Here is a 143,613-nt window from a genome sequence, read left to right as displayed (position 1 = left end):
TCCCACGAGGCGCGGAAGGAAAAACACATTTGCATTGACTGCACTGCTCCCATGTGATACCTTTTTTTTGAAAGCTTTAGTGCACAGCTGGGAGGCAGAAATGCCCGGTGTAGGCTTGAGATTATGACCTAGTTTACAACTGTAATATAAACAATTTTCCTGCAATGGTTGGGAAATAATTCCCACTTTGGACACCGAGAACGAGGTGTGATTAAACGTGTCAGTGCAACAAAATGGGAATTTTTGTTCTTCTACTAGTCGAAGATAATTCATGTATTACGCACAGAGCAATAAAGGATTGAAATGGGGTTTCCAGATTCAGCGGTCGATAAAAGTACCCATAGGGCTGGACGATATATCAATATTACTGCATAAACATATCGAGGAGAGACCAGACTTTGGATATTCTAATATGATGCCAATGTTGTCTTTTCCTGGTATTGAGTGTTGGATTAGATATGCAATTTTAGGGGTTTTCTGATTGTTCTAGCTGTTCTATTATTTGCATCAACCTACTTTGATATCATATCCCCATCACTGAAGATTATCAATCCAAAAAATTGGATAACGATTGGATATGAGCACCAGTTGTGAACCAAACAATATTGTTCCAATATCAATATCAAGATAATTAAATCTTTGATTCGCCTCATATCGCCCCGTCCTTCCAATACCAAGAAAATCTTCATGATACTTGATGCACAATATAATAACACAACATAACAAATAAATGTGGTCTTTTCTGAGGGACCACATTAAAAAATAACTTTTTAATGCTGTTTCTGTGTCACTAAATCCAGAATAGGTAAAGCAGCCATTTTGAAGAAACACACATTTGATCAATTTCAGTTTCAGATATGTGCTCTTGAAAAAATACACACTACTTTATGTCACGAATTCTCCATCTTATTAGTTTTTCTCCTGCCTGCTTTCTTGTCAATTAACTCTACTGTCATTCCAGATCCTGTCATCAACACGAAATCATCTCATTCTCTTCAGCTGGTCCTCGTGCCCTTCCCACCTGCAGCCCCTTCCCTCATTAGATCACTATTTAGGTCCCCGCACTTCCACGTGCTTTTGGGTTCCAATACCTGTAACCCCTACACTTTATAAATGATATAAGTTTATTATTCTGCCTAAGTTTATTTGTTATTTGTCAGGATATACAGAAAAAAGCAGAAGGTATACTACACGTTTATGAACTGTAGCCTTAATGACATGAAAACATCAGTAAATAAATATTAAAGCAAGTCGAACATGCTGATATGATGTATGCTGTATAAAGGTTCTACCAGCAAAAGCAGTATCACAAGTGATTCTGGAAATAATTACATGAGATTACACCATTTAACGTGCAAATGCAAAAACGTGTTTGCATGAACATTATCATGTGTACAGAGTAGTCTTGCACTACAAGAACTAATTGGTTTTAATAAATGATAAACAATATTCCTTAACAGGAAAACACAGTAAAGATTTGGATATTTACACTACAGTCTGGTTAAATCATCAAACAGGTAATGGCTACAGTCCATGTGTTCTTATCCCATATTAATGGGAGCTGGAAGGAAATGCTCACATGAAACGTCTCTTTGAGGAGCCGTGTGTCACAGTGGAGGATCACCACCAGAAAAAAAAGGATAGACAAACATCACCCCTCTTTTTTTTTTTAAGATGCGTAATTGGTCTCTGCATCCTGATTCCGATTCAAGTGATGCCCCCGGCGGTGGCTCCCGAGAGAGCGACTCCCGGGGAGTCGGCCTAATCAGATCGCTTCGTTCTAAATTAGACCTCCGGGGAATAGAAATGCCCAAACCAACGGAAACATGAAGTGTGTGTTTCTTCCAACACGGAGCGACGAGGAAGACCCCCCCCCCCCCCCCCCTGAAATGCTACATCGTCTCTCTCTCTCTTATCTTGTCCTGGTCATTTTTTGGGCTACTTTGTTGTCCTCCTGTAACACCGCTTCTATTTTCTACCTCCTTAGAATAGCGCCCCCCCCCACCCCACCCCCTCGCCGGGCTCAAACAGAGCAGCTCCAGGGGGCCCAGCGACAACAGACGACTCTCCAATCAGCCGGCTGTCATTCAGCCGGCAGGTACTTGAGGAGTCGGCTTTCAACAACGCCGCTGAGCTCTGGTATCCAGCCGCCCCCACTCATAAAAGGTGTAATCAACTGTTACAGATCCTGTTTCTAATTATAGATGAATATTTGTAAAAAAAAAAAAAGGGGGGAGGGTTATATATATTTATTTTATATATAAAGAGGTAATAATTAGAGAGGGGGGCCTCTTCACCGCAAAGTACATTCAAAGATGGAATGAAGTAACAAGGCAAGCTCATGAGCTGCATTCTCTGCTGGGGATGAATTCTATATAACCTAATATCTATAAATTATTATCATTATTACTATATCTGTATATAACGCTGTGTTAATCTTTATGTTTGCACAGAACTGCAGTCATTCCTTTGCTGGATGATCAAAGTGCAGCATCAGCATCGTGGTTCCTTCATGAACTTCTTCATCAGCGTTGTCATTTCATTTTATGGAAAACTCGGCCTTTATCAGCCGTGACTAACAGTCTAAGAATTTAGTCCCCACGAGGGACCAGGAGGTCACGTGGAAAATGAGATGTTCAGCGTTGGTAAACACGCTGGATGGTTACAGCCTTTCAGCAGCTCCTTGTGACTGTTTTCCTCTCTGACGATGTGGTATCAGTATAAAAACCTTTTGCATCATAAATCCTACGTGTCGCCTATTGACATACATGCCCCGATCTTTGTTGTGTTCTGGTGTGAAAACACGGATAAAAAGCAGTGGTCTGGATTGAGAGTTCTTTGAATGTGAAACACAGTAACTTTCCCTGAATAGGATAATTATTGAGTCTCTACAATTGCTTTTTTGCACAATTGTTTTTGTCATTTGGGAAGGTTTGTCTGCCTCTGCAGTGCAAAGATACAGGTATACTGCATTTCACACTTCACATATTGTTACATACTAAATCCCTTTCTGGCCTACTAAACAGTCCGGTAGTTTAAGAACTGGATCGAATTCTTTCTGCCTCAATTATGAGCGTAGAATGAAACTCTGCCGACCTTTGACAAGACAAGCTGCTTCAAAGATAAAAAGGGGGGGCGCCTCCTGTACTGGTCTCTCTAACCGACAGCCATCACTGGCATACTTCCTACAAATCTCCTCGGAGGTTACACGCTTAAATATTTGGGAAATTGGCGTTGCTGCTCCTTGCATAATGTCCATCATGACGGGGCGAGGACAGATAGGGAAGAAGATGAAAAGGGATAGAAGCCCCATAATCTGAAAGATAACAGTGATGGTCAGACATGGTTTGAGCACCTTGATCTTCATAATACTTTTTTTTTTTTCTCTCTCTCGTCAGAATCCGTGTCTACGCCTCTCGCTCCCCAGAGTGTTTGAGGGAAACCAGGTTTGATATGATAATTCTGTGGCTGAGCTCCCCACTCTGCCATATGCCTGACCTCTCTGTGGGGAGAGCAATGCAGCTGGCTCTTCTCACTATTAATCAGCCTGAGGGGTGGGGGGGGTGGCAGCGATGGGACGGGATGGGGAGGCGGATGCCGGCCAGCCTTGCATTACACAATACAACTACATGTGCAGGAAAAAAGAAAAAAAACAAGACAAAAACAGCTGGCTCAGCATCCCGGCGTTCCCCTTCCTCGCCCAACTCCTTCCTCGGTGCCTCTTTTGCCTCCTGCTCTCCCCTCCCCCCTTGTTGGTCCGTCGGCGCCTCCCTCCCTCTTCCGTGTTAAAAGCCTCGAACATCCATCACCCCCTCAGCCCAAATACACTCCGCAGGGAGAGCAGCGGCGAAGGCTCAGCAGGGGGAGTCCACAAAATGGACGAAATATGAGGATATCAGGTGCAGCTAGTGTCTCCATCAATCAGCCCGCCCAGGTGAATCCAGGTGAGAGCTCTGATGCCTGATTGATTTAGCTGCTGGATCCACTTCTGTCACGGCGGAGGACATGGAGATGAAGGCGCCCAGACGGCCCGAAGTCAGCGGAATGAGCCTTGAGGAAGCGGAGATATGGATTGCTCAGAGGTATGAGGTAATAGGAAAAGAATGAGTGAACATAGAAGAAAGCCACGAAGGAAGATGGATGCGCACAGAGTGGGAAATGTATCAAATAGAACAGAGTGACTGATTCATTGGATAAAAGACTGGTTCAAATCAAGGCTCATTTGAATATTAATCCATTTGTACAGGGTTGGTGTCCAATATGAAAAGTCACAAACTGACTATTTCAACACTTCTTAAGCAAGCTGCACTTTGCTGAGCTTCCGAATTGGAAACGCAGTGATGATCGTCGAAGAAAGACGCCGGAGGCAGAGTTCTGTTGACGTGCCGTATGAATCCTGAAGGCGCCGGTCCCACCTTGTGGTCGCCGACAGGCAACAGTAGATTGTAGAAAGAAATGCCAGATGACCAACTGCAAACGGCTACAATTTCGTATTACTCCAAAAAAGGTCATGTTTTAAATTGGCTGATTCAAATGAATTGGACTTCATATTGAGATGTTTAGTCATTGGTTTGTTTGATGAACATCAAGTTAATTATTTAGGACACAGAAAGGTGTTTAGTTCTGCTTTGTCCTTTCTATGAATTTAGTTTATTTGCTGTATATATTAATGGTTTATCTTTTGGTTATTCCCACTTCGGTTTCTCCTTTATCTCTAATTAGCGCTGTCATGGTTAAGCGGTGATAATGAGTGATTCAGCAGCGCAATGTGGCACTAATTAATCCTAATTTTAGTCATATGTAAATAGGCTTTATCATTAGGCTATAATAAGATATATTGTTGGCTCTTAAAACGAGAGACTTACAGTTTCAAAAAGCAAATGAAATACTTGTTTGTTATGCAGAACTCAGGGAGGCGGTGAGGCGCAGCGGGGTTTTCTCAGCTGACTCTTTGGTTGCTGTGATACAGAATATGAGCATGTACACATTTCTGCACCGGGTCCGCATGAAGGGAAGGCTGAAGCACTTGGGGAGCGAGGATGGACCCCCGGCCAGCATGCCTTCATCATTGATCATCACCTGTGTGCGGCTGGTCTATATCCTGTTTGTCCCTCCTTTCGTCCTTCGGGATTGGACGGCTGTGTGAAAAAGCGACAGTGACAAGCTTAGCGTTAGCGTTAGCGTTAATTTGTCAACAAACAAAAAAAGGCTCAGGGTAAAACAGACTTCAACGCGCCGCCACGCTGGTGTTTGTGGGAGTATGAATAGGTAAATAAACACAAACTGTCAGTCGCCCGGTGTCCCCTGCGGTTAGCTTGTCAATACTGAGCCATTGCAGTTATTGCCACATGCCATATAATCCTATAACATTAAAACACATTCAATACAACAATTTAGATGGTTATTCAGACTGGTTATTTAGTGAAGAAACAGAATCATAAAAGCGTCCCTGATAGTCATGAACTGCTTGTGAGACAATGGGGGACGTGTAGAAGACCTTTCAAAGTGGAATCTTCATAATGTGTCCCCTTTAATGGACAACCCGCTCGATCTTCTGAGCCCCTGTGGCCCTATGGTCCATAAACTACATGTACAATGGACTAGGACTATGGATTGACTAATTGCCTGTGAGACAATGGGGGGCCGAGGGGACACACAGTCACGTGATCTGCTGGTCGACCTCGTCCTGCATGGAGCCTTCGAAGGGGAAATTCCAACACACCACGATTAAGAAATTCTAAGAAATACTGTCGGTAATCCCCGATTTCTGTGACAGCGAGGAGGCCCGCCGCGGTCCGAGTATAATGTCTCATAATGCAGGAGAACTTAAATTGAGTTTTTCCCTCCATCGTGCCAACTTGGTGTGAACGCTCTCTTTCATGTGCCGCGGCCTCCACTGAACACGGCGCTCTACTGGTATGCTGGTGTGTTCGCAACCACCCGCCTCTCTTTTTCTGATGGCATTTCCAGTTCAGTCCATAAAAGCCGGTTTGACATCTCACCCACGCGGCCAAGCATCACGGACGCACCCGAGCTCCTCCAGCATCGTCAGTGTTGCCATTTGTCATCTTGTTAGGTCCAAATATCTGCACAAGGCACCAGAGGACGGCCCTGAATAGGCCGGGTGGCTGTGAAGCAGCTGCCGACGCCCCTCTAAGGACGGAAGGGAAGTGCGGAACAACCGGCTGAGCAGCCCGGTTTCAAAATGATGATTGAAATTTAACGGAAATTTACATTTAGAGTCCCTCGCTGCGTTTTTTTCTTTTTCCGTTTAATCAAGCTTGCAGCGGCGCCTCACGAGAGCCGCCGCTGCATCGGACGCCATCAAAATGCGACGGAGCTAACCCTTCAGGACGTATCGCTGAAACGCCACTGACAGACGCGCGGGGAAGAGGGGACGTGTCCCTCTGGGCTTTTTTTTAAAAGCTCCCCCGCGCTTCGGGTTTTGGAAATATTTGCTTTGGACTGGTCTCCTTTTTAAACGGGGAGGACAGAGCATCGGCCCGCGGGCGCAGCGCGCCGACAAACAGATGGTCCGCCGCCATTTGCGTCTCGCTGGTCGGTGCGTTGAGAGACACCACAGATTGGTTCCAGTTAGCAGCTGATGTCGGTCTGCTGCGGGGGGTTTCTGCGCTGTGGCGACGTTTTACACTCGGTTTACCACGTTTGATTTAAGCCCCGCAAACGTTTTTTCACGCTGGGATCGTATTTGTTTTGGTTATTTCACATCTCATCTGGCGTGTCTGAGCGCTTCAGCCCGGTTGTCCGTGTGCCGCTGCTTCGTCTGTCTGTTTGCCGCTTGCCTCACGCTCAATCAAAGCCAAATCACCCCCAGGAATGTCCTCCTCGCCTCCAAAGGGGGGCCCGTGGCCGCTGAGGCGCCGGAGGGACGGACACGCGGCGCGGATTCCTCTCCGGGAACGGGATATGAAATATTAACGGCGTTCTCCGTGCTAATTGGCTAAAGCTCCGGTAAAAGGTGAGAGGTGAGGTTGGGAAAGCACTTTGAACGCGGCGAGGAGGGAAATAGCCGGCGCCGTTCCTCATTAGCTCAGAGGGAGCGCTTGCGGCGGGACGCTCCGCCTGTGAATTCCAGAGGTCACATTTAATGACGTTTGGTCGCGGTTCCCGCTCTTTATGTATACGGACGCTTCCGATACGTCAGACGCGTGCGCAGTAACGCGGTAAAGACACTCGCTGATGGCTTTTCACTCTGTTGGTATTCATTGAGTGTCAGTGTTTTGAATCCTTTAACTTTCATGGATGAACGTTTATTCATAAGTGAAATAAAGAAAGCGGCCGTACCTGCGCCTTCTCTTTGTGAACACAAACCCACGCGCGCGCAGAGGTCGATGGTAAACACGCCGCCCACTCGCACGCGGCTCGCTAATTGAATTCCTCGCTCGGTATTCAGATGAACTTTTTTGTACTCTTCTCTTTTGGTGCGTCATCTTCAGTTTGATTCTGACAGTGTTTACCGGCTTTTCACGTTGTTGTTGTTGTTTTGTTTTTTATCTAACTGTGGAGTTAGACAAAAAAGCGTGGGTTTCTTGTCATTTTGAAAATCAAGAGAAGAAAAAGAATAGCTGTCTTCAAAATACAGTTTAAATATAAAATGGCACATTCAGTATGGCAGGATTTTGCCACCTGTCTTTAAGACACAGTGTAATTGACGTAGATTTAAGAACTGTAGGTAAACCGGCTCAAAGCCTGTAATTGGATCCCTCTTCTTTTCTTCCTCCCTTTGCCTCGGCAGCACATCTTTTTTTATTGCCCTTCACAGTTAATTATTACAACAGGGGGGGGGGGGGGGGGCATTAATTAGACAGGGATGTAAGATGTCTCAAAGCCAGCCTTTTGTCTTGCAGAGGAAAGCTTTTTCCCTCTGACATGTGGCTTTGGTTAAGCCACTGTGACCCCTGACCTGTCGATAACACCTCTGTTACAGTGACCATCATTGGGTCGGCATTGTGCATTGATTCAGGTGAAATATAAACCCTTTTGAGTAGCAATATCTGCTGAAGAGCCACTTGGAATCCTTCTTGAAAACCACTGACTTTTAAAATCAGAGACTATATTTCACGCAATTACAATATGGAAATGCAACATGTTATGATGAGAATTTTGATGTGCAATTGTCCTCTTCCAGAGCAGCATATTATCGTAAAATTACAATTATCGGGTAATAAATTAGCAGCTTTATGTGTTCATAGAAGAAGAAATGTCTTATATTGAATTAAGTAAATCCATCTGTTTATACGTTTCAGATGTTCAACAGGAATGACTGGATTTTAAAATAGGAACCGTCGGCCTTCAGAGCCAGAACTCCTGTGTGTAAAAACACCCTGAAGTCCTGGGAAGTCCTTGAAGTTACAACTTTCAACCGGAAATAATGTTTTATTTCCCATGTTCTTGTCCTTGTCTCCAATTTTATGTGTTCATGAATAAACCCTCTGCTGTCCTGGAATTGGCTTTTCAGCAATGATTAGCGCGCAGGCCGGGCCACGTAGCCGCGACGTTCTAAACATACTAATCCCCCTCAAACAGGCGCGACGTGTAGTCCACAATAAGGCCGACAAGCGATGCACAGTCAGCCGCCTCGTGTGCCGGATATTTAGGATTCCAGCACAGGCGAGTGGACTTGATTTTTCAACAGTACAATTTATTTTTACTCAGAAATCACAGATTCACTAATACATGTGTCTATATGTCTGTCTCTTGGGTGCTGTCTCCACCTGGTTTCTTTTTGCGTCTCTCTCTCCCCTCTCTCTCTCTGTCTGCATCTCCCCCTCCGACTGGTTGCTGTATTGCTATCAGCAACCGAGTTAGAGATGTTCCCGTTATTGATGCACACCAATGCACAGCCTCTGACAGGGGCAGACAGCATGAAAAGAGGAGCTGCTGAAATAAATACATATGTAATGAGGGGAAAAGGGGCTGCCAAATGGCTTGCCAATTTGTGTTTGTCAGAGGCTGAGCTGGGGTCGCATTGACTTACAGATCTATAATGGAGCCACTTCTTATGTCATTTAGAGGCGTCTATACAAGGCGCCTCACGCCCCCCACCGCCGAGGTCTCTTTGGAGAGGTACTACATTAGAGGGGTGCCCAGTTTTCTTCATTATAGAAAATTGTTTTGTCCAAAGGAGACTTGAAGTCACTCCGGCTGTCTTCGCGGGGGGAAATTGCATGCCACCGCCAACCGCCGGCGTGGCAAAGTAAACGACACGCTGCCATGTCGAGCATCTCAGCGGCAATTTCTACTCTGCGCAAAAGTAGAGTAACTGCATTACAACAAGCCAATAAAGTCCCCTGTGCCTTTCGAGTGCATTGCAGTACATTAAAGCCACAAATGTGCAGAAGTATCGGTTCTACCTCCAGCAAAGAGCCTGGAAAACAATCAAATCGCACAGTAAAATGTGCAAAAGGAATACGCTCAATTGTGCGTCATATACGCCGAGGGGACGTGACCGCAAAGTGCTGTTTCATTCATATTTAGAGCATTTTAAACCCTCAGATACTCTCACTCCCACCACTTACAGCTGACGTCAGTTAAGTGCCTGAGGGTTCAGGGTTCGGTTTTAGGAGGGACATCGGGATTGGGCCACAATATCTATTATACAATCTATAACATATATGCATTATACTAGTTAACATAAGCTGCTTCGCTCCTTTCTGTGGCAGTGTGCTGAGTCGCACCGCTGGTTGTCATCAGCCCCTTACAGTTGTGAGAAATAATGTGGCTTATTTATTTATTTTCTCACCCAGCGTTCTGTGTGTTTTTGTGTGTCTGTGCCGCTGTGTATGCCAACGTAAAACTGTCACGTGGCGGTTGGTGAACACGACCGGCAGGCGTTTTGTCGGCCGCTTTTGAGCGTTGCTACTGGGAATTTCTCACCACTTTTTGCATTTAGACAAAGGCCAGATGGCATGTCTAAAAAATAATAATGTATGGACCAAATGACTCAGAAATGTAAACGCAGGACTTTGAAAGATTTGGAAGTCAATTTGGCTTCGGGTCAGGCATGGAGACCAGACCGTCAGGTTCAATCCCGTTGAGGGTCTTTTCAATTGAATATTTGTGTTTGTGACACTGACTGCACTGGATGTTATTTTGGGTTTTGTTATAGAATAAACATTGAGTTGATTTTAATTAAGCCAGCTATTTGACCTCAGACCCGCAGAGAGGGGCCTGTCTCACCGGGCAGACCGGACACAAATTACCCACACATGAAAAACGTTTCATTAGTTAATTCATAGTCCCAGTCCATTGTACATGTATCTTATGGACCACAGGGGCTCAGAAGATAGAGCAGGTTGTCCCTTAAAGGGGACATATTATGAAGATTCCACTTTGAAAGGTTAATGTTTGGTTGTCTGGCAACGCCCAAACACTGGAGGAAAACAACACGCGTGTTTTTAATTCTAATTAAAACATGTTTGCAGACGTCCTCAGACCAAGCGGCCTTGCCCCCCCCCAACAGGCCGAAGCACTCAACCCCTTAAAAAATGCGCCGTAGTCGCCTGCGCAGCTTCGCAAAATTCTCTACATGGCGTCACAGGCTGAGAAGACACAAGGACCAGATGGATTCATTTCATATATAAAGATGTCCTGGCATGAAATGGGAAAATGCTGTGGATTTCTGCAAATCATTGTGAAATTGACTGTTTTCTCAACCTGGGCCGATATAACGCTGCACTTGTGCAAAGATTGGTCTGGTTTGGGAGGGAGAGGGGGGCTTAAAGAGACAAGCACTGAAATGGCACGATTCAGACAGAAGTTGAATACAGGGATATTCACACAGACAAGACGAGAAAAGTCATAAAATGAAGATGATACGTCTCCTTTAATCAGGAGTTTTGTCCATCTAAACCCAACTCGCTCCTGGTGTTTGTGCCCTTGGGGTGTGGACGGGTAGGAATGGTTAGATCGGCCCGGTGGGCAGGTGGCACCTCGGATCATGAAGGTATTCTCTGCTTCACATTCCACCAAGCTTACGTCTCACTGAAAATACAAGGAGCTGTACAGCTGGGGAAAATGCTGCAACCGCGTTTACCGCCAAGCTGAACTCAGCTGTGGAAATTGTTGCGTGACTATTTCCTTCACACAATCATTCTCACTGATTCCATTCATTCAGCGTTGTCACAGAGAGGTTGTCGTCCCCTTTCAAATCTTGTTATTCCAGGCAAGTCTTAATTCTTCAGGTATCTCAATGTGAGTATTTTTTGGATTTAGGTAAAACGTGGCCTTTGCAACAAAAAAATGTAAGTATGACAATTGCATCATCATCTCCTATTGACGCATGAATTTATTAGAAAGGACATCGATAGACACATTGAGCCTTGAAACTTGAGATTTCCCATTAACTTCCTCTACCAGAATGATCAACAGCATATTTCAGTCGTTTCTTATTCCCTGAATTCATTCATTATTGCTGAGCCAAGACGAGTAAGCAAATTACCAACACCGCCAGAGGAAAAGAACATAGAGCCGTAAATCTGTCTAATTTTCCTTTGAAACAAAAATAAGACCAACTGAAATGCAAAAATATATTGCTTTTATAATGATAAATTACCCAAAGAAAGATTTGTGCTATTGTTTTAGTCATATCACACCTGGAAATGGTCTCAAATTACCTGAACGGTCCTCTCAGCAACCGACAATACAAGACTGAAAGTGATTAAAATGTGAGTCTGCTATACGTTTGACGGCTAACATTAGCAATAGTGTTAGCAGCCCAGCTAACTAGCTTACAGTGAGTAAGTGAGTGTTTCTTAATCATTGAGTAGTATTAATATTGTGAAGAAGCTGCTCCTGGATATCAGCGTTTAAGCTGATCTGAGCAAATGAAAGCTACAATTCATATAATGTCACGTTCACCGGGCACTAGCTGGACTATTCACCTTAAAAGCCCTGTTTGTAATATCAATAGGAAAAAAGACTTAACAAACCATTTGAACAGCATAGCATACAGAGCGAGATGTAATCAAACCACTTTTAGGACAAAATAAAGGTTTGAATCTTGTAGTACGAGTGGTAACAACGTAGCCTCATATTGGGCAGATTGGTTTGGAGGTATTTCACCTTTTGCTACACCGACAAGTTGTGCGGCTAATTGCAAAGTTTATCTTTCGGGGGTGGCGGCGGCACTGCAAAACTCTGTAGCGAGCCGTAAATGAGAAGCTGCTTCTGCTTCCCTTTGTCTGACATCAGAGATCTACTTCCAAAGTTACTGAGGAAGTGGTGAACACGCCAGTAACCTGCATGTCGGTGGAGGAGGCAAAGCTCGACAGGCGTAGTGACGGTAACCACTTCACAAATGACGGAGGCCGACTGAGCTGCGTCACTTCGGGCGAAACCCATATTTGGGTTTTCCTCCTGTGTCGTCAGGCCCGTATTTGCGTGGAGAAGGTTTTCATTTTATTTAGAGCAACTGTGACCTACTCATTCCCTCTCCAGGCCTATTTTTATTCCCGCTGCCAATATTCACAGCTGATGGAAAGTGCCTTTCAGAAACGCCTCTCACAGACTCGGTACAAATGAGCCGACGACGGTGGAGTTGCCAGGGCAACAGGCACTATGATCCCCGATTGACGAACCACAGATTCGCAACCCAAACATCAGGAAGTGGCTGCTGCCGCATGCACGCGCACACGACAGCGAATCCACCGCCCCCACTTACCTGCCCGCGGCTGCTGCACATCCCCTGCGTCCACATTGCATGCTGTTCTTGGAGCAAATGGTAATTTCTCAAAGTAAATACAGTGAGCGACGGTGGGTATTTTTAGCTCGTAGATAATCAGCCAGTCAGACACATTACACAGTTTTACACTGCGGCACCGTCCGTCTGGAGATTTGAATGTGCGTGGTTTACAAACAGCCTACACTTTGCTTCACTGGAGAGCACATCGGATCCCTGTGGACCGAGCGAAAGAAAAATCGCGCACACATCCAAGTTCATATTTTAGGCTGTACGAGTGTACCTGACATGATGGGGTTTTTCCCCTTTCCGCTGGCTGTGAGGAAAGAAAAATAGAAAACCCCCGGCAGCATTTCCTGCTGATGGTATTACGACTCCCCACGGTTCTCTCTCTCTCTCTCTCTCCCCCTACAGTCTGATTATCTCTCACTCCCCCCCTCTTTTCTGCCTCCCTCCTTCTCCGTCTCCTCTGACATCAGAGAAGCGTTGCAGCTAGACTGGATCTCACGCCCGTGTCCCCTTTGTCCACACACACACACACACACACACTGCCTGACACGTGCACACCTGTTTCATGCTAACCATCTTGTACAGGAGCACGTGGATTGCAGTAGGGGATCCGGGTCCCCGCCTTCCTCTTTCAATGTTTGCCTCCTCGTCTATCTCTGTCTTCCACATCTATTTCTCCCTCCACGGCAAGCTGGTGCATCGCGTGATCATCCCCGTAACTCCCCGGAAAAACGGATGGCAGCAGAGGCCTTTTATCTGGCACGGAATGTCAACTACAGAGCTGCCACAGTAGCCTACGCGCGCACACACACACACACACACACACACATGCATTAAGCCTCACCAACACGGAGGAATAGAGAAATAGATTGTCAGAAAGAAAGTCCGAAGTAGCTTTGCAGAGAGACACGAAGGGGAGGGTTTGTTTGTTTGTGTCGCCCGCTGTCTTGTTATTCAGCACCTTGGATATCAAAATACGTAAGGAGACCTGGTTTGCAATACAGTGGTCATATAGAGCAAAACGACAAAATAAGTTAATTGATGATGTGCAGAGACACAGGCCAGCGTCGGCATGTACAACTCGCAGCAATGTGTCACGAGTTCCATTCAAATTTAGACATGCGGGGCTAAAATGATTGGCTCTTTAATTAATTGCATTATCATCAGCAAACACAGTGATTTTCTCCCAGCCGTGAAAGCTCCTGAGAGGAGGCAGATATAATGCAGCCGAGGCTGCTGCAGGAGGAATTCAACAGGCGCGGGGCTGCCACACAGTCACAGTGCCCCCTACTGGCCGACCCGGTATCGACACCCTGAAGGAGCATTTCCCTCGGCACACTATCCAGCAGCGAGGAGCAGAGGGCTGGGCGTTTGTGCATGCAGCCATGGGACACTCATAGCGTCCTTTCAGAAGGAGGATTTTCTGCCAAGTGTTCGGCCGCCCGTGCAGAGCTCATGCATACTCAATTTCAGGGTTGCATTTGATATAAAACAGCTTTGCGTGATAGTGGGATGGGAATGTGTAGCATTGAGATGGAAAATAGTCAGGCTGCCATGTAAAGCATTTGTGGGCTGCCTGGGGAGGGCTGAACCACGGAGGTTCAGAAGGCTGCAGTACACAAACCGGTATTGTTCAAGTGTTGTCCGAGACGGATTCTACAGATTTGAGCTTTTCCCCAATATCTCAATTTGAACAATATGATTTTTTTTGCTTGCCAAGAACCAAATCATTGCAATTTTTGGGACAAAATCCACCATTTAACATTAGAGCTTGTATGTTATTCTGAGACAGACTCCACTAGCAGCTCTTCTGGGGGAAACAGTGGAGCTGATCCATCGACATTGAATAATGCATATAACAAGCACAAGGACACTGTATCGGGACATTTTGAGACTCAGAGCTTAAAGCTACTGCCATACAAAACTAGGTAGGACTGGATGTTTTATATATTAGTTCACCAGCTTAATGACAAAAAACCAATGATTTGACAGATGTGGACAAAACAAGAGATGCCCTAAAGGTACGGGTAGATGACTGACTTGTGTCCTTCTGCCTCACCCTTGTGTCTTCACGCTATGATCTCCAGAACATAGAACGTCTACACCGATCATGACTGAGCGGGTTAGAACCATGACAATGAAACAACGTAAATTCAGATTCAAAGTGAATTTTCCTTTTGACCTCTGCCTCAAAAGGCTGCGCTTGAAATGGGGCGACTGTCCACATTAATGCTACTCGAAACAGGCATGCCAGACACACTTGTTCTACAAAAACGAAGCAGTTTGTTTCGGAAACGGCAGCGGCGCAACGGGCATATGGTCAAACTGGGCAGAGCATATGTGCGTAGTATCCCTGCTCGAGTCTAATGTCCGCAAACGTGACAGACCGGGGCCAACAGACCCAGGCCGACAGACCGGGGCCAACAGACCCGGGCGAGGAGTCTGCTCCTTGCTCCTTTCAAACCACTGTGTTCTCCGTGTGCATTGCAATAACAGGCGGTGCAGCGGGAATAATATATAGTAGACACGCTACAATCACAAAGCGGAAACGCAACATTAACAATCATGACCACATTGTGGAAAATGTGCACGCAACATTGCTCACCACAATAGCTTCAGGGCTGTTTTACTCTGCTGACAATGCCATCTGAATAATAACTCTCTCCGTATGGAATATATTTAGAATTTCCGTTATGGATACGTTAAGCTCTACGGGCGAAGAGTAATTTCTGGAAAGTGTCCACTTATGAAGGATTGGCTCATTTCACCATCTGTTCTCTGCTGACGACTAGAAGCATGTGCAACAATATGAAGATAAATTAGAAAGACGCAGTTGCACGATATATGCTATATAATACGTTTGTGATCATAGAAAGTTGTCTTGTGTTCATTTGTTATGTCCTCACTACACTAAGCTTGAAGAAAAGACAAGGCCCAATGATGGACCTCGTCTTTCTGCACTGACAACTTCTATTCACGCACAAGGTGTCTTATCATTTAGAATTGACCAAAAGAAAGAGCAGAATTTAATCAGCTTGATCATTTTTATTCAAAAAAATGGAATGAAAAGAAGGTTGATTTAATGAGCCACCATAGGTCATGAGTATGTTGTAGCTGCATGAGTGAAAAATAACTCAAGTAATGATGTAAAAATATTACATCCAACCGTGGATGTGCATATAAAAATGTATGACTGAGCCCAGCATGCAATACATCAAAATGGTAAAATATTATTAATAGAGAAAAATACATTCTAAAACACATAGTCATTGTGAGAATAGTCCAATTACTGTGATATCATGTGAGTAATCTGGCTTGACGCTGTTGTACAGAATAAAGTGTACGCTACTCTTGTTATTGTTTGTTTTTTAACACCTGGGTCCATGCAGCAGTGTGCGTTTGCTGCTGTGCTTAACTCTCCAGAGGGGACTGTGTCTTTGATGATGATTTATTGGTATTTCAAGGGTTCAGTAAACATTGTGGAACATTCATTGTTTCATCAATTTGCCCTATTTTGACAGGACGGATTGAAATACTGATCTGTGTTGTGGAAGGCTTGAATGTGGAGGGTACATCAAAAGCCGCAGCGGCTCGAGTTGTGAACCCTGAGGAACTCCAGAGGTCAAAGAGACCTTTGACAAACTGCAACACCAACAGAAAAGTGCTTGTTTGTTTATACTGTTTTATACAGTAGGTCATTTTAATCACTGAAAATGGAGAATCTGGGGATCTCTTGTTCGTTTGGTTGCTCAATCCGTACATTTGCAAAGCTCCTTTGTGGAGGTGTGATTGTTTAATTTTCCAGTTTGAAATTCATCAGTTACATTTTTTGAAGGGGGGGGGGGTCCGGTGTCAGACATCTCAAAACACTAAGTACTTTAGGACGCTGTAAACACAGATATCCTTCTAGTTGAGAGAAAATATGAATATATCTTTCACCGTGAAGACCTTACATTAAGAAAAAAGGGTTTAGGGTTTTATGCTGTGAAACGAAACCAAGCGTTAAGACCCAAGTCATTGTTGTTACTCATTATTATCATTGTCTATTCATCATAATTATCTTGAATCAGTGAGGTTTAGGATCTCTGTGTCCATTCATGTAACAATGAGTTCAACCAACATCCAGAAATCCAAAATGCGTCAGGCCTTTAAAGGAGCCGCTGAGGGGGTCGCTGTGCCACGTCCTCGCTCATTGTGCGGCACAATGGCTCTTTAAACAGGATTGTTTTTGTAAAAAGCAACAAAGCTCCTGGATCCAAAAGCTCCTCGTCCCCTGCTGAAAGAAGAGCACCGCTTCTCCTCTGCATGTTTGTTCCAGTCAGCAGGTTCACATGGACACCGTCCAACTTCCCTGCAGGGGGGGGAACAGTAGCTCCGTGCAGCAGTCTGTTACCATTTCCCCTACAATCCAGCAATTAACTTCACCCGGTGACACAACAAACGATTTTTCTCAATATAATCTAATTAGGAAGTGATTTTTATTTAGTTAAAAAAGACCCCTGAAGGGATTCAAATGATATGTAATTGAAGTTTAATGGGTCTCGGTGAAAATAAAGAGCAGCAGTGAATATTGATATTTTAATAAGACAATAGCCGTCTGTATTGGTTTAAAAGTGTTGCTGCAGTTTAACACACCAAAAGCTAAACAAAAAAAGGAAAAAGGCTTCCGCAAGCAGCGGTGTGAACTGCTGAGTGGGAGCAGAAGCACACGAGCTTATTCAAACTCAGTGTCACAGTTCAGACGAGCTCAATGCAAAAACAGATGGTGCACTCAGGAGAAGAGGCGACGCGGGGAGACACGGATAAGCCACTGCGGCAGCCTTGCACCCACATTCTTTTTTTAGAGCCGACTTTAATTACACTGAGAGAGTCAGCTGAGCTCCATTCTGTTTGTCGGCACCGCCTCGCTCCACCTTCATCCACCTGCAGACATTCACGCTGGTAGATGCCAAAGAACCACCGTGGACTTCTACCGCCAGCCACGGAGCCGCCTAACTGGAGCACGTTGTGATCAAGAGCCTTCAGAGGGAGGGGTTCCTTCCCAAGAGGTTAATATTGTGTTGTTGAATAAAATTGAATGGTATAACTATAAGTAATAAATAAATGGTGGAGATATTTAACTAAAAGTAACAGATAAAGGGTTTAAATGTCCAATTCCTGCCAGAACAGTGACACAATTGGTCTTCATTTTATATTAAATCAAGAAATCTATTCAAATGATGACATTTTGAAAATGTGGGGATGGTGATGTTCAGCTGATCTGATGTTGGGGACCTACTGCTCTAGAGTGCTTATTTCTGCCCAGCATGAACTACTAGTTAACCCAGGACCACCGTAACCTCAACTGTAGCCATTATGCTTCAAGTTTCAAAGGCCTTTTTTCACATTCCCACCACCTTCTGCCTGGCAGCAGCCCTCTTACATGCACTGAACTCAATTTACATCCCACTGACCCATTTCCCTGGCAATGAGCTCGGGGGAAAGTATCTGACAAATGCATGTCTGGGTGTGCCGGGAGGATTGTGGCTTCAAGGAACCCAAAAAGATCACAGCTCTGAGGGAAGCCAAATCCGATGCAGATGTCTAACTGCTGTCTGCGACGAGCTCAAAGAGACCGACAGAAGAGGAAGTGCAAGGTTCTTTGCCCGTTTGTTTTTCTATAATATACTAAAGTCAAAAGTATGGGCTAATCACTACTTAAGACTTAAGACTCAGCACGCATACTGATAACCGGGACAATAACTTGCAGAGGAAAAAGAACGCTTCAAAGAGAATCTATTAGCGGATGAAGCGGTAACGACTTTGGGACGCGAGTCCATTAAAAGACATTTTCTTTAAAGAGGCAAAGAGAGAATGCTCATGGGTCTACGAGTCCAGTTCAGCTCTTATCAGCGCCACCGTGGATAAACAAGAGCGCTGAGCCACTGGGACATTCCTGCGAGCATTACCAACCCTCCCTAACTATCCTAAACTGACACCATTTTCTGTGCCGGCTTGATCCCGGCGGACCTTGTTAGCTCTATTTAAGGGCAAAATGAGCCAAGTGCTACGTCCTGCTTGGGCTCCGGGAGCTGGCTGCGCGCTTTTATTCGGCCGTCAATGTAAAAAAGATATCACACTAATTACTGAAGAGACACAGGTTTGGGTTTGTACATTTGCTCGCACATGGAGCCGGTTTGTCTTGGCAGTCGTAGAAAGATATTTCCATAAATATGCTACGACTGCTGCATTTAAACATGAGCGGCATTTAAACATTTCTATGGTGTGTCCCTAAATATCACTTGTATAAGGTGGTCAAGGGGTTACTCTTGCATTTGGCAATATCTTATTCAAAGCTCCATGGAGATGATGCCTCCCTCGCAAAACAAAAAGCAAGCTATAAAAGTGGTAAAAATACGCGTTCTGTCCGTCATCATTGTGACAGTTGCTCAAGGTCAGTGGTGTCATGGAGTCAGCAAACTGCAGTCTGTAGCATAAGACCTGAAAGCTTGCTAGCATTAGCCGCCACACGCTACTGGTCCTACCAGACCAAGCAGGCGTTCAGTCGTTGTGTTTTTGTTACTCACATGCATCACATCTAAGAGAAATATGAAGTCATCAACTCTTTCGAAAGTTACATAATACAGCAGGGGGACCTATGAAAAAAAACAAGGAGTGCTTCTCATACAGGCAGCGACGCGAGTCGGCTACGGGTGCAAAACATTTTGATGAATCTTTGCAGAGGACCAATTTCCTGGATCCTATTGAGCTCAGCAGCGTCTGGCAAAATTGTTGTACTGCCTAAGCTATAAGCAGTCTTATTAATCACGTAATATTGGTACGAGTATTTATAATTAAAAAAAAACTGCGGTTAAAAAGGAATTATGCAAATCAATTTAATGAAAAAAATAATTTCCAACTGTGTGTAAAAGCCTATTTGGTCTGAAATTGTTCAGTAGACCTGGTCCACCTATAACTGTGATGCACAATGGACCTTAAGCTGAAGGATAAATCATACTGTCACTGCAATCACAATATCAACATTTGCGATAAGCTCATCGCATAAGAATATAATTAACCCTCCGCTACCAAACAACTTATCGACATCTCATTTTTCTTCATATAGCGTGCAGCGTGAGCCAGCGTGGGCAGTGACGGTGAGCACGCTTGTTCCTGAGCGTGCAGAACCAGGTTAACAAGTCCATATGCGAGAGTTCAAAGTGTGAGTTCTATACAGCTCTTAATATCCACTCCAGGAAGCGAAAAAAGCGGTTGAGAATCTAAAAAAGATTTAAGGAAGTGAACTCGTAGCTGCTCTTTGCTTTGAGCGGTGGAGATTTATTTATTTTGCCAATAAGATCAGCACAAATGTCCTCTGGTTGGAGGCTTCTGGGCTTTAGTCACCATTCGTTTGAAGGATGCAGAACCCAACCAGATGCTTCTTTCCTAAACGTGTTTGTTTGAACTGAGGGATCAGGGCCGAAACTCAGCCACTCTAATAAGTGGATGGTCACTTTTGATTGAGTGAGCCTGTGAACATTTTAGAACCACAGCGGCTGAATCACGGGAAGGTTTTTGTAAAACAGCAGATGAGGCCACAGAAAAACTATGATTATTGCCATGAACAGAAACCACAGGGAAAACTGCCTGCATATTAATTGAAAAAGTATCTCTTCGTACGTGTCTTGTGAGATCAAATCATGAAAGTTAACGAGTCTTTCCGCAGTCTTGATCTGCTGAGGCCCGATGCTACGGCCTCGTGTGCAGAAGCAGGTGGGGAGAGACTAAAGTACCGTTTGCAAGACTACTTCTACTCGGGTACTTAAAGGGATTTATGATGATGGCGTTTTTATTATTCCTTTTAGCCTCGTCTGTAAAGAAACAGCAGAAAGACGTTTGGGTGCATCAGAGCGCTGTGTCGGGGTTTCCTTTCACACAGTTTTGTCAGTGCAGTGTGACAACTGAAGAATTAGAAAAGGAAGTTGCTAATCCAGCATCCCTACTCAAGAGCATCCGCCAAGACAAACAACATACGGGAAGTTGCAATGTCACATGTAAAAATAAAACACCCGCTAATGACGGTCACATTTTTCCACTGCATATCAATGGCTACTACACCTATTATTACTATATTACTACTACTACTACTACAACTACTACTACTACTATAGAATCTATGCTAACAGCTAATGCTCAGCATGCTAACATGTGCACTACCCCCATGCTGCTATTTAGCTAGCATAATGTTCCCCATCTTAGCTGAGTGCGTTTGCATGCTAACGTTCGCTAATTAGCACTAAACCCAGCGGAGCCTGACACCAATGTCATGACTTCTGCAGGAGTTGATTTGGTGATAAAGCGAAGCACTGGAAGAATTGAGGTGATGACGGCACATTATGTAAAAGTGAGGAGATTTCACCTGCGGGGAACTTGGAGGACTTCACCAGATTCAATGGGAATCCGTCCAATAGCTGTTCTATAATAATTGTAGTATGAGAAGCGCATTTAAGACGAAATGATTGTATTTAGGTTTGTAACTTGCCAGATGGGCTTTGACTACAGTGTGGTCCTTAAGTAGGGTGGTGGCTTCCTGAACACTGCGTGAGCCTTCAAGGCACTGGGAAGAGTGTGTGTGTGTGTGTGTGTGTGCGCGTGCATTAAGGCAGGGTCATCGAAGAGTAATAGGATTGCTCAGCCCGGCTCCCTCTCTCGACACCCTGGCAAAGACAGGCCTCCTAAATCATCCTCACATCTCTGAGCAAGACAGAGGACCTTGCATGTCCTCTCCCCGCCCTCCATCCTGCACCGCAGCCATAAGCGACCCCCACCCCACCACCCCAATCTCCACCCAATCTCCACCCCACCCCAACCGATACCCGCTCACGGCCGTGATTTCCCTCAAAACTCCAGCAGCACTGGAATAATATCTACTCGGCATTGTGTGACTATCCACGGGGAGGATGTAGTGGAGATCATTGCGCCGGTGCCACGGTTACTGTGTGAGGCGAGGCGGAGTACTCGGCTGATATTATACATGATGGGTGATCTGAACGCTTTTGTTCCTATTCCTAAGGTCCGGGGTTTAACGCTTCTGCTGTCGGTACTTAAGCAGTTAAGGAGGGAGATCTGTGGGTGGAGAATAACAGGGCTGAAAACCTTGTGTCTGTTACTCTGACACACACACACACACACACACACACACACACACACGCCCTTCAGCTCAGTGCAGCGTGAGACACTCATCGTGGCCGAGAGAAGGGAAAGATCCAAAGCGCGGCTACATTTTACTCTCGCTGTCACAGATGCAATAAAAGCCCCACGAGGAGGGAAGGAAACAGCAGCAGCGCATCACAACATGTCAGGAGCTTTCCCTCCGTTTGGCAACAGACGTTGGCGAGTTTGCCATTAAGAGTGGACTCCTCAACGGAAGCTAAGCTAATTCTTTAGCTGTCTCTGCATGTTGATTCATTTTCAATGAATGGGGGGGGTCTTGCAAAATGCTGAAAACAAAGCGGTGAGAAGATCGATAAGGCACCAAACGGAAAAGCAGTATGTGTAATAGTAGCGATTAAAAACCCTTATGGCCATTCAACGGATGAAATACCTAGTGGACGTGTTTTGATGGAGTGCATATTTTGAACGCCTGGTTTCGGCCTCGTGGTTAACACTTGAGATTTATGGTCTTGTCACACGTCATCATGACCAGAATAGATCTCTCTCCACTGATTGAGCTTGACTGACTGCTGAGCACAGCAGGCAGAAACTGCACACCTGATTACATCAAACTGGGCACAGAAATCGCCACAGGAAGTATGTCCGCTGAAAGGACCTGTCAATTTATCAATATTGACGTCCTTCCGCCAGAAACCAGTGTGTTCACTAGACCGTAGTCCAGTGTCTTGGCACCGTTGCCACGCTACAGTTTCTGTAGATTACCTGATGCACACGCCGTTTATAAATGGTGGACTGGTCACCAACCAGCTGGTAGAAACGAAGGGGGCAGTTACTATGAAGGTGAAGCAGCAGAAATCAACAGGAAGCAGTAAAATCGTAACTTTTACTCCCAATCCCAATACACATTTCCTACATGCAAAGGACAGTCATATCTAACATCTTGCTGCAGAAGCATGCATCATAGTTAATCAACCTTAATCACCTGATATCATGGTATCAGATACCTATATAAAGTAAGATACAATAAGGCTGGCTTATGATAAGGGTTTGCAAACAGCCAGTTTGAGAATTCCTACCATGCCTCTAACAAGTCTACTCCAACCTTGCTGTGCTTCACTTTATTAGCATCAGTCCGTGCCGGAGTACTGCGGTGTTGTGATAATGTTTGCCAAAGGCTTTGGCCTGCAACTGCATCAAGACAAAGATATATTCACTCAGTGTTTCGGGAAAAGGAAATATTTCATGTGGGCTGTGTATCCTTAATTTACTGTCACTCAGTAACATATGCTAATGCCTGCAGGAATCTCAAAAGGTCAAAATTAATACAATATCAAATTATTATAGTATTGCATAGTAACAGTTATAGCATTATTTTATTTTTAGAATTAGTCACAAAACTGGTTGGCACCCAAAATAACAGAACGCATTACTTTCAAAACTGCTAATGAGTCATTTCCTTTTTTTAGAGCCAGAGATGTGCATGTGAAGTGAAGAGAGAGGCCCTGAGGTCACATGCACGCTGCCGTGTACCCTGTGCAGCGTAGGCTCTTGATATTTCACAGGTGGAATAATAATTATTACGTGGAAGTTTGCACATAGAAATACTTAAACATGCAAATGTATGCCGTATAGCCACAATGTTTTTTTTTATTGTTTATTCTAATTTCTGTCTTTGTGCAACTCTTGCAGCTGCATTCATGAGATCATACAAAGACGGTGAAGAGAATCGAGAATCATCTGAAGCAAGGCCAAGGAGAAAGGGAGGTTACAGCTCACTTGGCATTTCATGTTCATTGTTTTTCATTATCTATCTATTTTTTGCTGAAAAACTTAAGTTTCGTTAAGAATTTTCCTTCAAAGATTGAGAATTCCCACTGTTGGGTTCACCTGCATTCCAGATAACATTTGCACGACTGCACCATTAATAATTGTGTGCAATAGAGACATAGTGAAGCTGTCGAAACTCGCAGTACTTAACCCTTGTGCATCGTTAATCTTGCACATGTGATATTTGACAACTCATAATTTATGCTGCTAAATCCACAACAATTATGTTATCAATGCAGTGTGTTTGTGCACAATTATGTTACCCCTGAAACTGATTTCCTCGGTATAATATTCACAAATGAAAAGCACACACATTGTAGGCTGTGTCTTTTGGGCTACTATTATTTAACCATATATCAGATGCAGATACATTTAATGGTTGAGGTTTGTGTTTAAATTCTTTGACATGTATGAGAAATGCATTCAGTTTACAAGCCAACAGGTTAACATTTATTCAATAAATCAGAATAACAGGGCGGGAGAAAAGGCTTTAGTTGACAACTGACAGATCACTCACTTTTATTTAGTTACCCTAAATGTCACATGCCGTAAAATGAAAAAAATAAATAAAATAAAATCATCAAATAATATATTAGCAGACATTAGGCCCACAAAAAAGCAATACATTAGGATTTAATAATTAGGACCTTTTGTATGAAGCAGCAGGAATCTATGGAGGACTAAAAGTGCCACAATTAAATAAATAAATACACCATTAAATAATTACTTAAATGTGTCATTCATTAATTAAAATTGGAATTAAATAAATAAATGTGTCATTAAATGTGTCATTAATTAATTAAAATACCGATTCATTGTATGTAAAATGCATATATAACTATGTCAGCCTTGTGAGGCGGGGGAATTAAAATCTAATAAAAAATAAGATTACATTTATAAAAAGGTACCAGCAACGCCACCTAGTTGCGGAGTCTAGGTCTCCATAGAACAGGTTCTTGTTCACCAGAGGAAGAACAGCATGGATCACAAGACTTAAAAGCGTGGTTTAAAAGGAGGATTTTATTATTAACTAAAAACCCATAAATAACTACAATATTAAAAGTCCATTTGGAACAAGGTACTAAAAGGATTTAAGAATTCGACCAGCCACTGCTGCTGGTCGGTCTTGCCCTTTCTTCTTGTTGTTTCCGGTTCCGTTCCTTTCCTGGGTGAGGTGTCCAGTCCGTTTCGTTCCTCTCCCCGTTGCACCCTGCCTGCTCGTCCGTTGTCTGGCCGCCCTCTCGCTCGATTTCCCGTGGCTTCTCCTGCCCGTGGCTTCTCCTGCCCGTGGCTTCTCCTGCCCGTGGCTTCTCCTGCCCGTGGCTTCTCCTGCCCGTGGCTCCCCTGCGCTCTGGCCTTTTCCTGCTCTGGGGCCTTTATAGCAGCTGTGTTAATTGGAGAGGGGAGGTCCTTTCATTGTGTAATGTGGTTGGCCAGGGCTCTCTGTAATTGATTAGTCCCTCCAGGTGCATGTAATTTACTAAAAGGTGGGTTAATATGTAAAAAAATGTAACCAAACAAACCATGCAAAAATGTAATAAAACAAACCACGCTAAAATGTAAAAACAAGCCATGCTAAAAGGTTATAAAACAAGCCACGCTAAAATGTAATAAAACAAGCCACGCTAAAATGTAAAAACAAGCCATGCTAAAATGCAAAACCAATAATTTACAGAAACCACAATGTCCCCCTGCTGACATCCCTCCACTCTTTAATGTTGGCAGTCCCTGCAACATGAATACCTAAATTTCCCTATAACGAGCAGGTGGCTGGCCGAGGTTAGTCCTGTTTGAGCGTCGTGGCGCTACTTCTGGTCCTTGCTCCTGTGCCGGGACCATCACTGGGGCTGGAGCAAACCCATAGAACGCTGTACCTTGGAGCCAGTGTGTCTCCGCTGCGGGCCCATTGGTCCGTGGGTTGGGGTCTATTGGAGGAGCTAAGCAGACTTTTAAAGCATTTCTATGTACAGTTCTTTCACGGCCCCCCTTCTCAGGTTTTATCCTATACACCAACCCTGTATTGCCCACTAGTTCAACAATAACAAATTGTTCAGGGTCCCACCAAGTACACAATTTTCCTTGACCTCGTCGATTTCTGTTGCGTACCCATACTCTCTCTCCGGGTAAGAGTGGCGTAGCTTTAGCCCTTTTGTCATAGTGTTGTTTGCTTTGGGAGGCTGCGTTATCCATTTTCTGTCTAGCTATACAATACGCTAGTGAAAGTCTCTGTTGGTGGTCTAGTATCCAACCACCAATGTCATGGCGTAGTTGCTGGGGACCGACACCAAGTCCCACATGCACAGGAAGCCTCAGATGCCTCCCAAACATAAGAAAGGAGGGAGTGTAGCTGGTTGCACTGTGTATTGTATTATTGTAAGCATGTACCAACTCAAGCAAGTATTCTGGCCAACGGTTTTGCTTCTCTGTTTCTAGAGAGCGGAGCATGTTTAACAAGGTCTGGTTGAAGCGTTCTGCCCCACCGTTTCCTGCAGGATGGTACGGCGTTGTGCGGCTTTTAGTTATACCATAAGTATCACAGAGCTGTTTCATCAATGCAGACTCAAAATTTGGTCCCCGGTCAGAATGGAACCGAGCTGGACAGCCAAAAGGCTGTATTACATGAGTCCACAGAGCTTTTACTGTTGTCTGAGCCGTTTGGTCATGTGTGGGGATGGCCCAAGAGTAGCGTGTAAATAAATCCGTGGCCACAAGGATGTTTTGAATACGGTCTGTTGGCCGACCTAAGGACAAGAAGTCTAGCCCCACAACCTCAAGAGGGTATGACACAGCTATCGGATTAAGAGGGGCCCTAGGCTCTACTCTTTTCCTCTGGAGGCTGCAGGTAACACAACCCAAATGGAAATGGCGTACCTCTTGCTCCATGTCAGGCCAATAGAAATGCTGTCGTATCCGGGCCAGGGTCCGATCCACACCAGCATGGGCAGCAGCTTCATGGACCTTTTTCCAGACCTCTTCGCACCTTGAGCTTGGACACACCACCTGGAAGCATACTTCATGGGTATGCTGATCGGTAACCTTACGGCACAACACTTTGTTTTCAACTTGAAGTCTTTTCCGCTGTTGCAACAATCTCTGTGCTCTACAGGACAAGGCTCGGCGTTCTGGTCCCGTCGGTAGAGTCTGGTTTTCTACATACCTCTTAGCCACTTGTATGTCAGGATCACTGGCTTGTGCATCTTCCCATTCACTGCTAGCCCACTCACTGTCCTCACTTCTAGGGTTTAGCTCGATGGCTGCCGTGGTCACGCCTGTTCCTGTCTCACACTCCTGGTCTGCAACCCTGGCAGGGATGGGGTCAACTGGAAACCTGGACAGAGCATCTGCATTAGCATTGCTTTTACCTGGGCGGTACTTGACGTCGTAGTTGAAAGAAGCCAGCTGAGCGACCCAGCGTTGTTCCACAGCACCCAGGCGAGCCGTCTGCAGGTGAGCAACAGGGTTATTGTCGGTATATACTGTGAACTGCGTTCCAGTCAGGTAGTCTCTGAATTTCTCAGTCACCGCCCACTTTAGAGCCAGAAGCTCTAGTTTAAACGAACTGTAGTTAGCATCATTCTTCTCGGTTGGATGTAGACTTCGGCTGGCGTACGCTATTACACGTTCCCTTCCCTCCTGGGCTTGGGCTAACACTGCTCCCAACCCCTGGTTGCTTGCGTCGGTGTAGACAATGAAAGGAAGTGTGTAGTCAGCATATGCCAGAACAGGGGTTTGTGTCAAAGCCCTCTTTAGGGCATCGAAAGCTGCTTGACACTCAGAGGACCATTGCACTCTTCGAGTCTCAGACTTTTTATTTGCTGGAATGCCTGTCAACAAGTTGTTCAGGGGACGTGCAATTTTGGCAAATCCAGATACAAAGCGTCTGTAGTATCCAGCTAACCCTAGGAAGGCCCTCACTTGCCTTATCGTGGACGGGACAGGCCAGTTTGATACAGACGAGATTTTATCGGGGTCAGGTCTTACCCCAGAATGATCCACCACATGGCCCAAAAACTTTACTTCTTGTTGGAGAAGTTTACACTTGTCCAATCGCAGTTTCAGGCCATGCCGCAACAATCTTTGGATCACCTCATCCAAATGCTGTAGGTGAGAGGAAAAATCAGGTGAGTATATTATGATGTCGTCCAAATACACCAATAGGGACTCCGCCATTTGGCCACTTAAACACTGTTGCATTAGGCGCTGAAATGTTGCTGGTGCATTACAGAGGCCAAAAGGCATGCGCTCAAACTCAAATAGTCCAAGTGGGGTTGTAAAGGCAGTTTTCTCTCGGTCTTGGGGGTCCATCTCAACCTGCCAATAGCCACTAGCCAGGTCAAGGGTAGAAAACCACTCAGCTCGGGTCAGGTTTGTTAGAGTCTCTTCGATTCTTGGAAGGGGAAAGGCATCTTTATGGGTTACGGCATTGAGTTTCCTATAGTCGACACAGAACCTCCAGTTACCGTCCTTCTTCTTCACCAGAACTATGGGCGCAGCCCATGGGCTACAACTTTCTCTGATTACCCCCTTCTCAAGCATTTCTACAAGTAGGCCCTTCATTTCCTTATACATCAGAGGCGGAAGAGGTCGGTACCTTTCTCTGATGGGCGCTGCATCACCCGTATGGATACGGTGTTGTACCAGGTCTGTCCGACCAAAGTCTTCATCATGGTTAGCAAACGCGTCCTTCCACTTGAGCAGCAGGGTGCATAGCTCCTCCTGTTGCTGTTTAGAGAGATCAGGTCGGTTAGTCAGGTTCTTTACCTCTTCAGGCAGCTCCTGTCCCTTGTGGTTGCCTGTTGCATCTACCAAAGCCACTTCAACAACGCAATTGTCTTTCAGAGATAGGGTAAGGTCACAAGATCCACGCACATCAGCTTCATCAACGTGGTACAGCTTACCCAATTTCTGGTTCCGCCCTATTGACAAGGTGTAGGGATATGGGTTACAGACACGAACAGGGATTCTCCCATTTCTTACCACTGCTAGTGTCCTAGCTACGCCAACATTGTTGGTTTCAGGTAGTGCTTCCATCAGGGCACAGTAGTCTGTTCCTCGCGGGCCCATCCGAGCACGGCCCCACACCAGCAGCTCACTCTTTGGTGGGACTCGGATATTTTGGCGAGTAGCTGGCCGCACGTTTCCCAAGAATCCGTCTTCTGTCATGGTGGCCTCGATACGTTGACAGGTAGCAAAAGCATCCCGCCAAACTCTCTGGTTCTTCAGCTGCTGTGGAGTGGAAACTGGCCTTCCAGGTCGTTGAAAGAGTATTTCCCAGCAGGCGGTCACAACATTCATACCTATGAGGAGCGGGTGGGTGCAGTGTTTATCTTTAATAATCACGACTCCTCGTCCAGGTATTTTGATGCCTTCCACTTCCAGATCAAACACTGCGTAGCTAGTGTATGGGATCTCCAGGCCGTTGGCTGCCCTTAACTGGAAAACTACAGGGGTCTTCCCAAGCTTAGCTTTGGAAAAATGCTGCTCAAATAAACTCTGCTGCATTAATGTAACCTGAGACCCCGTATCCAACAGTCCTTGCAACTCAACCCCTTCAATCGTTACTCCTATAGTTGGGCATTGCCCAAAAAAGGCTTCCGTGGCCCTTGAGTCGTGTAGTGCATCAGCAACCCCTGCCCCTTGGACCTCAGCAGCAGGGACAGCTAGTTTAAAGCCACCCGGGAAGCAGGCCTCCTACAATACCTGGCTATATGTCCCGCTTGTCTACATTGGCGACAGATTGGCCTACCTTGTTCATCCCAGTCGTTAAAACCGGACGCCGGTCGCGACCGCTCACTATGTTGTGTCAGGGGCTGTGGGGGAGCATTGACTGGTTGAAGTAGTGGTTTAATTTCCTTTATTAATTCTTGGGTGAGTCCTTGCATCTGGGATTTCACATCTTCCATGATCTCTCGCTTCAGCGTGTCTCTCCAACTTTCCTTCTGTAACAAAGCAGGGGAGGCATGAGAGTCGTTCACAGAAAAGCATGTTACCTCCGGCTGTGTGTATCCGTGTTCTGAGTCCAGCAGTAGTGCTTCTTGTCGAAGTGCAGCAAAGTCTTCGTCTGGGTTACGGCGCGCATACACCTTCAGCGCCTGAGCCATTGGGCCTTCGTTTAGCCCAAGCAACAACTGGTCTCGTAGCACCGTGTCAGAGGGGGCGTTGCTTGGATCATTCCGCCGCAACATGCAAAACAGCTCTCTCAACCGTAATATGAACGAGGGTACAGACTCTCCAGGTTTCTGTTTACAACCGAAGAACTTTGATCTTAAAACCGGGGTTGGGGTTCTATCGCCATAGAGAGTGTCTAGGTAGAGGAAAATCTTCCTACCCTGGTCTCGCTCACTGTCTTCAAGGACGCTGACCTGGCGTTTAGCCTCACCTGCTAAGGCTCCCAACACAATAGCTGCCTTCCCAGCTTCTGTTAATTCTTGGGAACTTAACAGTCCTTGAATCTGTTCCTTCCAATCACTGTATTTTACATCTTCACCGGGCCCTTTAAATTTAGGCAGCCACGGGGCACCAGGAAACACAGGCATCATCATCTTCAAAGTCTTTTTTGTCTTAAATCACCGCAGCTGTTCTCCAATCCGGTCCTGCCAGCAACGCCAGAAAAGTTCCCTTGTCAGCCTTGTGAGGCGGGGGAATTAAAATCTAATAAAAAATAAGATTACATTTATAAAAAGGTACCAGCAACGCCACCTAGTTGCGGAGTCTAGGTCTCCATAGAACAGGTTCTTGTTCACCAGAGGAAGAACAGCATGGATCACAAGACTTAAAAGCGTGGTTTAAAAGGAGGATTTTATTATTAACTAAAAACCCATAAATAACTACAATATTAAAAGTCCATTTGGAACAAGGTACTAAAAGGATTTAAGAATTCGACCAGCCACTGCTGCTGGTCGGTCTTGCCCTTTCTTCTTGTTGTTTCCGGTTCCGTTCCTTTCCTGGGTGAGGTGTCCAGTCCGTTTCGTTCCTCTCCCCGTTGCACCCTGCCTGCTCGTCCGTTGTCTGGCCGCCCTCTCGCTCGATTTCCCGTGGCTTCTCCTGCCCGTGGCTTCTCCTGCCCGTGGCTTCTCCTGCCCGTGGCTTCTCCTGCCCGTGGCTCCCCTGCGCTCTGGCCTTTTCCTGCTCTGGGGCCTTTATAGCAGCTGTGTTAATTGGAGAGGGGAGGTCCTTTCATTGTGTAATGTGGTTGGCCAGGGCTCTCTGTAATTGATTAGTCCCTCCAGGTGCATGTAATTTACTAAAAGGTGGGTTAATATGTAAAAAAATGTAACCAAACAAACCATGCAAAAATGTAATAAAACAAACCACGCTAAAATGTAAAAACAAGCCATGCTAAAAGGTTATAAAACAAGCCACGCTAAAATGTAATAAAACAAGCCACGCTAAAATGTAAAAACAAGCCATGCTAAAATGCAAAACCAATAATTTACAGAAACCACAATGTCCCCCTGCTGACAACTATTTCACTATTTACATTTACATTTCATGATCCTGCGTTGCAGCGCTTCATGAATTACTTAAAACTGTCAAACTGACCCATCAAAAGTTGGTAGGCGGAACATAACGCCTGATTGGTTACCCTGTGCATCAAGTCAAGACAAATCAATTCCAGATAATGGATCGCTGCAGAGCTACTGAACACATTCCAATACACTGGGTGGCGCTATTCACCTCTACGTTGGTTTGGATACGCTGTTAAACAGAACTTTCATTGCAACGGCTAAAAATCAAGGAGATGACGCGGTCCTGCTAGCCCCAATGACCAAGGACGCAGACGCCGTGCGAGGTGCAGGACAAAATGTCAAAAAGTTGCCCGGAGCTGCTGAGAGAAGCAGCGAATTTGATTGAGGAAGCTCTGAGCAGAAGTCCAACGGCTCCGGCGGCTCAGTCACAGCAGATACCGGCCGCTCAATCACGTACACCTGTCCAAGGTAAGCTAAGTAATTTCATGTTAGCCAGGTGTGCTACTCAATAATGATTCGGGACACACGTGTGGGTTAAATTAGATCGACTCGAAAATGTATTTGTATGTGGTATTATGATGTTTCGTGCGCGACACGTTCGTTGTTAATTGGTGGAGCATAAAACCCGCTAGTTAGCTAATGGTGTTAGCTGGTTTGAGCATCCCAAGATAGAAGTAGAGACTGTTTTAGCTGACTGGTGACCGTTGAGCGGTGACGTTTTTCTGTGTTGCAGCGGAGGTAGCAAGGCTCTTTGCGCCATACAACATTGGAGCCAGAAGGAATATGACGAGACGACCAGCACAAGTCCAAGTTAGCCGAAGAAGCTACACACATACTGTCTGTTGTTTGGCTGACCACAATGCGGATAAAATTCCAAGCGTACTGGTTATAGCTGAACTTCCTCATTCAGGACTTGGAGAGCAACAAGTAACATTTTCAGGTCAGTGCGAAACTAGGCATTTACCAAAACAAAACAAATTCTGTTCATTGAAATTATTTGCATTTAATTGTATAGTGACTCAAACGTAATTCATTTTAATACTGTGAATAATAGTTATCACAGGCTTATTTGCTTAATTTAAGGTGAGGTGAGTTATGATTTTGTTTTGTTTTTCTCCAGGGAATGACCAAGATCCCATGGTTATAACAAATAAACTGATGGAAGTGTTTCCGAAGCTCCAACAAGGGGGAGGCTTTGAACTTCTAAAACTTGTAGGATCTACTCGCAGTCGAAATCTTGCATTGCTTCAGTGTCCCAGCACTGGATACACCCTTGCCTATCTGAAAGATCCATCGACGATGATTGGACAGGCTACAATCTACATACGTCCACTTCAACAGGATCTACCCTTAGATTGTGTACATAAATTTACAGAGACCTAGTTTAATACATAATCAAAACAAAGATTACTGGTGACTTTTAATCATTAATTAAAAGCCATTTGTTGTTAGGAGAGCTCACGTCCTGCCTCTGGTCCAGTCATCCCCTGCATCACTTGTCAGATGGAAGTTCCCTTTTCAGAGATGAAGCTGCACAGATTGAGCTGCAATGGGTATGTACTTCCTAAAGCAATGCGAGGGTAGCATATTCATTTTCTTTGGGAATATGTCCTCTTGGAGTGTTGTGCACACAAATAAGCCAGTATGACCATTTTGATTCTGTTCACTTCGAGGACACCCATGGAGGAAAGCGAACAAGAGGGAGGCCAAAGGGAAGAAAATGATAGTGAGACAGCCCTAGTCAGTGACAGTGTTCCAGTGAGGTCTGAAACATCAGCTGAGAGTGCAGTAGTTCCAGCAGTGATTGTCAACGAGGAGTTGGATCGCAAAGAAACAGACAGTGGTATGTGTCATCACAATAGTGTTGCTATAAGATTGTGTGTAACTGAAAAGTCAATAGAAAGCGAACACTTTTAATATAGAATTGGATAAGATAATAGTTACAGGCAATTAATAACATGCACCTGTTTTTTTTATTTTTCTAATATTTAGTTTTTGTTGAATGACGTTTTTATGTCAACTCGGCGTTGTGACAGATTTTTAAGCTATTGGGTCCCGCGTTTTATCAGTGAAATAACATAATTTTCCTCCTGTTGTGTAGAGTGAGAGGGTATCTGTATATGCAGGTAACATGCCAACTCACAATATGTCTCTGGAATAGATAACTTTGTTGTTGTTTGTTTAGAATGGAAGATTATTGAGGAACCCACTCAAGCTGCCAAAGTTTTCAAAGAAAATCTGCTAAGGGAACATGCAACTGGGAAACCACTTAGAATAAAGATGGATGTAAGGGAGTCTGAAGAGGACCGGGAACGGGAGCTTCTCTTATTCTATAAACAGCAGCAAGAATGGGCATGTCCACTTCATTGTACTCTGGTTGGTAAGTAATATAAAGTTTATAATATAAATACATCAGTACAGTTTATACCACTCAAGTAGCATATATGGAATTGTCCCATTGGAAAATGGGAGAATGGAATGCACAAAATTATATAATTGATAAAAAATGTTATGTATGTGAATATTGTGCACAATATACTCTTATCTGGAATAATCAATATTAAGGATGCTGTTCTAAATTACAGCCAATATAATTTTGACTATTTTTCTCCCTTGCTTGTTAAATGTTAGCTAATCAAGTTACCCGTATTTGTCTGCCACTTTTTTCCACTGTGTTATTATCAGTATTTTATTTCAGGTGATCTTGCTATCGGAGAGGGAGTGATGCGGTACTTTATGACAACAATCATATCCAAACTCCAGTTTGGATTCAGTCTAGATCTTGGTAAGTACTCGCACACGTTCTGGTGGTTGATGAACGCAGATATGTGCTGTTTAGCAGAGGGCCGGTGGGCAATGTTTTGTGTCAGGTAAATCAGTAAGTCAGTAGTAGGATATTCAGGGGGGTTGCATTTGAAGTGGTTTGGGGTCTGTAAGTCATTTTGGAGTAGGCTACAATTTTGTTTAAGTGAATTCTACAAGCAGCAATACCACAGGCCAAGTAATCGCCCGTTCCAAACAGGCACATTTTCAACGGGCACTGCACTAGTATGATGTAATTTTATGTATTTAAGAGGTTAGTTGTTGTGACTTTATTCCCTGCTCTCTTGGTACTTTACAGGAGGAATGGGCCGAACACTGCTATTTGAGGGTGAACCTGACCATCTTGTTCCAGCAGCATCAGAGGCACTTATTGAAAGCAACCTCTTCCGGGTTGCAGGAAGGATGTTAGCCCACACTTTTCTGCATGACGGTCCCCATGTTACAGGATTAAGTCCTGCTGTAATTCATGTACTGCTCAATGGGGACCCAGAAATGGCTACTGTTGTTATTGAAGACTGTCCTGATCTGCACATCAGGAGCATCATAGAACTGGTATGTAACCTAAAAGATAATTTGCCATGTAAAAAAATATTGATTGGGCAGATATAATAAATGGTATGGTCCTTATTCTAGCTTGAACATGAAGAACTTACACCGGAACAGAAAGCCACAGTTTCAGATCTTTCCATGTCTTGGGATCTTCCGGCAGTCACCAAAACAAATTGGAGATGGCTACATAATAAACTTCTACTCCATGCAGTGAGTTCCTGCTGGTTAAGTGACAGAACTCATTGCTGTACTTGTTGAAATTATAGAATGTATTCTGAACCCTGGCTTGTTAATGTTAACACAAGAGTTTAAGTACTCGAGTTTTAATGGGTTTTTATAAGACACTTTATTGTGCTTTTATTAACATTTTGTTCTACTGTGCCAACTTTTGTCAAATTTGGGTTAAGGATTTCTGCTGTAATATGGGTCTGTCTGTCTCTTAGGTCGTTGGGAGGACCATGCGCCAAATTAAACAGTTGAGAAAGGGACTGAAAGATGTGATGGTATGGCCCCTGCTGACATCTAGGCCAGATGTTGTCCCACTTCTTTTCCCCAAAATGGCTGAAATGCAGTTCACACCCCAGGTAAGTCAGTAATTTAGTTATATTTGTGACTTAACTTAATGAATTTTACGTCTTTTTTCCATGACTGAGCTGGCTATTTTTCCATTTTCCAATAATGTGATCTGCATCACCAAAATAAGTTCTCCCTTTTTAAAATTACAATTTGTTTTCTTTAAGATGCTCCTAGAAAAAATCACATGGCCAGTTGAGGACAGTGATGATGAAGACTTTGACTTGGACACCACCTGCCGCATCACTGGCTTTCTAAGGATGTTCATTGAAACGGGTATAAACCTCATTTCTCTTTACAAATGCTTCTATGTCTCATGGATAGATATGATCAAATAAAGTTGAACTAAATGTCTTCAATCCATTGTATGACTTTTAGCTTCATCAGGTACCCTGGCCCAGCTGCTGACATTCTGGGTTGGCTGGGAGATGCTTCCTCCTGAACTGACAGTGGTGATTTCTGAGGGAACCCTTCCTACGTCCTCCACATGCTTTGAAACACTAAAGCTGCCAGCTCATTTCAAGATCTACATGGACTTTGAGAAAGCACTTGTCTCTGCTATAAAAAGTACTGGATTTGGGCTTGTTTAAGTATTTTCAGACACAAGTTCAGTGTCTTGAACTTGTTAACTGATTAACACACTGCAGCAGTTGACTTTTTATTTTATTTTTATTCGGCATATATATATATATATATATATATATATATTTTTTTTTTTAAAGGAAAGCAAACTTTCAGTTTTTGACTGCTTGTTCTAACACAAAAAATAAAAACGTGTCGGACATCAGTCTAAGATTCTTGATAACACTTCCACAGTCTCTACATATAGTCTAAGCGCATCAGTAACAGAAACTCCTGGAGCTGGCAAAATTGCAACCTCTTCATCTGAGAGCTCACGGGCCAGCTGAACCTCGGGGACTGACACAGTGCCTCCATGAAGGCTGTGAGGTCCGTTCCAGTCGATCCCAGACTCTTCGGGAATCTGAAAAGATGACAAGCATAATCAAACTTGTACTTAAAAATAGTTTGACATGTCCTAACACAAGATTGTTATTTTTGGTCACCAAGTCAGTGAGAAATTGTTAGTTATTAAAGTTTTGTGAAATAATACAGCTGTAGTATGCACTGTAGAAACTACAGCTCACAGGTTGATCTTTAAAAGCTTGGGAGATTTTAAAGACAATATAGTAAATGTTCCATTTAAAGTACCACATTTAGCACAATTTTTTTCCTCCCATAATTCCTTTTGGGCAAACACTTTAGAAACGTGTTTAAAGTTGATTGTTAACCTCAGTAGGATCCTCCTCAGGGCCTTGCTCTCTGTAACGTCTCCAGAGTTGCTGTGGTGACTGATTCCTTTCAGTTCTCAGACCGTGAAAGTTCCAAGCATCTCGAAAAGAGTCTAGGCTTTGCTGAACCAGTGGAAGGAAAATCCGGTGCAGAGCGAAAAGATGGACTTCATTGTCTGGATTCAGTGTTCCCTGATCTTCCAATGAAGTAAAGATCTGATAGAAGAGGTCCAGGGCATGTTCATAAACATCTCTCCACATCCTCTCTATTCTGTGTTTAGGATAAAATTGTCAAATTGTTAATTTATGTGACATATGCTAAAGTACATTCAACTGGTATTTTAGTTGTGTGAGCCTAGTTGCCAAACATATTTCTTTACCGCTGATTGTGGACACTTCTGCCTGTGATGTGTGAATTCCTGTCGGTACCTCTGCTTCTGATCATGAATTCTGCTACATCTGCATTCTCCCCCCCTTTATCAGACCGTACCCTTGATGGCAGCCCATACTGCTCAACAGCGGCGATAAAGCTCTGTAAGACCGTATGAGCTCTGTTATTGCCAGCCACAGTCAGGTAGACCACTAAACGACTGAATCCATCCACCCCACCGTGGACAACAAATCTCCACCTGTTGCAAAGACATGAAAACATACAACTTTATTGTGAAACAATTGTAATGAAACATCTAGAACGATGAATTGTTTATCTGCTAATATCACTGACCTGATGAGCTTATGGTGGCCATCTATATGCCACAAAGAGTTTGGGCCAGGCACAAAATACTGCCGTCGCCTTAATACACGCAGCCTCAGACGTCTCATGTAGACTCCCTCTGCATCTACTCTGCGTAAAGACTCTTGCAGTCTTGAGACTGAGGGGAGGAACATCCGGACAGCTGAGCGTATTACTGTCAGATATTGTTCCACCTCTATTAAACAGGAGGCTAAAAATCACAGGACATGTCTATCCTGATGATAGAAGTCAGCTGTCCTGAAATGTGTGTTTCTCTTCTATTATACACATTCTACATCTCAGAGGCGATGTCTTTCCAAAAGCGGGCTTCCTTCACCTTTCAAAAGGGCAGAGCTCCGAATTAAAAATACATTTAAATAATGCCCATATTATTATACTCACTTGGAACACGCACACCTCTTGCATTCAGGTGACCACGCATTAGCTTGTAGCCGGTGTTTGGATGACTTCTGTGAATTTCACTTACAATATGGTCCAATTCCTCATCATTCACAGCTGAATAGAGATCTGTTTTTCTGTAGAAACAAAAAAAACACAACATCAAGTAATGTTACCTTAAACGCCATATTCTTTCAGAGTGTATGAGAGCAGCAATTGATAAACAGAAACCTCATGAATTTAGTGTAAATACCTTAAACTGTGTTGTTGCATGCACCTCCTGATGGTCCTCTTTGACACTCCGAACATCGCTGCGATTTGAACTGCGGGAACTCCACAAAGAACTTGATGCTCCAGAACTGCACTCGGTATGTCAAACGGCAAACGCCCCGGTCCCTGTGTGTGTTGGGCCTGATGCGCCCTGGTACCAGAGAAGCGGTGGACAACTTCTTCTAGATTTGTAATTACTCTGTGGTCGATATCTTCGTCAGAAAGTGCGGAAATGACTCCAACAACTTCAATAAGTTCCTCTGCTTTACTAGCTACATGCTCGGACTCAGCAGGTCCTGCTTCTACATCCCCTGCTAAGTTTAAAATGTCTCTCACCAACTCCCTGGAAAGTTCACGGAGATCCTCCATGTTTCTATCCAGGTACTTCAGACCAAAGCAATGGATCAGACTAGATTCGCGTTAGCCCCGCCCACTGACTTTGATGGGTCAGTTTGACAGTTTTAAGTAATTCATGAAGCGCTGCAACGCAGGATCATGAAATGTAAATGTAAATAGTGAAATAGTTATATATGCATTTTACATACAATGAATCGGTATTTTAATTAATTAATGACACATTTAATGACACATTTATTTATTTAATTCCAATTTTAATTAATGAATGACACATTTAAGTAATTATTTAATGGTGTATTTATTTATTTAATTGTGGCACTTTTAGTCCTCCATAGGAATCAATATACTCTTGAGGTATATTAACAGCAACACTAACAATGGATACAATTCCAAATGTGAAAGGGAGCATCTAGCAGCTGAAGCACATCAATGTCCCTGAAGAGCTGGTGGGGACCAAAAGCGGAGCTAAAAGGAGAGTGAAAATGGTACTTACACGACACGGAAGACTAAAGACACGCTTGCGTTGCTCCATATCGGCTCCATGTCCAAGTAGGCCAATGTTCCGCTAACACCGCGCTGTTCCGTTTACGGCTTGTTTCTGCTGCCCCCAAGTGGCCACTGACACTAAATGCAGGGGAAAGAAAACACTTCTGGTTGATTCTTCATTGTTGTATTTCTAGTTTCCTCATCCACCACCTGCTTTATGCCAAGGAGACGGATTTACTATCAGTGGATAGGAAAGTGCTTTAGGATTGTGTTACTCTTCCCCTCCGAATCAATGCAAAGTTGCTATAAAGCTATAAATTAAACTGATTTAGTCAATTATGATATGAGAATAATTAGTTCATTAATAATGTTGAATTATTATTAACTAATAGATATTGATAGTTAATCAATATCAGAGTTCAAGAACTGATCGTCATTCAAGCTGCACACACTTGTTTGCAAGCTTTTTATTCTTCAAGGACATGACAGGATTTTTAATCGGAAAATAATTGTGCAGTCCTGATTTTTCTTTACCCTCTCCCTCTCTGTCTCTTGGTCTTCGCATTTCATTTTTCAACAGCAAATCCCCGCCAGCCTCATCACCATGGCAACCAGAAGCCGAAGAGACTATCTAGCTTTGTGCCATCGTAGCTTCTGCGCAACTTTGATTGGGTGGGAATGATCTGCATAGAGGCAGGAGAGCTTGAATTGTGCTTTGCGCCATAAAACGGGATCCAACAAACCAAACTGACTTTCTGTTTGCTCTTATCAGCTGGTGTTTCGTCTCAAGGGTTTATATATGTCGAACCAGCCAAGTGGAGAGGGATGTAGATTGGGGCTGAGGAGAGATCACAAGGTGCGATCGATCGTTTGTAGAGCCCGGGGAGAGATGGGACGGGGTGGATCTGGTGCATGTTTAAGAAGAGAACTCTTCCCCGTCAGGGTTTCAAGAGACAAAGCGCTGTCTGCGGCACGGAGAGATAAAAAGCAGCTGGTGCTTTATTTATCAGGAGGGAGGGAGGCCGCTGTGCGCCTGTCAATCCATCAAGACGGCTGTCAGCTTTCTTGTCTTTTTTTTCTGCTGCAGCGCTGGTGCTCAACAGGCAGGAAATCCAGCCATTAACAGGATTTACTGATGGCCAATAGACTGCACTGATCCAAACGACCTCCCTGTGTGGCCCTCTGTTCTCTGGGGACGGTCCTGTGGAAGAACTTCTCACGGGTCCTGCTTTGAGCCCAGTCTTGAAGGTGGATCTCTAGTTCTCTTCTACTCTTCATGTTAGTTTGCGCTGTGCTTGTGCGCTAAAGTGTTTTGTGTTAAAAACGTTTTTAACTCATTTGACTCACTGGCAGATATGCGGTTTAAAAAAAAGAAGAATTGATCAGCATGCTGAAACGTTTCTGAATCACTTGTGATGTAAGATGTAACTATACATACAAATACAGTATAAAACCTGATGCACTTCAGTGTTTCATTTTGTCGAGACAAAAGATATAAAGCCATTCTTGAAATGTCCATTATGATTTTTTTTTTATTGTGAGAGAAATGTGACTTGCCATCACCCCGTAGGTGAGAATGAAACATAAATAAAACACTTACAAAATGTCACAATAGATCACAAATGACACTTCCTTTTTTTGTACATTTGATTTGTTTTATACATACATCATATTTACATATTTGTCTTTTGCCCTTTGTCTTTTGTTTTTTTTTACATTGTTGGGAACAAAACAAATCCACACCAATTTTACGGTGCAAAAGTCTTCCTTCGTTTGAAAGCAGAGGTATAAATGATCTCTCTCTCTCTCTCCTGAGGATGCTCAGCTCTACTTTAGTGCATTTATCGTCTAGGATTTAAGGCTACGCAGGGTTGACCTGATACACACTCGTCTCATGGACAGCCCTATCATCATCATCATCATCATCCTCCTCACCATGATTGTCTTTCACACAGAGGTCTGTGGTTCTGCCCGGCCGCTCCCTCCGACCGCTACGTCTTCAGGTCCCCCCCCCACATTAAAGCTGCTGCTGACTGCTCTCTCTGCGATACCAATTACGATCTCTGACAACTTATTTGTTTCGGCACTCAATTACAAATGCGGTTGGGAAAATGTCACAGCGCGTGAGAGCCCACTCTCATCACATTATCTCTGTACGCCGACGACCCGCTGAGAAAAATATGTCAATTTCTCACGGCAGGTAGAATATGTAAAAAGAAAGTTTAAACTTTGTTGTTGTGATGTGAGGGAAGGGAAGGGAAGAGGGGGGGGGAGAGACTTATTTTGTCATAGGCGCAGTGCTCCCTAGTGGTCAATACACACATGAAACCGACCAGGAACAAAACAAGAGGCTTCATTCTTCTCCGTTTCTTTGACAGGATTACTCCAAAAAGCCATAAACTAAAGACACGAAGCAACTAATTGGCTGTCCCCGTAAGCCTCTTAGAAGACACACTATAATAAAACCGGGCCCGGACACAAAGTCAAATCCTCAGCCGCCACAAAGCAGCTCGGTGGCGCTGCTCTGTGAGCCAATGGGAAATAGAACCTTTCTATTATTTATCTTTTAAAACTTCCTCTTCTGTTTTTAGTTCCTACCTGTCCAGCAGGTAACGTGTGTGCGCCTGTGTGGCTCACAAGTTGGGCTTAGTGGGGATAAAACACAGGCTTAAAAAATGAAGACAGGTCACCGTGGAAACAACACCTAGAAGCCTCGCTTTGGGTCATTTGGATCAAGAACATTTTTAATTCCACAGTGTACAAAGATCTCTGTGATTGGTCTCTCACACGGATAACAAAACTCAAGGAACCATGAACATATTTGGACCAAAGTGCTTCCCGACGCCGGTTCATTTGAAACCACCAGACGCCGAGCGTTTTCTCCCGATTAGGCGTCAAAACAGAGCCTCATCTGGCGTGTTTCCTTCCTCTAACCAGCTGCTTTGTCCCCAGATTAACAGCCTCCTTAGTTCTGAAAGCGCCTCCAGAGTCTATCATCACAGCCGCTGCACTCTGCAACACACAGGAGCCGATAGTTTGCTACCTGCAGAGTTACGCGCGATTAGTTAAAAAAAAAATTAAAAAAGGAGAGGGAAGCTCCACTCGTCGGCGCTGGGATGAGAGATGAGGGCCGTGGAAAAAGCCCATTGACGAGGAGATAAAGCAAGGATCGAGCTAATATCCATCAGCGGCTCCACAACACACAAAAGGATATGAATTGATCCGGTAGACGCAGGGAGATACGTCTCTGTCCTTTCATCACCGCTGAGTCTGGAAGAAGAGTTTCACTGCCAAATGGAGGAATCCATTATTCAAATAAATTAAAACCCAGCCCGCCAACAAGACAGACGGCATAAAGTCTCTATAGAAGATTACCGGAGGTATTTGAATTTAAGAACTTACAGAAGGCAGAATTAGTGGACCAGATATGCTTTAGTGAGTAAAGGAATGTTTGCTTTCAGTGGGAATCCTGACTGTCTTTTTGGGTGGGAGGGGTCGTGTTGCCATGTCACTCGGTTCCTGCAGACTTTTCCTCTGTGCATTTTTTGAACAAGTGGTCAGCAGTGATGCATTTCCAGTGTTGTCATTCATTTGTGTCTCCAAGTGGCCTCTCGTCGGTGTGTGTTTACACCGGGACGGATGGTTGAGCGGCTGGGGTCGTAGAAACAGAATCCCAAAAACCCGGAAAAGGCCGTGGAGCTTGAGACTCACTCGGCAGAGCTTGTGAGGGCGACCGGCTGTCGACCGCTTTCAATTTGATGCTCGCAAATTCAGAATTCTTCCAATTTAAGAAATCTGGACACCAGGCACCTGTGTGTCTTTGGAAACGGGAACCGAATAATCCCTAAAACATTTAACTTGCAGTTGATTATACAAAATATATATATTTCTCTGACATTCTCTTGTATGTATATTTAAATTGCTTGACTGCATAATTTATAGATATTTTCAAGGATGATGTTAAAGGTGCAAAGAAGCCTGGTGGCACACTGCCTTATTACGTATGGAGATGCATTTATTACTACTTGGCAGTAACACATTCCTCCTGAGTCGCTGTGATGGGTGCAGGGAAGAGGAGCAGGGCTTCGCCTCTCAGCAGAAGAAGATCTCTCCATCCCGAGGAGTCTCCGGGAGGTGCGAGGGGTCTGAAAGGAAGGAGGAGGGAGTTCACACTGTGCACTGTACTTTGCATTTCAGACGACACTGGTCTAATCCAGGGACGTAAACTAAGCTGGCGCTAGGACCCAGCGGAGACGGGCGCCCGGTGACCCGGGGGGAGATGGTGAATGCTCTGCACGGTGGACTGTGAGATAAAGAGGAAGCCTGATGCAAGCTGACACTTAAAAGCTCAATTTCTCTAAAAACGCATCACCGGAGTCTACAACCATGACAGGCTGAGCGGCCGCTCCTGAGTATTTCTTATGGTATTGTTAAAGATGAGGGTCAGTTTCATCGGCTAACAAATGTCTTTATATTTCACACTCTAACAGCGATTCTCGGGGTAGAATGTACAGGTGCAGTAGGTGTCCTACGTCTTTTTGTCTTCTAAAAATAGAATTATTAAATAACAACTGGTCTTCAAAAGAAAACGAGTGATTCATAACATTTTTTACATTTTATGTCTTCATAACAACAAATATTTAAATTTCTCGTTCAAGGAAAAAAGACTTAATACTGACTAAATGTAAATGCATCCACTTCCTCATATTCACTATTCTCTACCTGCTTCTGGCGTGCTCCCCCCTTTGCTCTTCTTCTTCTTCTTCTCCTTCTCCTTCTCCTTGCCCTCTTTGCTCTTGTTCTTGGCCAGCTGCAGCAGGCCCTTTGAGATCTGGTTGTTGGCTTCTCCTCCTCTGAGGTTGGTGGAGGATGAGGTGAAGGGATTCAGGCCTTTCCCTTTGGGCTTCGACCGCTGCGGCTGCAGCCTCAGCAGGGAGGAAGAGGAGGACGAGGACGAGGAGGAGGAGGAGGAAAGCTTCGGCGGGTCCAGCTGCAGGGACTGGGGGCTGCTGGGGACCAGGGACTCCTCTGACGTGGTAGAGGCTCTCCTCTGGAGGTGGAGGTACAGAAGATGCACAGCTGTTATCTACATCGGGGAGCGCATGCGCATGAAAGATACAAATATCAGGCTTTTTCAAAGCGGTTTAATGGCAGCAAAAGGGCAACATTTCTGATACGTCCTTAGTGCATTATGAACAGACCCTGGAATTAGTAATATGCACTCATCAATATTTGTAATGCTTTATGACTATAATGAGAACCGATGACATACGGTCAAATATCATAACTACCGGTGTGACTGACTTGTTTTATAGCCAGAATGTATTATATAAGTGTGTGCTTTCAGTAAAGTATTAATTACTCTTTGAATGTTTTTTTGATTTCACTGCACTCAAAGCAAACAATGGCCACTTAAAGTAACTTGCATTGCACTGAATTATACATGGCTTTAAGCAGAGTTCTATGCCTTATGTGGGTTTGTAATGAATTATAGACACGGGCTTCAAAGAAAGTGATGCCAAAAAAACACTTTGGCATAAAAGCCTGGAAATATAACTTCTGTTGTGACTTGTTTACCAGTCCTCTCCCTCCCAGAGCTGTTTTGAAGAGGACTCAGGCGCAAGCCTCCAACGTGAGCGCCTGTAAACACCCCGCGAAAGAGTGTCTGAGCGAAACACAGCATCCCACAAAGCTCGCCGAGGGGCCGACGAAGGCATTGCCTTCGGAAAGAAATCAATAAGAGTCCCCGCTCACCTCCTCCATCTTGTCGAGCTCGCGCTGCACGGCCTCCCTGTCCCTCTCCAGCTTCCTCTGGGCGTCCCTCAGCCGCTCCAGGTCTCTCTGGTACTCCTCCTTCCTCCCCTGCAGGCCGTGCTTCTCCTCCTCCAGCTGGCCCTGCAGCTTCAGGACCTCCTCCTCCTGCAGTGGTTGGAGAGGCACGTTGATGGATTTATTGAAACGGTATAGTGGGATGTGAGAAACTAAAGAGGATGTCACTTCATAGTGGAGCACACTGATATCTGTGGACTATGTGTAGTGCTGAGCTCCATTATCTGAGACTGAATGAACGAATCAGCTAATTACTGATGCACTTTCAAAATGAAACCCTTTCTTCACGCCGAGAAATGCAATCTTTTGCAATTGTTGCGCCTCAACAGCAGTTTTCATTTCTCTTTGCATATGCTAAACATACTACATTGTGTGCATTGAATGGATGTGAATCACCGCTGCATTTCGGTCATTCTCCACGAATGCCGTTAACCAGTAACAAACCCTCTTTACCACAGCCAGACAGATGCAAACAGTGAGTGCACGTACAGAGAGAACGACTTCCTCACTAACGGATCTGCATTGTTTCTACGGATCAATCAAATTCAGAAGGTCTTTACACAAATCTGTGGAAAGCCAACTGTGATTGTCTTCACTGCATCGGTTAACTCTTTTTCTGTACTGTAAGAACTCTTCACTTCACACTTCTGTAACTGTTTGATTACTGTTAGCGTTTTTAAAAGTCATCAAAAGGAAGAGAAAGTGCTTTTCTTTAGAGGCGATTCACTTCGATTCACCGCTCAAAGCATTAAAACTCAGTCGAGGCAATTATAAATACTGCAGCGGCACACAGCCTCGACAGCCTCTGCCTGTCGTGGTTTATCCGTTGACAGATCTAAAGCTAGTCATTTGAGTAAGCCGGCATAGCAGGCTCGCATTGAGCTTATCATAAGCCACCCGGGATGAACCTTTCTACCACCGCTGCAACGTTTAGTTATTTGATTTGTTTTATTGCTTTTCAGTTTTCCGAATGCAGTCGGCCATCACTACGGGAAACTTTGCGTGTTTACCGCCATCGCACATTCCAAACCATCAGGTAGCAGAGCAAATACGGTTACATTTGGAGTCACTGCGGCACCGCCCCCTCATTCATTAATACTTAATCAATGAGAAATACATCAACGTGAATCACAGTTACCTGGGTGTGCACCTGCCCCTCCCTCTCCGTCAGCCGCTGTTCCCTCGTCTCCCACTCCTTCTCCCGCTTCCTCTTCTCCTCGGCGTGAGCCGCCTGCTGCCTCTGCAGAGCCGCCAGCTCCTGCCGCTGCTTCTCCAGGCTGCGCTGCTTCTCCTGCTCGATCAGCGAGCTGGGCCGCGAGGACGCCCGCGACAGGGACGTGAGGGAGGACGAGCTGGAGGAGGCGCGCTCGCTCAGGGCCTGCCGCTGGTCCTCGATGAAACTGTCCTGCTGGACCACCACCGCCTGGGACGGAGGGAGGATCAGGGTCACAATCGCACAGGACCGCTGGTGGTAGACACGTGGTTTTGTGTTTTTTTACAGTTTCTTACCTGCAGGGTGCTGAGCAGGTAATGCAGATTGGAGACACTGTGGAGGAACTGCTGCGGGAAAAGAGAAATCGCTGAGCATACACAACTAAAAACATCCGTCTGTGCTTATCGGTGCACTTGAATTGAAAAGATTCATTTCTAAGTAAAAGCTCCAGTGGAGGATTAATGCAAGGTGAATTCAGTGGACTCTTAGGCAAAGCCAGCATTAAACCCCAACTGATGTGTGGACTTTTACTCCATTCAAAAACGCACAACAAAGAGACGATGGAGTCGAGCATTCAGCCGCGTGTGAACTCGGACTGCACAGGCATATTTATAAAGAGTGACATCTGCAAAAAGTCTTGTGCATCAAATATAAATGCAGCATGGCATCCATTGCTGTCTGTGTAAGAAGTAGAGGGAGGAGGATGAGAAGTGATCAAATGTACAGGAGCATGAGCAGCATCCTTAAAATAAAACATTTTCTGTAGGAATAGTTAGCGGAACCGGTCAATAGCCGGTTAATTATTAAAAATATAGCAGCTTCTCACAACTCTTTTTATTAACAGAAATAGTTTTAAATGTAGGGAACATACATAACATTATTGTCTTTTCTACTCTGAAAACAGAATAGAAATCAACAATTTCCGATTTACTAATTCTAACCAAATATTATACGGGCATGCAATCCATCTGCAAGCTGTAAAGATATTTCGATGACTGGTTGCAGCAGCGTGTCCTTGAACTCACCACCAGAGAACATTTTTCTCTTAACTAATGAATTGAATCTACTGAATAGCTGGAATAGAAGCTGATTTACAATAACAGCTAATCAACTGACTGTCCATGAACCGCCATCATTGGCAACATTTTTCTAATTATTTAGGTTATGACTAATTAAAAGGATTTAATTCTAATAAACAAAAAAAAACAAATCCAACAATAAAAAAGGTCAACTTTGTGCGTGCTGATCATTCAAACGTGTTCCTCATTGAAGGCATGCAAAACATGGCACAAGGCTGCTCACAATAACAGCTTCAGAGCCGCTAGCATGGCTGCGGTACTCATGTCACTTTTTAGATCATTTTCCTTTCTCTGTAATTCTAACCATCATTTCATTATAAAGCTATAATTTAAAGCGTGCTCTTCGAAACAAGCTGTTTACTTTGCCTGCCACATGAGTTGATGCTTCACAGTAAGACCACTAATACAACAAAAATCTACAACACGACACTACTACTCGCGCTGCTGCCATTACTGCTGTTTCAGGTGATAGATTCATGATGATGAAGTTTAGACGGCTCCCATGACAGCAGCAGCTCTAATTGAGTTAGAAACAGGAAGTTGACGTTACCTCACTGTTCCTCTTTAGCAGCTGCAGCATGTTGCCGTTTCCTCCCTGCACACAAGCAAAAACACACCCTTAAGCACTGCCACAGCGATGCACTCACATATACACACACACACATCATGGAGTGTGTACCGTGCATACTGTACAGTGTGTAGGACTGAATGGGATTACAGCTGCACATGTGGGTGTACTGTAAAAATCTAATTGTATCTGTGTACATTAATGATACAGGAACACAGCAGTCTTTCACTTACTAGGTTTTCAATAGGGCATTAACAGCTCAAAGAATTCATTTTCCATTTACAGATTATCGAGAACTCTGCAAACAGCTCTTTTACTGCTGAACCCCCTGTGAACTTTGGCTCTACGCCCGGGACAAAACGGAAATAAAAATCACGCTAGCAGAGTGAATGGCAGCAGAGTAGCCCGGCTCCACTAAAACATTTAAGACACAATCATGTGCAGTCCAGCTGCTGGATCTCTGCAGGATAAACAACTACAGAGGCTGGCAGCAGCCCCTAAAGGCCGCCCATTCATTTTCCTCCACTATTGAATTTGCATACAACTGATGGTCGCCATTAGCAACAGGCCCTTTGCAGGAGGAGTCAAGAGGCTAATTCACTGGTGGGAGAGAAGTGGCTAAATTCATCTCGATGGCGTTGTTAATGTGGGCGCATAAATGCACCCCCACACACGGCCTGGAGATTCTCATTGAGGGGCGGGGGCGTAGCGGCTTCAAGGGTAATTGGCAGCTGAGATGCCGACCTTCTTCAAAACGCTGTCGGACTCCGTCCTGCGCAGATCACCCGCTGTATCCTCGCTCTCCTCGACGTCTCCACCTGACAGAAAGGGAAACCACAGGAGATGGAGATGAACCCGGCGGCTAGATCCACTTACACTCAGAAACACAGGCACAACTATATGGAAAATGTATGTATTATTATATATTTTTAAAGCTTCACACGGCTAGAAATTGTTTTGTGGTTCTGCAGGCTGCTACTGACATAAAAGTCCAGGCCTTTGATGGCTCAATATCTGCCTCAGTGCCACTGGAGTCCCATCCCGAGCACTCAAGCCTCCAGTGGTGAGGCATCGCCTCAGGCGCCGACTCTGCTGACCAAGTACCGACCTAACACTGCACTGAACAGCGGCATTGTGGGAAAAGTGCTGGATGCGGACCCCTGCTTGCACATCAACTCAGCAGTGAACCTTTGCCGCTCTGGGTCACTGAGTCGATGCGGTTCAGTGTCTTCACACCGCTCGTCTGCACGGAGGCTTACTTTTGCTGCTGTGCATCTGATGGCTGTCGAAGCCTCCGAACGTCTCGGCTCGACGGGGCAAACACACGGGCCCCGCTCCCCCTCCCTCCTGGATGTCGACCATCGCCCCGCCCAGGCTGCCGTTCACCAGCCCCTGCAGCGTCTCCACTGTCACAGACAGAGAGAGAGAGACAGAGAGAGAGGGGGGGGACCAAAATCAATGTCAGTAAGTGAATTACCCCGGCTAACTGTGTTACGGTTCAGCTCAGCGCTGACTAATCCTACGAGGCACTTCTGCTTTCAGCCAGCAATTGGCTTCTGTTGCTTAGCAACTATTGACAACCTGTTTGAACCACAGAGCTATTTTGCTAAAAGATAAAATATCCGGCCCTATAAAATTATACGAACTTGGGCTACACAGAGTGTGACGGTGAAAAGAACGACATCTTGCTGGTGGAGGTGAACGAGCGCTAATGATGAGCTGAGACAACCTCAGCAGGGGACGTGACATTACATATGGATCAAGGATTACAAGGTGTAGCTCACCGTCGCTGCTGGTTTGAAAAGTGGAGACCATTGTAAAAGCTGCATTAGAGCTGCAAACATCCTTAGCTGCATGTTTACTTGTGATCAGCTGCTGCTGCTTTATCGTGGAGCACTCTCTTCCTGCAGCAGTACTTTATTCTTCATTAAGGACTGGCTGCATGGCGTTTGTTTACATTCAGTGAGTGTGTATTATTTTGAATGCTAATACGGTACATCTAAAAAGAAACAGTGATTTGTCATTGCACAATACCGTAGCAAAACACAACAAATAACAATGTGTTTTTACATCTTTGTTTGTCAATTATATGTTTTCTTTTGACCAGGAAACACTGTTCTAATTAAACATCTTTTAAGTCTCAAGGTTTTTGCAGCAGCTTCATGCATCAGTCAGCCAAACATCTACAAAACTGGATTGTTTAAATGTACGTCCAACGTTCTCCACACGGCATTCTCTCTCTGTCCGAATAAACTCTATTCACTCTGGCTAACGGCTAACGCTGCTTCCCCCTTCAGAGACATCTGATGAACAGGGCTGCCGAAGCACTGGGCAGTGCACAGGAACCATTGTCTCTGTGACTAAAGGGCAAATAAGATTGGAGATACCATAACTATAAAAGGAAGTGTCCAGCTGCACGGATGAGATCTGCGTTATTGTTCGGAACTCGCAAACAGCACATACACAACACACTCCGACTTACCCTCCTGCAGGGCGTCCAACATGATGGACGCCCCCCTGGGCGGCTCCAGGCTGCAGGCCGACCGGAAGAAAGGCTGGACCTGCCGGTAGACCTCCTCCCCTGGGTTCAGAGGCTCCCACATCCCCCTGAAGAGCTGCACCTTCTCCTCCAGCAGAGACATGATCTCTGTGTCCTTCTGCCTCAACATATCTGACCGGCAGAGACAGGCGGGGAGGAGAACATTTTTGTAGCATTTGTGGCAAATGTTTTCCCCTGTGGAGACCGTGGACGTGTTTCCCTCACCTCGCATCTCCTTGGCTTTCGTCTCCAGTTGTCTCTTGTCATCTTCCGTCTCACTGGGAATACCTTCGTCCTCATCCTTCTCCCTGTCCAATCAAAATCTACATCACTTCCAATATCTCTGAATAAGTCTACAAGCAGGGATGAAACAATTCAAGTTGGAAATGAATGGCCAAAGACTTTGATTCCTGGATAAAAATAAAGTGGCTATTTCTTTTTCTGACTATTATTGACTAGCCAGTTCTTTCCGATTTTGAAATAATTGTTCTCTTCAGCCTTTCAGTGTGTATAACACTAACACCTCTGAACAGGAACAGAGGTGGGGCAGAGTCTCTTCTACCTCACTTCTGCCAATATATTGATTTTTGTATTTGAACAATCTGACAGGGAGAGAAAAGTAGACTGAGTGACAGAGAGGTAGATCTCTCGCCTTCCTGCTGGCTGCAGTGGAATAATCCTCTGCTTATAGTGAGCTGCCCTTGAAGCCAATCCAGTATTAGACTGTCCCTGAGTACATCCCATCCCCAGGTAGAGCGGCGCTAATCCTCCTGACAGCAAAGTGCTTTGTCACAGCTTCCCGTTTATTACTATCTGGAGAACTGGGCTGGGTCTAACATCTGGGTTACAACACAGAAATGCTGTGGATGAGCCCTGAGCAGCCAATAGGGCATGTGAAGCACGTCTTGGCCAGTTGAGTTAATGAGCTTAAGTTAGAAGTAAATGGAGCCTGAGGTGAAACTCTCAGTGAAACAATGTTCTTCTGGCCAAAAAAAAGCATTCAATGGTTGTATTAGCAAAATGCCCTTAACACTCTTTTAATTAAAATCACCTAGACGCATAAATAAATCCCACTTACATGGACTGCATGGCCTGCTGGATGAGCTGCATCCAGGTGTTGCGCTCGTCCTTCGAGCCGGCCAGGACCTCCATCATCTCCGGCTTCTCGATGCCCGTCGTGATGAGGAAGAGGCCGCGCTCTTCGTTGGCCACCTCCCTCACTATCAGCTTCTGGAGGGAGATGACCGTGCAGCGCTGGTCCTGTGGGGAGGGAAGGGCGAGGGAAGAAGGGGAGGGGTCGATGGAGGCAAACGAGGCAGGAGGAGAATGAACAGAAGAGAGAGAAAAGATGAAGAGGAGGAGGGAAAACAAATGTTGTTGGTGGGTGGAAGCAGGGGGGGAGTGAAAGGACGGGGAGGACGGGAATAGGCGATCAGGGAAAAACAGGCATCCCAAAAGGGCCGAAGGACAGGGATAGATAGGTTAAAGAAATATGGGTGTGGGGGGAAGGGAGAAATAAGGAGAGAATACTTTTAGATGCTGGTTAATGTTATCGTCAGCTGATCAGCGGTCTTTGCACCCTTAAGGTTGCAAAAAAAAAAAAGGCTAAGCACGGTTTAATAAGCTAACACCACAACCTCTCGATCCAGTGAAACTCAGCCGCACTAAACCACATCCCAAAGTTTTTTCAGCAATCTCGTCTGAGGTTTAGGGAAAGGTTCTTTTTAAAGTAACTGTGCTGTGGAATAATGGTACAATCCACAATCCGCAGCTCGTGCTTTGTGAGGGATGCACAAAGGTTCAATCAAGGGAAATCTAGTGTGCATTTTTGATCTGTACCTTTGTCTTTTTTATACAAACCTCCTTCTCGGTTTTATTAAGCTTCAACTGAAACCACCTTATTCGGCTAATTTTCCGCCAAGGTGACCTTTGACCTGGGCTACTTTACACCGTTGGGGATCTTAAGGACTGAGGCTTGAGAACCTGGTTCACATGGCCGGTATCCATTCAAAGCCACACGTTATGTCAATGGCTTCAACTCAACAATCTCAAAGTTTTTGGAATGATGGATTTTTATGCCACAGGCCTGCCTCTGTTTTCATTCCGCCCACTATGTGTGTGTGTGTGTGGTTGTGTGCGTATGTGCCACGAAGCTGTGAGTCCTGTGAACACGGAAAAAGACGTTTATAATTATAATTGATTATGAACCTTTAGAATTTATCACAGTTGGTTTGGATGGCGAGAGCGGCTTTATTAGCTACAGCTCACCATGTCATGCAATATTACGGATAGGCAAAGGGCGGCGGGTAAAGCCAACAGCAACAACAGTGTGATCGGAAAACATGACAGCAATGTCTCTGGCGGTGATCTTCATTACCGGAGAGATGGGAAAAAGGAAGGAACAGGGGGCAAGGAGAAGGACAAAAGGCTTAAAGAGAGAAATGAGAGCGGGAATCCTACCAGCATGGCGAAGACATATTTCTGGTCTTTCTCTTGGAGGAAGACGAAGACGTCCGACAGCAGCAGAGCGTGGACGTCTGGAGAAGAGCCGGGAGGAAAGTGGTTGGATAAGTACAACGTGTGAACGCGCGTTTACGGGCAGAGTTTGCGGCCTCCTCACCCTTCGGTCTCCCCTGGCAGTTCTTCAGCTGCAACATTCCGTCGTGGATCAGCCTCCGCCTCAGCAGATCCTCCTTGGCGAAGATCTGGCCGCTTTTTGTCATCATGATGGACTTGCTGTCCATGCGGCCGTGAAAGTCTTTCAGGCGGCGCCTCTTCTCGTGCTCGTTCACCTTGTTGTCGACCGCGGCGATCACCTCCTTCACCAGCCGGACGGCGTCCGTCAGGTCCTCGTGGTCCTCCTCGCTCTCTGCGCTCGACATGTGACGAGAGAGAGGTGAGACAGGGTAGCGGTCCAGCATTGATAACTGTCTCGGTATAGACAAAAACACCTGTTAACCAATGGCCGGTAACCAAAGCCCCATCTTTTTTATCTGAGGAAGTATGATTTTAAGAACAGTTGTATTTCCATGCCGGTGCAAAAAAACGGCAGACACAAAATGCATCATGGCCATTTGGCCATTTGGCAATTTGGACTCTGCCCATGAAATATGCACCATGATTAAGCCCAAGAGTCGATATGTCTCTGATACACATGTCTTGTTTATATTGTGCACTTGGGTTTCAGACATCAGTAAGTAACACTTTCCCCCCCAAAGTCAAATATTTTCCTCCTATGGTTAGTACCTGAGTGCTCTCGAGCACCATAATCCTATCTGTAAATGTGAGCGTGCCATGTTACTCCCACACAGTAAATATCAGCATTGGCAGGAGAGAGTCCTTTTAAAGCACCTTGGGGATTAAGGTAGAGCCCCCCCGTGCCACATAGAACTATAAACAGGCTTTGAGGGGGATTAGATTGAATGTACACAGTGGGAGGCCAGACGAAGAGGTGCTTTCAATCAGATCTAAATAACGTGTGAAATATTTTACATCCACAGTGGATTTAGCCTAAATATTCTATATATATGTATATATATATGTATATATGTATATATATATATGTATATATGTATATATAATATATATACACACACATATATATAAATCATCTTCAGGGGGATGTGGGAGCCTCTGAACCCAGGGGAGGAGGTCTACCGGCAACCTGAAGTGATTTAAGCTGACAAGGCTTTCCATTTGCTCAACCTTGATATTTTAATAGATTTTATAAACATATTCTAGACTGAGTAAAAATATGCTTATCAAAGTGTCTTTGGGCAACTTCACTAAATTATTATCTTGTATTGTATATTTTATGCAAAGTGATCAGAGGATAGATAAGAATTGATAAAAGACTTAAATGTCTCCAGCGAACGCTACGAAGCGGAGCTATTTACGGAACCAACAAAACAATTGAACACAGAGTGAACTCTGTATTTTTGCCATCTCATTAATCGATCTGTAGTCGCCAGCGCAGCCCCAATTAAAACCAACTTCCTCCCGCCACTTTCCCCAATCCATACAGTCGAGTCAACCGGCAGGAAACTAACCTTTAGTGTGCTGCAGAATTCTCTGAATTAGCACCGGGTACTTTGTTATCCTCTGGGTCACCAGTAAGATGCATTCTGGGATACCAAGCCTCCGCACAATGCTGCTACTCATCTTTTTCTGGGGAAAAAACAACAACAAGTGCTTTAGTGAAACATGTCAATGTAGCAGGTGGCTCTAAACGATAAACAGAAATGTAAATTCCATTCTCTGTAGAACAATACAGGCATATTACTTAAGATGGTGTTTGCTGTGATTATGGATACGACCATTTCAAAACAATAAAAGACAATGGAAAAACTAATGCATTTGAAATAAAGCAGACAGTCTTAAGGGTATTGTGGCCCACATAGAAACGCTTAAAGTGCATGAAAAAAAGAGACAGAATGAGAACAAGCTTTCCTGGCTAACACAATGAGTGCCACTTATCACACATCTATTCAGCAAAAGAAACATCGCCTCCCGGAAGACCAGACATCTCTACTTCAGAAAAGTATTACTGATGCGGGACACAGCAGTGACTAAAATGGGACTGGCTGAAAGGGGCTTACTTTGATAAAGGCCTTGAAGCGTTTGTCTTTGGTCAGGAGGTCCTTGTAGAAATTCACGGCTTCGTTGTGGCGGCTGCAGAATCTTCCGTAAACCCTCTTCATGCTTTCACCTTTGCACCCTGAGAACTGGAGCAGAATTTCACAGGCATGAATAGGCAAAATAAATATGGGTACAACAGAGCAAAAGAAAATTAAATAAAAAAACTACTAGGGCTTGAACTTCTATTGCGAGCTGGGACTCTGTAAGCACTGTGTTTTAGTTTCAAAACTCCAAAAGGTAAAACCGGAAGAACCATATTTAAAGAACGCGTCACATAAGAGGTGAATTAACTCATACAGCATACTAAAACAGCGCTGGGGACTGCTATCTGTTTCAACGGTCCTGAAACATGGAAATAGGAGAATACAGTGCGAGGCCGGATGAAGGAACAGAGGTGCTTTGAGCAATAATACCCAAAAGGATCATGCTGATGTTGAGCAGCTGTGCTGTTCCACATCTCGGTTTAGCGTTGGCCTTTCTTACTAGAGCTTAACACATAGCCCAGCTGAGGCTGATGGGAATGTTATTCCCTTTCCAGGAATTCTGTAATAAACCAAAATATTGGAAACACTGAAATGTCAAATGGAAAGAAAAGTTAAGGGATCTCCGAAGTCTACAGGATTCATCCTATGGGGACCATGCTTGTGTGTACAAATGTCATGGCGATCATTTGCCTAATAGTTATATAATTAACTCATAATTATGTTCATGTCCGGAGCAAAGTAGTGAACCAACCTACCAACTCACTGACATTGAATAGTTTATGGGAGTGCTGTTTTTAAATCCTCTTTTTAAATATTTGCAGCCACCATGTTTCCAGCAAAGATGCCCCAAAAGAAGAAAATAAGGAGCCACAATTTGGGGACCTGAAGTCGCACTCTAACCTGGCTGACCAGGATGTCCCCTATCCTGTTGATGATGAAGCCTCCCTCCATGCTCCCCCCCTGCAGCTGGCTCTCCTTCTTCCTCTCCAGGAGGCGGAGGAGGTGCTGCGTGTGGAGCTCCAGCAGCTCGTCGATGGCGGGGAACAGCTTCTCCAACATCTGCAGCTCCAGCTGCACCTCCTTCTGGAGGCCTTTGCTGTAGACCTCGGACATGATGCGCAACGTCCGGATGTGGTGCATCTCCGTCTGCATCAGCTCTGAAGGACACGAGGGGAGGAGACGCCTGGTCAAAGCATTACTTAAGCAGCACTTTGTGTACCCGACCACACATCTGTGCCTCTGCATAATTCTACCTCTGAGGTCGTCAGGCAGCGTGTGTCACTGATTACCTTTGTGTAAGCATAGAAAATAGGCTTTTCAGGGGCCTCAAATAGATTCTAAGCAAAGGCTTGAGACGTCTGGACACACAGTATGTAACTGAATGAATATATTTTTATTAATAGACTACACCATATACAGTAGTTTCTACTCATTTAAACTACTACTATTTCTACTTGATTTAAAAAACAGACACAATGGAGACTAAATGGCATAAACACTTAACTGCACTTTTTAAAGTTGCATAACATTTTCCTGTATTTCCGATGAACTTGTTAAAAGCGTATTCAGGTTAATGGAATGCACCATAGATGACGTCCTGCTTCTTGGCTAGCTCTTTGTCCAGCTGCTGCAGGTACTGCTGCTGCTCCGCGCATAAACTCCAAGAGTCTGCTTCCAGCTCCTTGGCCTCGGCCTCGAACTCCCCCATCAGCTGGCCGTCCATCATCTCCGTCCCTGCACAACACAACTTCTACTTTCAAGCTCAAGTTACATAATAGGATTTTTTTTATATCGACCTGGTTCCTGTTTTGATTAGTAAAGCTACGTCACCGCCATTTGCTATATCCCATTCGTATATAGACTGCTATTATTTGCTGACGTTGCACTGATTATTTAATTTAGTGTGTGTGTGTGTGTGTGTGTGTGTGGGTGTGTGTTAACCTTCATCAGTGAGTGATTCCATGGACTCTGTGACCTGGTTGGTTCTGTTGAGGGAGTCGGTAGACTGGGAGAGATACCGCAGGCCTTTAATGGGCATGTCGTCAAACACCGGACTGGAGATAATAACAATAAAAACACAAAATTAAAACCACAAACACCCAATAAGCTGATTAAACAAACAGGGTGCAGATATGGTGCAGTGGTCAAATAAAATGTCATCCCCAAAGTGGCTTTAATGCAAAAACATTAAAAGCATTCTCTGACAAACACACAGCAGCTCACCCAGCGATGTTGCTTATGGAGAGACTCTTGGAGAGGTTGTTGCCGTGGAAGGTCATGATGCTGGTGTGTCTCCGTGATGGGATCATCAGGGAAGGATGCTCTTCGGGAGACAAGATGGCAGACCAGGGGCGCTCCCTTGTTCCACCAGCTGGACCAGAGACAGACACATTACAGGAAATGAATATTGTGCTCATCACTGAGCACTATACAGGCAACAACCAAAGTTAGGTGTAGGACAAAGGTCCTTAAACCTGCATTCTTTTTTAAAGTCTTAAAGAAAATTACCTCCAGCTACCCTTCAGAGAATAGTTTTAGGCTGTAAGATGTAAGACATTATGACACATACTACATGTAGTGATACTGCTGGAGTTACATGATGTTTCTCAGCAGGAAGCGCATGATTGTTTCCTGTTCACTCTGAAATGGCCATAGCTAGTAGCACCGCACTCTTAAGATTTGCTCTTCTAGTGAGTCATTTTCAGTGATTTCCTCTCACAACAGCCCATAACCTTGCTGTGAGCGAACACAAAGTAGGAATGGATTGCAGATGCTTGGTTTATTGAAGCTATTTCCAGTCCAAATGGCTGCTAAAAAAAACAAGTAATGTTGAATTTTTCGATTAGATCTGCAGATGAGCGCTGGAAATGACAACATGTGCCAGTGGTTTTGCACTCACATTTGTTCCTCATCGTGACCGTAGGAAACAGGCTTGAATCTGGTACTGAAAACTGTTGTTTGGGCGGCTGGCCAGAAAAGGAGAGAACAAAAGTATTAATGAGGAGTTTGCATCAATAATGGTTGCAGGAGACAAAGAAGCGTCTGGAATCTGTGGTGCGGTTACGCTCGGGGAACTTTTACCTTCATCTTCACCTTGGCACAAACAGGCAGGCTGTCCCTGCAGCTCTTGTGGACGGAGGCATTACAGTCTGGAAAGAAAAGCACCAGAACGCTGAGTGAACGCTATGAGCGCGGCGGTGGGGGTGTCGAGGGCGTGTGGAAAAGGTGGGGGCAAGACATTCTGACTCTGACTTTTTTCATAGCCGGCCAGGAAACTCCACCAGCCCACTAATGAAAGCCAGACTGGAGCAGAGCATGTGATGCAATGGAGGGGTAATACGAAAGAAAAAAAGAAAAGAATGACACACGGACAGTGCATTGCGTGGGAAAATGTCCTTTATAAAAACATTTCCAAAGCCACATTTTGAAACCAAAGTCATCATATTGGATTGGATTAAAATAAGATCTTCTCTGTTAAATCAATGAAAGGACTTTTTCTAAATTCCATACTTTGAAACAGAGAGGTCCACCGACTGGACCACTAAATAAACTACTGAATGAACAACCAGCAGAGCCAAATACAAACATACTATGACCATCATTTGGAATGTCAAATTGATATTTAAGAAATGTCCAGAATTCTACATATGGGCAGTCAGTTGGGAGGATGCGGGTGACAGAAATGTTGAAACCAAACAGACTCGTCACAGATGCTAACCAACAACATTTCCGCTCTTTAGGATTACATCAATGCACTCACGCTCTGACACTCTCTCGGTCAGGGGGAGAAAATAGTCCAGTGTGAACAGCATGTAGTGCGGGAGATATGTCACTTTACCACGTGTTATACATGCTAACGTCTAGTCAACCACATTTTCTCCGCTGGAACGCCCCCCCACAGGGCACAGCTTCACGTTTTCCCCACTGGAAGGGGCCTCTCTAGGGCATTTGATCTAATTTTCTCTGTTACTAATGGTGGTAAAAGCAGCTTAAAGTCTAGCCGATTTATTCTCCTCTTAAACGCTTTTGCAGGGCATTTTAATGCTTTTTGTGGACGTTTCAAGCGATTCCAGCTAATCTCAGACAAAGGGCAACTGTCTGTTGAATGGACACCGGCCAGACATCTCCCCTCAGAACAGTCTGTGGCTCCAGAAATCCCAACCGGAGCTGATTCCTGCCAGTTTGAGGCACATTGTGACCATTGACAGAATCGTCTGATCCATCGCAGAGCTGTTTCTCCTTATTAGGCGGTGTCTGGCTTGCGCCAAAGGCTTGTGCAATAAACTAGATCCTCTTTATTGTTGCTGCTGATGTTTCAGTAACAATGCAAGAAAAGGTTTGGTTGTCCGAACTGAAAGCCCGTCTGGGGGACATCAGAAGTTGTCCTTTAGAGAGCGTCACTACTTCAAACAAGTCATGAAGCTCAGAGGGTAAAAGGATTTTCTGTTTGGTATTATTTGAGTTTTTGACTTTTTAACACTTAAATAACATCAGCAAGATAGTAAGCAAACATATACATATACTATCTGTTACGATCAATTGAAAAAAAATATAAAAAGTTAATAAAGTCAATAAACTAGCTCCCTTTCCATTATGCTTCAAAAAAATCCCTTTTAATCAAAATGTTGAAACAAGTTCCTTCTACACTGTTTTATGATTGTGTTTGTTGTCTGACTTGGAACTAACTAACAACCACTACCTGGTCTTATCTAACGTTTGTAGATGATGCATTGTTTGCATTGCATTGTTTCTGTTTCCCCTTTGGGGAGTAATGCAAATCCTCTTATGCGATCTCCCTAGTTTTCTTCCCAAAATAAACTCTTAAACTACATATGTGGAAACCTCCTGTGATTATTGACAGAGCTTTGACCGTAGGTTGATGCCACGTAGCATCAAGGCTTGACATGCAGGGGCCACTGCACAAAAGGTTTTCTTTTCCTTACAGTACACTTGCATGTTTAGTGTTGGGTGCTCTCAGCAGCGCAAAGAGATTAGCGTGTTCTCTTATTCAAGGTGAAACTACAGAGGGACTTACGCGTGCACTGGAACGCCTCCTTGCTGTTGAAAGCCTTGTTGCACTGGAAGCACTGGGCCGCCTGGCCCGGGCTCACTGGTGTGAATAGATGACCGTTGATCGTCTTCTTGTCCTTTTCTTTGACCTCCTTGTCCTTCTCCCTTTTATCGCGGTCCTTTTCCTGCACAGGGGGCAGCGTCATAGTTTAGAAGACAACCCAACCAAGACAGGGCGGTAATTACTTTACCTTTTATTCCAGCCTAGTACAACAACAACAACAAAAACAGAGAGACAATGCTGAGTCACGTTTGGCCAGTTGCTTGTGATAAATTCCAATCTTGACCCAGCGGAGCAATGTACTACGCAGCAAGGGGCTTTGCATATTAAGTGTTGCGTTATCTATGTTGACAACAGATTGCCTCATTAGAAGACTTTTTGAATGCAGTGAGTCTTTGTTTCAGGGAATCTTTTGATTTAAAAATAAATAATAATAGCGTTAAAACCTGGAATTTGCTGTATTTTTAACAGGATTACTGGTAGGTGGTTTATAATTCGGAACAGTTCCACACTATGGTTATGCTATTGGTGTAATAGTATTCTATCTCTTTTCTGCTACTGTCTATGTGACTCCTTTCAAATTGACGGAGATTCGCTGTCTGGGAATCGGATCTCCGACCTTTGCACAACAGGGCATTCGGTCTGGTCCGCGCTCGCAGACGAGGTCGTCCTCAGCTGTTGGTCATCTCGGTACACCGAGCTGAATCACAATCCCCATAAAGCTACGAGAAGAACAGAGCTCTTATTCTCGTGGAGTTGCATCACAGAGCCTCCACCCAAACCCAGAGGAAACGGTAGAGCGGGGGCGGGAAATTGAGTTTCCAGCTCGCTTTAATAGCCGGCCCCCGGGCCTCTCGGTTTGAGGGGACCACAAGGCTCCGACACACTGTAGCTCTCTTTTTCCTCTCGTCTTCTTTACCGGCAGCTTCGAGGCGCCGTTCGACTGGCTTGAACACAGACGCCTGCATGTTGCATTACAACAACGCTTGTCACTTCATGCAACAGCTGTCTAACCACGAAACACAGCGACAAACTCCAGATGAGCATTCTGCACCCCAGTGACTTTTATAAGAATCGCTTCCTTTTTTGACACTCAATGATATCTTCTTTTTAAACACAATAAAAAAAATTTAAAAAAGTTTAATGCTTTGGAAAAAAAACAGCCAATTCAACATTTAAGCATCAGTTCTTCTGGTGGCAGAAATGATTAATTCTGAATCACGGTTTCAACACAAAAAGACATATGGGTGAAACATACTGAATGAGGTAATGACTTGACTTGAAAAAAGACATCAGCTCCAGGAGGGAACACAGCGAACCGTTTTCACATGATACCTGACAGCCTCTTCCACTACAATTTAGACGAAAAAACAAAATATAAATAAAAAAAGAGCAGTCCTTTCGCCTACCTCCAGCCAACCTTTCCATCTCGTTGAGATGCGGTGTCTCCGCGTGAAGCTCCTGCATAACATCACTGGCTGTGGCTGAGGCTTCTGGCGGCACTCAGGCTACATCGGAGTGAAAGCCGCAATGAGGAAGTGATCGGCTCGCGACGGGAGGTACAGACGCGATTTCAAAATGGCCCTAACTACCTCCTCTCTGAACAGGACATCCAGACTCTGGCTGTTGTTATTAACGGACAATGTATTTTTCTTAAAAAGACTTTGGAAGTTTCAACGTGGTGCGTGACAGGTCAGCGGTTGCTGAGGTTGCCGTTTTGGTTGTCCCCGACAACAAACATACTGCACGGATTCAATTCAACAACCTGGTGCCAACTTCAGCAACAAAGCCCTGTTAATAGTTTGCTAAAAAAAAAGAAAAACATGGTCAATAATGTTTCCCCTGTATCTTTAAAAGCAGAGCAGCGACTGAGGTTGGATAAGACTATAAAACCACCGTCATCTTCGTCTTCCTGTTTTACTTCCTGTTCACCCTTCTGCGTCTCTCTCCAACGACTGCGCAATAACGGATTGCAAAAAAAGTTGAAGTTGCTCTAAATAGTAAATTTTTTCCCAAATAAGCATAATTACTGGATATCAAAATACAGTGCGTCACTCCTGCGGTTTTGTGCTTTCATTTAGTATTCATTCATTAAGTATTTTTTAGTACTAAGAAGTCCACATTATGCTGAGGAAGAGTTGTTTTTCTCTCACAAAAAGGACTAGAATTTTCATTGCTTATAATGTAATAAGAAGATATTCTCACTGGAAAAAGATTTTTTGCCGTTAAATAACTTGCTCAGACTTTGTCTTTTAATCCAGAGATTCATGTCTGCAACAAAGAAAAGGCTCTGGGGGCAAATCTGAAAAAAGACACCAACTTGCCCTGAAGAAAATCACTGAAAAAGAAAAGAAAACCACAGTCTGATGGACTGGAGTTGTTCAGAAGCCAGCAGAAGGATCCCAGTGTGAGTGGTGGGAGGCTGAAAAGCAGCTTGCTGCTCGGTCATCCTCGCTCAGAGGAAGACACGTTTAAAAAGGTGGAGAGGCCTGGGAATGGAAGCCGAACAGGGTAACAGACAGTTAAATATCCACGTTCCCTCACCCTGGTCTTTTTGTACATCTTGTTCTTGAGGTAGCTGAAGGTCCGGCTGACTTTCGTCACGCTCTTCCCCTCAGTGTCGCTCCGCAGAGGGCCCGGCTCCTCCTCAGATATACTGTCAGACACACACACACACACACACACACACACACACACACAAACACACATTTTATCCTCAAGGAGCTGCATTCCCAAGGCTTACCTGTTAACACATTCCAAACGCTGTTTTTCACAGCACTGTAAAGCTGTAAAAGCCTCAGGAACTATTTTCAGTCATGGTGTGTGTGCAGAGCTTAACTGACCTGTACGCTAGGGACCCGGAGGCGCTGGAAAACGACCTCATACCTAGAGAAGAAATAACAGGAATACATGGGTAGGACAAAGTGTCAGGAGTTTATTTTCTAGTTGTTGTGAAATTTTTCCACATTTGTGAAATGTGGAAATTCTCCTCTATCTCCATTTCAAAATGGTGAAAATGTTTAGGGGTTGGACAGAGCTGACCACCAGTGAATGAGCTGACTGACCTCAAACCGCAGCTACCAACACACACACAAACACGCACGGACGCAAGCGGAAGGGCGACATTTTGATCCAGTGCCATTGATGACTGCTAAAATACTAGCTCCAAATGAAATAAAAGCCTTGAACTCTCAGAAGTCTTGTTCTATTTATATAAGAAATGATGGACAAAAATCAACTTGATCAGATATTGCGGCCGCGTCTCACATCACATAAAATCCATCTTTAAAATGTATGTAAGATGTGTTACCCAACAGCATGCAGAATTACTGCCTCCGTCAACCACCACAAGCTGCAGTTTACAGTTGAGTGAAATTGTCCTAATTAGCATAATAATCAATGGCCAGTCATTTTATTTGAAAAGGTCACAGCGACCTTTGACCTTTTGCTAACACATCCTTTCCGGTTGACCTTTTGAGTGAAGGTGGACAGATTTAAAGCTGAGACTTCACCGACTGAATGGCCACAGCTATACATTTTAAAATGCCATTAAAACATATTCCACACACGGGGCCTTAGTTAAATCATCACCATCGAGGGGGGGGCAACTTCCTTCCTCACGATCATTTCGCCTTCAACATTCTGTAGCGCATTGTAAGCAAGTATGCAAAGCATTGCTCGCCGGCTCTGCATCCGAAAGTCACACCCAAACCAGGTCCATAGGGACAAAGTTGAATCGGGAGGAGACGTAGAGCGCCAATGGAAAAAGCTCACGGATAAGCAAAGGGAAGGCTTGATTGTCTTTGACTAAAGTTGACACACATTTATCCGAGAAGGCCCTTTACCAGCGGTGTTTGTGATAATTATATGTTCTCTTTCTCCGGTGATTGCGTTTAAAAAACGGGGACATATCTAAGGATAGGTCAGCTGAATCCTGGACCCAGAACTGGACAGGGTTTTTACAATTGTCGTCAACAGGTATTATTAGTTGTATTCTAACTGCACAATCCCAAGACACACGGCTTCATGTCAGCAGTAAGTACCGGTTTCCTTAAAAAAGTTTGATGCAGCTGAACTTTGGACCCTTTGGCGTCTAGTTGCAAAAGCGTACACACTGCAGGGAGCATTGTAAAAAGTGAAAGGCTGTATGTTTATGCAAGGCTTCTCAGGATATTCAACGTAACAAGAGGCATTTTGCGGCTAAATACTATGAAGTCGTAACGGAACTTTTGCCTCTGGGTTAGTTCTTTGAGGGAGAGCCAGGGCTCTAACGGCAACAACTACCGGTCTGGGTCCAACATCACAGCTACTATCTACTGCAGCTTATAGGGCTTTACTTACTCAAGTTATCATCATCATCATCATCGCTAGATGAGGAGTCCCCGAAAACAGACTGAGACTTAGATTTGTTGAGGATGGGGGAAAGGCTGAAAGAGAAGGAAATTCGCCTCTTACGTCTTAGGTGTCCCACTGCTGGGGAGGAAGGCAGGAAGGAAAGAGCCACAGCAAGAACTTATTAAGATGGTATGGACGTATAAAACGGAAACTTTAACAGGGGGCTGCAGGAACGGGTCCTAAAACCCTGATGGGAGTCAGCATCTTTGCGCGTTATTTTCCATCGTCTTTAAGTCCATCAGACTTTTGATTAGCTGCCAGAAATAAGGTCTGTGGTTCAGACAGATAAAAAGAGATTATAACGTTTCATAACATAAAATGCACTCTGTGGAATTCTGACGTTCTTAAAGCGTCTTAAAGAAAATACCAAAAAAATTCCCATGGGTTTGTCTGTCGAGGGAAAAAGCGCGGTGCTAACTTTTGAGTAGAAACAGAAATACGTCATCCCTGCAGCACTCACTTTCCACTTGGTCTGATTTATTGGCGCGGAGCTCAGTTTGAAGGCGGGAGGAGTTGTGCTACAACTGCACCGCCACATTCACAGAGAGGGACATCGGTGTAATCTTTCCGGTGGTGCGTGTAACGGGCGTTTAAAGACAATGGCTCTGTATTTAACTAGCTTTTAGTTGTGCCTCGCCTATCTAGATCATTTCCCTCCACACCGCTGAAACTTCTCCATCATCAATGAAAGAATGAAACCAAATCTAAACCTTTTCATTATATTTCTCATTTTGTGGAGGTTCACTTTGAAGTCCACACTTCAATATAGATATAGAGAGATATTCACCACGGACTGATCTAGCATGGCCCACTTTTAATATACAACTGGAAACAGATACCCAACGTATCGTTTTTAAAGAGGAGCGTGGTTTTATTAAATGCCTGAATGTTTACAGTGTTTTTAACACATGGTTAAAGCAGCACGATGGAAAGTGGATTTCTTGAAACGTGTAGGTGCCATGGAACAATAATATAATGGCCATAATCTGGATCTGTGATCGCTGAGGGTGAAAAACCGATAAACAGCCTGATGACTTGTCACTCACCATCAGTGTCTCTCTGGCTGATGGCGAGCATGGATACAGACTTGGTGAGGGGGAGGGTCATGGGAGGACCGCTGTTTCGCAGAGGCCGATACCGCCTTGATTTCTGGGGCGAGAGACACAAGCTTGAGTGAAACACAGTGCATGGTGATGTCAACAAATATAGGAAGAAAGGACACTAAACCAGGCGGAGATAACGTGGAACAAAACATTACCAGTCACTGAACTGGAAGCAGGGAGGATGAACTCAAATGGTTAGCAAAGTTGTGTTCACAATTTGCTTTAACTCCAGCAATGAGAGCGGTGCGACGGCCCCCGAGGAAAAGCAATGTTCATTAATTCTTGCTAATCCCCAAACTGACAAAGTTCCCCAGACTGTTTATGTGCGAGCTTTTTGCAAATCCATTTCCCTCTCATGTGTATTAGGCTGAGGATGTTTTTGAGCATCCCTTTGGGGCCGACTGCGCGACAGTGTGAAGATATGACATCTAAAAGGACTAATGTTATTATGTGCGTGTGTGGGTGTGTGTGGAGGGGTGGGGGTGGGTAAGCTAACCAGGTCATGCAGTTTGCCATGCTGCCCCAGGTCCTCCTGCTCCTCCGTCAAAGACACCAGGGAGCCCCTGTGGTCGCCGTCACGTCGGGGCATCCTGGACGCCTCCAGGATCCGGCTCCTATGAGTGGTTGGGCCCCTGAGCTCCTCCTGGGCCGCACTGAGCCCCTCCAGGCTGTAGCTGTGGAGACAAACAGAGAGCAGAGGTGACCACAGAGAAGGAGGGCTGACTTTACAGTACGCAAACACTCCAGTAGTCTGCCGCTGTGGTTACAACAAACACACGCGGATGTGCACACATGCACCTGTTGGCAGACACACAGAGCCGGTCCTGCACAGTGTTTAGCCCGTTGAGTTATCGTCGGGCCCCGGAATAGATTTGCAGTCGAAGTGTCAGGAAAATGTCTTCCGACATCGGCATAGAGAGCAGCTACATCGATCTATGACTATGAAATAAGGAGGCCGTCAAAAAAACAAAACAATGCGATGACTGTGGAGTGGAAAACGACAGCCACATTTCAAGCTGAGCTATACGCTAGTGTACGCGGCTCTATTCGCTTTGGGACGGAGTCTGTGAAGATGAACGCTCCAGCCGTAAATCTCTCTTATCTCCGGCCGCTGGGTTTTGTGAGGCACTCCATTATCCGGCAAATCATCGGCCCCGCACATTCCGACATACTGGACTGAAAGAATCAGTCAGGTGATTGTCAGTGACCAACGGGGAGCAGCTCTCACCTAATCCTCACGGCTGTCAACGCAAAGCCTTGTGTTGGTCAGATTAAGGCCTCCTTCTTGCCTGCATCGTCGCACATACTAACCCACGGAGCCGCGAGGTCCTCGGTACTGGAACCATAAATAACAGCAGCAGCTGTAGGAAGCTGACTGACTCACTGACCGACTGGGCATTCAAACGCTCATAACCACAGGCCTGTAGGCACACGCACGTCCATAGAAAACGGCAGCTGCAAATGGGGCAGTAGGTAAAACACACCGTATTCAAAGAGCAGGAATTCTAAGCAAAATAAAACAAAAGAAAAAGATAACTTACGCACACAAACACACTCTACCCGAGGGAACTAACTACTTCCAACTTGCACCAGGAGGGCAGCTTGTGAGGTGTGAGTGGGAGCTGGAGGGGTTAGTTAAGATAATCAGGGAGAGTGAGGAAGCAAGTGTGGCAGAGAGCTTTATGGGGCGGATGTGAACTGCTGCTCCGAGCATAACTGGATATTGGTAGGCACATACAGTGTAAAAGGAATCAAGCTAATTTCCTGCTGCAGTGTAAGCGCTTTAATAGACAGGAAATAGAATTGAAAAAGAAATGCAATGCTTTCAGAATAGCCTTATAGTTACTATTGATGCTACCGAAACCACTGCGGTGGTAGCCGCTGCATCTGCATAAATAAAAGACTTTGCAGTAACTAGATGCTTCAATACAGTCATTTAGAAACTGTTGGTCTAGACACTAACAAAGTATTAAACAAACAGTGAAAAGATCAATGCCGTTTACACAATAATGGTGTTGAAATTGTACAGGACTGAAATCGTGCCAGAAATCCTTGAAACCTAACAAGCTTTTCCACCCCATCTTTAAGAGTGATGTCTTTCAATTTGAGAGCCTTTTGATTTTTAATGGGATTTGAATTGTGGTGGGGTTACAGCCCAAATAAATCCATGTGCGGAGAAGATATCTAAGTGCAGACGTTTCAGCAGCATGAGAAGGTCTGAAGCCGGAGGACAGGTCTTTTCTGTGCATGCAACAATATATCCAGCACACAGTTTGAACAGAAGCAGCCCAAATCCAAGCGCCGGCAAGCAGGGTTATGAGGGAAAGCATTACAAAATGTAAATGTGAAATCAATGGGTCATGCCTTTAAATTGAAAGGCCACGCTCCTGAATGTAGACAGGAGAAAAACGAGTTCCAAAGAAACCTGAAAAGGTTGTTTAGGTCCCATTCAAGTAATCTGCACTACACCTGTGGCTGACATCCTCAACCTTAAACTGAAGATGCCCTAACAGCCTTCATGTCCAGGATGAGGGTTGGTCTTCAAAAAAGTCTAAAAAGAAGTACACTCAGGATCATAAGATCCTATTTTTTTTGTACTGTTGTACGCTCCCTGCAGGAAGTTATCCAAAAAAATGTAAGAATATCTCTGTTCTCAATCTTTCACCAGTACAGTCCTCTGAGCCTCCAGATTTAAACTCCCATCTTTCTCTGGAGCTGCTTGTTACTACCACTGCAGTACAAGACACCACCGTCTCCACCACCTACAGTATTTATTGCAGATTCCGACGAGTGCAAAGAAAGCCATTTTTCAGCTCACTTCCTTGCAGCGACGGAGCACAATGCAGCCGTAGTTTAGCAAGCATACATTTAAAAAAGTTAAGGGCGATCCACAAAAAGCTGCACCTACATAAATGTGTCAAACACGCGTCAACAAGTCAATGTTCACATGACATGAGCTGGTGAACGGGATATATTAGTACCTTCTCCTGTGAAAGGTTGGCTTTCCTGCACCAGGGCCATGGATGGAGCTGGAGGTGATGGATGAGAAGGAGATACGGGGGAGTGGTGCGTGGAGGGTGAGGTGGTGGAACGGCAGGTCAAAAAGAACATAATGAATGGATGAATAAAGTACGTACGTACGTCTCTTTAAGGGGGTTGGATATCTATGGGCAGTAATGTGTGCATGTGAATAAAGCTCTGAGGCACAGGACACAGCGTAGGAGGAGTAATGTCAATGGCATTTCTTCAGAATAATAATCTTAAAGGGAATGATAATAAAATGTGTATATGATATATGTTTTATGTGCCACGGTGTTCCTCGACCTGGAGCATTGAGCTCCTTGACTCTCACAGTGGTGTCAAAACTCCAGGACGTTACTGTCCTTGGCCAAGAACGAGGCCCCTTTATGAGATACAACAAGGTATTACGTACTTTCTGGTAGTGAGCAACTAAGGTGCTTAATATTTAAATGTCTTATTTCTGCATAACCCAGCTAGATGTGTCCCTGTGTTTTCTGACATTATGCCACACATAAGCGGTTTCCTGTAGCTTCACACTCCTCATACAGACCCCATCAGCAAGTATTTCCAAAATGTCAAACTATCCCACTCTAATGCGACTAAAACAGTGTGATAATTGAGCTGGAAGTGGTTCGAACACGTCTTGCATTTGTTCTCACTATTCTTAGAGCCACAAAAATGTCACTACAGAACTTAACGCAGCATGTGGGTTTAGGAGCACTAAGAACTTTTCTGTAACAGTTAACATGCTTCCTATGTGCTTCCCTGTTGATTTGCAAAGGGCATTATTCTTTCTGTCATTAGTGACACTGTAAAGAAAGATGACAGAAGACTTGTTGGCGCAGGCTGCTCGCGCCCAGCTCGGGTTTAATCAAAAAAGCAACTGATAAAAGTCTTAAGCAGTTGTTTTTGCCGTTTTGGGGGCCTTTTATAGCGCGGCGACTCCGCTCTAGACGGACCGTGACAGGCTGCCGTTCTAGCTCAGAAGACAAAAGGCCACCATGTTCATAAATTCTCGATACGTGTTCTTTGAGTGGGAAGCAGCATGTGTCAACCGTTTACGCACGCACACGGCATCTCGCGTGCCTACAAGCCTAGACAATTGCAACACGGCTGCTCGCAGCAGGAGGAGGAAACGCTCAACACAGCACAGGGGGAGAGACACATCGACCGGCTGACACAGACGTGTGCACGCTGCAGGTCCACTGACCTCTGCTGGTTAGCACCTAGCTAACAGGCAGACACTCCTCGCTACGGGCTTGTCTCACCTCCTCTGGTTCATCTCGGAGTCTGCTCCGTTGTTCTTTCCGGGACCCCAGCTGTGGCGGCGAAGGGGCGACAGGGAGCGGAGGCTGTTGCGGAGGATGCTGGAGCGCCGCGGCACCTCTGTCACTCGGTCTTTGGCTTCTTCTTCAGCTTCCCCGGCGCCTTCCCCTGCTGCTGCTGCTGCTGCTCCACCAACACTAACACAACCACCAGCGTGCAGTCCTGCAGCGTTCGGAGCCCCGGCCTCCTCCGGGCTCCAGCTACATTCCTGGCCCTGGCTGCCCTCGGGACTGGAGCTGGACGGGCCGACGCTGGCTGTGTCGTCCGTGGAGGAGCAGGAGACGGAAACCTCGCTGGCACTGTCTCCTCCCGTCACTGTTTCATCGCTCTGCACACATTCAAGACATATAAATATGCACATTATTGTCACCGAAAAGCCTCACCGCCAGAGAAAAAGAAGCATCACCTGAGCCAGAAGGATGTTTACACAATTACACAATTTGAGAACAATGTTGATTGACTCATGATTTGAGGAAGCAAACAAGTTTAAAAATAGCTGCTTTCACTTCACTTCCACATTCGACACCACTGTGATCGGCAGGCTTTTCTGCTCACAGTAATTCTCAGTACTTTAACTGACCGACCTGAGTGGAATTGAATAATACAGAAATGAAGAAAATAGAAACAGAACCAAAAGGGATAACAAAATACCATCTGAACCGAATGGAAAAGATTAGATTAAAGCAGAATACAATAGAAAGGAACCTAGAGGAATAGAATAACAGTAGAGCAGAATACAGTAGAAACAGTCAGAAATATAGCATGACACAACAACAATAGAAGAAAAATGTGGTAGGATGGAAGAGAACAGCTGTCCTTATTATTATTGCAATTAGCTCTAACATCTCTATCAACATTTCTTCACTGAAGCATGCGATGCACTAAGGAAAGACTGATATTTACTACAGTCATATATAACGAGGACCACATACCAAAGCTTAGGGATAATGCTGACATTAAAACTGAAGACCGGCGCATGTGTCTGCGTCGTTGCGTCGACGCACCCGTTTCAATTCATGGTTCTGCGTGTGTTGCAGAGCAATTCACCTCCAGAACAACAGGCAGAGTGACGCGTTTTGTTGAAGACGGCCTAGAGAGTCACGTCTATTTATTTATTTATTTATCATAGACTTTATTGCCCCGTGCATCGACACTGCTGCTTTTCATCGCGGACACATTTGTCCCGTATTTTCCTCCACAACTTTGTTCCTATTGACCGGCAAACCGCCGTTTGCGGTGATCTCCCTCCATGAATCCAACCCGGCTTTAAATCAGGCTTTAAAGCCGATACTTGATGGCCACCTTGTGAAAACAGATCTTGCAGAGGGAAATATAATTATATATATAGAGTATTGTTCTGTGCTTATGTAGTAGCCTAGCCTGATATGCAATACAATTAACTATCTGACTGTAGTTTAAGCGAGTACAACAGAAGGGACATATTCTTTGGGCTGGGTGTGATGGGAAAGCGCTCATGCACGCGCACACACACACAGGTATGGGATGGTCCATTTAAGAGCTAATTTGTAGGTGTGATCTTTAACTGGGGCTATTGTGCTGCCAGCTGCAGCGAGCAAGCCGAGCATAGAGCCGCCTCTGTTGGAGAGCTTGGAATGAAAGATCTGCTTCATACTGCGGACAAAACTTCCTGTGGGAGCGAGACAACGTGTGTGTGTATGTGCATTCAGGGGCATGTGACTGCAGCGTATATTTGTGAGTCACGTGACTTCAGCTTTGGAGTTTAGGAAAGCATTTAGCTGGATCCATGTAGGCTTGTAGATGATGCTCCAATCCTTACGTTAGTAAGCATAGAGAAGATACGCGGTCTTAAGCGCACGTGGACGTGACGGATGTTGGGCTGACCCTTTAGCGAGATCAAAAGAGTCCCTTAGAGTCATGAAACGGGCACCGTGTCATCCAAAAGAAAGAAAGTTTCCCCTTCAAAGTGCATTGAGGACATTAATCCTCTCTTATTGAAGCTGGATTAAGCTGCCGAGGTCCTAACCGCCAGCATCACACCACCACCGGGCAGCGCATGTCCTCTGTGCCGTGGTTGTCTACAACAAACCGGACCTTCGGTTCACATTACCACCAGCATGATTCAGAATCAGGGACACAAGTATTTGAGCCGCCTGGCTTCAAACAGCCATCCAGCGACATCAGGGACCACAGCTAACCCTTCTGTAGAGCTGACGGCTCAAAAATAAATAAATAAATAAGATGCCTAGTAGATGTTTGGCATCCCAGCCCGATGCGCTGATAGATGAAAAGCCAACCACAGACCGACAACATGGCTCCACGCAATCCCCGAGGGGCCAGTTGCAGGGGCGAACATGGTGTCTGGATCACAGGCGCTGGACAATCTGCTGAGAGGTCGCGGTTCATCAATTATTAACCACTTATTGATCGCTTTGCAGGTCTGGTAAGCCGGTTAACACTCGCATGGAACCACAAACAGCAGAGATATTTATGATGTGTCGTTTCTGCACTGTAAATATAGAATGTCATTGGATTGGGCGCAGAAAAGTTGTCGTGGCTTTTCAATAAGTGGAATCGGAAGCAGCAAACCCTCCAGTTGTGGGTCCGGTTTGTGCGTCCTGGAGGCGACGCTTTCCTACTGACCCCCTCCCCCCACCCCCGCCCAACATACATGAAGTAAAAACTGCCAGCCTGACCTTTGTGAAGACGCTGTCATATCCCGGCTCGGCGCTCAGGAGGCTTTCTATGTCACTGCCAGAGTCTCTGTGAGGCGCGAAGGGACAGCTGGTGTCACTGCCGGGGAGGCTGGCGAGTCTGGGGAGGGAATGTGAGGAACCTGCAAGACAGAGCCGCAATGCGTTAACACTGAAATACAGCAGGTGGGGAAAACAGAGAGAAACGGCAATCTTAACTCTGAAAACGGTTTCACTAATGGAAACATGAAGGTGCCCGGGAGAAATCTTGAGCATTGTTAAAAAAAAAAAATAGAAAAAGCTGCTAGAATGGATAGCTGGATATTTTCTCAACGAGAGCGTTTCAGCAGAGAAATAATGTGTTTTCGTTCCCTCCTCTGAGACATAAGCAGGTCTGTTAGACATCAGTGAAAAGACTTGTGGGAATCTGAGAAGGTGTGAAAAGGCCTGGCGGATCAATGGCCGACTGTCCCGACTACAGCGGCTGTTCTGTGCGTTGAAAAAGTCTGGGAGCAGAGCTGGAGTTAGAATCGCATTCAGAAAAAAAATCACAACTGGAAAATTGTATTGATTCGCCAGCATAAAAACAGCATTGGTCACCCCGGGCCCAACTGAATACTGATGTTTACTTCTAAAGAAGCCTAAAAGTTAAAGTTTTTTTTCTCTTCAGTTACCAGCTGTTTGATCATAGATCAGCGCCTAGACAGATTTCTGCCAAAGTGTGCAAACATCCGCCCCAAACTGATGTGTGTGTTCGATGGAGTGAGTTCCCACACCTGAATCAAACACATTCAATAACACAAAAACCACCCACTGCACTCACTGCAAACCCCGGGCCTAAGATGCCCGTACTTCTCTTAAAGTCTCAGCATTCCTTAACCAGAATGTATCCCACAGCAACCCACCACGAGCCATGTTGGGGTTTGAACACACTATTAAAACACACAATTTTCTTTTTTTTGAATTTTTTGAATAATAAGAAGTCTGCACAACATTTTCTGACGGGGCCAGCAGTGGTTTTATTGGACATGTAAGGACATGCAGTGATAACGTCCCGGGCCAAGCTTAAAGAGTACGATCGCACCAAGATACAGACGCAGCTTGCTTTAGCCAGACGCCAACATCAACTGGGTGAAATCATTCGCCGGGTTTGTTATTTTTTGCGTCACTCCCGAGGTCTATTTTCAGCCAGGGACAAAGGGGAAGTTATTCTTTGTCCCATAGGAACATTTTCCCTGAGCTCATATGAGAAAGAGGAAGTTTCTAGTGGGCACTGCAGAGGGGGTCGGGAGATGTGACAAAGGATCTCGCTGGGAGAGATACTTAATTTTAGCAAGAATCCGTTACACTGCATAACAAACCAGCAATAAGGGCGGGGGGGGGGAGAGGGGATTACAGCCACTGAAGACACATGTGCAAATACATGTAAACGTAGGTGGGCTGAAGGGGTGGGGTGCGGGGGGGCAACCTCCCCCCTCCTCCAAATAAGAGGCCCACTCGCTGAATCTAGGACGGCTGAGTCCAAAGAGTGAGGAAGGATCGCTACAGCAGCACTCAAAGAAAATAACATTATTTCAATCCGCCGCCGCCGTGAGTTCTGTATCATTTCCACCCGCTTGCTCAGATGTTGACAGTTCAATTTCCTCATTAACACACTCTTAACCTGGGAGAGTGAACTAATCAGCAATCATTTGATTACAAACAAAAGCGTGTTTCTCGCTCTTTTTCCCCAAAGTGTTTTCACAGATCAGAGAACTGGCGCCATAAATTATCCATCGTTGAGAATCACGGGGCTTGAAAGAGCCGCGGAACCGAGTATTATTCAAGTCGGAGAATTCATCCATCAGAGGTGTCAGCGGTCTAAAGCTTATTCAGGAAATGAATGTCTCCTAATGTTTACATGAGACGCCGTCGAGCAGTTTCAATCGGGCGGCAGAGAGAGACGGAGTTACGGCGGTCTTCCCCTCTATTTCCGTGGAATAAAAATCTCCCGTTGGTTGATTTCTGGAAGGAGAGTTCAACGCTCCCAGTGCAAAGTACGGCCGCTTTACGACAACAAAAGCCCGCTTAGTTTAAAACAAAGCGGACAGGACAACAATCCAAATGACAAAAAAAACAGACTGACCTTTGACCCCCGTGACGCGCGGCAGAGCTCAGCGTCAGTAGAGGCGGGTTTTTTGAAAGTTGACGCAAATCATTCTACTCTATATTCTTCAGAATTCTAACTCCCCGTTCCCACCACGAACTGCAGGTGGTGTAAATGCCAAAATGTGTGTGTGTTGTTTTGTGGGAGGGATTTGTGGCTGCGACAGAAGTGGGCGATTGGTGTTTTTTTCCTCTCCACACCCGTCGCACCTGTGCACAAGAACTAGCAGGGGACTGTGAGCTTTGACAGCTGTCCTCCTCCCTCTGTCTCCAACAAAGACACAGACACACACACATAACAGGTGTAAGGACCTCTGATGAGTTGGTGGGTGGTTGAGGTTGGATAGAACTTTTGCTCACCCCCCCTGTGGATTATCATTTTTTCATCATTCGTTCAACCTCTAATCCAAAAATCAAACATTGCTCTCGTTCTTATCAGCTGCTGCTGTGGAGTTTTTTAATCCCATAAAAGAAATCGATGACAAGAAAAAAGGAAACCCAGGCTAAACTCGGGAGGAAAAAATGTTTGTTGTTAGATGAATTGCGGTAGAAGAAAAACAGCTCAGAGGGAGATATGATCCAAACAAATCATCCAGCCCGAAAGTAATGCATACGGTGAGAAATAACCGACAGGACGGAGTATCCATTGGGCCTCCCGGCCACAAAAACACCCTCTATCAGTAGAGATGAGTCGCCCAGAGGCTTCCTTTAGTGTGCAAAAGATTTCATCAGCACCTACGGATAAAACCTCACTCGTTTTTTCTTCATACCCTTATGCCTCCTAAGCCGATGACTCGTGTGCACCTGGGAGGAATTTTTGCACATTTCTTATTACAGCTCTTTTTGCGTTGGTCGGCGGCAGGTGGGGAGGCGACCGCAAGTTTGAGGGGTGACCGGGGTTGAAGCCACCAGTAGAAGTAGAGCACCCTGATCTGGATTAGGTTCAATTAATGAGCTCATAACCAGCCATCCAACACCTGCTGGTCACCGGTCTATTTTGAGCAACACACAATCAACTGTTCCTTGAAAAATAATGTCATTAAATCTGCCCTCGGTCTCCTCCAGTGTAAATGCGGGATTGCTGAGTCGAGTTGAGCTAAGCAGGTCCCGGCGGCGCCCCTTGACAAATGTAAGATCACGGCGCCTTACAAACTACACTTTAAAACAGCAGCAGGGTACGCCGGCGAACTGTGGCCTTCCCAAAACACATTAGCCAGCTAGATCATTGGCTGCAGGGCCATCATCCACCACGAACAGCACACAGCGTGCGCACAGGCTGAGGCTGTGCAGGAGCTTGTAAATCAAGTGCTCATGGGTCCCGTCCACGTGGCCCCTGCTGCTGTGTCGAAACTTTGGGAAAAGGCAAACTTTTTCTATTAACGTCAAGGGAGAACGTGCAAGACGGCGCTGAACACCCAGTCTGCTGAGGCACAGCGAGATGTCACCTGAGGTCTCAACCCAGACGCTGACCCGGCTAGCCGAGTGACTTAACATTATTATTCTGGGTCAAACCATTTGACTTTTGACACTGAAAAAAAGAAAGGTCAAGTCCTCCCGGCAAAACTTTCTATCCCACTCCAGTGGAAGATTAACAATTGCTTACCTGACAAGAATAACGCCCATGCTGGACGCTCGGCTAAAAGACAACGGCATCCGCTCTGCAGATCGCTTTTAACATCGCTTGTTCAAATCGAAATATTCAAGGAAATCAATCAGTTGTTGATGGATGGAAGTTGTGGACTGAGTGATTGGCTGGTCAACCCTCACACTAAATGTTCTCTCCCTAGTTAGTCTAAATTAGTCTTTCATAGTCTTTCATCTGTTTTTCTCTGCAGATTGAAGACGGTTTGCCCTCATCGATCTGTTGCTCGTGTCCTATTGAGGTCTCACCGCGGACGCACTCATTTAACAGAGTTCATGCTGTCTTATGCCGCTGTGGCTTTTGGCCATTCATACGTACACGCCAACCTCTTATTTCTTCACATTTCTCAGCTTAGGGACAGCACCGGGGGTTGATGACATTTGTTATTATTTGCTGCTTAACAAAATCAAAAAACAACGTGTGTGGAGCCTTGGTGAGACGCAGAGCTTAGCACGTAACACGTACATAATTATAAAAATATACCATCAACATAAGATGCACGTTAACGTTTTCATTGTAACCATGTTCGCAATTAGCACCACTTTAAACTTTTTAAAGGGTGTTACACATCGGGGGCAAACAAACAATCGACAAGAAAAGATATAGATACTCACTCACAAATATTTTGCAAAACTATTTGTAGCAAATGTGTGACAATGGCATCACTTAAATAAAAGGTAAGAATAGATTTGTGTAGCCAAGCTACCAGCTTCCTGTTGGCCCAGAGCAGCATCTGGTGGCCTGGGAAAGGTGAACTATTGCATCTGGTACACAGCTTTTAATGTGAAAGGTAAGAAAGGAAGGAGTGGATTTTCACAGTTGAAAGGAGTAATAATTAAGTCCCTGGTGTGTAAATTATAGAGCCGCTAGCTGGATTGTAAAGTCTCAGCATTGTTGAACACTAAAAGACATTTCTAAAAAAAAAAATTTTAAAAGACAAACAAATTGCAAACTGAACCTTAAATTAAACTGGAGTGAAGACACACTGCTTGTGAATCCTACATAAAAAAGAGGACATCTAGACATGATTAACACAGCGTTGCTCTGTTTCCTGAGCTCACATCACGACTCACCAGGCTGCTGCTGTCCTTCCTGCTGTTCTCTGACACACCTCTGCCACTGACATAAATCAGCTCTGTCACACGCACCGCGTCCCTTCCAAAGACGCCATGAGGTCAAATGGAATAACAATGAGGGTCAACGGGAATGACTGTTACCACCCTGCGAAGTTGGCAGGGACCCGGAACACATCATCTCGCTTGAGCGTGAGATAAAGAACTAGGTACTCTGCTCCACACGTCCAGTAAGGGCCAACAAGGAAGCACACATAGGATATTTTAGTCATTGTCTGCCCTTGTCCTATGGGTAGTGTTTTCAAAAGAAGAAGTACCTTCTTTAATCTATTTAAAAGAATTTCCATTATGATAATAACACCCGGACTGTGCAGCCACGGCTCACGAGTGACAACTCTATCTGCAGATTTACAACCCAACCCACAACTCCAGACCCCATGTTGGACAATAAAAAGGCATCCAAATTATACAGAAAAAACAATCATCACTTAGCATTAGTTAGCACTCACATCACGTCTAGTGTGTGTCTGTGTTGTTGAGCCGGGTGGTTTGTGTGCGGCTTAAGAAACGCTCCTCTGGGACAAAACCAAAACATTTAACGCAGGGCAAGATATTGGACATTCAAAATACTTTGGCATGAAACTGGCCAAACAATAACAGATATTAAATATAGACACAAAAATGTGAGAGTTCACAAAAATACCAGTCTGTTACTTCAAATTGCTCAGAGTCTTGACTTGTCGTTTCAGACCAACTTCTCACGGTCTCAGTTTCCTCTTTTGAGGTGAAAAAAGTATGGCAGACTTTACTTTACTTAAATCCAAGAGAAAAATAAGCAGTTGCCAAGCGCCGAGGCTGCGCGTAGATTCTCTGCTTCGAGCCAGGGAAACTGGACCGTTTCTGCAATCACTTCAAACAAACTTCACAGGCCAGCTTAAAACCCAAAGACATAAATGACCCACATTGTCCCTGCTGCGGAGGCAACCTCGCCGTGTGCCTTTAACAAGAACCTTGTTGAATCCCCCTCCCCAAAATGAAATAAGAAAAGTCTGGAAACACTGGGAAAAGTCAAGTCTATTAACTCTTACCTGAGTGCTGAGTGTGGCAGGGCTGATGGAACGACGCTTCTCTGTCTCGGTGGATCTACAGAGGAACAGGAAGACACTGAATAAGCCTCTGCATCATGTGACCGTCGCTCCACAGAGAGACAGTGATGCAGCACGGCGGGTAGGAAGTGTTGCTCAGAGCGCGCAGGATGGGAGGCAGCGCTGAGACGCTCTTTGTGACGGCCGACTGAGTATTAAATCGGACTTTAGAAGGTGAGCCTGAATGAATCTCGTCTGTTATCTTGCCCTCTGAAACCCACAGTTACACTGACAGGAACACACACACACGCAAGCAGACACACACACACACGTGCCGCAGATATGCGGTAGGCTCTCAACACACAAACGCGGGGGATCCGCTTCCTCTGCGGTCTGAGTGTCTATACAACAGCTGTGTGTGAGAGAGAGAGAACTCATTTTGGTGAGAACCACTCCCCCCTCCACCCCCCACCGCCCATCCCCCCCGTCTGCAAACATCGCAAAAGCTTTGACAGTTTGGCCGGTGCTGTACAGATCTGACAGGCAGCTCTGGATGTGCAGCTAGCAGAGGCCCAGAGGAAGCTCGCTGTGCCATAACGAACCCAGACAACCACCCGAAGTTGGACGAGCTCTGATTTATCGAATGTGGCTGGCGAGAGGAGCCTCGCGTGAAAGCAGACGCAGGACCTGTTGGCTCTACGGCAGAGACCCCGAAGACGTGCCGCTGTTTAAAAGGGTCAAGTGACTTCTTTACTGAGCTGCAGCGAGAGATTAAATGGATGTTCATGGCATGTCCTCCTTTGCTGGGTTGGTTCGTTCCGTTCCATCCTACTGTAGCTGGTTTCCTCCCCTCCTTAAGTCATCCCAGTTAACTCCCAACCCCAGTTAAGCCCAGGTTAAGCCTGGCTCAGATCAACTGGCTCTAGCGTGGCCCTTTAAACGTGGCTGCAGTAGACTTGAACAAAAGGAGCCTCCAGACGGCCACGACATTCAGTCTGAGAGGAAAGACAACAAAAGATGCCTTAACAAGTCACTTCTCAGTTTCAGTTTCACCACCACGCAGATGATACATGTTCTCCTTGAAGCCGTTCTACGGATCCTGAAGCTTTTACTAGATCGGTTAGAGGAAAAAGGCTTTTGGCTCCTGGTTCCGGTGGAGGAGTCGGACTAAGAAATGGATCTATATTATATAGAATATAGAAACAGCGAGCCTGGCGTACTTATGAGCACCTCTAACGCACACACGGGTGATTGTGGATCAGGGGATGGCAGGGTCGTACTTTAATTCAACCCCCGGCTGTGGTTGGATGTGTTCTTGGGAAAGACCCCTAACCCGAAAAGCAAAAATGCTCCCATAGCTGTGACTAAGGTGTGTGAATGTTAGTTACTGATGATAGTACTGCGAGCAGCTGGTGGCAGGTAATGAAAAATAAAGCCTGAAGAAAAGAAGTCCAAAACTCATTGTGATCAATTCATACAAACAACTAAGTGCAATAACAACTCCTTGTGTTTATTTGTTTTAATACGTTCTGGACACTTATTACAATAATTGTGTCAACTGTTCAATTACCTGTAAAGTTTATTCAGAATGAAATGTAACAAATGCCTGTGCCACTTTCCTCAGAGCTCATGGTCTCCACATGATATAACACAAAACAGTGCAGCTTGGATGGGGTACGCTACATCTTTAAACTACATCTTTGGCAAATTCACATGTTCAATCTTTTAATGGTGCAGTATACTGGTCTCAGGGCCCCACAATAGCAGCAGGCAACTACCATCTCTAAAGATATACTGGATTGATGTCTACCTGAGCAGGGCTTTTCCTTGCTTTTCTGCACTTTGTTAATTTATTTTATTTTTTTGTTACAAAGCCATGCCGGCCCTCATGTTTTTAGATGATGTAGATGCGTAGCAACCAGCTTCCATAACAAAACGGGAGCACACGCGCCGCGGTCATCGGGTGGAATGGCAAACAGAGACGGATGCATAACAGAAAGGCTAAAAAACAAATTAAGAACCTTGACAGAGAAGGATGAGGGAGTCCAACCAACAAGCAAGGTCAACCCTCCCAGAATGCTTTAGGGGAGAGGGAGGGGGGCGGAGCTCAATTTCTAAACAACTAACCCTCAACTGTCCCAGAGCACACTATTGAGAAGCCTGCTGGGACCACGAGGAACACAGAGCTCTGTTGTCCAGGCCTGGGAGTGGCGTGAGAGTGTGTGTGTGGGTGTGTGTCAAAGTACCCACTGTTACACCCATCATTACGCTTTGGCATTCCTACCAACACAGACAGGCACTTACACACCAACTGGCATTGTCGACTTGCGCCTCCATCAGCCAACAGGGGTGCATGCATGGGCACTTATTGCAAACGCTTTTGTTTCATTCCTTAAATTTTACACACACACACACACATGCGTGCGCCCGCACGCAGTGGCGCACACACACACAGGCTTTCTTTTCTCACAGCTGTGTTCAAATATCAAACAGAGCCTGCTGAGAGGGAACGAACCCGCTGACGGGGAAAGATTAGTTGGTCACAGAGGGCGCCGGCACACACAAACATCCGCGCACACACAGAAACGTGCGCACAGGTTCCGCTCAGATGTGAAATGATTGCCAGTGATTGTAACAAATTACAAAGGGCAACATGGCTTGACCTCCCAGTAGAGCGGTGGCAGCGCAACCTCAAAACGATTAAAAGGGTCTCAATTAAAAAAAAAACAGGGGTCAAAGCCAAAGTAAAGGAAACGGCAGCTTCAAGTGTTTTAATAGACGGTTTACGCGCAGCGAGCCAGCAGAACCGCTTCAGTGGGCTTTGGCACTGATCACAGAAAGAACAGAACTATTAGGAAACAATGCAATGTGAAGCACATGCACCTCAGAGAGGGCACATGCCCTAAGGGACAATGAAAGAGTTTATATACATGTGTTTCCTTTATTCTGGAAAGGGGGGCCTGAAAAAGAAAAAGGATTGTCCAAATTCAATCATAGGATCTTTTTCTGTGCCTTTGTACTTTCTGCACACACACACTGTGGGGACGGCCGGCGAGGCTCTTCTCAGTGGCACTTTGGAACTGCACAGACTTCAACTCGCCAAGCACTTCAAAAGGGGAAGAAAAGCTAATTCTCACCATCTGTCCGATGATAAACGCAGCTGCTACACGGGATTAGTTTCAAGGGGTTTTTATATTTTAATATTCTAGAACCAATTGAAATCCTACCGTCGAACCTCCCTTCGCAGAGATGTCAGAGGTCAGCTCGGGGACATTACGGCGCACAAGTGGAACCGAAGGATTTTCGAACCACTCGGATACTCAATTATTTCCTCGGAGATGGGCAGTGGTATCATCACCCCTATTATTACAAGCCAACGTGTCACGAGTCAGAGGATGTGGCCGTTTGAGAACGCGAACAATCACTCCGGCATCAGAACATCATCTGGAATGCTAGAAGACGCCGTGTGTACCACACTGCTCAGTATAAAAGGCCCATTGACAGCGACTGTAGCGATGATGTGTTCGCTGACTCCCGGCCAGCGGAGATGCTGCGATGTGAAACGCTGGCCCGTATGAAGTCATTTGGCCAGATGCCTGTTTCCATCTGAGGCCAGAGGAAACCGTTAGCCCGCCGCTGCCTAATTTCCCACCCTCGTATCGCCCGCTCACTTTTCTTTCACACGCACACAAACACACACACGCTCCGGTGAAGAGAAGAGCTGACATCAGGTACAAGTTTAGAAAGTGATAACGGACTAAATAGGGGTGTTGCACACACCAGAGCAATCCCCTCGTGGACGTTTTCCCCTTGGTACTTTCCGCTCTGGTCCATGAGCCGTACTGTTGTTCAGGGTCATCATTTAGTTCATGCATTGTACTTTATAGCCCGGCCTCCAGTCATGGCTGTTGGTTTAACACTCACGCAATAGGAAACAGTTTTCGTTTTGAGTTGTCAGCTTCCTATCTGAGTAAAAAGGGAAGGAGCCTGTTCAGTTTTGCACGTTTTGGATTAAATGTGGACAGGAGAAAGTCGAGCAGCTTCAGTGTGCGGCCGAGAGGTACCGGTGACCGCATTTAATGGGGTCTCAAACCCAGACCAACAGGCTGGCCTGACTGCTGGAGGTCAATACCCAACCGTAACCAATCGTTTCTGACAGCGCTGTTCTCCCTTAAAAAAAGCACCGGGTGTCACACACCCAATACTCTGTCAGAGCCAGCGTGGAACACACTACACTCCTCCCTGGTGGAAAAAACAGCAAACTTTACCGGTAGAAACGTTGAGCCACTTGGAGGTTCCCAACTACAAAAGCTCTTTTTATGTTCCTATTCTCACTCGTTATACCCTGGAACCACAAACAAAAGGTCACAAAGCGCCTCAGCTCAATAGCCTACTTCTCACTTTGTACTTCTACCTCAGGGGACACATTTGTAGCACTACATTTACCTGACGGGCCGGTTACTTTGCCGAATATTCAGCGAAAAAACATTCAAACAAAAGTAATGCCGCTCTTTCACTCTTCAGTTGAAGTCATTTGAACAAATTATTTTTACTGGAGCTTCAATTAAATAACAAATAGTTCTACTCAGTCATTAGTTACTACTACTAATAGTTAAATGATGTATCGTCAGGCAGGACAGCGTTGGCTGGGACACCCAAAGTCACTAAATCCGGCCCTGAAAACACACATGCAGGACGAGACAAGAGATGTAGTCCACTAATTGGTACTCTCCGACTTGCAAAATAATCTTTTAAATTGCCAAACATCATACGTGTAATTCATGCCACAACTCAAACATGATCAAAAAAGGTTTCCTCTCTCGTTGATAACCACCGAACATATCTATTTCTTTCTGAAATAACTTCCTGTGGGGAAACAGGAAAGGGGAGGGGCTGTGCTTCTGCTGGAAGGCCACTTCGTATGATGAAAACCACAAACCCGTTTACCAACAACCAACGGGACCGGCCGCTGTCCGACTTCATGAAAGTGGCCTGGTGGGAAAAACGTCCTGAAGGGTTCTACGCGTGTGGAGCCCTCCGGCCTTTAAATACCACCTCATGGTGCACTAGAGATCCTAATTAGAAAGATGTCAAAGAACATCCAGCTCAACTGGATTGACAGCTGACCTTTGCGGCACAGTAGCAGCACCTCAGGGGCAGTTAGATGTCCCAGCTCTGCAGGGTGACCAGACATCAGTGGACTTTCTGTTCTGCATTGGGGTTTCCAGCACCGGACTGACCCTTAGAGACCTTAAACTGCCCGGGAAACATTAAGTTTCACGTGGTTATTTGTCGGGGGCCGGACAGAGCGACGCATCTGCATTCAGAAGAGCCGCCCTCCGCCCGAGATAATCAGCACTGTGTGTCTGCAGGGCCAATATCAACAGCCGTGTTATCATCTCCCAGGAACATACCGTCAGAACATCTCTGGTCGGATGAGTCCAGGTTCGGGAAAGAAACTAAAAAAATGTTGGGGCACTTTGTGACGGATGTGATGCCGCCGCCCATCTGGGCAGCATTTAAGAATAAGTGAGAGCCGGCCTTCAAAATGCAAACAGTGTATCTAATTATCACTGACCCTTTTTTTTTAAGAGCTACTTTTATGATTTCAGTCCTGCTTTTATTGGTTCACCATCAGCAGTAATTATCTGTTTCGAGCACTCAACAAACTGCGTTTTCAAATCGGCCGTTATTACTCGCGCAGTCAGCGAGCAACTTTTTCCAGAGTGTAGACGGGCTGGCCTACCTTGATCAAAACCACGTCCACGGCTCTCTCCCCTTTGGCACGGAGGCTGTACCTCCGCTTGTGGCGCTCGTACATTTTTCCCCCCTTAGAATATATCCAGAGCAGATTGAGGAGAACGGCGGAAGAAAAGAAAAACTATCCTGCTGGAGCTCTGTGTCGAGGAGAGCCGAAGCCGTCTGCTGTGGAGCTTCACATCTGGCCACTGTGGCAGCCCTCCACCTCCAGCTCAACTCAACTCCACTCCCCCCTTCTCCTCTTCCCTCCCTCTTTTCTCTCTCTCTCTCCTTCCCTCTCTCTTCCTACCTCCCTCCCCCTCAGCCAAAGCAGTACATTGTTAAGTGTGGCAGACAACAATGGGGCATTATTACTTATCACTTAATGCGATGGAGACATTGGATTTCACGCTGTTGAGATTCAGACCCTCCCTCCCCCCATCATGCTGGGGCTGGATTAGAAGGAGGCCAGCCCCCCGTGAGGCGCCCTCTGGGTGTGATTTGCACCTCTCTCAAATGATAGATATGGCAGTGCTTGCTTGCATGTGCCCACAACGGACTGAGGCAGAATGGGGCAGTGACTCACCAAGGCTGATGTATTCAAAGACGGACACAGCAAGGGGGGGGTTAAGGTTGCTTAAACGCGTACGTTTATCAAAATGTAATTATTAGGACTATTATTATTAGAGTCATTAGGACTAAACTGGCATATAAGATATAGTCTAAAAGGAATAATTAACCTCCAAAATGTAGCTGGAGGATGAGACTGTGGTTGAGCACCTCCTGGAGGATATTGAGGCTGGTGATGACTCACCGATGTTAACAGCGTGGTGGATTCCCCACGGCAGCACAGAAGGTGTGAGTCCCGTCTCGCCCTGCACGGAGCACCAGGACACCGCGGGCCGTCGGTTTGGGACTAAACGGACAACAGCGCCGCGCGGAGAATATAAACGTTGGTTAAAAACTGACACTCGCTGGATTTAAATGATAAAGACCGGTAAACGGCACACGGGAACACGTTAAGTCTACAGCTGGGGAGCTATATTGCTGTATCTAAAGTAACTGTAAGACTGCTAAAAGTAGGCTGTAGAAAACCATGCTTTTCTGGTTTCTCCAACAAAGACAATTTGACGTAAACCGTGGCAGTATTTGTTTTTTTACACTGTTCTGAAAGGTTTCACCATTAATCTGACATGCCTGCTTATCTTATCCATCTTCGCTGGGAGATACAAAAAAAGTGAGGGTAGCAAGTAAAGGAAAGCAAGCACGAAAATCTCTCCAGTCTCCAGAATTAAGGAGCTGCTCCATATTGTGATCTGTTGACTCTTCCAGTAGGTGCTGCTATGACATCACTGGGCTGATGGAGGCCATGCTGTGAGAGCACCGGGAACTTGGATTAGGTGCTTATGCAGGATCACTAGCTACAGGTGGCGTTTCTAAAGCATACATGCTGCATTAACCGGCGCTAAATCACCTGACGTGGTCAAAAAGCTCGAAGCGCCTCTTTTAAAATAACGTCGTCATTTGCATTGTGTTATTCAGTCTGCCTTTTGCTCTGCTGTTGTCTGCAGTGGAATCCTCTCTTTCTATTTACCCTGCAGACTTAAGTGAGTGAACTGGCCACTTAGCAACTGCAGTTTGTTCAACACCAGCCAGACTCCAAACTGCCTGCTCATCACGGAAGCGAGACATTTCAACAGGAATCAAATGGCAGGTCGTTAACTTGTCTCTCTGGCCAAAGGGAGGTGGGAGAGCACCCACCATGCCATTGAGGCTACATCGCCCTCTGCTGGCGACCCCCGCGTGCTGCACAGCGGGTGTCTATCCTCTCGCAGTCAAAACATCTGGCGCTTAAAACAAGCTCGCCGACCCAAACCGCAACCCAGGAATAAGCGGAGCCCATCCAGTCTATGGCTGCCGAGGAATCCGTCAGTCAGCAACATTTCGGAGTAAAGCCTCGTGGAGTGAACGCAGCGTCCGGGTGCTCAGCGGATGGAGGGACACCAAGTGAGCAGCGGGACATGGCTCCGGCAGCATGAGCCGGGGCGCTCCTTCATAGGCACTCTGACACGTGATGCATTTCTGGATGAGTGACAGCCCGAACCGAAAATCACACAAAACAACGGGCTGCAAGTCTCCAATTATTCGCTCAGTGGGGAGGAACGTTCCAGGCCGTGTCAGCACGGATCTCTGCTAGACTCTAGCTGCTGTAACCCTCCAAGAAATGGTGCGTACTTGTGGAGATGTTTTGCGGTTCTGGCTATAACTAAATATTTAGTTACCAATGGTAATTCTAAGCAAGCAGAAAAACAATGACCTGAGCATACTGTAGAGAATGATGCATTGATTTTCGGCACATTTGTCATAAAATTCCGAAGATAAAGACTTGGAAGTTGGACTTTGCGTTAAATCAATAAAGGCATGGCTTTTACAGACTGGAGAGTTATCTGTTATATACGTACGTACGCACAGGTTTTACCCCTGGTCTCGTAAAATGCTACGTAAAAGGTGTTGCCAGTTCAATGTTGTGAGCAAACTGGCAACAAAGCGGCGTTCCAAAGGTTACTTAAGGTGTTCCAAAAAGTTATGCAAACAATGACTCGTCCTGATCAAACCAACCCAGTGGCAGAGCAAAGATATCACACGACAACAATGGAGACTTACCATGGAGACGTCCGTTTCCTCTGGGGGGACATTTTCGTCCTCCGGTACGCCAATTACTGTTCCTCCAGGCATGATGGCTTCCAGCTCTGTGGAAACGCACAAAACAACCGAATGCAGGGATCAATAGCCGGGCTTAGAGTGAACGAGTGAGCACTGAGGAGTGAACTGTGTACAATCGAGGAAGTCTTTTGGTTTTATGCATCATTAAAAATACCATTTATTTTGAAAAATATCTTTATTTATCTATTTCATGTATTTTATCAGGTGTGTAGAAGGGAATATGTGCTTGTATCTGTAAAATGTCTTGATTAATCATTCCAAATCAAGCCAAAGATCCTATTGATGGAAGTGTATATCTATCTTGGAACACAACTCGATGAACGCTCTCCTTTCTTGTGTTTTTGAGTATTGAATATTTACTCTTTTTTCGTAACTATGATGCTGCCACTGTTCTGTAAACGTATAAAACCACCTTCATGATGACACCTCCAGTTCCAGTGTGACACCTCTCTCTATTGGAATCCGGCACAATTATGCCTGCTAAGAGAGAATCGCCGGCAGAGGAGTGCTGGAAGTTCACTCGGAGCGACTCTCGTCGGCCTCACTTCCTGCTTTTGTAAAAGAGAAGCCGGCCTCCTGACTGACCGAGACTTGGCTCACATGCCCCGGTTATGTGACTGTGTTTACTGACATACAGTCAGTACGAGCACGAGCTCACAGCTAACGGGGAACTTATGAATATAAAAAGGGAAATGTTGTGGCCCGAGGTATCAAAGATATAAACCAGCTTCCTCGTCACGTGACATCTGGTAATTCATCCCAGTAACAGTATTGTGCTAAAGAGTTTGAAAGAACGGCTCTTCTTTAATTAAAAACTGAAACCCGCAAGTATTACCCAGCTTAATCCCCATTAGAAAGACAATTAGCGCTGAAACTGTAGAAAAGCCTCAGCAAAGCATGTGTTCACAGCAGCAATGTATCACAACAGGATGTCGGACAAAAAGCCCTAGAACGGGGCGCTACACCGCATTCTGCCATCGCCATTAATCACCAGATGAGGACTGGGTTTGATTAAGTATATTTGTTTAAGAATACGACTTTGACAAACATATTGGTCGTGTGATGAATGCGAGAGGGTGCGACTAGAACAAACCGGAACTGCGACTGAAATAAATCAGCGTTAGCTCACCTTGAGCGGCACCGGCGGGGCCTTGCGATGCTCCTTCCGCGGCGTCGGGAGTCTCCGGGTTTTCCTTCTCCTCGCTCTCAGTGCGAGGAGAAGGCGGTTCATCTTCCGAGGCGATCCGATCGTCACAGCGCGACCTCTCGTCCGCTGTCATCTCAGAATCACCCTGCTCGGGTCGTGCGCTGACACTCTCTTCAGCCGAGGCCGGCGCTGATTGGTCTCGGGTCTCTGTTGACTGGCCTTCTTCAACGTCACTATTCACAGCCCCATCTGGCGGCCCGGGTTCTGGTAAAATCCCGCTGGGGACCTCTGATGCCGAGCCCTCCGTATCCGTGTTCAGATTAGAGTCCCACGTGTCCCCGCTCACCGGCGACAGATCTCCTTCGGGAAGTTCTGGGTTGAGTTCCTCCCTGGTCCCCTCTGGATCTGAAGCCTCCATTGCGTCATGGCTAGAACAGGGTTGGGATTCGGGCTCAGCACCAGTCTCTGTCACTGTGGGTGCAGTGGCGGCGGGGGGGCTTTCGCGGCTCTCCCTATGTTGTGAATCAACCGGTTCCTCGGCAGGCAACCCCGTCGAGGACAGATCTGCGGTCGCGGTTCGAGCAATTTCCTGATCTTCCGTACAATGGTGGTCCAGAGTTGGCTGAAACAAATCTGCCGCGGAACTTCCGGCCGACTGGAAACTGTCATTGTCGTCGCTGCAGAGGCTGTCGGTCGTCCCCGGAGCGTGATCACCGGAGCAGGGCGCCATTCCCAGTGATGGATCCCCCGTGGGGTTACCGGCAGTCGGGCTGTTTGCCGCGGGGCCGGGTTCCTCCATGGGCCCGGTGTTATGGATACAGCGTGTGGATCCGGGTTCAGGTTTAGGTTGGGCAGCGTCTTCACCTTCTATCTCCTCAACAGTGCAGCTCCCAGTTTCTGGAGCCGAGCCCTGCGGCTGCTCTATAGCGTAATCCCCGCCAGCTGTTTCCTGGTTTTGTTCCAGGCTGTTTATGTCTGGCGGAGGTTCCCCCTGGTGGGGGCGGTCTATCAGGAGACGTGGAACAGCAGATTCAGGCTGCGCGGTTACATCACCGCAGTCCATCGGAGGTGGGTCAGGGAGGCCCCCCGGGTCTGCCACAGACTCCGTTAACCCCTCCTTCTCTGCCTCCCCCTCTTTGAAAGCGAATCCCTCACAATGCGCTTGACTAAGTCTCCCGCAAGTCCCTCCTTCGTGAGGGCACTCCTTCATTTCACAATCAGAGGTGTCAGATCCCTCTGAGCCGTCTGATGACGCCGACTGGCCCATGGCCGACGCCTTTGTGTCCCCACAGGGCTTTATTGGATCGGTTGAGTCAGAGCGAGTCGCCTCCTCCCTCCTTGTAGCCGTGCCGTCCTCCTCTGCTTCCTGCTCTGGTCCGTCCTCTCCTTCAGCAGCGTCCTGTCCTTCCCGGATCACCGCCTCTCTAGTTTCCTCTGCCCGCTTATCACCGCTTGACGGCGGCGGGATTCCGACGGTGGGGCGGGCCCCTTCCTCCCCGCTCTGCGCTCCCTCGGCCTCGTCACACGGGCTCACGCTCGGCGTGGAGACAGCGGGCTGCTCCCTTGCCTCTTGCTCCGTCTGGTAGCAATCTCTCCCAGTGTTTGTGCCGAGGAACACACAGTCCGCTGGGGGGCCGAGGCCATGCTCCCGGAGCCGCACTTCTGACCCCGGAGCGCTCACTGACAAACTCCAGTCCCTCGCCGCCTCCTCAGTCCCACCATGTCCACAATCCACGCCGGGGCGGCTTTCCACGGAGCAGTTGTCCACCCAGCTCCCCCCTCTTGTTGTATCCGAGCAGTCTGACGGCGTGGCAGGCAGCTGTGGCCGCTCCAGACGCGTTATCTCCGTTTCTGCCCCATCACAACATTCGGCAGCTGTGTGCAGAGACTCAAACTTCAGCTCCAGCGCAGAAACTCCCTGCGGAATACAGGAGGAAGAGGAGGAGGTCGATCAACGTTAGCTTCTTTTCCCCCGTGAGAGAAAACCAGCAGAGCTGCTGTGTGGTTTCTTATCAATCGCCAACTCTGTGATTGCACAAGGTGTTCCGCCGGTTATACAAACTAAGCTTGAAGGTTAGAAAAAAGAAAAACAGGGCAGTGAAAAGACAAACAATCCAGCAGTTCGGTGGTTCAGCAGAGCTCCTGGATAGAGCCAACGTGAAGATTTAAAAAGGGCAGCGTGGCGTGACCCACCTTGGCACGGAGATGGCAGATCAGGTGCAGCAGCTGCTCCACGCTCCTCCGGAGGGTCGGGGGGTCGTGACCGGGCCGGTTGCTCAGCGTCAGCGTGTGCGTGTTCAGCCCGGGGAGGTGGCAGACGAGCCGGGCGTCCGTGGACACCAGCTGGCCGGCCTCGGCCCCTTTGTCCGTCTCGGCCCTGCGCGAAATAAACACTCAGATCAGCCCGAGTGGTGTCGACCTCCCCGCTTTGGGAAAGCCCACCGGTCGGTGTCACAGTAGCACGAGAGCGATCAACCTATGGAGACGGGTGCGAGTTAAAGACGTTGCAGGCTTTGAGTGCAGTCAAACCAAAAACTGTTTGTTTCCTTCCTCGTAGGGACACACACCCTGCACTACCCAACATGAGGACCACCCCTGCTCCGTGAGCTTTCCGAGAACAAAAAAACAAAACACTCCCCTTGCTGCATTAGCTCTGAGGGTTTGAAGGTGAAAGTATGTGCAGTGTGTGTGTGTGTGTGTGTGTGTGTGTGTGTGTGTGTTTTTCTCCATAAAGGCCATGTTGTAAAAGGGAGACACCTCCCAGTCGGGCAGATCTGTTTGCGTAATCCTGGGTGGACTGCTTGAGCTGAGGTCACCAGCCGGGCTGTCAGTGACTTCACTTCTCATGAGGAGGAAACATATTCAGTGAAACACAGAAAGAGGGAGCAGGGCGCCGTGAAGCACCTGAAAGGCCCGACCACAATGAGCCGCGCCCGCTTAGTGCTTGTCGCCTTTCAGCTTGTGCCGTCTTCATTTTGAGTTAAGTGAAAACTATTTTGTGGCAGATAAGTGCTTTAAGGGGGGAAAAGGGATCCATTTCCACTTTAAGCTGCATCTCAGTCCATTTACTAAGAAGCTGTATTTTCTTCTCCCCCTTTTCCCCCCACAGTTTAATGTGTCACTAGAAAAGGTTGAGAGGAATCTGACCTCAGAAGTCACTTTCGAAAAAAAGGCTGCACCGTGGATTGTGTGAATTAAAGTAACGTTACACAGAGCGAGATGCTGCAGAGAGCAGCTACCATCAACGCTCAGTGGTTTCTGGCACCTCGTGTTGGGTCTCAGTTTACTGAGATTCTTTTTCTTTAAGCGAAGCTTCCGTGTGATTCTCAGGAACAGATCTGTTGATTAATAAACAACTCTGTCAGTTTGTCCTCAGATGGCCGCAGCCCTTTGGACACTTTTTTTTTCCTGTGATGCAAGACATAAACATGGTTCCTCTTAAAAGGCCTGGAGGAACATCTGCCGTGTGATATATGTTGACATGAGACATCGGTTTGGGAGGCAGAGATTTAAGATCACAGCGTTGTCTATTGTTCATTCTTCGCCTCTGCTCTTATTGCTTTTCAATGCTGAAACTTGAAAGCTCTTTTGATACTTGCGCCTGCCATAAACAAATAAACAACAGCGCTTACTGGGTGAGGAGCTCGTGCAGGCGCTCGTGTCCACGCAGGGCTGCGATGTTGGAGGGGGTGTGGCCTTGTCTGTTGGCCAATCGCAGTGCTTCCCCTGCTCCTGCCTGCTGCAGTAAGAAGCGTGTCACCCGAAGGAGACCTCGACGCGCTGAAAAGTGCAGCAGAGTCTCTTGAGGATTCAGGTCTGGGGAAGAGAAGGAGGTCGGGAGATGCAGCACATGAATAGAAACGTTCGGAGGCACAGTAAATTGAACACGCAAGAACACATGTCGCTGACATGCCGTCAGTCGCTGCAGCTCGGAAACACCTCGTCCTCTAGTTAAAGCAGCACAGAGCCCACGGTGTCCCAGCAACTTTTACTCATTTACAGACTGATGAAACCACAGTTGGTCTCTTTCGTTTTCAGTTGATCGATGCACATATTTTGGTTTTAAAGCCAACGCGCCGATTGACCTCTGATCTTTTGTGCTTCAGTAATAAAGCACATGTACGCGAGTGTGGGAGAAGCCCAATAAAAAGGACCACAGCATCCCAGCAGAGGTGAGCAACACTAAGTGCTTCCCGCTCCGATTTTTAATCAAAGTCCATTACTGGACGCAATCATCAATTGAACTCCCATTACTGCAATCAAACACCCCGTATGTCACCTCCCCAATGACAATAATGGATATGAATGGGTACACACACACACATCTTTCTACAAATGCAACAGGAAATCAGGTTCCCTTGGGCATTAAAGAGGAGTAGTTTTTAGTTATTCCAGAGAAGCATCTCAAATTGAATCTGTGTAATTAAAACTCTGTGTTTACTAGATGATATTGAGCAACTTCTGGAGTCTTTTCAGTCAACATCTTTTACTGCCCAAATTTACTGTCATTGTGAGATAAAAGTCCTGGAGTTCAATGACCTGGAATTTTATAACATGCAACACGCAGATCAATGGTGAGAAATAAAAATAAAAACTTGGGGACCGGACTGTTAGTGTTGTGAGGATTCAAAAGAAATCTCCACCTCGCTGCCCTGATATCTCCTATTGCAGAGTCAGTAAACTGTAAACAGAACACAGCTGCTCCATGCTCATTTATAACAGCAGAAAGATAAAACAGTATTGGGATATTTATTCGAGCTAAAGGAAAAAGTTTGACAGAGACAAGCAGTTCTATATTTAATGTTCTGGTGTGATTTATTATAGGACTTTTGGACTGCGTCTTGTGCATATTTTAACAGTACGATAAAATAAGTTGTGTACTAAGTGTCGGCTGGGATGCGCATTCACTTTGACATATTTGCTGCGATGCAGGAATTCCCCAGCATGCAAGACGTTCACCATGAGCCACTAAGACCGCTTTGCTGCTCCTTGAGAGATGCTAACTGGCAGCTTCACCGGAGATGCTAAGCCCAAATGGTTTTATTATATGTCCAGGTGGTAATTATTTTACCAAAACTAAATTTGAAATAATAGTTGGTTGGAAACTATGAATTAATTTACAATTAATCAGTCAACAATTTTTGGAATTATTTATCAATTATTGGCCCCAAAATCTGAAGCGTCCCTAGCAGAGCTAACCATAAGTTATTCAATTGCATGAAACAGTGAAAAGCCAGTTGCAAGTATAAATGACATTCCCATCAGCCTCAACTAAAGCTAACTAACCCTGTTCAGTAATGGTTAGCGAATTTTAGCAAACCAGGGCTGTGGACATGGTTAATATTATATTTGCTAAATATCAACACTAGCATTGCCATTATCAGCATGCTAGCACCATGACATTAACATTTAGCCCAAAGCTGCACGGCCGTAGTCCAAATTGATAAACAATGTTGACAATCCATAATCCATAAAAAAGCCAACAAACCCAATTAGAGGGACAGTTCATGACCCGGTTAGGTGACTATGGTCCAGACCAAAGAGTTAACTGTTAACAAAAAGGTCAGTGGGTCATCTCAAGTCACCGCCTCATAAAATTCTGGAAAGGGACGATGCAGTCAAACGTATTTTCTTTTCCGGTGCTTTGAGCACCAGGAGCAGAGGACCATGAAGTCCCATTATACGGGAAAGAAGGAAGGCGGACATCTCTACACATATCACCAGGTCGTCTCCTTCGATGGCATTGACTGACAAACCAAAGGCGACAGATCATTTGACGCTACATGTTGCTACCAGTGAAATCAAGTGATCTTCAACGTCCGGCTGCGGGGAGATCAGTGACTGCCGCCTGTCCACAGCGCGCAGCACCACAGAGATAAACCAACATCCCCCTCCACCTGCAGTCCGCCGCGATCCATCACCTGACAGGTGGGATTAATGGAGAGCAGAGTGAGGCTCCTCTTAGCGCGACAGTTCACCGCGGCCGGGCGCCTCCTATTGAAGCGGTGACAGGTTGGGAAGCGCGGCCCATTAGAGCGCACATCACTCACCGCAGCAGGCAGCCGCCTTCCACATCAACAACAAGACAGCGGACTTCAATGCAAAGGAGCCACAGTGTGTGTGTGTGTGTGTGTGTGTGTGTGTGTGTGTGTGTGTGTCCACACATCTCTAAAAAGCTGTGAGGCTGCTCACAACAGTAACAAACAGGTCTTACCCGATCGGCAGCCCTCCTGAAGATTTGATTTGAGGACTTTTCTTGTTTACGCCCAAAACCAACAGGAACTAATTATTTTGATTCAGGGGAGCTTCAATCTCTTACTGAGTAGTCATTATTTTTGTCAGAAATCCGGCTGGTTCTGCTGGTATCGCTCTGACCTCCAGGTCCAGGTTTAATCCACAAGCAATCGTCATTAGAGTACTGGGAAGCAGAGGACGACTCCCAAAAGTCTAATTTATGTGGCTTCACAAATAGAAAGTACCTCGCAGTGTATCATCCGCATCAGCTCCCCACTGAAGTCGTCAGAGTCAATGGCTGGAGAAAATTGCCACTTTAATTTTAATACAGAACGTACGTTTGTTCTCACCGACACTGCGCTTTTGCAGAGATGCCCGGCTCCGTTTGATCACACTAACACCGGGGCCAGATGACCACGGAGGCCAGATGACGCGGAGACGTGTTTCATGTTCATGTCTGTCAGTTAATAGGAGCTGCCAGCTAAAAGCGGTGCTTCAAAAAAGATTACAAGAGAATATTTGTCACTCATTTATCAGGTGAAAAAATACCCAAATCTGCTGGTTACAGCTTTACAGACCACATGATGTGATCCGAGACGTTTGCTTTCTGGCTACGATCATAACAGTTCTTTTATAATCGGACTCACATTACATACAGGTAGCGTTCACATCACAGAGAGGTTACTACGGCAGTGCAATCACCCCATTCTGTTAATGATTGAGGCATTGGGGAGGAGAGGGGGCGCCTCAAGAATAACAAATGCAATTTCAAAGAAGTTGTAAAAAGGGGCACTGTATCATATGGATGGACCTAAGAAGAAGAAATACATCAAGCCAACATGACCTGCAGTCTTCCAACCACGGCCCAGAGACTGCAGTCAACTCAGCAGACACTCTGCATTTAGTGAACCTATATGCTGGAAATTACGGATCAGATCCTGAGCGAGCACAGAAAGATTAACGTCTGTAGAACATGTTACCTGAATTTCGTGAGTTACAGTAGAAAGAAAATACAACTCAAATGTGTCATAAAAGCACAATTAACTACACCTACATCATATTCCTAGATCATCATCAGAGAGGGGGGGGGGCTCGATGGAAAAAGTTTGCTACGGTTATAAAGAGCACTAAAGGCAACATTACTGCGCTTGGAAACCTTTCCCTCTAACTCATAATTACCAATCATAATGTGTGTAAAACGTTCATCTTAAATCGCCTCCTTCCGGACATTTTGTAGGTGTGGTTACATGTTGGAACATATAGCAATCAAATGTAATTTAAAAGAAAAGACTATGATCAAGGAAATGTAAAGAATAGAATTATAGTCCAGTCCAAGCAGATGGCGAGACATCTTTTCCTGGGCTGGATTGTTATCAGCTGCAAACTCAGACTTTAAAAGGGCAAAAATGTAAACGCCTCAAAATATATTTTCCACAAATCCTTAACAAATCCTCATGTGTTCATTTCAAGCAGCAACCATACAGGAACCAACATGAACCGGGCAAATCTGTGCACAAGGGCCCGCTGGTGAGACACTGCGAGCGCATCGCTTGCTGTCTAAAATGATGCATTTGTGCCGGTAAAAACGCAGGAAGGTTTAAGGATTGAAATTGTAATTCCTTAATGGTTTTATTCGGTGAGCCTTCTCCACAATTTCACTTCCACATCTGTGGAGGTCAGACAGAAGCGCGGCCTCGGCGTCAGCGTAAAATGTGTTCAGCTCCACTTGGTTGAGACTAGTGTGTCACATAAATCAACTGCCAGATTAGTCCATCAAAAAGTAGAAGCTAAACAGGAGGCACTTCTGATAATTAGCAATGGAACACACACACACACACACAAACAAAGAGGAGGTGCTGTGTGTGTCTTTATGTGCTGTAAAGCTATAATCTGCCATCATGTTTGTGTAGCGGTGCAGACACGCGGTCTGAAATGACATGTTCGAGACCCATTCGGCCTCACCAGTGCTGTTGGTCAGCTGGTTCCCCAGTAAGCTCCATCCCGGAGGCAGCGCCAGGTGGTGGAGGGCCAGCGCCAGCTTCTCGTCCAGACGCTCGCACTCCTGCGAGGGGATCCGACACTCGTCCAGCAGCAACGCCCCTTCCAGGCCGTCCACCCGGCCCGCGGTGCTCACCTGCGTGGAGGGCAATTATGGAGTCAAGATTGTTAAAGAGCTTAGTCCACTGGGAGCATTCGCTTAAAGACGCTCAGCCTAAGAGCATAAAACCACATGACCACATGCAACATGTAAATGCAGGAAGACGCAACTATCAGTGCCAAGCTCAATTTGGGGCCAACAAAAACCAACTAGATGTCAACAAAAGGGACAGTTAGATAACTTGTACTCCTCCTTGGCAAAGCAAATTCTTTATTATTCTTCTATGGGATGATAAATTGCGCTGAAAAGAAGTCATTAATCGAATGGCGAGGTCTGTGGGACATAAAGCACTGTCAGGGAAGAATAACAACTTTGCAGTCTTTTGTCTTACTGACACTTTGCCCACACAGCTGCAGCACTCGTCGCCAGCGGACACCAGTCTCTCCTCTCAACTCCGCGACAAGCCTCAGTCTGTGTGGTTATGTTACGGCTCACTTGGAAATGCTCACCAGGAACTGCGCCAGGTCAAAAGCCAAATCCTGGACAAAGCCGAATCGATGCTCGGCCAATGGAGCCACGCGACCCAGACGGGGCTTTAGGTCCTCGGGGGACTGGGGGACGCCTCGGCTGGCTGAACACAAGGTGACCCGCACCACCTCGCAACAGTCATGAGCTACAAGACAACACGGGAGGAAGGCAGAAAGTAAGGTGAGAGGGCAGGAGAAAGAGGAGGACAGGGAGGAGACAGGAGACAGAGAATTAGTGCAATATATATAGGCATAACACACTTATTTAAAATACACAAATCAATGTTTTTTTATTCTATAAGGTCAGTGGCACGTCCATATGTCTAAGCCCTAAGTGTGTTTAAAACTTGCCTTTTACAATAATTATATTGACTATGTTCTGGACGTAGGCCTCGTGTTGTATTACCATTAGCTGCTGTTCTGCTAATCCGTTTGAACTGGGAAAGTCAGACAAAGTCAACCCCAAACTCAGATCCATGATGGCTGCAGTGTAATAGCCGTCATAATATGCCGTTGGTCGGCTCCTCTCATTGAATCCCACGTACACACAGTATCGTCTGCGCTGCGATGTGCTTTTGTAATGCGCAAACTGGGGAAATGCGTTGTAATGCACTGTTAATGTTAACCACGGCTAAATTGGCTGGAGCAAACCCCATTGTGTTTAGTTGAGAATCCTGCTTTAGCACGTTGCAGCTAGCAAGGGAACTTTAGCCTCAAAGCACCACAGCCATTTCACAGACACCATTTCATCCAAGTTCATTAGGCACCAATCTCTCATCAACAATAGTACAGCGCAGATTTGCTCTGCTGGCTTCCATCATATATTCATACACTAAGTAATAGCAAGAAATATGATTATTTTTTGCCTAACGAAATGTGCTTCAATAATCAGGCTAATTCTGCAGTCACAAATCAGACTGGAACGACCAACAAGCTAATAACATGTCAGGTTATCAGCTAAATGAAAACATGCCCACACAGGGAATAAAGGCTCTGATTGATGCCTCACGTGCAGTGCTGACATCCCAGCCTCTAATTGAAAATGTACATGGAACATCTGCATCAAATCATTTATTTCCAAAATGCCAAGTCATATGCAGTTATGCAGAACTCGTTGTCAACCACCTCGATCTGTTCTCTGCATCTACCAGCTGAGACCCACATAGCCAACACAGCACCGTCCAATTTCTCATTCCGCAGTTAGACCATACACGGTATCAGAACACTTGGTCACAGGACGGTGTGTACTTATGGAGGGAGCCATGAAGCAGCGCTAATCTGTTAGTAGAGAGCAACACCTCCTCCTGCCCTCCTCGAATGGCTCCAATTCACCCGAGCTCTTAATGAGATAATGCAGTTTAACGTGTGCCGCCTTCTTTTTCTTTCCTGTTGGGACACTTATCTTTATTATTTGTCCCTTAGGCATGTCTGAGGTCTTTCCCTACATTTCGCCGCCACCCACGTACATTACCAGTTTTATGTGCACGGTGACCTTTGATCCTTGATTTACGTGCCGGGCGTCATTGCTCTTCCGGCCTCACAGGAAGTTGCCACTGACTTCAGCTTTGCTAAATGCGTTCAATTTTGGAGGGGGAATAAACGGAATGTGCTGCGGGAGGAGTGATGAATGAGCCGGTCTCTAGAAATGAGTTGATTTCTCCCACTAGAACATATTGCATTAGTTTGAAAACAACGTGGATTATTTGGAGTATCTTAAGCCGCTCTAATAAAATCCTTACTACCCTACGCTTTCTGTGCGTGATGTGAGGGAACAATAGTAGCCTCCCTTTCTTAAAGATAATTTTTGTTACCAAAGATTTTACAACCCTTTACTTTCATTTTGGCTACAGCACATAATGGCTACACAGACCCATTTGGGAGATCTGACGGATTTTTACTTATCTTGATTATGATCATACATTTGATTATATTTCCATTCTCTTAGAAGGCTTTGACTGTATGTTAGAGGCCTGAAAACGCTGGATCACCCCTGATGCGACTTTCACATAACCTACAGTTCAATTTGTTGTTATTTAGTGACATCATTTAAAGGGTATCTGCGACAAGGTCCTATGCTATCAATTTACACAATAGATTTAACAATCATGTATCAAGATACTGTAGGTGGAGCTGCCTCCCCCCACGGGTCCATTAGAGGATACAGGGACGTGGCGGCTTACCGGGACACAGCGCCTGCAAGGTGTCATGACTGCTCCTCAGGGTGCTGGTCAGGTGCCTCTGTGTGCTGCCAACAAATAGCAGGAAGTAGTCAACGCTCTCCTCGTCCGCAGCCAGCTCTCCATCTGCGAGCTGCACCGTGATCACACACCGGCCCTGCAGGGAGAAAGAAAGAAAAACAAAAGAGTAAATCTGCCTGAATTACATAATAAATAAGGAGTTTTAGTTCACATGTTCATTAATTGATTTCCCATTAGCACATTTTTGCTTTTTTTCTGCTGGAGAATTGAACATGTGTGTGATAGAATGCATGCAAGACGCTGATTTGAACCGCGAACCTTTGCCACGCGGTTAAAGGTCGCAGGTGTGGATGCCAAAACTGAACAGGGCCGTGGTGTAAAAACTCTGCGTGACGGCCAGCTTTCTAAGCAGCCTACACAATTGCCTCGAAAAGTTAATATGGTAATAATTTATTGATCTACTGCCCTGCTCAGCACATCATTAACGAAACAGGAAGGCGACAGGCACCACTGGAACGCGGAGGAGCAGCTTGACGTTCCGCCGACTCGCCTAGCGAGCGCCGGTTCTGACTATGCAGGAGGAGGAGACCGCTTTACAAATGGCGGAGGCCACATGATCAACAGCTTCTGTATTCACGCTGTTTATTAACTCGCGCAGCTATCTTACCCTTGTGCACCTTTGGCCCATAAAACAAGGTCAGCGCTCTTTTCCAGGGAAAAAACAAAAGAGAAAAAAAGAAGACACGTTCACTTTCCACAGCTGTGTGCTGCAGCGTGGTGCAAAAGGCCCAAACCAGAGACCTGCATGCGGCTCGGGGAGGAGCCACATAGATAATGGATGAGATTCTTTTGGGTTTTAGGAAAGACACAAAATAAAAGTGGAAGAAAAGGCACAAAATGGATTTAGAGCCTGCTTTAGATGGATTAAGTGAGCTGCAGTCATGTGATGTCCGAAATTGTATGAAGCGGTTGTATCTCATGAAACAAAAGAACAAGGCGTGTGTCTGTGTGTGTGTGTGTGTGTGTGTGTGTGTGTGTCTCTCTCTCTCTCTTGCTTTGTCTATCAGACACACACATGCCTCCGAAACCACTGGATTAAGAAGTGTTTTTTGTCTTTTTTTATACCAGCATCCAGTTGGATCCAGTTTGTTGGACGAGAGGAAAATAAATAAAAATAAATCAGTAGTTGCCTGGAAGACCGAGAGAAAGAGTGGTAAATGTGTCACCTTAACCTGAACCTGAGGTGTCAGGGGGGTGGGGTCATCTCAGCTGTATTGTGTCTACTATATAATATTGTGCGTGCAGCGCAGTCAGCCACAACAGGCCACTTGTCCAAAGTGACAGTTGGTCTGTTGTGGCTGGATCGTTGTGGGCCGATGTCATCTGAGGACTGACTGAGGAGGAGGAGGACGGCGATGACTATGAGGAGGAGAAGCAGCAAAGAAATAGGGATATTGTTCCAAAACTCAGCTGTTTTCTTTCCGCTGGGGGACTGCAGCTTGGTGACAGTGTGGGAGGAAGAGGGGGGGGTTACAATGGGACGGTTCATCCGACTTAACCAGAGCAGTTTTGTCTGCAAAACAGCAGTATTTTCACCGGGCTCCTTCCGTCTCTAGTGAAGAGGTGGCCTCGGGCCTCGTAGCCAGCAGTTTGGAATTGGCAAAGATGGGTTTGGTAAGCCATTGCTGCTGCTGGGCTATAAGAGAGAGGGTGGGCAGCCACGTAGCACAGGGGCACCAGGAAGAGAAGCAGCCTGCAGGGACCTTTGAGGAGCGGGGACTAAATACATGGACTTTCAACAGTAGGGATGCGGAGTGTAGGGGCTGCCTGGAATAAATGAGTTGCAGATGCAGAAGCCGGCAGGCATGACACTCTCTCCATTAAAATCTCATTCGCTATCCCCGGCACGGATCTGAAATCGGGGAGCGGAGCGGCAGCTTGTTGGATTTTGCACCTCTGCGCTCCACAGGCTCATGAAAATGTTTACGTTTCAGAAGTCCCCCTTCAGTCCACGTAGTTTAGTGCGATAGCCAGTACATCGACGTTTGAGAGCGACTCATCCGGTCTAAACTAGTCCGCCAGCTGCTGATTCATACACACTCCTCTCACTCTGGGCCTGCCTGTGGTTGATCTGCCAAATTCAACCTGCAAGTCAGAACGGAGATTTGAAACATCTTCCCTAGGCTGCAGGAAGCACAGCTGCACACAGCGAAACAAAAAACACACTCACAGACACACGAGCGGAAATTAAAACTACCGTCTCATAATAACATCATTAGAATGCAAAAACAATTATCTTCCGTGTCGTGCTTTTAATCAGCAAAGGAAGCCGCCACCTTCGGAGCCGTGTGACTGTGCGCTCCGCTGGAAAGAAGCACTTAACAGAGTGACCTGCTGGGCTATTGACCTGCTAATCGAAGCCGCTTCAGCTGGGGAACAGGCCACTATTAAGCAACATCAAAAGAACAGCTGGAGGCCCCGAGCCTCCCCCCCGAACCCCCTCCACCCAACTGCCAACTCTTCTCAAAGATGTGAGTCCTGCAACTGGCATGAGCTCTCCAGGTAAAAAGCAGCGCTGGAATTTGAGTGCTCACCGAAGCTGCTTTTAATGGTTAATTTAAAAAAAACTAGTTTTTATGCAATCTCAATTAATGTTTATCCCCCTGGCCAGCTGTGTGACTGACGTGGTGTTGCTCCACTTCAGCACTTAATGTTGAAGACGTCCCTTTGAGGTTTTCCTCTTATCGTTAATCACTAGACCTACCTTTGGAGGTTTTAGTCGGTGGAGCGTTTAAATCAACATTTTGCATTTGATGTTCTGTAAAAAAAAACTAAAACAAGTCTCAGCAGCTTTTCTGTGCGGTTTACCAGGAGACGTTGCTGCTGCTGGACAATTTTAGATAATTAATGGGAATCTTATAAGTCTCGCGAGACCTGCACGTACCATATCAGGTCCACTTCACACGTGACAATAACTCCAGAGCGTTTAATGATCAAGCCACGCCCACATCCTCAGATTCACACTGCAGCTCAAGACCACCGGGTAGCAGGGAGGACGCAGGTACCACCATCACAGCGCTGCGTTGCGTTCAGGGACCCTACCTGCTCAATTGTAAAAGCCGCTGTGGAAATACTGCCCGCGAGTCATCCTCGGCTGCCTCACTTCATCATGAAAAGCGTTGGTAATGTTGCATGAGACTAGAAAGCTCGAGAGGTACGGAGCGGGCCGTCGTTTTCCGTCGCTGCAGGGGGGTGTTTTTGAAGAGCGACAATTACAGAGCGACTACTTAACTCTTAGGAACTATCTCACTGGGAACGACTGTGATAAGTGTGGAAGACCCGAGGTCTAATGGGGCCCAACTGCACGCCTGGTTCCACCCAACGGTCTGGGTGTAAATCACAGATAAGGTTGTCTGTGTGGTTAATGTGTGTGTGTGTGTGGGTGTGTGAGAGTCACTCTGGCGCACACACACACACACACACAGACACGATTTTCTGTGATTTGAAGACCAGCCCCTGCTCGGAAATTTCATCTCCACCAGTAGGCTTAGGGCAATGTCCAGTACCAGTCAAATGTTTGGACGCATTTTCTCATTCAATTCGATGGGAAAGTGTGTCCGTTGACTAGTACTGTAACTTTTTATCTATTTTTTTATTGCATATTGATGTCGTAGATTTCAGCAAACGCTGTGGGACATTTAAGCAGGGAAGATAAACTTAACAGAGGAAGAAAATCTTTGCCCTGCTGTTGCCCGGCTCACGGCTGTTTTTACATTTTAGAGAATGTAATTATTCATTTCACTCATTAATGATGCATTATTTCACACAGCCGCAACCTATTCGCCATTAATCAGGGGCTTCATTTTCCACGGCCCCCAACCCGCTCGACCTGTAGGTTCACCGCAGCACCCGAGGACGTGACTGAGATCAGTGGGTCTCCGATGCACAAGTTACTAATAATCATAAGAAAAATGACTGTTGCGCCCTTCATGTTGGAATGTCCTGCAAATGTAATGACGTTAGCACCAACAAGAGCGAAAATGTAATAAAAAACAAATAATGTCCTGCCTGGTGAAAACATTTTACCGACAATGTGATATTTTATAAATTATGTCATTATTTTTGATGAATAACATGACTAATGTGTTCTTTTATTTCTCTCTGAAGTTTGCAAGTACAATTTTTAAGCTATTATTTAGCCATTTGGAAACATTTGACAATGACTTTTAAAAACAAACGGCAAGTTGTTCGTTGTTCAGACAAAATCCTAATCAATGGGAATTGAGCTTATCAATACCCATTTCTATTACGTAGCCATTGGATCCTACGTGTATGTAGAAGAGCTTGACAGCCCCCCTCACAAGATGTCACGGGGGGTGATTAAATGAATCTGCATGCGAGCATCGCCTGGTGTGCAAACTCCACTGCTCCAAAGCTGCAGAAGGTGGCAGACACTGAACGTGATTGAATAGCCATTAAATGTCCTTTTCCATCCAGTGAAAAACGCAGGGATTCTTATTCAATTATTTGTATGATCTTATGGAATGTGAAAGAAAGGAGTTCCTAAGTTGGCAGTAAGCATTTACATAACAATTAACCTCATTCAACAAAAGCTTCAGCACCTGAGGAAGCACATTTTATGACATTATCAACTTATTACAATAACACTTTGGCTCACGTTAAGAGCAAATTTGATTGCATTTTTTAAGTTTTAATTGCCCGAGGCCTAGCTTTATTCCTGGAAGACCTGTTCTGTCCTCCTGAGCAGGAAATCAGGCATCTTGGGGCTTTATTTTAGTGGGCGGAGAGCAGAAAGCTGCACCGGGTGATAACCAGGAAGGGGAACCCTCCCCTGTAGTAACAAGGCCGCTGAGACAAGCTTGCATCCCACATGCAGGTATAAGTGCTCACAACATGGACGGACCGACACACGTAGATAGTAAACCAAAAACAACTTCTACATGACCGGATACTTCTTTGTCGGACACGCCATAGAACCTGGTCCCTCACAGAAGAAGCTTTTACACACACACACACACACACACACAAGCACTCATAAAGCAATCAAAAGGTCATGCATCCCCTTTGGTGCCCTGCTCTGTGCTGTAATTACCTGCTGACCCATTGATTTGGACAAATGGCACATGTTTGGTTAAACTAGGCCTCAATTTGTCCTTTTTAGAGTAATAATTGCAGAGGACCATTACCAATTCATAGATCAAAACTGTAAGAATCTCTGTTTAATCCAAGATTTGAGACGGCAAATAACGGCAATACAGTTCTTCTTTATTTTTAGGTTGGTAGGTAAGATGATCAGATGAATGGGTGCAGCAACACACTTATAGAACGAGAACCACCATACTGACAAAAAGTCAGTTTTCAGTTTCTTCCCAATATATTTTCTTGTTTTATTTTGTAATCTCTGTTCCCATTTCGTTTAACTGATAACATTTGAAAGACAATGACACATGACACTGTACAGGATAAAAAACTGTTAAGAAAGTTTGCCAATTATTAAAATATTAAACACCCAGTTGATATGCGCGCAGTCGGACATTGTGTTCTCGGTTAGCCGTGCACACGCACACACATACAATGACATTGTCATTCCAGCTAATTACACCTGTTCTAACACATCACTAATAAGGAAGAAACCAGACAGGTGCAACAAAGAAACTTTGAGGAAAACGCCTACAGGTAGAAACAGCTGTGTGGGTGGACCGACAAATTAAGGCCCGCCGGAGAAATAGCTTCTATGACACTTCAAGTTTAAATGCTTTCAAATAAGCCATGGGGTGAAACATTAAAACATTAAAGCAATTAGAACTGACCTATTGACTATTTAAAAAGCGAGTAATAACAGGGATCTCCTCCTTTGCACTGAAGCTAAACAGCTAACGGAGGTTCACCATGTAATCCTATAAAAGCTTCAAACATTTTGGTGGGATGGCAATATGCAATACAAGAGGGAATTGCACCATGTTAAACAACTAAAGTAAATGTCATATATTTATTCTTCTAAACTTTGGAATACAATTCATTTAATGCAACCATTGTAGATGAAAATAACATAACAGCAAAAAAGAAATCTGAAATTCGGTTAAAAGAAATAAAGAAAAGGTCCATCTGGAGGGATAGAAAATGCAATGGGTGCCTCTAATGAAGAGAGGTACTTACATAGAGTGGAGCTTGCTGTGGGTTGAGTTTCATGTCCCTGGACACTGCGAAGACAAGAAGACATCAGGAGGTTAGAACTTTGCTCCAAGTCAATATGCTGATGTGACATGTTGGGGTTCACCGATACAAAACCTAATAAAGCAGATGCACATCTCTTTTCCTCTTTTTTTTCTCGTTTCTATCTCTTTTTTTAGGGGGCGGGTGCTCCCCATCCTAAAAAGGACACACACTGGGAAAGGAAACACGCACACACACATCATCCAACCAAATCTGCCAAAGCTCCATTTGTGCTTGTTTATTCAGACAGGCTGCGGCAACAAGGACACACTGTTTGTGCGCTCTGCCGCTTGTGATCGTTCTTCAGCAGGTTTGAGGATGACACTTACACCGCTTTGCCTCGTCTACATGGGATCATTACAGAGGGACCAGCTAGCGGGATATCTGTTTTTGAGGCGCCAAAGGTCAAAGGCAATTACATCCCGAAACAAGCCACATATCACAGCTATTGACGAGAACAAAACGGTTGAGAAACCTTCTTCTTGTTCAGGCCCCGGTTTCTAGAAGAAAAATCGGGGCCTGCTCACATTCATCAACGGGTCGGGGGGGGGGGACCGGTCGGGGACAATTTGCGTTTGTCCACCGATCCCTGGCACTAAAACAAGTCCTCAGTGGTGAGCGGCAGTGCATTTATCACATGAACGGCGTGGGTGAGGGGTGGGGGGGGGGCTGACAAAAGGCCAGGACCTAATGAGTTCAGCAGAAAAAAGAAAACAGAGCGAGAGGAACTGCGCTGAGGCGAGGCCAGTCCACTCACTACTCCCCCCTCCCCCCCCGATCCAAATCGCTTTTCTTTCTTTGCTTTCTGCTAAATAAACAGGCTCGGGTTGGAATTAGGCGCATCAGGTAAGGGGATAATGAGCGGCTCTAATAATACTCTGGAGTCTAATCCTCTTGCCTTAAGTGCAATGGGCCAGGGACTAGCTTACTCACCACACGCATGACTTTGACCAATAAGACTCCACCATTGTGTCCCCATCCGGCTCACCGGCTCGCTCACATTTGCATATTTTCGGACACGTATCGGGGCTCGGTTTTTCCCCGGTCTTTACTCCTGGGCTTTAGTCAAAAAGGCGCTTTGAATCCTGACATTTTCATTTTACGTGACATCTTACTGACCGCCGGGTGGCCTAACCCCTTACTGCTCGAGAGGAACATATTCTCTAGTCAGTAGGTGTGCCGCTGAGGACAGGGATGATAGCTTCTATCGACCCCCCATCCCGTGACTGCGTTCAGCTCAGTCTGACACTTCTTTACAGCGGTCGTTTTGTTCATGTTTACATTTCAGCTTCCTCTATCACAGAATAAAACAAAACACAAAAACTACTTTCCAAGTTTCCTGCTACTGTTATTTTTGCTATATTTAGTTAACTTATTTAATATCTCCGCGTGTATTTTTTAGGTTTTTGGGCTTTTTGTGCGGCACAGCTAGCGATCGTCTGCACTTGATGTTTAACTGTCCACCAACTTTGACACAATAAATCAAAATCAGGCTACAAGCTTCTCTCCTACAACGGCGACCAATACTACTATCACTACTAATACTACTACTACTACTTCTGCTATCACTACTAATATTACTTCTACCACTGCCAGTACCACAATTACTTTTACAGTAGAATTGTTTTTCTTCCAGCTTATTCTGCTTTGTAATTCAGTTATCAAGTTTAGCTTCCAACTCAGTCACTTCTACGTTTCAACTAGGCAGGTTTTCAGTAGTGCCGTTTTAATGCTATTGGGTTTCAACATTTTTCATCTGGTTGTTTCCCATTTCCGTCTTTTCAGCATTTCAGTTTCATTTCAGCTTTTGGCATTCTAGTGCATTTTTTGCAGGAAATGCATTTTCTAGTTTCCTTCTGAAAGTGTCACTTTCAGTGATGAACAGAAGGAAACTCATCACACGATGAGGAGCCACTTGATACGCTGATGACATCAGGAATATCCCTCAGTGCAGGTTTGATATCAGTTCCCCCGGCTGCATGGAATCGGTTTCTGTCATTGCCTCCACTATGGTACAGTAAGGTGGGTGTAATCCAGCCAAACACTTCCTCTTTCACAGCCGCAGTCTTTAAGACAAAGACACACTGGGGGATTTCTAAATTAAAGGACATTTTGGACAGCAAATCCTGAAAAGTACAGAATCACAGATTTTTGTATCATTAAAAAGGTGCAGTATTTTCCCACAGGGACACGCGTTCCAGGCATGTACTGTAAGAAGGTGCTCAGGTGCTGCGTGTGGATAATACCTGGCCGAGGGGAAGTTAATGCAAGGTAGATTGGTAACTTTTCTACCCGTTTTTAAAAACAACAAAATCAAAGTTTAACTAAACTAAAACAGACGCTTTTATAATCCTCAGTCAATAATTTGGTCAAAGTCCGCTCAAAATCACAACACCAAAAATGTATCTTTCTTATCTGCAATCTTTACTGTTTAATGAAAAGGAAAAGCGTACACATAAACCTGCTTGATGGCCATGTAATTCAGCAAAAAGAACACGCAGAAACAAACAAACTGTTTTTTCTTCTCTGGTAACAGAAGAACCTTGAGAAATGACATCCCCCTAAACTCACCCTACAGCCACCCGACACCTGCTCATAGAGATTACACAACCCATTAACTCCACCTAAAACACCCCGGGGGCCGCCAGCTCTCAGCCCAGCTCCCTAACAGTCTCCATTATGGCCCAAATTGCCTTTGAACTGCTGTTAAAATCAAATTTCCTTCTTTTACGGAAGGAAGGCCACGAGACCGGCATCCGCGTTCGAGTGTGCGGGCGTCAGGAATGAACCGATACATTAAGAGACCAAACACCCCCCCGCCCCCCCCCCCATCGGGATGGGAGCGCCGACGCTCCGAGTTGGGCTTGAGAATGGCCCTCGTTATGGCTTCCACGGGTGGCCCGGTTATCAAAATAAGCCTTAATAGTCATGTGACTGCAGCGTGAATAAAGGGGGGGGGGATTACCTTGACAACTCATTAATCGGACTACGCCCTCCCCAATAAACAGCTGACAATCCCCAGAACCCCCGACACAATGCACGGGGCAGACCACCAAGGGCCGGACAGTCTGCACATGTGCTGCATGTCAGTGACAAGGAGGTCGCCCTCTCTCTGAGGAAGCCTGTTGAATAATCCTCCCTGGATGGAAGGTGCATCCGGTGTGGAAATCAAACTAAAGTTGGAAGGCTGAAAATCACTTGCTGTCCTTTATAAAAAAAGCAGATTAAAATTGTGTAGCTCAGACACAGCGTTGTTTGCATTCCTAACCTTGCAGTCATCCGCATTCCTGTGTTTGCTGGCAGATTGCTGCATATATTTGCTTCTTATTGCCAAATGTGGATCAGTGGGAAAATGTCAAACCATTGGTGGAAATATGTGTAGCATCAAAAGCAAAACAAACAGGGACCTACTCAAATATAAATGTCAAGACGATACGTCAATACCTCGCCAGCCTTTAGGATGGTGATTTTCCCCTTTGAAAATTGTAATTACATCAAAGTTTATAGTCCTCAAGTGAAATAAAGCATTAACACACACACACGCACACACTTGCTTGGAATCGAAAAAATTCCACCTTTTGGCAATGATCAGATCATGTGTGCTCCCAATCCCCTTCGTCATTGTCCTGCAAAGACATGTAATCTTCTTGTACTTTTTCTAAATCCTTCAGATCAAAGAGAATCTACAAGAGATGGGATGCCATTAAAACACGCCAGCGAGCACATTCATTGATGGTAAGAACGGTAAACAGTGGGGAGGTCAGAGGTGACCGGGGGCCCGTGACGCCATCAACATAATCTTTTTCTTGTCAGCGCGGCTCCCTCAGAGTCATAGCGCCTCTATGAGCCCCTTGTCCAAAAGGACACGTCTCTTTGATCCAGTAAAACAAACGCACGTGCTAAGTGCAGGTCAGGGTTCCTCCGTTGCCAGGAGACCACTTAGTGTTAGAAAACACATAATTCAAAAAGGTGCGAACTTTTTAACACCATCCACATGCCCATGTGCAGCGTAGCGTTGTCCTTTAAATCATTTGGGGATGATTATCACACCTGTGGCTTATGGAGGATAAATCTAATGAAGAAAATGGGAACGGAAGTTCAGGCCATGTTGAATGATGCATTTATTGTATTTGTTGCACTTGCTTGAAATGTAAATTCAGAGAAGAGACAAACTGGCATTGAGCCATGTCCATAAAGTGAATTTATAAAACACACTACTCAATTTAAATCTTGACATTTGGCAAAAAAAACAACAGAAAGACCAGGAAGTGGAAGCGAGTAGCTCATAATCCCGAGCAACTACTTGAAATAAAAACAGGTCACATTGATCAGTTTGAACTCATAACAAGGATGAATTTGCATCACTGTTTTACCGCCTCAGAGCGCCAACCTGTAGTCTTTTGGGTTTAAAAACCTCCCATTGGCCATAATTAACTTGGAGAATGCCAATGCAGATTAGGAATGCTAATGAATTCATTTTTCCTCTTTCTGACGGACAGCGGACCCTCATTAGCTGATCATTGACTGCTATCCGAGCCAGGTTCAGGGGTCCAAGGAGCCACTTGGGCAGCGTGCACTGAATGTAAGGTACAGTAAGCAGCTTTGGATAGAAAAGCCTCTGCTAAATGGCCGGGGTGAGCTTCCAAGCCGATTTAAGCCTGGGGAGAGTTCAGGGTTAACTCCTCTTAACTTCCCCTTATTCCCGTACTATCAACCTTTCAGTTGATCTGGTCTGGTCTCCTGTATTAGATCTGGAAGGGCTTGTGATGGATATCAAATCGAGTTCCAGAACTTTTTGTCTGCTGACAGACTGGCTTGTTTTCCCTCTGTCAGGATAAAAGCCTCATTGTAAACATAAGCCAGCGTCTGACTCACAGCACGAGACGCTTGACGACCAAACCACTGAAGTGACAAATTCCCGGTTACATTTTTGCCGATCGCTAGCAGTTTGGAATCAAATGTGGCACGCTGAGCGAGGAATAGCGCGCTCTCACCCGGGATCAATGTTTAACTCGGAAGTTTGTTTAACCTCTCGTGGTTTCTCCCCCCCAAGTTAACCACGAGGTGTTGGCTGATCACTGCAACACCGACTGCACGAAACACACAGGAGAGAGAGCAAAAGTGCGTCTGAACCCCTCGTTACCTTTCTCTTTTTAAAAAAAAGTATATTATCAGCCTCCTGCTCCTCTGGGGCCCGGCTATATTAGTCCAACTTACGTCACTCACCTCCACAACAAGCACGGCGCCAGGACGCACAATGTTGACTGCCGTTTAGATAGTAACGTCTGTTTGATTTAATCAAACCTCGCTACCTTCCCCGCGGATAGATATGAGGCATTTGTGGTGACGAGACCCCCCCGGCACACAAAAGCTACCTTTGTGCGTGGGACTGCACACAAATGCTAGCCGACAACACGAGGACGGGGGATGAAAGGTCTCCTTAGTGTTTGGTGACAGTTATTACCCTCTCCACTGAAACCAAATACCTGTGGGCCCCGATAGCATTATCTTATTGGGAGGCGCACCGGGGGCCGGCCTGTAATCAGGGCCCAGGCCTTGATCAGTGCTCCTTCCAAGGCTTGACACCCCCCCCTTCCCACCTCGGTTTCCATAGCTATCAAGAGCTCTGGAGAATTCTTTAAAAAGGTGTTGGACTAATACCTCTGCCACATCTGAATGGTAAGTATGATACAGCTACCTATAGATCCCCCAGCTCTGTTAATTAGTTAAGACTAAAAATGACAATCTATTGTTTCATGGGGGGGTTATTTGCCAAACGACTTCCTGGCCAGGACCAGTTGCTAAACAACCAGAACATCCAGGTTGTTTATCTGTTCTATTAACCCACTTACAACATGGAAACATTAACTTTGTGTGTTGTAAAGACATAAACAAACGAGCCAGAAAGCATTTGAGCGCTTTCCTACTACTAGTCTTTTTGCTAAGCTAGCTACCTGGCTAATATTTAGCATACGAACACATGCGTGGTATCAATCTTCATGTCAAATGAGCAAACGGATATTCTAAAAAAAGGCCCAACGTTTTCTTTAAGCGATGAAGAGGGCCACCAGGAGTGACAACCCATCTGGAAAGAACAAGCTCGGGCTAACGTTTATTGGAAGGTCTGAAGGCTGTTCTGACGAAATGTTTGTATTGGTAAATTCAATGAGGACCTGAAACCTGCGGATGGATAAATATGTTGTTCACCTTTTGCACGTTCGGTAAATGTTCAACACATTACCCAATCAACAGGGCAATTTCTGCTACTTGAACTCAGCTCCACTGCGATTGGCAATCCAATTTCTCACAGGAGCCTGACGGGCAATAGCCGGGTGAGCGATGTGGAGTTAAACGCATTTACAGGAGCAGACACGGGGGCAAAATCTCTCAAAATGATCAATATGACATTTCACCGGCAAATTCCGTGGCTTACTCATTTCAACCGCGGCGAGTGGAAAAAAAAACTTGCGCTAAAAAGAAGAGCAGACGGAGCGGGAAAGAAAACCCGCACAGAAAGACGGGCAGCGGGAGAGGAAAGGGGATGTAGGTCTCCTTTGAGAGGTAAGAGGTTTAGCCTGGAGAATCCGGAGCTATGCAAACCTTACAGTCTCACAGCAGGCCTGATCAGATTAACTTTACCCCCACTGCAGTAATAGTTAATGTATCGTTTCAATTAAACAACCGGCCAACGTGTGCTATTAAAGTATGCACGACCGCGGGCTTCGCCTCATGACGTCATTTCGTTTGTTGGTTCAATCTTCTCCCTGCCAGAGGTCCTGGGCTTGAATCTTAGCTCCAAGTTTGGTCAATCACAAACAGCAAATTGCTCACAAATATGTGTGAGAGGGTGCGTGGGTGAGTCCACATTTCTGGGGTCTTTCCAACATGTTACACTCCAAACAGATGACACATTTCTGTTCTTCTGATTTCCTCTTTCTTGAGAATCCGTTCATAAACAGCCAGATAAATGTGAAAGTGGACGGAACACTTTCGGAACCCCCTCTCGGTCACTGCAACAGGCGGCGTCCCAGTCCATATGAACGCCCGGTTTCTCAAACGGGAAACTAGTAAAAGGGATGGACTTGTAACTTTTCATTGGTAAAAGTAAATGATCCTGTATTATTAAATTATTATTAAAAGGTCAAGATTCTGGTTAATTGACTATACAGAAGTCAAACCTGCTGCATGCGACCAACCAGTCTTTAAATGCACCATGTGACGAGAAACTAAATTAGGATGTAGAAGCGAATTAAGGAAAAAGGCTTGATAGTTAAAAGATTTGGTGACAGGTCATCTTTTGTCTTAATCTGAATGGACTTATTTGCACCTCTTATGAATATACACGTAGCGATAAATTCTACGAGGAAACGTGTGCCCATAAATAAAACATGTAATTTCCCTTAAGCAGAGGCCCAATCTCGCATGTCCTTATCAGGAGCACCAAGCCATACCTCAGACGTTTCTAGGCCCTGCAGGTGAATCACAGTCAAACTTTGCCCTGCATGGGTATCATACCACTGATCAGCTGACCACTTACGGTATTACGATATTACTGCTGGACTTTCCACAATGACCTCAAACTGCAGAGCTGTTTAAATTCATATTTTTAGCGCCACACATAAGGCACTGAAGGAGGCCTTACCCTGGGTCCGCTTGGTGGATACGGCAGCGCGCTGACTCCTTCAGGTGCACATTAAAGTCGTTGGAAGTCCACCGGGAAGAGCAGGTGTGTTTACACTATACACAGGCATCGCTGAGCAGCGGACATGCAAGCTCTGGCTGCGCTGATTACACTGAGCTAAATATGGCTTTGTGCGAACACAGACAGCAGGCTGATCAAAGCGCTGATGTCAGAGCGGAGAGGCGGAGCCCGCAGGCTGCAGGTCAGGTGTCTGTGGCAACCTGGCGCTGAAGGGACTGCAGCCACCCCGCCCTCTGTGTTCCACACGTTAAAGTGTTGTTGTTGTTGTCGTTGTTATTCTCTCCCATCTCTTCAGACAGATGATGTCTTCAGATCAGCAATTCATTTACTCAAAAGAATGAGGTGTGATGAGAGCGAGGAGAACACACAGCCAGAAGGGGCTTTCCTGCATGACCACAATGGTTTTGTGTCGATGGAAAACTCATTTGATTATAGGGAAACTGAGATAGGTTACATTAGAAGTCCATCCCACTGTCCCATCGGATCATTTTCTATTAAAATTATTGACATTTTGAATGTACAATCTCAATCTACAATACAACAATAGGTGCCATGTATGATTCTGGCAGAGTCATTACACCTCAGAAAGCTAGCTGAATATTGAAATACATAGAAGGATCTTACAACAGTACTTAAGAAGAGTGTTAATTTCCCTAATTTCCCTAATTTTACCTAATTTCCCTGTTTTCACACCACTACAACTGACTTATTTTCTATTTGGTTGTACTTCTGTCCTCTCCTCACTGATCACTATCAATAAAGGCATTATATGCACTAAGAAAGTGATTTTTAAGATTTGCTGCAGAATGTGTGCTGTTAGTCCAATAGATCAAACCTCATCCACCGGCAAGAAGCATCTCCTGTACATAAGGAAATCTGACTACAGTGTGTGCACAGGACAATTCCAGAAACAATAAATACACCAGCTGGTTTAGACTCCATCCATTCTAAATATTCTAAGTATCTACTGGCAAAGTCTTCTGTTTGTTTTGGGTTTGCTTGTTTGTTTTCTGTCCACATGGAGACTTCTAGCATTCCTACACTGTCATCAATGGAAGTCTTTTTATTCCCACTATCAGACTCAGAAGTGAGAATGCTCTGTGCATTTCTACAAGATCCAATCTGATGAACCGGAATGCAGATGTGAATGCCTGTCATACACACGTACTGTATTTATGCACTTTTTTTTTAAATGCAGCCCTACTTTTATTTGGTTAATTGAGAGAACACAATTTACGTGACAAGGCATATTGTCACGTAAATTGTGTAAATTGAGTTTTTGAATCGTACTGAATTCATTTGATTTGTTGTTGTGTATTCATTAAATGCAAATGTTGATACAACTCTATTTAATCACACTAAGTAGTCACATTATGATCTTCCAGACCTTTGGGTCTAGAAAATGTCTCTAACTGAACCTCTTTGCATTTTAGTCGAATACCCCTGTGTTATAGCATACTTTTTATTATTTGATATATAGATATTATATTATGCCAAATTGTCTGAGAGGTTTGTTGCATTTGTGCAGACTGCAAAGCCTTCTGAGGCAAATTTGTAATTTGCAAATTTGGGCTATACAAAATAAAATAAAAGGAATTGAATTGTTATTGACTGTTTTTCATGTTGGAATAAAAATATTTAACAGCAAAGTAGAAATGTTTTTTTTTGTTTTTTTATATATATATATATATATATATATATATATATATATATATATATATATATATATATATATAGCTTAATTGATTTGCAGTGGATCAACCTGGGATGTTTGCTGAAATTGATTTGATTGCCCTAACTAGAACATTTTCCACTTGCCGCCTGCGTTAACAATTAACAACAACGTCTTCCGGGGACCAATAAGTCCCAGAAAGGGGGAGTTAGACTGCAGAGGAGGCTGCTGTTTGGGAACAGAGAGTGCGCCTGCTGATCGGCGTGCTGAGAGGATTCCAGCGATCTCGGCCATGACAAAACAAAAAGTAAGTAAAAGACAGTCAAGGCCTCACTGTGGATATTTCTCCCAGCCATACACAAACCCATCCCGTGTGGCCAACTGGTACCTGTAAGAGTTTCATGCTTTAGTAAATATGGTGTAATTACAGGGCTGACACCGTGCGGATCCTCCGTCATCATTAAATTAGGGGGTTTGTGGGGACAAGAAATTTGGCCCGGTTCAGCTTGGAGCCGGCACAAACCTCCTGGTAATTTACGGTGCTCTGGATGGGAAGGCCGACTCCTCGTTCGTGTGTCTACTGTGCTGGAGCTGAATACTGGGAACAGCCTCAAAACTGAGCCCAAAGTTCGTGGTGATCGAGGATACACTCATTTGTGTTGTTGTTCGGTGAAACCTTTTGTGTAGTCTTTTGCCGATGCTCATTGAACTGTAGCCTCGTCTCCTGCTGCTACATTGTGAGTTTTTTTATCAGTAGATTGTGTTGAAATCTAAAGAAAAGTTGACATTCTTTCATTTGGATACCAGGATTGTCATTACTGTTTTACATCTCCACTGATTACATACAAGACAACATGGTGGCTCTGTTATTCAAGACATTTCAGACTGTTAGCTTTAAAAAAAAAAAAGACCTATCCAAACTTCATATTTGGCATTTCAAAATAAAAAACCTTACACATATTAAACTGAAAAGCTGAGAAACCTGCACGTTGAAAAGGATAAACGCCGTAACGCACGCCCAGATTACAGGCGTAAACATTTGCTGTAGTCAAAAGTGTCACAAGGAAGGTTTATACGGGTAGCTTGGGTTCAATTCCAAGCACTCACTGGACCATCTTCCCTCTACAATGTGCTACTGAGCAAGGCACAAAAAAAAGCAAACAATCTCCCCAGTGGAGCCACCTGTGGGACACCGCACTAATGCCCAACGTTACCCAAAAGCTTCACCTTATTCCCCTGAAACAGGTGGAAAAAATAAAATAAAGTATCACAAGTGATGCTGTAAGTTGGACACAACTTCTGGGAAGTCTTCCCTTACACGCGACGACGGTGGTGAACTTCAAAAAAGAAAGACGCTCAGATTCGCGGGTCAGTCCCGAAATAAAAGCCTCCACATGGAGACACAAGAAGGGCAGATGACTACGGCCGCCTGACTCCAGGGAGCGAGGAAACGCATCGACACCCAGCGAACAGAACACATGCTCAAAACATTTGAGGGGTCTAAACGCGCGACGACGAGCGCCACATTAGGAGGAGGGACCAACGACCGCGTCCGGTCATCGTAGTTCATCCTCTCGGGGCAGAGAGTGAGGAAGTTTCAGTGAGGTAATAAAACCGGTTTTAAATGAAATCCTTTCAGCTGCTCCTCTCCGTTCTGCTAGTCCTCCTCAGGATACAGAAATGAGGACAATTTAAGACAAGAGCGTAAGTTCAGTATCGCTGGCTGTTAAAGACAGCGGAAAGGAGAGTATTCACTTGAGACAGCCGTTTTAAATGTTAAGCTATCTTTGAAGAACTTTGTTTTGGACTTTCACAGTGACAACTTGTTACTGTTTCCCCTGACTATCTTCACTGGAGCGATTCAGATGCTGGAGAGGGATCAGAAGGCCCGAGCGCATCCAGGAGGTGTAGAAGATGCGTGTGACCCCGCGTGTGCGCCCGCTGCAACATGGCAGGCCAGAGGGCGGCCATGTTTGAGCGCCCGCTCCTTTTGAGCGCCTGAGGTCGAGTAGGTGAGGTCAAGCGAGTGTAAATGAATTAGTAGGCTACTTTTTTGTTTTTGTTTACGTGTGTGCAGTCCTTCCCAATAGCTTTAGAACACAGGGCTTGTGCTACTGAACTTCCTTGAGGGGTAAAACAGTCCCAGATGAGGCGAGTCTGTGCTGCCTGTCACACAGACACTTTATGATGGTTTTATTGTGCTTGGTGGAATGTTTATTGCAGGTGTGACCGTTACAATGTGGACAGATAAAGCTGGGATTTAATCAGCATATATCGTTTATCCAATCATATAATAGGGGTTTGGATGCCATTCAGGGGTTGTGGGTTTTTAAATGAAGCGATTAATTGAGTCTAATTTCTCCCTGTCCCCCGTTACTTGTGTACTGTAAAGAAATATCAAGTCTTTCTTAACTACTCCTTAATGGCCGGCAGTCGTTGGTGCTGACGGGGGGTCTAACTGAACGTCAGCAATACGAGTTCCGTCCTAACGGCAGCAGTTTGAAACTTTCCGTCTTCTACTTCGCTCTGTGGCCGTTTTAGCGTGCTGTCGTGGGGCGCTTCAACGGGACAGCCGGGGTATCGTCCTCGCGGGAGCGCGAGAGGTTCCCACGTCGAGGTCCCGCGGGGGCTCCGCGCGAGGATGTCGCGGCTGCCAGGCAACAAGTCAAAGAGCCCGGCAGCCATTGAACTAACGTTAGTTGAGCCAAAGGGAGCGACGGGGCGACGCCGGAGTCCATTCGTGTCAGTCAAACAGTTACCGGCGGGCTCCTTTGTGAACGAGCCTTCTTACCTGGAGCAGATGAGGCTCAGCGTGAAGGAGGAGGAGGAGAAGAAGAAGAAGCGGCGACTTTCGGACGCATAATACTCCTCCGGGAGGAGCTGGGCCCAGGGTATCCTTTCAAAAAAGTGTCCACTGTGAGTTGGAATGGCAGCAGAGCGTCCTCGTACAGACAGCAGGAGGCTCGAGTGCACTTTCTTCCAGTTGTTAGCGTTTCCCAGGACAACTCGGTGGGAGGAGTCAGCGCGCGGACTGTCGCGAGCCCCGCGCTCAGTCTGCAGGGGGCACGTGTTCAGTCGCGAGGAAAGCCCAGCGGTCTGAAGCGATTCAAGAGCAAATGGACAGACAACTTGCGCTATGGTGTCATTGGCGTGACAGTTCTACATAAGTCTCGTGGTTGACCTTCTTGGGGAGGGTGAAGCTAGCAAAGTTGTGTTGTCGCCATCGTCTGTAGGTTTTTCACAATAAAATAGATGTTTTTACATTGCTTTAAGAAATAATCATTTGCTCTGACTTGTGGACTTTTTCCCTGCGTGTGTGTGAGGGAGTATGCTGAAAGCATAAGCAGGTCCAGAGCGGCCTAGCTAGCGAACTATCACTCCCACCACCTGTAGCTAAATATCGTCATTAAAACGTTTCTTTTATTTTGAAGGGAAGCCTACAAGCCCAAAGTAATCGAGCCACCAACTACCGAAGTATTGACTGAGACCAATGTTTCCAGTGATGAATAAATAACAACTACAGCACCATGACTACACTGTTTTTCCTCAATATATTCACTTTTAATTGTAGTTTTATTGAACAATGATCATATTTCCATACCGTCTCTTGTGTCACTATGATGACTTAATAAAACAGTTTCCGTCAGCTCTATGGTTTCTCAACCGAGCAACTGTACAACACATTCTGTAGATAATACAGTAATAAAATACAAAGATTAAAATGCATTCACTTGCAAGGTCTAATTTAGCTAACTAAACACAGATACTGTGTCTGACGATAGACATGAAATGCCTTGAAGATAAGGTCACGGACTTTCTTGCTTCCTTTCTTAATTTCTCTTTCTTTCTTGCTAGTGGTGAAACTGTAACCAACTGTCATTAAAGTGTGAATCACACATACTTGGATGTCCTATGGTGCAAACATTAGGTGTTTACATGGAGGTTTCATTGCTGTCTCAAGGTGAGTGCGTAACCTTTGGGGCAGACCTCTTGTGGTTAGAGCTGCCCTCTGCTGGCTCAGAAGGCCTTCTGCAATGATCTCAGGGACACATAGCGTGCTGATTCGGGGATGTGGTTTGCGGTAAAGACAAGCACGCTCCACTGGATGTTTGCCTTTTTAGGAAAACTATTGTGTGCACGTTTATGGTTTCCTTACATTCAGAACGGATTTTCCGCCTAAGATGTGCTAAGTTAAGCATTCAAATTCATCACCAGACAAAGTGTGCATGTTGTTCACAAACTTGTTTGAAATAATCTTTACTTTACATCAGGATCCGGGGCATAACTCGATACAAAGAACCTCACAAAATCACTAAGAATTCATTATTCAGATCCTTCCTTTCCAGGAGGCAGACTCATCTGACTGCCATCTTTTTGAGTGACATGAATTGAACAGAGGTTGTATTGTTTTTCGTGGGAAAAAAAACCATTACGTGGTCTTCAGCTGAGCTTGTATCTGGCCATGTGAGTTTACACTTTTGGATGAAATCCCTGTTTGTGATGTCAGAATGGCCCCTGAAGCAGAGGGAGTCCTGATAACTGCACTTCCCCGAACGGCTATCACAGTAAAATCGCCAGTGTTAATACAACACTTAAAGAGTCAATTTTAACACTACCTCAGTGAACATATGGTCCCTACCTACAGAGTGTTAAATGTACACTGAACACAGAGTTAAATTTCCAGAGTCAATTTTACTCTGGTAAGAGTTAAAATTTTACACTAGGTGCAGTGTAGTGTAATAATATTAACTCTAAGAAGTGTCAATCAAGTTTTACACTATGTAAGAAGTAACACCCATAGTGTTATTCACATGTAACACTAAAGAGTTATAAAAGAAATAACCTTTCCAGTGTTAAACCTACTTTACACTATGTTGATTATGAAATCACTCCAAAGAGTGTTGATTTTTAACCAACTCCTACCAGTGTTGCATATCTATGCAGGGGGAAAAACACACAGACAATTGTATCCATACTGTAATACATATTTATTCCAAGTAAACATGAAATATTGGCATCAAAAGTAAACCTAAAACATGTAAAGCTCACATCTTATCACAGTGGCAAAGATCTTGGTTGGTGCTGGATGACAGGAATGTTTTGATCAACATGATGGTATCTGCAATGACAGCAAACTGAAATCAACATTATGATCTACAACCCCATACAAGCTAACAACCTGAAAATACCCTATTTCAGCTTTAAAAATCACAAACACAACTACATTTTCGGTCAAGTACATCAACGTATTACTTACCACCAGAGCACCACAGTACATTAAAGAACAATCTGAAAGAAAAAAGGAAAATATACATATTAAGTAACTACGTAACTACGTAGACCCCTCCGCCGTAGCCTGACGTGCACCTCCGAAAAAATCTAACTGCGAGTCGAGTTGACGTGGATCGCAAGTGCTGTGATTGGTCCGCTCAGAACGTAATTTGCGGCAGTTGCTGACATTTGAAAGTATCGAAAGTGCACTTGCTCGTCCAGGTCCCTCAGTGGGTGAACCAGTGTTGTAAATTCACGTCTTCTCCGTAGCCTGCGCTTCAATATGAGCTTCGGCTCACCAAGGATTCGGCACCCGCAGAAACACACAGCCACACCCGCCGCCGCCGTAACGTGGAAGCATAAATTAAGCAGCAGCTACAGCCATAGACATAAAGAATAGACATCGACCGCTGCTGCCTAGTGGTGCTGACGAGCCGCGGGGCCGCCAGCTTGGACCGGTCACCCGCTCCACTCAGTGCCAGCTGGCGCAACGAAGTGTCAGCGCGTCACTCGCTGAATACAAAAGCGGATGTTCACGGCATTTTGTAGGCATGACACCGAAAACATGATTCGGCGTATTTTAATATTCATAGTAGGCATAACAGTAATAATATTCTGGTATATAATATAATAAAAAATATTTGTTTGCGCCTCAGCAGCCAATGCAGCGTCTACTATTTATATATCTATGGCTACAGCAGCAGCTAACGTGAACCGAGCCTCTCGGAGCCGCGGCACGTCCGCATGTCCGCGACATGTCCCGCTATGCTCGACCAAATTGTGACGCTAAAGCGATTTGCTCCGGCTCAAATAGAAATAATAAATATGACTGCTTCAACGATTTTTTTTCTTCATTTTACTGAAATAAATGTGCAAGCATGACACATAACACACCAGGACAGCTCGTCCTCGCTGACATTAACGTTACCTCGTGTCGTTTTTGTTCAGTTTGGTGTTGCGTGGTCAGACATTTGGCTGCTACATTTAAGCTAACCGCCGACCCGATATCACGTTAGCCATTTGAAATTCGGTATTTGAAGACACGTACCCAACATTGACTAGTGTGGTGAATGAATACGTCCCTTTATTCTTATACAGATTCTACTGGAATGAAAAAAAGAACGGGAATAGTTTATAGTAGAAAGACTTACCACAGTATTTCGATGCGAGGAAGATGGCGATGCCAGAATCCACATTCTCAGTTTGACCGGGAAAGTTGGTGGGCGGGGCTCTCCAGAGTATTTTTTGTGATACTCTGGAAGGTATCTTGCTCTAATCAGTGTTGAATCAGGGCCTGAGAGAGTCAATAACACTGACAGGGTAAAACCTCTGTTAACTCTGATTATTTTCACCAACACTGGAAGTTTTCTGGTTCAATTTTACTCTGTCCATTGTTGGAAGAACTCCGGAAGAATTAAAATAGTTTGACACTGCCTTTTTGACACTGGCAAATTGTTTGCCATATTTCGATATTTGTGTGAGTCGACGTTGAAGGCTGCGAGGGAGCGGTCTCGACCCACCGATGTCAAAGACGTCTTTTCTGTGTTTCTGCGCTCGCCTTCAGGATCCAGAGATGAGTCCGTCTCACTCTGCTCTCAGCGTTGCTTATCTGCTGTCATGGGTCGTTGTCAGAAAAGAATAAAGGAAACAAACACACAAGAGATTGTTACATCACTTGAAACTTGCAATCCCATGCTGTGCCCGCTCGAGCTACAAAGACAGCCGAACTGCATTTCTTTCTGAACCTCATCTTTTCTGCCTTCTCTGTTTCTAGCACCTCATCAAAAACGTGCCAGCGGTGTGAGAAAACACGGCAGGCACGCGGTTTCCATCACGCCATGTGAAATCCAACCTCAGGCAGGTGGTTTTCGGAGGCACCCGAGGCCTTCTGCCCGTCACAAGCGTGTCCGAGCTCATAGCTCCGGGCCTTCTCCTCCACCTGCAGCCTGCCGAGGGTTAGATAAATGGCTGGTGGTATTGAAAATGGTCCCCATTCACCACCGTGCTGAGCTGCACTTGGACACATTATTGCGGGGATGGGAGGAGGAGCGCGGGGACGTGGGGGGAATGTGGAAGCAGGGAGGTCCGCAAGACTGCCAGAACACGAGCGAGACGGGCAAAACAAGCGCGACACAAAGAAGTACATAGCTGCCTTTGTGAGCCGGTAAAAAGGAGTTTTTTGTAAGTTGGAGGACTCGGATGAAAGAGATAGCGCTGAAAAAGAAGAAATACCCCGGCCAGAGTAAACACTTGGAAGGAGAGACAAAAAAAACCTCTAGTTGCAAGAGGAAGGGAGGAGGGAGAAGCATATCGTTTGGCTGAAGTGCCTGCAGAGTGCTGCGCACACTGTCTCATTGTTCAGTGGGAAGCTTCTTACACTCGGCAGCACTGTCCACATTTCCTCTGCGGGCCTTGAGGATTTTGTTGTTATTCTCAAGCTTAAGTGAATTGGCAGCGAGCGAACCGCTTGAACTTCAATCAAGTGTCACGTTTGTATCCAGATTGCAGGCTTAGTATGCAACAGGTTTCACACTGTAGTTCAATGTCAGTTCAGAAGTCTTCCAAACCACTGCTAATAATAATAATAATAATAATAATAATAGTGTCCAAAATCATTATGCATTTGGTGGCTGTTTCATCTTCTCAAACATGCTGGCTTTAAAGTAGCGATTCATTGTGTTGTTTTTTAACCTTCGTTGAGTGAAATCACTCATCGCATGGGCTTCATCAGATCTCTTAAGGGGCCCAGAATTGTCTTTGAGAGTGAAAAACCGGAGCGGTAAACAGAAACAAGCGCCATCGACAATCAGTGATGATGAGATTCTCTCGACTGCATGTTGAATCTCACTGAGCGTTAGTTTTGTACAAGAATGAAGTCATCGTCAAACAGCAGCAGGTGTCCGTTTCTCTTCAATTCATTGTGACACGGAGAAAATAATCGTAATATAATATTATATTTCTACTACTAATTATCTTTAGTATTATTATCATCTTGGGCGACCTATTTTGGAGGCTAACCAGAATGTATACAGGTTATTTTCCGCAGCTCCCTTAACCTCATACAGTATAACTGTTTGGATGGAGAGAGAAGTGTTATTTTACCCGTAGCAGCTTGTTTTTGGAAGAACTCTCTTTTGAGCTGAAGGAAATTGAAAAGTTGGGGGATATTTAAGGCCATTGATCCACTGTATACATAAAAATGGCATTTAGCTTTAAGACAAACCGTCTATATGAGAAATGTATGCGTGTAAATATTTGAGTTGTATCTAAAAAAATAAGTAACAGATCACGGCACAAGATGCCCTCACTGTATCGCTTTCAAAGTCTCTCATCTTTATCATTTTGGCGAAGTTCACACAGTATAAAAAGTTCTGACAGCACAAAAACCAAACAGATGTGTGAGAGGCTTCCTCTGGGTTAAAGCAGCTTGTTGTCACGGCAACGCGGTTCACTCAACTGACACCCGGCGTTTGTTCCAGCGGGCCTTTCTACATGCTCGCCCGAGACGAGAAAACAATTCTCAGGGCGTTTGACACGATTCCTCTCTAACTGTCACATTTAAATCGACTCTGGATGTGTGATTTTCCAGAAGCTCCTCACTTTATTTTTCTCTCCATCTCAGCTTGTGAGAACAGACCGTCAAAACCCACCTCAGAGTGATATTGATAGTGTGCGGTGTAATTGCACAGATAACAGTGTACCAGTCATGCTGCTGTCAGTCCGCCGGCTGCATCGAGTCATTTCCAACATTGTCATCCCACAGCCAGCGCGTGTTCTGCTGTAGGAGGGTATCTATGCCTCATTTTCCAGATTGTTATCAAATCCAATGAAACCACCAAAGCCACGATCCTACTCACCTACTCCTATTCCTCTCTGCCATTGTACTAAAAAAAAGACAATTAAACACATGAAATGTAATCGTGAAGTTGATTGCGCTTGTTGCAGCAATTGAGAGTTTACGGTTTGAAAATAACAATATTGAATATATTGAATGTGGTTTATCAAATTTACATTTAATTCATTCTTTTAGGAATTATACATGAACATTTTTTTAAAGTGGGAGGGCTGGGCAATATAACACAAAATCCTCTGTCCCAACTGATCATTCCATATCCCGTTGATGATACGTATTCTAACGTCTCCAATTGAAAATTCATAATGTTATTATTCTACTGGAAAGCAAATTCTCATCTTAAATGATCTCCCAGCCTCACTCCGAAGATAACCCTGCGATCGAAACACGGTTGTTGGCGCTAATGTACGTATGAAGGTCAGGTACGGTCAGGCTTTAAGCTTTTATCATCTAGTCCACAAGATGTCAGTGTCTTTGGTGCTGCTGGTCAGTAAATCCAACTGATCCCATCAGCTGGGATTTAGTGCTGTTGTGGAGTCCAAACACCCCACACTAAAAATCACTGTGTGTGTGTGTGTGTGTGTGTGTGTGTGTGTGTGTGTGAGTGAGAGTGAGTGCCACCAATCACCCCAGATGAAAACATTCCCCAGGCCCATGGAGTACTCGAAGGATTTCTATTCTAGTAAAAGTGTGATTGAAAGAGGTTTGTTGGTTTCCTTCATAAGGCACAAAAGCACCTGCAGCATGGTCCCAGGACCGGCTCAGACCCCGAGGTCCATCAACAGTTTTTATGTTTTGTCTTTTTAACAAAACTATGTCGCAGTAATTGCAGCAGCAGGGTTTTCGTTTTCTATGTCTCTCCTCTGCCTTGTTATCTTAAATTTATTGGGCGCCCCCGCACAGAGGATGAGGCACTTAAAAACAGAGCTGAAGCATAAGTAGGTGGCACAGAAGCCCTCAGGGGCTTTGAAACAATATATTTGAGATGTCTGACAGAAAAGAACCAACATTTGAGTTCCAGTGATCATTTTAGAAGAAACTAAATCATTTCCCAAGTCAGTCCAACACGTACTGCATTTAAAATACAGCCGTGTAGAATCCAGTTGGAGCAACACAATAAAGCAGCACATAAAGGTGACACAGTGATTGGGTCTTATCACCCCTCCCCAGAATCTTCCCCCTTTGGAAGCAATTCATTTCCCGAATGTTTGCACGAGACGCCTCTACAATCTTGCTCGCTCGCCACCGCAGGGACTGTGTGGGCGAGGCCCCTCCTCTCGAGGCCACCGTCGGCCATAATCCCCACGCGTCCCACAGAGGGCGAAGCTCTGCAGATGAATGGCACCAGGCATGGCGGGCGGGGGGGGGGCATTGGCGTGCCACTGGCTCCTTCACCTGTCACGGTGACTGTGTGTGGTTGGCCGGTTTGCGGGCTTCCCTCTTTAGCAGGAAGACAAACGTGATTCAGGGCCCGGGTGATGGGCCTGTAGATGCCGGATTATTCAGATAGTGAAATGGTGTTACTCTGATCGGCGGCGTGGGATTGGTGGACGGGGCGTCTGGGCGGCTTGTGGGAGTGGAGTAGAGGGCGCGGCTTGGAGGAGGGGTTTAAATAGAGACCAAGAGTATGGGGGCTAAATTTAGCCAATGGCTCCGCTGGGGTGGAGCTAATCCTCTTTGCACCCGAATTATCTGTCCTTGGGATTAGAGGGCTTTGCCTCTATGCAAGGCATCTACTCTCTATAATGATGTCCTACAGCGGGACGTACCATCTACACTGTTGGGGCAGTGCTGCAATATACAAATGTTGTAATACTAATTGTACTAATACTAATACGACCGAAGGTATCAACTTCAAGTTTATGTAAATTCAATGGTTGACGCTTTAAATAGAAAAAGTATGAATCAGGACAACTATGCATCAACAGAACGACCCGTGTCAGTGTATTGTGCAATGCATCATATATTACTTTTACAATATATTTGACTTATATATTATGAATTAGCAGAACATTAATTAATGTTTGTCACTCTGTCACTTTCCAGCTCTTCTTTGTGCCATGTGACAGTAAACTGAATATCTAAGGCTTTTGTGTGTTTATCAGACAAAAAAACAATATGATTTTAAAACATTGGTCTTGAGGAAACATGTTGGAGTATTTTACAGGCAGAACAATTCAGCAGAAGAAAAGAAGACAGTATTCGTGTAAATGCCCTTGATGTCCACAACACACACAAACTTTCCCATAACAGGCGGACAGTGTAAACACAAACTATATTAAGACGTTTTGACTGATTTCTGAAAAGTTTTTCATGTCATTAACCATACTATCATTTGGGAGCAGCCCGGCACCAATCCACCGCATCGTCCCTCATGTACAACTGCTGCTCTTCTCTGTGACGGTGCTCTCTACTCCCCACTCTGTATGTGCTGTATGCAAACCAAAGAGATGATGGGTGGTGCAGCAGAGCTGCGGTTATCCATCCTCCGGTGCCACAGACACATGCGTTATCACGTCTGCTCTCCTCCACGCCGATAAAACCTCAACGTTGGCTTCAAGGGAAGAGGGGCATTTCAGCCTTTTCATTGCGCTTGTCGATTCTCCATCTTTGGGATGGAGAAGCAGCTCAAGAGGCACTGTAGGGACTCAGGGACACTTTGACAAGACATGCAGCCACTGCAGGGATGTGACCTTATGAGGAAAGGAGGGCTCTTCTCGCCCAGTGTAACTACAGACCACCATCACCTAAATATGAAAGCAGGCCACTCCGGCGATGACACTACACCTGGTGGGGCGTTTGAATGGGATCTGAAACGAGCAGACTCTAGGAGATCACTCGACGGTGAACGCAGGCCGCTGGAGGCCTCCAGGGCTGCTCGTTCTGCCAGATGACAGTGACCTCTGACCTTTCCGTGGAGGAGTGTCTGCAGGGATCAAGAGTATCTTTAAAAGCACCATGGCGAGTATCCAGAGTTTACAGTCTCTATCTGTAGAGCCTGTTGCATTTACACTTGAAGGACTGTACCACTGGGCCCTAGAGGTGGGGGTGGGTGTGGGGGGGGGGTTAGTTCCTGTAGGGATGAGCCCTGGTGAGGGAGGGGTTGGCCGTGGAGGGGGATCGTGAGGCTGGATCCTAATCCCTCAGCCTTGGCTGTAGCTCGGCCTTAGGATAAACCGACATGTAGGCTTTGGACATTTGTAAAATGCTGCTTGGACGTTTGCACATTTGTATTAATGTTTGTTTTGTTGGAAAGTCATTTTTACATTACGGAAATAACCAACTCTGGTAAGACAACAGCTTTATTTTTCTTCAATGCTGCTAATTTGACAGTTTACTGATGGAGTGAGGAATACTGTAGATACCTGCTCATTCATCCTCTCTGTTCATCATTTATATTTTCTGGTTTATGCGTTGCAATAACATCAAAATGTAACAGATACACTTGGTGTGGGTCCACAATGTTTTTTTTAATCTTAATACAAATGTACATTCCAACCTAGAGTCGGACCTAAGAAAGGCTAAATCATCATTGGTCACATTTGTCAGCTTTTGTTTGGAGCTAATGTGTAGAGATTCATACAAAATAATAAATTGAATGTAGGGACGTAGTGTCTCTGACATCAGGGTCTGTTTAGCGTCTCGTTTTCCCTGTATTGAAATGAAAATATCAGTGACCTATTCAATAAGGCCCAATATGGCAACACTTGCCCCTGAACTGACCTGGTGACATTACGTGTGGCTATTAAACATAACTTGACAGGTTGGCGGACAGGTGGTCCCCAGAAATGGAGTAGAATCTTACTTTTGACCTCTCGAGGTCACACAGGAGCTGGGATTAAAAAAATACACTCACGGCTTCAACAGTTGAGTTTTACTTTTCACAGACAGAAAATATGCAGTAGATAGATTATAGATATTTACTTTGGTTGTTATATAATATAATTTAACGTAAATATATCTGACCTCTGAGGCATCGAACACTGCGGCACCTTATTGTTTAGTGGAACCCTGGTGGTGCAAACTGAAAGAAAAATGTCAGCCATTTTTGCCAGGAAATCGACTGTGCTTATACATCATATATATGGAATATCCAAGAAAATGTTAATATCCACTGTGAATAATGCAAACTTGTTGTCAGGTTCGGATCAAGAATTGTAGAGGCAGTGGGCGCTTTCTATTTTAAATGAGTAGAGATAAAAAAGAACGCAATGGAAGCAGATCGAAGGGAAACAACTGATGCGAGCTGTGCACGTGTGATGGATCATCCACAGGGGCTGATTAAAACATCTCGCGCAAAGAAAATATAAAATAAAGAAAAAAGGATGGAGATGACAAAATACAAAGCGCATACTTAACAACCATCATTTCCAGGGTTTAAAAGATATTAGTATTATAACACGGACCATGACAGACCAACCTGGATGTGCAGGTATGAGTGAAGGAAGGGAATGAATGATCACTTCCCCATATGTCTGTGACCCCTGATGGGACAGCACAGCCGCAAACAGCAGGGGAAGATTGTCGCTGAGTGAATGAAAAACTGAGGCTAAAACTGCTTTACCTACTGCGTGTTGATTCAGCTATCCTTCCAACGTCTGTTACTGAGGCATTAACGTGCCTAAATGTTGAGCATAAGAAACAGAAACTGGAAGAACAATGGCGAATGAGTGTCTGAGGGAAACTAATAAATGATCTCAACGGGAAGAGGTCACTTGTGAAATTGAGATAGCTTTTGCTAAATTACACAGTGACCTATCTGCTTCCCGTTGAAGCTCAGATTCACATTGATTTTCATGATTCAAAGGAGCTCTTTGACTTTTCTCCCTGGCGGATGCTCCCGCAGGAAGGCAGATCATGACCTATTCAAAGTCTGCCCCGATGAAAGATGCTGATTTGACATCTGAATTAATGTGCATGAGTTGGTGGTAAGGCCGGTCGACTTGACACGTTCATAAACTCCAACACAGATCGATGGGGTAAAAGAGAAGGATGAGGGAGGGAGACAGAGGGGAGGGGAAGGAGTGAGCACAGGCAGCTGTGCTGCGTTATGTAAGTGACAGCTGTGAGAGTAAAGGCGCTGCAGCAGCAGGATGATGAAAGCAACACCGACCAGAGCGAGCCTCCACCCTCTCACTTTCTCCCCTGGACTGCTCATGTATTATTCAGACAAAGGAAACAACAAATGGAGAAAAGAAACAGTGGCATTACGCGCTCAGATGAACATCAGGGTTTTGCAATTTGGCTCCTTGCTCCAAAAACGATCACTGCATTAAAGAGTCTGTGTTCTCAAAAACGACAAGGCCAAGGGAAGCAGATACATTTCAGTGCCTCAAACTAGACTCCATAATCCACCGTCAGCCACCTCTATGACTTTCGCGATGGAACAATGATGTCAGGCAACGAGGGCAAAATGAAAAAAATAAATAAATCTGCAGTCTTAATCTGGATTACATTTCAGTGTTCGTCATGGAGGCTCCGAACCAGGACAGAGAAAACACACCGGCCATCCACTAAGACGACAGTTGTTTCTGTATTTCATATAGCAAGTTATAACAAGTGATGCAATGCTACAAGTTTCACCCAAATACCCAAAGCAACAGCAACAAGTAGCAACCCTGCGATAAGTAATGCTAAAGCCACGTAGGATGTAAAACAAGTAACGATTTATACCCATAAAACCAAGTAGCACTAATATAAATACAACAAGGTAAACATACAAAAGATTAATAACACTGTAACAAGTAATACCCATATAAGTAATGTGCTTTTCCTTTGGCATGGCCGTTCACAGAAGCTAATATATATATATAATATACTATATATTGAGTTGTGTAACAGGCATTGATGAGTTGCCTCTTCCCTTGTTGTGCTTCTATTGCGATTACTAATGTTCAAGCATCCCTCAAATTTGAGCAATACTTTATTTTTAAGTTTTACTACAACTTCCACCGTAAAAAGACATGGTTGCATATCCTCATAATTTAACAAGATGACTTCATTAGTGATTGTGTGCTACGTAATGAAGCCTGGTGCGTCATCTTTTTTTATTTGTGAAAATACAGAGAACCGAGGCTCAGGCGTGATTTGTAAAAATAAGTGTTCAAGTCACTTAATCGCGACAATAAATAATGTGACAGCCAACTTTCCTAGATTGATGAATAATTTGCGTTACCGTCATCCTATTGGTGCCCCCGGCATCTGTCACTGCGAAAATCAAGAGGGATCTGAACGTGCCATCGCTGCAGCAGCGCTGTGTGATGGATCAAAATGGCGTCAAAGCATCTGAGGGTAGAGGGACAATGAGATTATCTTGTGTGGAAGGACAAGCAGCCTGCGGGGGAGACAGGGAGTGCCGCACTGCTCTGTCCTGCCAAATTACTCTTTTCATTTCTGAGTAGACTAATAGTCTGTATTTTTGCCCCCATGCCGATGTGAGGGTTTCGGGACAGAGGATGTTGCATGCGTAAAGCCCTCTAATTTGTAATTTGCGATTTTGGGCTATGCAAAATAAATGATATTGATTTGAATTGAATTGAGATGACTTTTAGTCCTTTACAATAAGTAATAAAACACGTAACATGGATTAGATTGACACGATAGGGAATTTAAGTGAAGCGACAAAAAGCTGGACAAAACAGCATAAGCTTTATGAGTGAAATGATAATCAAAGAGATGTAATGCCTTTCTATTATCACATGACATATAGAAAGTCAAAGGTCACTGTACAATATTAATGTTGTTCAGCTCTTTGAGACTATAATTGTGACTCGGCAGGTCACAAGCCGTCCCAGAGGGGACTGTTGCGTGGCAATGCCCCCCCCAGCAAATGCTTTCTCTCCTCTGCCGTTCTGCTGAAAGTTGATTTGCAATGTATGGTTTGCATTGTGTTTTAGGTTCAGCATGCAGCGCTGCGCACGTCAAGGAAGGTAAAAGACAAGCCAGCCATTTAGGCCTTGAGAAGGAAACGCGCACAGAACTCCTGCGCTAACACCGAGAGCAACTCACAGCTCCTGAGGAGGATTATGCCATTATAGCTGACAACTTGAGCCTCCTCAGAGTACGACGGCGACAAGGCAAAGTCTCTCCTGCTCCGCTCGCACCCGGCAGGAACCATGGACGACCCCTATCACAACAACGTGAGCCAGCAGGTGACAGAAGGCGGGGAATACACCTACACCCAGGATGGCGGAGGTCAGGACGGCTACCCCTACCAGGCCGACTACCCTGCGCAGGACGAGGACGCTCGCAGCGACGCCACCGAGGGCGCGGACGAAGACGAGCAGATGTACGAGGGGGAGTACCAGGGCGTCCCCCACCCCGACGAGATCAAGGAGGCGCGGCGGGCGGCTCGGATGGAGGCCAGGAGGAAAGCTCGTCAGGCGGCCCAGCAGGAGGACGAGGAGGAAAACCTGCCAGAGCAGTACGAGACCATCATGGAGGACTGCGGCCACGGGCGCTTCCAGTGGATGCTGTTCTTCGTGCTGGGCCTGGCGCTGATGGCCGACGGAGTGGACGGCTTCGTGGTGGGCTTCGTCCTGCCCAGTGCTGAGAAGGACATGTGCATATCCAACTCCGACAAAGGGTTGCTGGGTAAGTGACCGCAGGGGGGGGACGAGGTGTGAGGTTTCGACTTCATGCGCGCGGGGAAAGACACCCGTAAACCTGGCTTCAGATTTTCATTCTAAATTTAAATACCAACCCTGGAAGAAAAAATAGTAAAATAATTTAAATTTGTTTGAATTAGATTTCTTTAAACGGAATAAGAGAATGCGAGCTGGAAAGCTTTGAGTTCGGTGTTCACTATCATGTTAAGAATAAACATTGCTAACATGCTGATGTATAGCAGGTGTGATGTTTACTATATTCATCATCTTACTTTAGCGGGTCAGTGTGTTTATATCTGCTGACTAGGACAGAAAGAACGCCTCAAATGGATGCAAATGTCATTAATGATTTGTTATAAACCCAAATATTGGAATTAAACTGTTTGACTTGATCCTTCATTAGAAGTGCGTAGTAATCTTTGAAATTGTTGTAGGGGAAACAAATTTCAACTCTCTGATTGCGTAACAGGAAATGCCATCTGATCACCAGAGTTGACCATAAATGTTTGTTCACAGATTCCCAGCACTTGATTGAGAAGTTGCTGACATAATTCAGTTCAGTTTTCAGCCATGCGGCTAGCTAGCTTGGCTAAATGCCAATTTAGCAAACACATTTTCTCCAAACCAGCTAATTACTATCTTGCTAATGATAACGATCTGCTGAAGGGTCCCAAAATGGACCCAAGGAGGAGGAACCCCATCAGTGAAATGATCTGCTGTTGTGCTTGGCTGAGACAAAATCCTGCAGATGTTGGCTCTTGATGGCACATGGACCACAGACAGAAATGTCCCCCGGGCACTGGGAGTAATTATGGAAGAATACAAAGGCTTTGAGCTGAATCAGAAATAAAGGAATGAGGCAACATTATCTATCCTCATAGGAGTGTAGTATATATTGAGCACCAGGATGACCCTTGGCTTTGGTCCCGAAATCCGAAAGTAGACTTCGGCGCGACAACACCTCAGATACACAGAAATAAGGACCTGTTTAATGTGCTTTGAAAGTTCAATATACTGTGTATTGAGAATAGTTTCCTTTGTTTCATTTGCCTGCCAGCCTCATTCGTTCCCAAACATTGTTGCACTACGACATACACGCCAAATATAATCATACTGACATTAGTATGCAGCATAGAGCCGACTTACTGGGAAATGTCCCTTGCAAGCGTCTGTTCCTCACTTTCTGTGCAGACAAACCAAACTGCAAATTAAAGCCCCTCACCCTATTTCCCAGGCCTCGCGTGCATCCAGGCAATGTGGCAGATTGCTCATAGCTCATTTCGTCTTAACAACAGGCTCCTGGGATGAGGCATTGCGAGAGATTGATGAGGAACCCGGAGGTGATTGTATTCAGTGTGTGTTCCCAGGCTAATATGGAGCATGTTGCAGCACTCAGAGAACCTGGCGGCCTGCGGCGCGCTGCAGAGCTGTCAGAAACGCTCCTGAAATGAAATCGCAGCGTCTGTTTGTGCGGAGTGGGAGGGAAGCTCGACCATCGGCTGAGAATAGGAAGTGGATCCGCAGAATGATCCTATTCTTGGTCCTCGCTCATGTTCTCCAGGCTCACCAGAGCAGAAATGCACTTAATCCTAACCGTAATCTTGGAGAGCAGATAAGACTCCCAACAAGAGGAATGTCGATGGAGCACTCGCCCGGAATGCTGGTTTTATTGTTTAATCCATAGAGTATAAACACAGGAGGCTAATAGCGGGAGACCAGATAAGAGAAAGTTGTGGCGAGTTATAAAACTGATGTGCTTGCAGATATTTATAACCAGTTTTCTCAAGGAAATTGTAATTGCAATGCGGGTATTGCGCATATGGAATAGAAGTGAAAGTCCAATTAAATTGATCTTGATGCTTCCAGGTGTTATTCAAAGGATAATGTGGAATACATTTGGTGATTTTCATCTCAAATCTGTCAAGTTCCATTTGTTGAGATCCATTTGAGAGAGTAAAGCTCTTCTTTAGGTCTTTGTAACAACTAGCAAACCCAAAAGGGGTCATTTAATGAGGTTGTTCAATTGACATCAATTGACATTAAAGAACGTGTGAGTAATTTGCTATAAAATATACTGTACATGTAGAGTTCAGAGTTGTCATTTATGTAATTGAGAGTGAGTGGAGAATATTATGTTAACATAACCAACCTTATTTGAGTTGTTAGTCTGTTGTTAGCGGCATAACATTTTTTACATACGTAGGTTAAGTTTAAACTTTAAAAAAAAGAATACTTTTGATTAATTGGGTTATTACCTAAACTTAACAAGTTAGTTAGTTTACATTAGCAAGCTAACAGTGTCGTGCAAACGCTACACTTGACTGTGTCGCTGGTATGGGGCGCAGTTTGTAAAATGTTGCACGTTCCAAAATCCTGTGCAGTTTTTCCACATTTAGCATTATCATATGAACAAAAAAGCACAACAATATTCACTGTCACTTTTTCAAACATTTAGAGAGAAATTCATGTACATTCATGCAATAACTTTTCCAAGGATAATGTTTGGCAGTAACAAAGTTGTTAAATAATATAAATGTTAAATCTCAATCTAAATGTAAATGTAAATGTTAAATGTTAAATCTAAATGTAAATGTTAAATGTAGAGTCTACATTTAGCTGTACATTTAACATTTAAGACTTGACGACTGAACATACAATAATTACGGTAATTCACGCCGCGGCAGGACAAGCTGCCATAACTATTCCAAGGATAATGTTTTGGCAGTAACAAAGTTGTTAAATAAAAAAGGTATTGGAAAAGTTAGTTATAGTTAGTTATATATATATTCATGGGTAAATATATATTCATTAATAAACTGAATTGTTTGGATAAGATGTCCTTATTATGTTAAACTGTAATAAATGTCAAATATTTAATGTTACCCTTGTTTTACATTGAATCATACTGTGATGTTTACTGAAACTGACTGGCTGGCCCTACCAAAAAACAAATCCACCAGCTGCCACTGCCCTAAAGCATACCCTGCTTTCTCGTCCATTTCCTCTAAAGGGGACCTAAATGTACTTTGTTAATTCATTTTCTCATGGAGTTTACGCCAGTGGAGTCACCCCCTGATGGCCATCAGGAAGAATGCAGCAGAATATAGACACTTCTGCTTTAGCTTCACTTTTCAGACTGGTGGAAATGCAGAGAGTAGAAGTCCCAAAAAATGCACCTGGGCCAGCGGGCAGATAACAGCGAAGCAAATCCACAAAGGTCATCACTAGAAATAAACTCCAAGCTCACAAAGGGGAAAAACTGCAGTTGAAGCACTACCTAAAAGGAAGAAACGGTGAAGGGACAATGAAGCAGGGAAAAAAAGGAGAGCAGAATCACAAAGCATACACATGAAGGCAGAAAGTCAAACCAGACATAAATGGTGAATATATCTAAAGAAAACACAAAAATCCCCACGAGAGACAGTAAATGTTTCCACTATCACTACACTCAAGATGAGAAGCAGGAAATCTGAATTTGCAAACAGCTCATTCCAAAAATTGTAACTTGTATCCATTGCATATGAATTCTATGAATTGAGTTTCCCTGCTGGGTTAGGATTCCTAAACTCATGCTTGCTTTCCACAATACACTGTGGGTAGAGCCGGTATTCCTCCATTTAAAGCCATGGTTCTGCATGTCTAAGTGTCCTTGAGCAATGCATGCAAGTACACGTGTGGTATGGTGAAAATAAAGTTTCTAATGTTAGAAATGGAGCTCATGCTGCAACACTAGCAATATTTGATGTTTTTTTTCTAATATGAGAAGTCATCTGCATACTAAAAATCCACATCTGTAAAATGATGTTCACAGGGTTTTCATCGCTTTAGTCGGGAACATATTGTACTCTCGGAAAAACGCATTGCCGCGCAGCTGTTGTTGTTTTTCTTCCAGAGTAAAGGATAATTGTCTCTTCATCTAGATGTGCAGAGGTTCTTTTTATACTCTAAGAAAAAGGGGAAATTGGTCTCTGCCCTCCAGGGATTCGGTGTCTCTGCTGTGCTCAAGGACACTTTAAACAGATAGAAAGAAGTTTGTTGCTTCCAGGGTCCATTCTGGGCCTCCACTTGAACGACAAACGTCTAATCACAAGGCCGCTGCTGCCACTCGGTCCACGTGCGCACAAGGTGCCGTAAGGAACAAGCCAAGGCAGATTCGAATTGTCAAACTTGCTTATGAATGTTCCTAACTGAGTGTAAGTGGCCTCCATGGTGAGAGCTGTTTAAGTTCTCTAATGCTCGGGGGAAAAGCTTCAATGCTTCCCTACTTATCTCCTTTAGCATAGGAACCACTGGACCATCCTTTACAAAAGGAAAGGAGATCATTCCTAAATAATTCTTTGCAGCGGCAATATTTAAATACTGACGAATAGCATAACTCCTTTATGTTGCAAACTTGTAAATAAAGTAATACTGTTTTTTTTGTCCACTGTAACAACACATGAAGGCATCTAAGATGCTTCTTTGTAGTCCGTCTTGGGAGAGATTGTAGTTTCGCCGTCGTCACTGAAGCTAGTTAGTGAATGTGGAGTCAGATCCCTTAGATACAGTGTTTTTTATTTCCTGAATCCTCATGAATTCTGCTAACCATCTCTCCTTGACCCCATGACGTTTCCCACAGAGGTCAAGGAATGGACGTTAGGAGTTTGACTATTCAAATCTTGCTGATTGATTGCAGGGATGTCTGAGGCCTGTGGAAGCGTCTACGCGACGCGGCACGTTGCAGCGTTTGGATATTCTCGTAATCCACAGAGGAAGGTGGACACTACGGCTCTATTCACCGCTAAGCTGCTTAGTCCCTCTGTAATTAGGGTTGTGCGTAGTAAAAACACGGAGCAGGCGGCAGCTCTGGGTCTGCAGGGTTAAACAGCACGGCGAGGTGGACGGCCCGGGTTGGAGGCTGCAGCATAATACTCAGACTAGAAATAAAGGAAGCAATCATCTGTATCTCTAATGGCCGCCGAGGTCGGTAACTGTTGCATCTGAAAGGAAATGGAAGAGTAGACCTCCTGCATGCTGGGATGTGGTCCAGGTCACTTTGACCAAGAAATGAAATAAAATAAAATGCCGCAGTGTGAATTTTGCGTTGTTAAAGTGTGCCATCAAAGTGGGCAATAAAATGTCAGACTTTAAAATGGGAAAAAGAAACGTTATCTGAAAGGTGAATATTGCGGAAGTGATGCACTCAAAAATCATTATGACCTTTATTACTCAGTCAAAATCTTTAGAAGGTCATTATCAGTCTCGGTGTGTTTTCTGTGCTCATGCGCGCGTGACGAAGCTTCGCACTGCATCGTGCTGCAAAGTTTGGGGATTTCTCTCTGCTGTGTTCATACGAGGGTGAAGAGAGCCCCCTTGTGGAGAGCATGACCATATTTTCTCCTTTTAACATTTACCACTGTCGTTCCTCCCGGGGATGCTTCTGTGTTTGCATGTATGCAAGTACATAAGTAATGATGCAGAGGCAGCACTGTGTGTTTCAATGACATCCAGTGTGTGTGAAGGGAGTGAATGTTGAACTGTAAAGGGCACATTTTGGGGACATCATGTTTTTTTGTGTGCGTTCGCAGGTCTGCTGGTGTACGTGGCCATGATGGTGGGGGCACTGGTGTGGGGGGGTCTCTCTGACAAGATGGGGAGGAGGAAGTGTCTGATCTACGTCCTGACCATCGACCTGATCTTCTCCTTCCTGTCCTGCTTTGCTCAGAGCTACGGCTTCTTCCTCTTCTTCCGGTTCTGCTCCGGCTTTGGGTGAGACACATCTACTGCTGTATGGATCTTCACATGTTCCCGACAGTCAGACTGGCTTTTTTTTTATAAAGACTGAGCAATAATCTACTTTTTTTTTGCCAGGAAAAGCAAATCCCCACGTTTGCATATGAGGCTGTGTGTTCCAAAAGTAGACACCTGAGATTTAACGGAGACAAGAGTAACACTTTAAACATTAAACCAAACCGGGGCCCTTTGAGAGCAGCCTGAGTCGGAGAGAGGACATAAATCAGGAACACCAGTCGATAAATCTGTCTGTTTATTTTCTTTGTTAATAAGACACATTTAGATTGCGCGCTGCACACAGGGATACGCCAGTTAGTTTACTTCTAACACCAATTTGGAAAAGTGTTTTTCAGAAAGCACCTTGGGGTGCAGCTTCTTTCCTTTTTTTTGACACATTTCTCCTGATAATGATTGTAGCCGCGTTCTCTAGACCTGTAATACTCATTTTTGAGCTGTTTGCAAAGCTAAAGTCCCCAAAAGGGTGATAATGAGCCCCATGTTAGTTGAGACACGAGGAGTAGGCAGACTCAGGAGAAGCAATGGTTGATTTGATGTTCTGTATCGGCGATGAGTTGATCTGATTTCTCTACTGAAAGTATTGCCCTATTTTATTAGTTGTGTAAAGTCTGCACAGCATAGTAACTCTTCAGAATTCATTTGTGTTAAGATGAACGGTTTGATTAGATTACGCTAAATGTGTATTAACCTGACAATAAAGCAGAGAACATTTGCATCATAAATTGTTTTTGTGAAAATTTAACCTCAGTTATGAAGCTCTATTGGTTATTTATTTGCAAACAAAGAGTCAGTTGACCCAATTAGAAGGAATGTAGGAAGCACCTTTCCGGCAGAAAATAGTCCCAAAGGAAACTTCTTACACATTCCTGTGGAGTCTAATGTAATATTTAATATTATAATAATTCAATTGCAATTCACTTAATTTAATTAAATATGTGTGGGGTTGGAGTCAGAGACAATGTCTCAAAGTCTGGACAAAGCAACAACGAGTTGCCGTACAACTAGACATCAGCGATAACTGTGTTTCCTGTAATTTGGGTAAACCAACCTTTTTTATTTGCTGTAAGGTCATTAGAACGCATGAGCTCACAATCACTAATGCAAATGCCAGAAATTACAGCCAATAATTCTCCGATTCCTCAGAGAATGATGGACGAACATAAAAGTGTTTCGTGAGGACGATTATTGTCTCAGACGTCTTGCGATTCCTCCCCCAGAATCGGCGGCTCCATCCCGATTGTGTACACCTACTACACCGAGTTCCTGCAGATGGATAAACGCGGGGAGCATCTGAGCTGGCTCTGCATGTTCTGGATGCTGGGAGGCCTGTACGCCTCCTTCACTGCCTGGGGAATCATCCCCCACTACGGTAACAAACGCCCTCGCCGCCGCAACAGCACCACACACACAGACACACACATGCATGAGAATCATTTAGTTTGTTTGACATGTGGAGCTTTTTCACGTCAGTCTCCAACAATGACAGGATGTGGGTGAACTGATTGTCGGGCCTCTTGTAGAGAATTTGTTGCCATCATTGTAAAATAAAAATATTTTTCCTGGTTGTCAGAGGTTTTGAATCCGTTCAATGTAACAAATGCAAACAAATGATCGTTTTTTTTGATTGAGTTTTTATGCAAACAGATGGTGTGTGGAATATAACATGTTCTCCGCTGCCTTGTTTTGCAGGCTGGGGCTTCGCCATTGGCTCTGAGTTACAGATCCACAGTTGGAGGTTGTTCATCCTGGTGTGCCTCTTCCCCGCGCTGGCTGCACTTGTCGGAGTCGTCTTCATGCCCGAGAGCCCCCGTTTCCTCCTGGAGGTCAGATCCGACTTCCACGGACAAAAAACAAGACTATGATAATGTTATTATTGTCTGCAAAACAGAAGTAAACATATTGTATCTGCACTGCTAATGGATTAGGATTATTGAGATTGATTGTAGTCATTCTGTCAGTGTCCAGTATTAAACACAAAGTTGTGATTGGCTGAGGATGTTGAGTCATCAGCAGCCACCAGTGCAACATGCCACTGCTGTGCAAAGGTAGCGCGAGGCTGCTAAGGCGCCACCAGAACACCACCCGCCCCATGCTTTCTCACCCGGCTTCATTGTTAGCCTTTTAACCACATGTGGTATTGTATTTGCATGTTACAGCGGAGCCGCTCCGACATATCACACACCCGCCAAATTATCATGCACCTCGGCACCCGCCTGTCTGATAAGAAGCATCTGGGAAATAAACGTGCCGCAAGCCCTGAGAGGTGTAACGTTCGTTGATGCGTTTGTGTGTGTGTTTCTTTTTCCCCCCAGAGTGCCCGACACGATGAGGCGTGGATGATTCTTCGACGAGTTCACGACACTAACTGGAAGGCCAAGGGGGAGCCGGAGAGAGTGTTCACTGTGAGCGCCGTTTTGCCCGATCGCTGATTGTGATCAAATCACAGTGATCAAACTGAGCAGTTCGTACATGAATGTATTACAGAAAGCTCATTCCACATGCTTTACAAGCTGTCCCTATAAAGAGTAACCCCACTACTAACGTGCTGGACGTCTGAGCACAGGTGTAAATATAAAAATGAATGAGTGCTGAATTCCACTTCATACAGTGGGAATTGTGTACGCACGCACACACACACACACACACACACAAAATACTAAATTGCAATGCGCTCCACCTTTGGCCTATTGGCCTATGACCTAATGGCCCACACATCCTCTCTCTTTGCGAAGGCAACCAACATCAAGACACCGCAAACCGAAGAGGACGAGTTCATAGAGATCCAGAGCGACACGGGCACGGCCTTCCAGCGCTGGACCGTCAGACACGTGACCATGCTGCAACAGGTCTGCAGATCACGGCTACGATAGATAACAACAACAACTGAACTAAAAATTGTGGCATTTGTTGTCCTGCCGTATCTTACGCATCTGTCCCTCCTTCAGGTGATGGCGAACATCATGTCGCTATCAGCCCCTGAGTTCAGACTGCAAGGCCTCTTCCTGGTTATTGTCTGGTTCTGCTTGGCCTTCAGGTAGCAACACTTCTCTTTAGCCTGTACTGTTTATGATTATGGGATCAAGCGCTGTAGCACAATATATGATATTCCCAATAGTGGATTTGCACTAAATCATGTCTTTTAAAGAATATTTTGATATCCATAAACTTCTTCAGGGCAGAACTATCTTAAGAAAATAAAGGAAATGTCGTAGAGTTTTTATGGTTTGTGTGTTTCTGTGAATCAGCTACCATGGGCTGGGAGTGTGGTTTCCGGACATGATCAAATACATGCAGTATGAGGAGTACGAGTCCAAGGTCAAAGTGTTCCACCGAGAACGGGTCGAGCGCTTCCACTTCAACTTCTCCCTGGTCAACCAGATCCACCGCGAGGGAGAGTACATCCATGACAAGTGTGTTTCTTTGACTCCACCCGGCACATACATGTATTCTGTGTGTGTATATATGTATTTATGTTATTGTTTCTGTTTAATGAGATACGTGTCCTTTCATTTAGGTTTGCAGAGATTGAAATAAAGTCTGTCAAGTTCGAGGATTCTCTGTTTGAAAACTGCTACTTTGAGGACGTCAGGTCAACAAACACCTTCTTTGAGAATTGCACCATCAAAAACACTGTCTTCTACAACACAGGTATCATGTTAAAATGACCAGGCGAACAAATGGTTATAATAAACGAAATCATTTCCCTTTGCTGGCTCCAATAAATCTAGGGCTCAATAAACTCAACTAATTAGTGGTGTAAAATATGAAAACATTCATCAAAGCATTAAGAATTTGCAACATGCTCATCCTCCGGCACCGAGAGGAGAAAACCTCTGTTCACAGCCTGATGCCTCTGCTCTCTCCAGACCTCTGGCAGGAAAAGTTCAAAGACTGTCGAATGGAAAACACCACCTTCCTCCACCCGAAAAAGGGCTGCCATCTGAACTTCCAGGAGGAGAACGACATCGTGATCTACATGGTCAGCTTCCTGGGCAGTTTGGCTGTGTTGCCTGGCAACATCATCTCGGCCCTGTTCATGGACAAGATAGGAAGAATCCGAATTATAGGTGAGCGTAACAGCAGCAGCAAAGTGAGTTGGGAGTTTGTTTTGTTTTCGGGTGGTTTTGACCAACCTTGTTTCATCATCCATCTGTCGTTCTTCTTCTTCCTAGGTGGTTCTATGTTGGCTTCGTCGGCCTGCACCTTCCTGTTGCTGCTGAGTTTTAGTCAAGGAGCAGTAATATGCTGGCAGTGTCTCTTCTATGGCACCAGCGTCGCGGCCTGGAATGGATTAGAGGTCATTTCTGTGGAACTCTACCCATCCTCTAAAAGGTACAGTCCACCTATCAAACCGCGCTTCACCTCTGGCCCTTTTCTGTAAAGTTTGTTCTGACATCTGTTTGCTAAACCGCTCAACCATGGAACGAAACAGTAAAATGGACATTGCACATTTTTTGTAGCTTGTTGAAACACTAAAGCGTAGCGGAATTGGCCAGCTGTCCATTATCTCGCAAATACCAGCATGCTTGAACACCAGTGTTGTAAGAACTATAACTGTTATCTAAAGAATTGGCTAAAAAAATAACATGTATTTCTATTCAACACTGGCATGTAAAACATGAAGGTCAGATGGAGGTGACTTTCATCCAGCACAAAGCATCAACTAATAAGCAAACACATGCCAATTGAACGGCTGCCATCAAAGTATAGTCCAACAAAGCATCCAAAGGTTCAGGACGATCCAGCCTCGCAGGCCGGACCATCAAGGGGGCCGAACCTCACACGCTGCATTCATTCACCAGAGAAATAAGTTCTTACACTGTCAACACGATTCAGTTTCACTGGCAGTCACGTGATCTTCATGTCTCTTGATTGCTCTGCAGAGGGACAGCGTTTGGCATCCTGAATGGGATCTGCAAGCTTGCTGCCATACTCGCCAGCTCCATTTTTGCAGCATTCATCGGCATCACTAAGATTGTCCCCATCTTCCTGGCCTTCATCGCCCTCGTCTGCGGAGGTCTGGTAGCTCTCAAGCTGCCCGAAACCCGGGAGAAAATCCTCTCCTGAACAGCCAAACTCCTGCAGATCACTGTGTAGCTGTGTTGGGAGCTGAATATCAGCTTCAGCTTGAATGGAAAGACAAGGAAGAGCGTCCATGCTGCGCAAACTGTGCTCCTAAGTTGTTATTAAAAATGTTGTGAAAAGCGGTCTGGTTGCGTATGTGAACCTGTGGTTGCTTTCTGTTCCCTCTGTGAGCTCCTCAGACTGCCCGCCACTTCATATAAAACTAGTGTTTGTCATTTTGTTTTTATCATTTACTGAACCATCCTCTACACACACACACACACACACACACACACACACACACACACACACACACACACACACACACAAACACACACACTCCCACACACAAACATTTGTGTTATTTGAGGTTTGTGTAAAAGAAAAAAGAATATGAAATGAAAATATGTCTGTCGTTGAAAGGGGGTGTAGTTCATGTTACCATGTGGTGCTTTGATTTCCTTCCCCGCTGGAGAAAAAACGAGCGAGGACTTGTAGTCATAACTTGAACTGGATTTGAATCCCGGAATATTGATGCAGAGGCTCAGCAGCAATATTACCGCTGGTGTTGTTGTTCGGTGGAATCACTTCTTTCACTCGCCTAGTCAGTCTTTATTTATTCTGCACATTGCCGTTGTGTCTAGTCTTCTTTAGTGCACATGTAGCTTGGTTTAATCTCCGTAGACATAAACCTGAAATGACTATTTCATTAAACGTAGGATTTTTTTTTATTATTGAATCCTCTTCGATTCTCCACGCTGATCCAAATCCAACCCAAACAGCCGACCGGGTTCTCCTCCTGTCTTTGATTGAGACGTTGTGTCTGTTCTTACCTGTAGCGCTGTGTTCTGTAGGTGGTGGTAATAACGTAGAATCAGAAACTTGACCTGTTGCATCTTGCCATGACAACATGTACGGAACTTCCGAACAACTTTCTGTTCGTTTATTGATCTCTTTTTCGCTGTTTTTCTTAAAACCCGAGAATGATACAAAACTGAGATAACTGTGAGTTTTGAAACATGCTCTCATTTCCACGTTCTGAGGAAGAACAGTTTTGCTGCATTTCTGACAACATGTGTCAAGATTTCTACAGAGCATGTTACTTTTTTTTGACGGTCTGTATGACTGAGCTGTGTGTGTGTGTGTGTGTGTGTGTGTGTGTGTGGGTGTGTGCGGTTGTTATCCACATGTCTGTGAATTAACACAATAGTCTGACTATAATACTATGTTTGTTGTTGTACATACTGTAGACCTGTGTATATTTGTTGTAAAATAGTAGCTCTGTAACGACTTGAATAAAGCTGAGGGCTTACGTTTGAGTTTTCTGCTTAATAATTGAAACACTTTCATGAAGTCTTTAAGAAATAGGTTCAAAAACTGTTTTGTGAATTATGAGAGTTAAATGACTTGATACCCAATTCCCAATATATACATTTAAGTATATGCAGCTACTACGAGCACCGCGTTAGCTCAGCTTAGCCGCGAGGCTATAAAAAGAAGGAGAAACAGCAAGGTGGTTGAAAATGTTTCAACTTGACAAGTGAAGAAGTTGTTGAGTTGTGAGTCCAGTCAGAGGCTGAGGTGAGCACAAAGACACAACGGGTCCCTCCGCCGTGCACTGTGAGTCTGTGGCTAGCTAGCTCAAAGCTAATTACGCTCAGACGATTCAGCGGTGACGTATTATTTTCTGTCCAAACACACAACACATTCTCGCTCCTGTCTGATCAAATAAC

General features: G+C 45.1%; 4 protein-coding genes and 2 long non-coding RNA genes across 19 annotated transcripts; 2 read left to right on the top strand and 4 right to left on the bottom strand.

Moving 5' to 3' along the window:
- Positions 1 to 27,649: 27,649 nt before the first annotated feature.
- LOC144385311 (uncharacterized) lies at positions 27,650 to 28,986 on the bottom strand. The gene is made up of 3 exons (XR_013451537.1): positions 28,667 to 28,986; positions 28,281 to 28,411; positions 27,650 to 27,787 (listed from the first exon to the last, which is right to left on the bottom strand). It is a non-coding gene; the product is annotated as an uncharacterized LOC144385311 (long non-coding RNA).
- A 2,179-nt stretch (positions 28,987 to 31,165) lies between these two features.
- LOC120814966 (uncharacterized) lies at positions 31,166 to 35,775 on the top strand. Its single transcript, XM_078085225.1, has 12 exons — positions 31,166 to 31,626; positions 31,892 to 32,098; positions 32,279 to 32,517; positions 32,611 to 32,711; positions 32,832 to 33,001; positions 33,344 to 33,538; positions 33,857 to 33,943; positions 34,280 to 34,533; positions 34,615 to 34,740; positions 34,974 to 35,114; positions 35,271 to 35,379; positions 35,482 to 35,775. Exons 1-12 carry the CDS (start codon positions 31,494 to 31,496, stop codon positions 35,691 to 35,693), a joined length of 1,974 nt encoding a protein of 657 aa, XP_077941351.1. The 5' UTR covers positions 31,166 to 31,493; the 3' UTR covers positions 35,694 to 35,775.
- On the bottom strand, positions 35,750 to 38,301 carry LOC120814965 (uncharacterized). Of its 2 annotated transcripts, none has more exons than XM_078085226.1 (6): positions 37,778 to 38,301; positions 37,528 to 37,661; positions 37,117 to 37,288; positions 36,773 to 37,021; positions 36,393 to 36,663; positions 35,750 to 36,085 (listed from the first exon to the last, which is right to left on the bottom strand). In XM_078085226.1, the coding sequence occupies exons 1-6, from the start codon at positions 38,161 to 38,163 to the stop codon at positions 35,888 to 35,890; spliced, it is 1,410 nt and encodes a 469-aa protein (XP_077941352.1). In that variant the 5' UTR covers positions 38,164 to 38,301; the 3' UTR covers positions 35,750 to 35,887. The 2 variants fall into 2 exon arrangements, with proteins under 2 accessions (XP_077941352.1, XP_040025979.2); XM_040170045.2 differs by having other exon boundaries at positions 37,117 to 37,264; positions 37,778 to 38,299.
- A 1,842-nt stretch (positions 38,302 to 40,143) lies between these two features.
- akap13a (A-kinase anchoring protein 13a) lies at positions 40,144 to 117,491 on the bottom strand. 13 transcript variants are annotated; one of them, XM_078085215.1, is made up of 39 exons: positions 117,087 to 117,491; positions 104,865 to 104,908; positions 98,670 to 98,823; positions 96,472 to 96,635; positions 95,827 to 95,998; positions 91,263 to 91,446; positions 89,824 to 90,007; positions 87,613 to 89,548; positions 86,424 to 86,509; positions 78,024 to 78,078; positions 72,079 to 72,218; positions 69,346 to 69,731; positions 68,038 to 68,085; positions 65,553 to 65,730; positions 65,000 to 65,102; positions 62,402 to 62,444; positions 62,103 to 62,214; positions 59,523 to 59,682; positions 57,569 to 57,636; positions 57,387 to 57,453; positions 56,711 to 56,858; positions 56,429 to 56,541; positions 56,072 to 56,221; positions 55,388 to 55,644; positions 54,464 to 54,589; positions 53,915 to 54,032; positions 52,486 to 52,734; positions 52,326 to 52,402; positions 50,944 to 51,125; positions 50,091 to 50,173; positions 49,809 to 49,997; positions 48,586 to 48,732; positions 48,071 to 48,144; positions 47,309 to 47,353; positions 45,976 to 46,026; positions 45,605 to 45,889; positions 44,392 to 44,556; positions 43,360 to 43,723; positions 40,144 to 42,782 (listed from the first exon to the last, which is right to left on the bottom strand). In XM_078085215.1, the coding sequence occupies exons 2-39, from the start codon at positions 104,895 to 104,897 to the stop codon at positions 42,730 to 42,732; spliced, it is 7,149 nt and encodes a 2,382-aa protein (XP_077941341.1). In that variant the 5' UTR covers positions 104,898 to 104,908; positions 117,087 to 117,491; the 3' UTR covers positions 40,144 to 42,729. The 13 variants fall into 13 exon arrangements, with proteins under 13 accessions (XP_077941341.1, XP_077941343.1, XP_077941342.1 ...); XM_078085217.1 differs by having other exon boundaries at positions 43,360 to 43,687; XM_078085216.1 differs by having other exon boundaries at positions 45,976 to 46,023.
- A 1,775-nt stretch (positions 117,492 to 119,266) lies between these two features.
- On the bottom strand, positions 119,267 to 120,920 carry LOC144385322 (uncharacterized). The gene is made up of 3 exons (XR_013451552.1): positions 120,718 to 120,920; positions 119,553 to 119,584; positions 119,267 to 119,414 (listed from the first exon to the last, which is right to left on the bottom strand). It is a non-coding gene; the product is annotated as an uncharacterized LOC144385322 (long non-coding RNA).
- Positions 120,921 to 126,390: 5,470 nt separating this feature from the next.
- sv2ba (synaptic vesicle glycoprotein 2Ba) lies at positions 126,391 to 143,199 on the top strand. The gene is made up of 13 exons (XM_040168303.2): positions 126,391 to 126,707; positions 130,316 to 131,012; positions 136,594 to 136,774; positions 138,034 to 138,185; positions 138,506 to 138,639; positions 139,129 to 139,218; positions 139,549 to 139,662; positions 139,762 to 139,850; positions 140,062 to 140,226; positions 140,331 to 140,464; positions 140,683 to 140,883; positions 140,989 to 141,148; positions 141,700 to 143,199. The coding sequence occupies exons 2-13, from the start codon at positions 130,535 to 130,537 to the stop codon at positions 141,881 to 141,883; spliced, it is 2,082 nt and encodes a 693-aa protein (XP_040024237.1). The 5' UTR covers positions 126,391 to 126,707; positions 130,316 to 130,534; the 3' UTR covers positions 141,884 to 143,199.
- The last annotated feature ends 414 nt before the right edge of the window (positions 143,200 to 143,613 follow it).

Source organism: Gasterosteus aculeatus, chromosome 12, assembly GCF_964276395.1.
Source record: "Gasterosteus aculeatus chromosome 12, fGasAcu3.hap1.1, whole genome shotgun sequence".
NCBI lineage: Eukaryota > Metazoa > Chordata > Actinopteri > Perciformes > Gasterosteidae > Gasterosteus > Gasterosteus aculeatus.
This window is presented reverse-complemented; position numbering and strand designations above follow the sequence as displayed.

What these genes read in the sequence shown, in the direction of transcription:
- LOC120814966 (XM_078085225.1), top strand. Translation starts at nt 31,494, where the DNA reads ATGTCAAAAAGTTGCCCGGAGCTGCTGAGAGAAGCAGCGAATTTGATT. An exon ending in ATCACGTACACCTGTCCAAG is followed by an intron (nt 31,627 to 31,891) that starts GTAAGCTAAGTA and finishes TCTGTGTTGCAG; the next exon opens with CGGAGGTAGCAAGGCTCTTT. An exon ending in AAGGATGTTCATTGAAACGG is followed by an intron (nt 35,380 to 35,481) that starts GTATAAACCTCA and finishes TATGACTTTTAG; the next exon opens with CTTCATCAGGTACCCTGGCC.
- LOC120814965 (XM_078085226.1), bottom strand. Translation starts at nt 38,163, where the DNA reads ATGGAGGATCTCCGTGAACTTTCCAGGGAGTTGGTGAGAGACATTTTA. An exon ending in ATGCAACAACACAGTTTAAG is followed by an intron (nt 37,662 to 37,777) that starts GTATTTACACTA and finishes TTGTTTCTACAG; the next exon opens with AAAAACAGATCTCTATTCAG. An exon ending in AGAAGTGTCCACAATCAGCG is followed by an intron (nt 36,664 to 36,772) that starts GTAAAGAAATAT and finishes TCCTAAACACAG; the next exon opens with AATAGAGAGGATGTGGAGAG.
- akap13a (XM_078085211.1), bottom strand. Translation starts at nt 104,897, where the DNA reads ATGAAACTCAACCCACAGCAAGCTCCACTCTAT. An exon ending in CAGCCAGAGAGACACTGATG is followed by an intron (nt 62,445 to 64,999) that starts GTGAGTGACAAG and finishes TTTCTTCTCTAG; the next exon opens with GTATGAGGTCGTTTTCCAGC. An exon ending in TCAGATGCACAGCAGCAAAA is followed by an intron (nt 48,145 to 48,585) that starts GTAAGCCTCCGT and finishes CCTTTCTGTCAG; the next exon opens with GTGGAGACGTCGAGGAGAGC.
- sv2ba (XM_040168303.2), top strand. Translation starts at nt 130,535, where the DNA reads ATGGACGACCCCTATCACAACAACGTGAGCCAGCAGGTGACAGAAGGC. An exon ending in GGGAATCATCCCCCACTACG is followed by an intron (nt 138,186 to 138,505) that starts GTAACAAACGCC and finishes CTTGTTTTGCAG; the next exon opens with GCTGGGGCTTCGCCATTGGC. An exon ending in GCCCCCGTTTCCTCCTGGAG is followed by an intron (nt 138,640 to 139,128) that starts GTCAGATCCGAC and finishes TTTTCCCCCCAG; the next exon opens with AGTGCCCGACACGATGAGGC.